General features: G+C 41.1%; 7 protein-coding genes across 8 annotated transcripts; 3 read left to right on the top strand and 4 right to left on the bottom strand.

Moving 5' to 3' along the window:
• The first annotated feature begins 13888 nt into the window (after nucleotides 1–13888).
• dnmt3ba (DNA (cytosine-5-)-methyltransferase 3 beta, duplicate a) lies at nucleotides 13889–26333 on the top strand. Its single transcript, XM_073469685.1, has 25 exons — nucleotides 13889–14012; nucleotides 14264–14409; nucleotides 14584–14749; nucleotides 14866–16577; nucleotides 16665–16794; nucleotides 17014–17049; nucleotides 17344–17378; nucleotides 17769–17918; nucleotides 19575–19640; nucleotides 19807–19956; nucleotides 20050–20157; nucleotides 21235–21364; nucleotides 21562–21678; nucleotides 21790–21834; nucleotides 21918–21997; nucleotides 22151–22263; nucleotides 23355–23538; nucleotides 23719–23803; nucleotides 23930–24075; nucleotides 24214–24304; nucleotides 24473–24621; nucleotides 24730–24815; nucleotides 24928–24997; nucleotides 25744–25862; nucleotides 26183–26333. Exons 1-25 carry the CDS (start codon nucleotides 13889–13891, stop codon nucleotides 26331–26333), a joined length of 4389 nt encoding a protein of 1462 aa, XP_073325786.1.
• Nucleotides 26334–36422: 10089 nt separating this feature from the next.
• LOC140999335 (uncharacterized) lies at nucleotides 36423–47863 on the bottom strand. Its single transcript, XM_073469684.1, has 9 exons — nucleotides 47228–47863; nucleotides 45108–45332; nucleotides 43137–43295; nucleotides 41224–41295; nucleotides 40053–41138; nucleotides 39872–39970; nucleotides 38628–38677; nucleotides 37367–38540; nucleotides 36423–36821 (listed from the first exon to the last, which is right to left on the bottom strand). The coding sequence occupies exons 1-9, from the start codon at nucleotides 47861–47863 to the stop codon at nucleotides 36663–36665; spliced, it is 3660 nt and encodes a 1219-aa protein (XP_073325785.1). The 3' UTR covers nucleotides 36423–36662.
• Nucleotides 47864–50655: 2792 nt separating this feature from the next.
• LOC140999858 (oxysterol-binding protein-related protein 2-like) lies at nucleotides 50656–58485 on the top strand. The gene is made up of 13 exons (XM_073470406.1): nucleotides 50656–50773; nucleotides 50862–50973; nucleotides 51312–51387; nucleotides 52010–52144; nucleotides 52517–52614; nucleotides 52718–52900; nucleotides 53438–53545; nucleotides 53635–53724; nucleotides 53817–53943; nucleotides 54402–54521; nucleotides 54652–54775; nucleotides 54994–55084; nucleotides 55867–58485. Exons 1-13 carry the CDS (start codon nucleotides 50737–50739, stop codon nucleotides 55967–55969), a joined length of 1404 nt encoding a protein of 467 aa, XP_073326507.1. The 5' UTR covers nucleotides 50656–50736; the 3' UTR covers nucleotides 55970–58485.
• Nucleotides 58486–59586: 1101 nt separating this feature from the next.
• On the top strand, nucleotides 59587–66851 carry LOC141000098 (proteasomal ubiquitin receptor ADRM1-like). Its single transcript, XM_073470731.1, has 10 exons — nucleotides 59587–59657; nucleotides 60259–60486; nucleotides 60568–60684; nucleotides 61175–61298; nucleotides 61404–61490; nucleotides 61595–61685; nucleotides 62873–63114; nucleotides 65034–65191; nucleotides 65635–65737; nucleotides 66497–66851. The coding sequence occupies exons 2-10, from the start codon at nucleotides 60277–60279 to the stop codon at nucleotides 66598–66600; spliced, it is 1236 nt and encodes a 411-aa protein (XP_073326832.1). The 5' UTR covers nucleotides 59587–59657; nucleotides 60259–60276; the 3' UTR covers nucleotides 66601–66851.
• Nucleotides 66852–66972: 121 nt separating this feature from the next.
• Nucleotides 66973–77077, bottom strand: cables2a (Cdk5 and Abl enzyme substrate 2a). Its single transcript, XM_073470430.1, has 9 exons — nucleotides 76523–77077; nucleotides 75983–76075; nucleotides 73770–73847; nucleotides 73505–73604; nucleotides 72673–72841; nucleotides 72466–72566; nucleotides 71105–71211; nucleotides 70739–70943; nucleotides 66973–69725 (listed from the first exon to the last, which is right to left on the bottom strand). Exons 1-9 carry the CDS (start codon nucleotides 77065–77067, stop codon nucleotides 69585–69587), a joined length of 1539 nt encoding a protein of 512 aa, XP_073326531.1. The 5' UTR covers nucleotides 77068–77077; the 3' UTR covers nucleotides 66973–69584.
• A 5571-nt stretch (nucleotides 77078–82648) lies between these two features.
• LOC141000145 (XK-related protein 7-like) lies at nucleotides 82649–86800 on the bottom strand. Of its 2 annotated transcripts, none has more exons than XM_073470774.1 (3): nucleotides 86259–86800; nucleotides 83811–84010; nucleotides 82649–83604 (listed from the first exon to the last, which is right to left on the bottom strand). In XM_073470774.1, the coding sequence occupies exons 1-3, from the start codon at nucleotides 86798–86800 to the stop codon at nucleotides 82649–82651; spliced, it is 1698 nt and encodes a 565-aa protein (XP_073326875.1). The 2 variants fall into 2 exon arrangements, with proteins under 2 accessions (XP_073326875.1, XP_073326876.1); XM_073470775.1 differs by lacking the exon at nucleotides 86259–86800 and adding an exon at nucleotides 85409–85467.
• A 2809-nt stretch (nucleotides 86801–89609) lies between these two features.
• rap1aa (RAP1A, member of RAS oncogene family a) lies at nucleotides 89610–101993 on the bottom strand. The gene is made up of 9 exons (XM_073469997.1): nucleotides 101914–101993; nucleotides 100241–100397; nucleotides 97884–97971; nucleotides 97378–97446; nucleotides 97199–97255; nucleotides 96963–97103; nucleotides 95915–96058; nucleotides 94540–94658; nucleotides 89610–90348 (listed from the first exon to the last, which is right to left on the bottom strand). The coding sequence occupies exons 3-8, from the start codon at nucleotides 97938–97940 to the stop codon at nucleotides 94569–94571; spliced, it is 558 nt and encodes a 185-aa protein (XP_073326098.1). The 5' UTR covers nucleotides 97941–97971; nucleotides 100241–100397; nucleotides 101914–101993; the 3' UTR covers nucleotides 89610–90348; nucleotides 94540–94568.
• Between the last annotated feature and the right edge of the window lie 6853 nt (nucleotides 101994–108846).

Below are 108846 nucleotides of genomic sequence, written 5' to 3'. Positions count from 1 at the left end.
CCTCCTTTGTGTGTCCCTCCACCTCGAGGACCGGGCCTGTCCTACACAAGACCATGAAGCAGTCACACACGTTTCTGTTTCACTTAACTGTGTGTTTTGTTTGTCTGTGTTGTTATGTTTGCATTTTGGACTGAATTTTTTTTAACATACATGAGATTAAAGGGTTAATTCACCCAAATCACACAACCAACAAGTATTTCCCCATGTGTTACTGGTGGTGTTGAGTCATAAAATTCACATTATTTCCTGAGATTTCGAAATATCAGCTTCAAGATTCTTCCTGTCGACTAAATGCAATGTAAGTAAAATGAATTATTGTTATTTTATGTGTTTTCTACATTATTTTTTGTAATTTTGGCTGCTTAATTACATTTCAAAGAATAATTTTCACTGATGATTTTTTAATTTAACAGCAAATTTACTGAAAACCGTTCACAACGAGATCAATGGATCATCCTTCATTACCAGCACACGCGTAGTTTCTCTTTCCAAATTCAAACATTTTGAAATGTTTTCCACTGAAAACAATCAAGTCCAGTAATTGCTCACAAATAGTTCAATTCAAAAATCTTTACACATGACATGCTGATAATAAGGCAGTACAAATGTAATCAGTAAAAACTATTTGATACTAACGCACATGGGAAATACAAATACAAACACATACAATAGATAAAAATAAAGAAATTCACATCCATCGTAGTGTGATGTAAGTGTCCCTCTGGCTCGATACCACAAGAACGTGAGAAACTCGCTCCTACCACTCATATAAAGCTGTGAAATCCATGCATACGACATAAACAGTACAATAAAATAACAATACATTCATTCAACTGAGTCTGTAAATACCATTACCTCTGGTTTTTATCTCTATATTTGGATTTTTATGTTTTTTAAATTAATAAATTGTATCTTGTTCAACCCAATCGCATGAATAAATTCATTCCTTGATTTACATTCAGCAGATGCTTTTGTCCAAAGCGTCTTACAGTAATTCCTACATAAATACACTGATGGCGGTAGCTGCCATGCAAGGTGCTGACCAGCACATCTGGAGCAGTTTGGGGTTCAGTATCTTGCCCAAGGACACTTTGACATGCAGACCAGGGGAATTGAACCAGCGACCTTCCGATAACAAGACACTGGCTCTACCCCTGAGCCACAGCCGCCTAAATGCTGGCTATGTGCGTTTCTGCAAAAAACTTTTCATTTCTTTATGTTGCAACTTTCTGTTCCTTCAGTTTTGTTATGACAATGCTGTGGTTATGGTCTGGCACCACTTGGTCGGGGTTAGGAGAAGATCATGTTTAGGCTTAAAACACCAGCTTTGGTCGCCACAAACAGGGCTGGAAGTTACCCCGAGGTCTACCGTCGCCTCCGCCACCTGATATGAAAGTCATACACATGCAATATGAGCGTGATATAACACATATTGTAGAACAATTAATTAATGCTGTACCATATTTTATAAACAAAACCCTTGATGGTATGATGATGATGGTGACAGGTAGGAATATTGTGTAAAAGTTCAAATTGAATCCTTTACAGGTCAAATCAGACAAATGAGCTTTACAAGGATCCATCATAGCCTCTTCATATCCATGATTTATTATTTTTTAACAGAGGTGGTGGCCCAATGGAAGCAACCCCCACAAACTCACACCACCGTACATTTATATCTCCCAGAGGACATCGTTACTGGATTTTTTTAGCCATAACCGTGACATTTCTAATCCTACAATCCCATTTTATCTTCCTTCTATCCCAACATCAACTGTATTTAACTGTGTATTAAAGTAATGCCTAAATACACCTTTAAACTGTATGCAATCTTATTATGTTTCTCTCTCTACTACACTCAGGTTTTTTTTTTTTTTAACCCTTATTCAGCGTTAACAGGCGTTTCCATTGTTGAACACACCTCATTGTATTTCCAAGCATCATACTTTAACAAAAGGGAAACAAACAGCAACAAATAAACAAAAACAGCAGTAAAATAAAACTGAAATGTAAATGAAAATTAATTAGGGGGTTAAAAGAAGGTGATTGCAAAGAAGTTAATCCTGCGAGTGTGGAAAATAAAAGCTGAACCCACATATCGTAAACACGTTTCATCTGAAGAGATTTTATATTGAAGATCTGGGAACCTGTACTGACATTTTTTCAGGGTAAAGACTAATGTGAAGCACCCTGATGTACATGCTTTAAACATTTATCTCTTTATCATGTATTAAAAAAGAAATACTGCTCGGTATTTAATTTAATCAACCAGGATGTGCCTTGTGTTTCTTTTCTCTGTGTGCATTGTGTACTTTATTTTTCCTGTGGTTGCAGAGCCACAGCCTGACAGTCACAACTCTTCATACCTGCATATTCCAACTATTCCTCCTATTTTAAAGGCTGCTCCATCGTGGCAGTGGTAAATAAAGAGTTCAATCCCTGGATTGCCGTTCATTCCTTCTGAGCAAGGAGCAAACTTGTTATTTTTCATGTGATTGTTAATAAAATTGTGTCAGTCGTATCCTGGTGTGCACTGGATATTGATTTTTTTGATCCACTGTGGTTTGCCCTGTGCCGGCTGCACCCAGAAGAGAAGAGCTGCTGTGCACGGGGCAGCTTCCATTTTTCTTTTTTAAGAAAATATCGGTGTTAATTTATATATAACTCTCTATAAGTCTCAATGCACTCTCTTTTTTCCAGCTTAAGAAAAGATTTTCCAGTCAGTTTTAAATGCCACAATTCTTGGATTTAAAAACATTAACATTTATAAAATATAAAATACACTCATTATCAAAATGTTGTGATACAGCGGGGCTATTTTAAGTGAGAAGACCCGCGTGACCCATTGAACGTTGTGCAAAAATAGTTAGTTAACGTCAGAAAAAAAGACAAAGAACTTGCAGAAACCTCAGTGAGGTAAAGGATGAATGAATCAGGCAGACAGACCAACGTATTCATCTAGACATCCCCTCTGCCCCTGCACTCTCTCTGTCACTAAGGGTTGGAGAGGGGGGATGGCAGGTTAACAAGGGGGGTGGATTTAGTCCACTTTGCATTTTGAGATGGCATCCCCCCCCTCATGCCCTCCTCCATACGCCTGCTGGCCCTATTGGTTATTCTTATAAAGATGAAAGAAAGTCTTGAAACAATAGGGAAAAAAATCCAAACGAAATTATTTATAGGACTTTTAGAAAAGCCCAAAGGATTCTAGTGGGAAAAGGTGAATATTTTCCCTTTTGAATATGTTGTTTTTTGTTGTTTTTTTGTGCGATTTGGGTGAACTTTCCCTTTCAGAAAAATCCGACAGTGGCTTCTTCTCTTCATGCTGATGTTGTGTTTGATGCGTGATGAGATGTAGTTGTGTAAAGGCGACATGGAGCATGCTGACTGCATACTTATTGTCTATTACATTATCTCTCTCTCTCTTTGTCTGCTCCAGTCAGCCACAACGCCGACCAGCCAGAAGTTGAATTTTACCAGTCTGGCGGTGGTGAGGGGCTGCAGTGCGACGTGAACACACACTGACAGCCTTGTGGGACCATGAGGCAGGGAGGCAGGGAGCTGTGGGTCAGGGCCCGGGGTGGCTACAGGCCATCGGGACAGCGCAGCCAAGAGGCACAGTCGCCATGGAAACACAAGCGGCCCAGGCAAATCATGGCAACTGGTAACTAAGTAACAGGAAACGACGGACCATAGAGGGCGATGAGTCTGGTTAATCATGAGGAGAGAGACAGAGAGGAAGGGAGGGACAATGAGAGGGAGACAAGGGCCACAGTTCTGGCTCACCACAGAGCCCTCTCCTCCAAAGTGTGAGCAGCTCATTCCCTCCACACGTGCACTGCATTGACACCGGATTAGTGTCAGTGTGAGCTGGAGAGGCAGCCTCCACCCTTCTTCCACCATCATTTTCTTTGTAAATCCATGAGGGGGAGTAAATGAGCACACACACTACAAGGACAGGAGAGACGAGCGAGGTGCAGCCGCTTATCTGAGCTTTTGTGTGTGTAAGTGTTGATGTTTAAGTGGATTTGATCAATATTTCTGCAATAACAGCATATTAAATGACAATGTGATAATGTGAGAGAGGTCACTCGTTGGAGATGACCCTACAGAGAATTATCACCTATTATATATATATATATTTAGGTACTGTTACGACCCCAGAGGGATCTTTATTAATGTATGTGCTTTAATTTCCCCTGTGCTTTATTGCCCCTCTGTCTTACCTGACTGTTTGAGTGTGTGATTGGTTGCAGGTGTGTTTGGTTGAGTGAACGATGACTGTGTGAGTGTTGGTTGTTCAGGGAGCTGATTGGTCCAGTCTCCAAACCAGAAGTTAAAAGGCCAGCTCCTCCTAGTTCCTGTGAGCTCTAACTGCCAGCATTACTGTTTGTCTGTTTGATGTGTTTTAAAAATAAAACCTGTAAATCTTTTGTTGCTGGTCGTTCTTGGGAGCTGGTCAAAGGGGAGTCTCATTTTTATGTTGTGCCAGGGTTCCTCCCCCACTGCCAGGTTCATTCAATCAGATAAAACTAAAGATCAACATTTACCCTGCTGAAGAAACAGATATTTCCTCCAGGAGCCGTTAGAGACCAAAAACAGAGCTAAAAGAGGGAGAATACTTGACTTACAGTCATCAGGTGGCCTGAAACACAACTGCAAACGAATGGTAATATTGGTCCATAACTATTAGATGATTAGATAGGCAATTGTTTGCTGCAAAGTTCACCGTATCAACTTAAAAAGGAATGATATGTCGATGTTGTGTTCACAACATGTTTCTGCTGCCCCCAAGTGGCCAAAATAAATCAGTTATTGCAGGCTGAAAGGATCATAGCTGTGCAGGTTATAGACCAGCTACTTATTCAGAGGGGGCATCTAAATGTGTTGAAATAAAAGCAGTCCTTTATTTATGTAGTTTTATTCCCTCTGCTGAAACAGTTAAAAGAGTCAAATCTTTTCAGTAAGTATTTTTGGGCTTAGCAACAGACACGACTAATGAATGGGCAATTAGCCTAAAGGGCCACATTCTGCACACAGGCCACCAGCTGAGTTATTTTATAGACCATTAAATCTATACTGGTTACTATATATATGTCACAGGCAGACTTTAGGTTTAGTTTCTGCCTGTTTTGAAAATCAAACTGAAGACATAAAACTTGCTTGAGATAATTGCTTGTTTACAGTTATTGTGACAGAGTTTTTGGTGCATTCAAGTGCCGACTTCACAACATCTTCACGCTATCTTTTTCCCTGTATCCATGTTGCTTAAAGGTGCAACATGTAGGGTTGGGTAAGAAATTATAATCACAGGAGAAAGATATTCATTGACTGATTTTTTTTTATTCCTAAACAAACTAAATAATCAAACTCTCTTTGTTTTCATGACTGAATAAGCTGAATAAACAAACTGACCTTAAAGAACAACACACCTTTCTGGCTTCAAACAGTGTTCTGGGGACCCTTTTTCCTCTGACAACAGCTTGTTTATTCAGTTGTGGAAAAACTATAATATTTCTTTAATTATATTGTTTGTATTATCACCTCATTAGTATTGTAAATATTAAAATTCTGAGGTTAAAGTTCTTCTCCAAAGCTACAAAGATCCCCTTTAATGTGTTTCCAAACACAAAGCTTTAAAGCAGGAAACTCTTTACATGTCAGTTTACATATAGTTTGAATGTTTCCACAGGAAACAGTAACAGCTCTCGAAATTGTAGATGACAAATAATAAAGGTGCTGTGAAGGATTTCCTGTGATGTCTCTGCAAGTTTTGCACCGTACTGACAGTAACCAAAACCACTGTATTCCTGTTGTAAAGTAAAGTGACCGCCACTTGTAAAGAAATGATTTCTCTGTATAGTCATCTTCCCAGAGCCGAATTAGACACCTGAGGCAAGAGAAATTCATCTCTTGATAAGATGACAAAAAGCTAAATAATTGTCCTTTTACCAAATGTTTGAGAGATAAGCATAACAGTTGTGTTAATCATTAGGAAGATGAAAATGTGGGTTTGCAGAGCTTCTATTAGGGTTAATATGTCACAAAATGTGCTGCAACTCATCTGGAGATGAAACTAAATGTGACTGAAGTAACAGTTAATGCACACGATTCTCAGTTTTTTCCTACGTGACCATTTTAGAGAAGTTTCTTGTACGTGGGCTCAGGCCTCTGCGGTCTGAGAGGCTTCGAGGGGCCCAGAGGAAGCCTGTCACGTCTACACAAAGGCAGAAGTATGTGTGACCCCGGTGACCCAACCAGCTCTCATAACTAAAGCTTTATCTTTGACACAACATCTGTCTGATAAACCGGCGGGCATGACTGAGTTAAGTGGCGTCATAAACAAGCATGCCAACTGCTGTCATCGGCAGACACGCCCATTACCTGATCTGATTTGAATGTAGCAGCTCGATCAACCACTCCCTGCAACATGATCTGTCAGCGCCACCTGTGTTTGTGGCCTCGACCACGTCGATGCAACTCGTTCTCGACATACTATAATGGGCTCACCGAGGAGAGACACAAACACTCCCTGCTGTCCAAACACTCTGCAGCTCTCACTCTTCCCTCCTGATTGGCTCTGACATGCTTATACTGGCCCCCCACAGCTGCACTGACATCCACTTTACCACGGCTGTTTGACACATGTGATTGCACCTGTCAGGTCCTGTCCTCTAAGCCTTATCCTTCCAATGCTCTCATGACCTTTGTCTCTGTCTTCTTCTGCTTTTCAGACTTTTATTCTCTGTTCTCTCTTTCTCTGACCACACCATGTGACACTTGTAAGTGGTTTAGTTAACACCGTTTTGGCCTCAGACCCTAAAAAACATCATAGCTCACTCTTTCTGTTATTGTTGCTTTTTAATTCACAAATTCAGCAGGAGTTGCAAAAAGGCCCTGCTTTCAGAAAACAGAGTGTTTTTTTAAATACTTTTCTAACATTTAACAAATCCCATCAATGACCGAAACCAACCATCCACTTCTGCTCTCAGTTTACACAGGGAGCGGTCAGCTGTTTTCAAACAAAAAACTTCAGTTAAACCACAGAGACACAGATGTTTTGACTACGTGGTGAACACAGAGGAGCATTCAGCAGCTAAAGAGCCAGTGAGTCCCCTCTGCAGTTTGTAGAAACCCAAACAGGAGCAAGAAGAGTGTGGATATTGCTCTTACATTAAGAGGGCACGATGTAGTTCTGGAGAATAAATCAGAATATTAATATTTACAGGAAATAATACAAATTCTTAAATATGTATCTTTTCCATTACTGAACAAACAAGCTGCTCTCAGAGGAAAATAGGAAAAAAGAACACCTGTTGAAGCTAGAAAGGTGGCAGGGTCCGCCAAATATAAACAAAGTAAAACAGTATTAAAATTTCTTCCCCAAAACTACATATTGCACCTTTAATCAGGTGATTAGAAGCAAGACCCTAAATGAAGGATAATGTCACTCTGGATCAGCTGAATGTGTTAATAAATAAGTCTTTGCTAAATCAACAAGCGTTGTGTTTACAGCTTGTCTTTGCTGCCCCAAAGTGGTTAAAAAATTCAGTTACTGGAGGTTTTATTAGTTGCTACAAATATACATTTTCATTTTAAAAAAGGTTAAATAACTTTCTTCAACAGCCGGACATTGTATAGTCGAGGTGAAGTCTGAACATAGACGGTATTAACCTCTGGTGAGGAGGTTATGTTTTCACCTGTGTCTGTTTGCTTGTTGGTTTGTCAGGAAGATTAAACAAAAACTACTGAAACAATTTCCACGAAATGTGGACGGAGGCCCAGAACAGACACCATTAACTTTGATTAAATCCAGGAATGTTTTCTCACTTCCTTCAACATAGCAAGATAGGGCGTTTTTCAACCTTTTTTTATTGATTTTCAAGGAATAATTCATGGATCTTGATGAAAACAATCACATTTAGGTGGCTGGTATCTATGAGTAAGTATAAAAGGGGACTGAGGTATGCGCTCTACTGCCATTCTAGTTGTTGGCAGGATCACTACACATATTCGTTTTGGTCCTTTCATTAGTTTTGTTGACAGATCAGAAAAATATTACAAGCGTTAACCTTTAAATGTGGCGAAATAGAGACAATCTCTATTGCATGTGGTCTGTCAAAAGGCACAGCAACACTTTCCAAGGCTTTAAACATCAGACACTGAGCTGTAGACGGTCTGGGTGGATGCCTCGGTGGTTAAATTGTTCAGAAAAAGCCACAGCTTCAGTGCCCCTAACAGCAAAATGATACTCATTCATAAAAGTGTCAGCCAAATAGCTTCTTCTCCTGAACGTTCCCAGGGACCTTTGTCTCTTGTTTTCTTCCCCTTTTCAGAGGTTCCTATTCTCAGAACTCATTTTGTTTTTTTCTTCTTTCCCACACGGCATGACAAAAAAATGGTTATGATTTTTCCTCACACATCTTTATATCACATGATTGATGTAACTGTCTTGCTATTTCAGTTTTCCATTCAAATTCCATTGTGATGCAGGTGCAGCACAAAACGTCTTGCACACCGAGGGGTTAGAGTAAATTAGCGAGGGAAGATTAAATGGCATATCAAATCAAAAGATGTTTGAGGTTTGGGGTTGTATGTTCTCTGACTTAATCATTAACAGAAATGGATGAACTAAATCTGTCTCGCTGAGTAATCTAATTGTCGAGCCACAAGAGCTCCCAATCCTAGCCAGACTGTGTATTATCTAAGATAAGAGCTGCCATGATACGATTAATTAAGTATTTGCTCCAGAGGAAGATGCATGTTGGGGCTAGTAAATGAAGACGCTCTTGCTTGTTTTTTTTTTTCCCCCACTTGAACAAGTGCTTTCTTGACATATAAGAATTTCTTAGACCAGTCATTCAAGCTTTTCACCAGAGGAATTTATGGTGGGCTTTTTCTCCTTTTGTATGCAGGGATTCAATTGAGACTCCTGAATTCCTTTGTCTGACCTCTTAAGCCAAAGCATGATCAAAAAAATGTAAAAAAAACAACTCAAAATGATCAACTGGTTTTTAGATGTTTTGCCTTTTTAAAAGCATGCACTCAGTCACTCTCCACCTTTAAACCATCGCTGAGTTGCCCGTGAGAATAACAAGTGAGCATCCACTGCCTTCGCTTTCTCGCTCTTTCTCCTCTTTGATGACCCTGCCCTCTGGGAGGATGGGCTGGTGAGGAGGTGGTCGGACAAAACAAAGCCTACCCTGACCCCTGTGACCCTGCTGTAGGCTACCACTGGAGTGGATCTAAAACCCACCACTGATGATGTCAAAAAGGCCCAGAGTTATCTTCATAATGACATCATAAAGAGACATCCAGGGACAATTTGTTGTTTTCGGTATTAAAGTAATATTTCACGCTGTAAGAGCGTTTTCACATCAAGGGTTGTAAACCTCAGTAGCAGCCCATAAATACTGCGCCATGAGCATCACAGCAATCAGGGTTGAGTCTCTGCGGCCTCTAAGCATTCACTTACATTTGCTCAAAGAACATAAATTCAGACACACACATTAACCTCCGGACCTGCTCAGTGACTCCAAGCACCATCCTCTCTATAGCACATGGATGACAGAGCAATGCTGCAACTCATTCAGTCATGAAAACCAAGTTCCAAGTCACAGAATGTTACTTGGGCCCTTGATACAACAACATTTTGCTTAATCTATTTTATGACAATTTTGTCACAGAAGCAATGAAGATATTCTCATTAATTAAATTGTCTCCATCTTATTGTAAACTGTGCTTGCATGTGTAATGACTGATGTACAGAAAGAAGCTGAAAAGGAGGAAGTTTTGTACATTTTATAGCTCAAAATCATTCTGTCCTCACAATGTGTGCAGTTTCAGTTTTCCAAAGAATACTTCTGATGAAGACTGAAGACAGAGGGTTGTTTATTTAAGATCTTTACTGGAAACAGCAATTTCGAACCTTAATAATACACCTTAAAAAATATTGATTGGACAGGAAAAATTAACATTACGGGTAATACATTTTTTATTATAAAAAGATAAATATAACAAGTTATTACTTTTCTTTTTTTCGAGAGTAGATCATCAGAAAGTCTGTATAAACATTAAATATCACTCCTTTTTAATGAGTTTTTCTTTTTAGATTAGGTCTTAAAAAATAGTAGTCTATATTTGTTAACTGTATCAATACTGCAGAAAATGAATATTGAAACAGTTTAAAATATTCAGAATTTGATATATAGATATTTTTGACAACACTAATATAACTATTATGACTCAACCATCCCTTTGTAATAATTTTTCAATTCAATTCAATTCAAAAAACTTTATTGTCTCCGGGGGGCAATTAAAGGCACGTGGAGTAGTTGTACACAGACACAAACAAGTCAGAAAGGTTAAGTACACAAGTCAGCACGCTAAGTACACAAGTAGGCACGTCAAGTACACAAGTCAGCATGTTAGTTACACAGACACAAAACAAGTCAGCACGTTAAGTACACAAGTAGGCACGTCAAGTACACAAGTCAGCATGTTAGTTACACAGACACAAACAAGTCAGATAGAATAAAATAGACTAAATAAACTAAAATAAGAAATTTACAGTATTTACATGAGGTGCACAGTAGCATTGAGGTGGGTTGGGTTGCGCGTTTCATTGGAGATACTTAGTTTCTCCCTGACATGATGAACAGTGTGACATGAGATGACAGTTCAGATTAGTCTGTGAATGTAGTGTCTTTGTTACACAGTGATTGCTCAGTGTTAAGGTCGCCTATCTGCCTCTCATGTAAATCAGAGGAAGTCAATTGTATTCAAATCTTCTGCTCCAACCTGTTTCCATCCCCGCCGGTATCCTGGTGATCTGGTTATCCTGGTTGTGTTGTTCATATTTTAAGAAAAGCTGAAGTTGTTAGCTGTATTTCTGCCTCAACACAGCTTTCTTCTCTGATAGTTAGTGGAGGAAAGACTTCATAAAACCTGGCTACTGTATAAAGGTCATGAGTCACCAAGTGCCTTTATTCCGAGTTAATGTACGTGTCTGTAGCTCATTTTGTGTCTAAAGAAACGCAGCCAGGTGAAACAAATGGCCGACATTAACAGTCACTTCCGGTTGGGTATCATACGTGTACAGCTGGTGTAACGGCTTCACTGTTGCCCTGGCGATGCCACAAAATGGCCAGGCCGCCATATTGGCTCCGTCTTACAGAAAATGTTGAACACCTTTTCTTTAGTTTTGTTTCAGCAGTTATTGGTTTAATGATGGGCACATTATCTCACAGATCGATTAATATCCACTCTTTCCACCCGCTGGCTTATTAGAGCGCCAATTACATAATCAGAGATCACAATGCGGTAGTTAGTGTTGTAGGACGCAGGCCTGGTAACGAAGGTCGGACGTTACACTCCCTGCGACGAAGCCGCCATAACTAGCTAGCTAACATTTCGGGAAAACGTGACAGTCACAGCATGAGAAAATCCGCTGGTAACGTTATTTTTCCAATGTGTTGATAGTTACCAACACTAAGCAAAGTTAGCATAACCGAAACAAACCAAAAGTCACTGGTTGTTCAGGCTAGCATTTAACGTAATGTTAACGAACGCTAGCTAACTTTGTCGACGAACGTGTCGTTACTCCCGTTACCCCCAGTGGCTATCACCATAATATAGCGTTACCTTACTTATATACACAGTTTGGAGGTATAATTCAACATTTCATTGTGATAGCAATGTCGCGTTAAACCTATTATTATATTTTAATAGCTAACTTATATAGCTATAACCAACGTTAGCGTATTTGTGGACAACCAAAGATCGGTTGAGGTAGCTATTTAGCTGCGATGCTAACTAACTATTGATCCACCGTGGCTAATGTTGAGGGGTGGTCACGTTTACCTAGTTAGCTAGACTGTAGTAAAGTTAGGTCACAGTGCATAAAGTGGTTCGTTTTCGGAAATAGACTGAAAACCCTTTGTAATATATGTTTTGCTTTCAACGTGTTAGACTGCTGTCGGCTGGGGTTATTGTTCAGCCTGTGCTCATCTTGAGACGGGCGGGTCGTCGGGTTTCGTAATCCGGCTGCGGTTTTAATAGCTAGCAGTTGGCTCTACTACGGGACGGCCTCCAGTGTCGGTCGTCCAATGGATCTTCCCAGGATAATGCGGACGTCACAAGGGCCTGCGTGAATGTGCCTGTGGACGGAGCCGAGAGTAGGAGGATCATCTGTATCTGTTAGGGGACCGCCGAGGTAAGTTACTAACTGCTATATATTTACAATACCAGACGCTTATATTTTATTGAGACCCCTGTTACGGTGGTTTACGGCTGATAGACCCGGGCGCTTGTTTTACAGTTTCTGTTGTCCTCGTTTTATTGTTAACCCGACCTTATGCCGGCTCAAAACACAAAGACCGGCTCTTAAAGACCCACGCCAATTCCCCTCCAGGGTCGTGAGTCGGGGAGGGATTTGACTTCCTTGTAATGCTTTGCATTGGACTTCATTTAGTTTCTTTCTGCCGGTCGCTGTAATAACATGCATATGCGCGGATAGCCAGGTGTAATAACGTGTACTTGCACGGTTGTTTGAATGCATCGCTTTGCAGCTCGGTGCTATAATGTGATGTTAAAACATAAAGATCGCTGCCCTCATGTGAAACCAGGCTGTAGCCTTTTGCAAATGCTCGTATTGTTAACTGCTGATTTGCAAACTATCATTGTGAGCATGCCGGTAGCTGTGGCAGTGATGTGCCAATTGTGGTGCATTGTATTTTTTTGTTTTTTCCTGCATGTAAAGTAACGGGATGTTAATGAAAAAAAGCTCGAGTTTCCTCGACAGTGAAAGTTATGCACGCGTAACGTTCGCGGCAAAAAAGGACAACGCGAGATTTCATCTAAGCTTTCTATACATGAAGGGGGAGGAGACACATGGCTCCAGTGGCCTGTCGGTGCTCGGCTGCAGCACAGCTCGGTAAATGTACACATGAGAAGAAAATGTCTGACACCCAGCAAAAAGACACAAACGTGAAGACTATTTGACTGTCAGCTCTCAGTCTTTATCCTCCAGCCAGACAATAGGGGATTAAAACCCACCCATTGGCCCAGTCTCACCCAATCACCCCCACCCCCTTGGAGTTGGTCCTTGGGTAGGGAAAAACACAATCTTTGGCAAGTCCTGACAGCCATGTTTTTCTTGTGAATGAACAATTAAATTCCCCCCCTTGATAAAAACAAAAAAAAAGTTTTGGAAGGGTGGGCATCACAGAAAGAATAATATGTATGTTAGTATTGTATGCATAATATGGTGTTGGTTGCACATTCAAAGGGATCCAACAAAGCTTTGTCACAATGAAATAAATATACAAATAAGAACATTTGCAGAAAAATAAAGGGTTGAAGAAAATTGAACCACAATTATTCAAGAAATCCTCAAGTCTTACTAAATGTAAAATTGTAATAAAAATCAATTAAATAAACAATGAAATCTTAAACAAATAAAATGATTATCCACATATTGCTAGCCCCATGATACCTGGAGCCAATTATGGGCATCCAGCGTGCCCTGTCACTGGCAGAACTGGCGTTTTCCATGGTAACGGGATGCTAAGCCTCGTTCTTAGAGCGATTGGTATGGCATATTATTCATTCATGAAGATCTAGGTTAGAAATGTTATTATACTAACACTATTATTATTGCTAAGCCCACTTAGCTAACGCTTCTAAAGCCCTGAAAGTCTCACCGGCTCTGCCTAGTATCACCCACAATTGCTTTCCCAATACCAATGTTTGGTATTGATGGAATCACCATACAATCAGACTTGAACATGGGTTGACAATGATAATAATGGTGTTGATTATCTAATCAATATATATTAATATTATAAAATTGTGATTGTTTTTGTTTTCTTTCTTAGAGAGCTACAAGATGGCAAGTACGGCGGTTATTACTCCGGACTCCTTCCAGGATAAATCCAGCCGCGTTCAGTTGGTGACCTGGTTCAACAACCTGCTGAAGACAGACTTCAAAGATGTGCAGCAGATGGGTTCAGGTGATTCATCAGTATGAGCAGAACTAATGCAGTTTTTCCCTGTGCCTGATTTCCCCCGCTTTAAACACACCGAGCAGCAACAAGCCTTGAATACATGTGTTTTACTTATGCACAGGGGTGTGCAACTGAGCCCACCCACACCACTGTGGCCCAGTGTAGTTTCCTGTGATGTCTCCTTTCCCAAACCAAGATGCGTCTTTGCTGACACAACACTTTCTGAACTGTATTTATGTGTGTGTGTGATCCCACAGGTGTATGTCACTGTCAGATCATGGACCTGGTTATTCCTGGTTCTGTTGACATGGACAAGGTAAAGCTCGAGGCGCAAGATGAGGATGACCGGGAGCACAACTTCAGTCTCCTTAAAGAGGCCTTCAGCAAGAATGGCATCACAAGGGTATGAACTGTTTCTCTAGTAGAGTAGCATTACAATTTCTTTTCATTTTTTATGTCACTTTAATTTCCGTATGTAGCAATATTTTATTGCTGAGAGCAGTCACTCTCACCATGTATTTTGTGTCCTTGTTGTTCAATATGGAAGCTATAGTTTCTCTTCTTTGTCTTGATTTAGACCATTCCTGTTGAAGAGCTCATTAAAGGGGATTCCAAAAGCAACGTTGAGATCCTGAAGTGGTTCAAAGCTTTCTACGTAGTAAATATGAAAAGTGAAGAAAACGACCATGTGAAAGCTAAGGACAGCCATGACATCAGCCCTGCTCCAGCATCTCCCCAATCAGGTAAATGTTACTTAACATTTTCTTTCACTGTGATAAGAAAATAAGGCAGTGCACTGCGATATGATCTTCACATTTACAGTAATTGTGCAATAATATATTTTCTATCTCTTTGGCAGGAAAATCTACATTGGGATCAGGCACAAAAGAGAACGGCACTGGAACAACCAAAACATTTCCTTACACTGAAAAGTGGCATGATATTTTTGCTTGGGCTGAGCGTAGTACTCTTGGAGAGGAATATACCTACTGCCACTCTTGTCAGAGGAGCCTTGCCACGTTCCATAAAGGCCTTTTTGAACTCAAGCGCCATGTAGAAACAAAAAAACACAAGAAGAGGTCTCAAATTTCAAAGAGTGCAGCCCAGCAAAACAAACAATCAGAGCCACTGCCCTGTAGTGATGCAGCTATCCGGTTTATCTACGAACAGTGTTACACTGGCTCTGCGAAGGGTGAACAGGTGTCAAGATATTTTGCACGCTATAAACTGGGGTTGCAGTACCCCGAAGATATCACATCTATTTGCCAGCAGACCCCATACTGTGTATACATTTATGAAGGGGTTGCACTGGGGAAGGACGACACTGTCTCAGTGGTCCTTGTTGGTTTTTTTGATGTTGAAGCCTCCAGGCACTGCATCCGATTTCTGGATGCTCTTCAGTCAGCGGGTGGTGAAGAAGATCAAACAGCGGCAGCAGTGGTGGAAAGCTTGAAGAAATTTGGGTTACCCACAGATAATCTTGTCGCTTTTTACTCTGACAGTAACGGTGCAGCCTTGCAGCAGATGTGCTCGCGGCTCCGGGAACTCAACCCGAACATAGTAGCCTTAGGAGGGCTGTATACCATCGCTGATGCTGCTTGCCAAGCTGGGGTTAAGGAGCTCTCCAATCAGATTCAGGAGTTGATGGTAGATATCCAAGCACACTACTCCTGCTCCACCAAAAACAAACACTTCGAGGCTCTTTTCGGCTCAGATGTTAGAGCAGACAGTCCATTTCATCTCAACACCAGCTGCCTTAAGTTCTTCCTGTTTGTCACAAAAATGTTGGAAGAATGGACAGATCTCACATCGTACTTTGAGTCTTTCGACAAGGATGATGACAAAGCCAAGTCAATCTGCTTCCAGCTGCAGGATCCCAAAGTCAGGGCAACATTTATGTTCCTGGAGCAGGCCCTGAAGCCTCTGTACAGTTTCCAAAGACATCTGCAGGAACACAAGGGAGCAGCCCGAGCTGATATTCTGCTCATCCTGGAAGAAGCCAGTAGCCTTCTGTGCACCTACACCTCCTACTTCCTTCATCATCAAGCTGCTGTTCGCTTCCTCAAAGAGCGTGATGCCCAAATTCTCAAGAATGAGAAATTCCACCTGTCAAGCCCTGAGCTCCGTCTGGGTGGAAAAGCTGTGGAGGACTTCCTTAAGGAGTCAAAGGCTACAGAGGCACTCTCACTTTTAAAAGAGGAGGCGTTATCTTTCTATGCTGCACTCACAGGCTGCATTGTAGAGAAGCTACCACTAGGCGAGGTTGTGCTCAGAAGCATAGCTCTACTGCTGAACCCGCAAAGCAGGCTCAAAGTGACAGGGAAGGCAGTGGAGGAGCTTGGGACCAAGCTGGGAGTCTGCTCCTCACAGCTCTCAACTGAATTCCTTGAGTATCAGCTGGAGGGAGAGAATGAAGAGGGACAGAAAGACAACTCAGCAGTGCTTTCACTGGAGAAACACTGGGCCACCATACTGAAGGACACCAAGCCGACATCAATCTTCAGGAAGCTTGTTTTGACACTGATGTCTCTCCCCTGTCCTCCGCTTGAGGCTCAGCAGGTTTTTACTCAGGTACATAAATAGAGGAGCTGTTTTAACAACTTTTGTCTGTGTTTGTATTTAGTTTCCATGTGTTTAATACATTTTGTCCTGTCTCAGGCCCTGGAGAATGAAGATGCTGTACCTTTCTCTGAGAGTGATGCCTTAACGGAAAGCGAGTGTGAGGTCATGTCCGACAGCGCTCTCTCTGACCGCATCAGCAGAAAACACTTGTCAATTAACAAAGAAGGTAAAATAGTCCTTGGGTAAATCAAAAAGTTAAAATTGCATCATAACTTAATTTAACAATCTGGGAAATAAACCATCATGGGATGATGATAATTATTTGTATGGTGCACATGTTTAAGAGGTTGAGCAATGTGTATGAGTGTGTCAGAAATCAATGCATTGGATCCCACATGTTATTTACATTTTTATTTTCTGCAATCGAATGGCCTTCCTGGGACAGTGAAGCCATGTGAAGTCCGCCTTACAAAGATGAATCGTAAGAAAAACCTTTTACTTGCATAATTTACACAATTTAAAGAATGATACTTGACATGTCATTTAAGTGTAATTTTGTTCTTGTCAGTCTGTTGTTTAGAATGAAGTAAATCTTACTGTAGCTTTTTTGTCCAACAGTATAGAAGTCTTTGTTCTTGAAGTATTTGCAACGAGCTTCACGCTCAGGATCATGTCAACCTTCAGATTTACAGTTTTAAACATGTCAGAACGCAGTTATCATTATCTTTGATATCAACAGTAAAACATACTGAAATACTTTCCTTTCCTTCCAAAGACCTACAGAATGAAAATTGTGCCTTGTGGAAAGAGGTAAAGTCTTTTTTTTCTTCTCTGTTTCTTCCTCTGTTTCTTATTCTGCTACATCTACACTGGAAAGAAGCAACTTCGTTTAAAATAGCCAACATTTTTAATGACAGATAGGACTCTTATGTGTTGAACATAACCATAATGTCTTTTTTCTGACTGTATAAGTATACTGTCAACTATACTTGATAGTGGAAAACAGAAAACAATTTAGGCTTTTTTTTCTCTTTAGTTGTTTCTTTTAAGTTAATTTTCCACTCTTCATTCCCTCTCATCTACTAACACTGGTGTGACGTGGTGTAGTTCTCCCCTGTATGAATGCATGTGCGTGTGTCGTGATCTACATTTGCATGTGCATGATATTTGAATGTGTAATAGGAGTGTGTTGTCTCTCAGGGGACCAATAGGGGAAGTTTTGGCTGGGAGAGCAGCTTGCGCCAGAAGCCACAGGCCCGTACAGTGTTTCAGGCTGGTGCTAGCAAGTGGTCCAACCCCATAAATCTCGATAAGGACAGCCAAAAGGGTGTGGAGTCACAAGATGAGGTGGTAGGTATACTCAAGTGTACTACCTGAATACCACTGGGCCTTGACATGCGATCCTGTCCTCTGAAATGCTATTAGAACAAAACCTCTACTTACAGCTATGATTGGAGCTTGGTAGCATTTGATCAAATCTCAAATCCCTTTAAATAACTTGTGCTAAAATTAAACTAAACTCCAAAGATATAACATTTGAATACATAAGAGACGGATTACATTTTTGCTACTTGCTTCTAAATGTCATTTCCAAAGTCTTGAATATATTTCTTGTATTCCATAGACTGTAACTGCTTATATTTTAGTTTATACGTTGTTGCCGGCTGTCCAAGATGTTTTAAAGGCAAATCCTATCCTATTTAATGTCCTCTTACGTCTTTTTCCCAACATTCCATAACGTCATTGACAAGCAGATCCGCACTACTTGAACATACCAATATAGTGATGTAGGGTGACGTATTGTAAATAATGCAACCATATCTAGCAAGTGGCATGTCAGAAAAGGAGTTTTTCTCTAATGCGTTATAGTGATTTAATGGTGAAAACTTGGAAGTCAATAGGCTATTTCCAGTATTTGTCTGGTTATAGTCTAAAGGGCATATTTCAAAATTGAGAAAAAAGGTTGTGGACTGTGATTGAATAGGTTGTGATATTATTTTCTTGGCCAGATTGCACACCCCAAACATACTGAGAGAGTTGTTCAGCACAGACAAAAGGGTTACAAATAATGAACAGCTTTTGTGTATGCATTCTGTGCCAGCTCCATACAAATAGATGCATGATAAGATGACAACAGAGGAGAGAGGGTGAAAGGAGAGCAGTGTCTTCTCTGATTGGCTGAAGCTCGTTCCCGTCTCCTGGACCCAACCTGAAGGCGATTCAACCAGTTATTTAGCCCGCTAGATATCCAACAGGTGTCTGTGACATATCGGCAAGCTCCAAAAACCATTGGCAAGGGGAAATTCAGGGCTAAAATTCTGTCGTGGGAATTACACAGGGACCCACTTGTTGAAAAACTAGTCAACAGGGATCCTTCAAATTAACTTAAATGTCATTATTAAATTGGTTATGTTACATTTGACCTTTTATGCTTGCATTTATGCTTGTGCCCAGGTTAAAATTCAATTAAGATGATTTAGGGCGCTCTCCCACTTGGCCCAGTTGCTCTGTATTGTGCAGAAGCACAGTTATCCCTCCTCCCCAGTCACTGGCCTGCGCTCACATTGCTGGCCACAACCAGGCCTGAACACGGTTACCTCACGCTCCTGGATTTCTTGATTATGCAAGGCGGCGTAATATGCATGATTATACTTCATGTCCACGTTGCGCACCCGTGCTTACACTCACACTAGTCAAGACTGGACTTTGGGGGTCAAACGTGCTTGGGAACGGTACGGATTGCCTAGTGTGAGTGGAAAACATTGTTTGTTTTGTTTTTCCAGAGTGATTAGCTGTTACAGTATGTTTCAGTTCATTACACTAATTGGAACAAAGCAAATGTTCATATCATAACAATGATAAAGGTCCCCCGTGTTTTTTCCTTTTACCAAATTCTCCCCTCAGTGTCATCTGCTGTTGAATATCAAAAATGGTGCAAGTCATTGGTGATACATTTAGAAAATATGCACCGTCAAATACAATTCAAGTGTTGTGATTGACTTTCAGAAGGAGGAGGCATCACCATCCAGTAAACGTACACCGACAAGAGGACGGCGAAAACAGGCCTACCAGGTAATATTAAAAAAAAAGTTACAGGGAAAAGACCAGTAAAACAGTTGTTCTCAAAGTCTGCTGATCCAACTTCATTGAAAATATCAGTTAGATTTTTATGTTCATGTAGATAAACATGTCGTTTTGAAAAATCACAACTTTTCTTGTTGTTTTTCCACGTCTGCAGGATGGGAAAGGATTTCTGACAGGAGAACTTGTGTGGGGGAAAGTCAAAGGGTTCTCCTGGTGGCCTGGCATGGTGACTTCTTGGAAAACCAAGTCATCTCCTCCGGGTATGCGGAGGGTCGAGTGGTTCGGAGACGGAATGTTCTCAGAGGTTAGAAGTACAGTGCATGTCCTCAAGTTTAAGGAGCACTCTGCACTCTGTGTTGAATTGGGTTTTTACAGAGCTTTCTGTTCTGTTCTACAGATCTATACAGATGGTCTTATGCCATTTAGTGCCTTCACCAAGTGCTTCTGCAAAAATTCCTTCGCCAGCTTGCCCGTCTACAAAGAAGGCATCTTCCAGATCATCGAGGTAAAAAACATTTTCTGTCATATTCTGTTTTTGGTTATTTTTCCCGTCTGCTGTCTCTTCTCGCTATTTCTCTCCTTACACATCCCCTAACCAACTTTTTTTTTTATACCCACCAATTTAACTTGTTAGTTTGCTTCACAATGTTGTACCACATTTAGCCATGGTCAAACTCAGAAAACTACAACTATGGCATTGTTCAGATGGCCAGCCCAAATCTGATTATTTGGCATATCCAGATTCATTTTAGTGAAGTCTGTTTTTTTGCAGATTGGATCCAAACCACATTGGAGGTGGTTTGAAATGTGATTCAAAAGTCAGCACTGATTTACACAAGATCTTTTATTAACTGAAATCGCAATCTTTCCTTAACCCAAACCAAAGTCCTTTCTCTGAACATAACCCACAACATAATTGTGAAAACAGTTTAGTAGTAGGAGCAAGGATTTAATGCGGAGTGATTGGAGAGCATCAGAGCAGCTGAGCAAAGTCCATGCTGCAAGTAAAGGAGCTGTAACAACGTTCGTGTCTCGGCAAACAAATTCGATCATAATAGTTGCAAATAGTGGTGCATACATTTGCGAAACAAAGCTGATTTGACTGCAGTCTCAACAAGCTCTAAATGACCCGTGTGACGTTACGTAATATTGTTTGGTGCTTCCCTTGACAACGTTTTGTTCAACTGAAAGATCAGAGTCAGTTTTTACCTATTTAATACTAACATCATAAACCTCAGATTTAGTAGTGGTCATTTGTACTGTTTTTTCTTGATTGTGGTGAAGAAATCTCCTTCAGTCATCACTCGGATTTTATCAGTCTGATGAGAAGAGCCTTCAATACCATGCCGCTTTTCCATTATTCCACCAGTTTCGATCCATTCAAATGCAGCATTTTTAATGCTTATTTAAATCTCTGTTATAATGTTTGATGTGAAAAAGTTGGTTACTGCAGCTATTTGCTGCTCTTTGGCTTCAGAATCCCAAGGTTTGCAAAAACCAGAGATGATAAGTGTATCATTATGTCAAGCTGACCACTCAGAAACTCTTTGAGAACGTGCCCGTAAATGTTTGTAATCTGTAGTTGGCAGGTGAGCGATGTGCGAAGTCTTTTGCTGAGGCAGGAGGAAAGAAAGACGAAGAGCTGAAGCTGATGCTGGACTGGGCTTTGGAAGGATTTCTGCCTACAGGACCTGACGGATTCTTACCTCCTGGTAGGTGCACATTTAAATACATTTACCTTCTTCTAATGATTAGAATCACAAAGAGCTTCGGCCTGGTTCAGTGTTCGTACATGTGTCTTTCTGATTCTGTCACCAACGTCTTTGCCTTGTCGATATTTAAAAGATATATCTTAAAAACGTGTTTTTCATTAAATTTATCTTGATTCAATCTTTCATGGTCTTCAAAGATTCTCCTGCACAGCAAGATTCTTCGGAGTCTGCCCTTTCTGACTACCAGCCTCCAGTAAAAAGGAAATATACTTTAAAAAATAAGGCAAATGCAACCCCCATCATCTATAACAGAGGTTCGTATTGTTATTGTCCACATTTATTTCACAAACATAACTAAAATAAGGTTGATCTTATAATTATTATTTGTTCCCATTTGTGATTTGTTGTAATGTTTTATTTTACAGGAGCAATACCAGAAAAGGTAAAAGAGAAAGGCAAAACGATTGAGGGTAAGTTTTGTGTCAGAGTAAAATCTTTGTTGATATAAAAATAAATTTCTGAACTTTAAGGTGATAATGGTTTGTTTTTCCAGATGTTTGTTTGTCTTGTGGATCATCTGAGGTTGACGTGCAGCACCCGTTGTTTGAAGGTGGTCTTTGTCAAAAATGCAAGGTAATCTAATAACCTGATGATCTATCTCTGTCTACTTTATGTGGTCTGCTTTCCTTCATCCCAGTCCAGTTTGTGAATGTCTAACCTCCATCTGAAACACAGCTGCCTCTAACATCCCAAATGCTGCAAAACGGCCCTTATCACTGTTTACAGGAGAACTTCACAGAGACGCTATATCGCTACGATGAAGATGGCTACCAATCATATTGCACCGTTTGCTGTGCCGGCTTGGAGGTCATTCTGTGTGGTAACGCCAGCTGCTGCAGGTAAAACACTGCCCAGGTGTTGTCTCTCACAGAGTATGCCAATATATTGAGATAATTAAGGGAGTTTAATATTTTCACATTTTTACAACCTGGGCCCTGTTCTATTAGTCCCTCTGTATTACACAGAAATCTATCACTGGATTAATTTGATGCTGAAGAAAACTTAAAACCGTGAATATTTTTAGGGATGTTTTTAGGTCATCAGGATCAATTTTACATGATGTCAAAGTGGGTTTAAGGGTGAATATAAATATATAGTTTATAGAATTTGAATATCTTAGTTGATCTGATATTCGTAACAGAAAAAAAAATCTTTGTCCTGGTTTGTATTTTCTGTTCTCATTACAGCCTAGCAAGCTTTCTAGATGACTAATGAATAAGAAATAACAATGATGGCCAATGGAACTCGTCACGAAGGCCCGAATGCACTAAAATCGTCTGAGGCGCATTTTAAAGTTCAACTATTGTTTTAAATGGCTGAACATGCACAAGCGTTATAAGTGGTGTCAAACTGCCTCGACACCCCTACATTCCCCTTTTTTTTAACCCTGGGTGACCATAGCTACTTTCTCTACACTCGTGGTACAATTTGTAAAGAGCTAAAAGGATAAAAACCTAAGAGAGAAAGAGAGAGATCACAGCTAAGCCTAGGTTACTGCTGCACCCCTTGAGGACACAGTGTTGCATAATCTCTCTCAGTAATGACACTTATCCCGGTTCTGTAAAACTGAGGTAAATATAATAATCTGTTGCGTTCTGACAGAACGATGTTAAGTCAGAGTCAGAGAGTTTTTGTTGTTGGGTTTTACATGGGGAGGCTGCATGTGTTGTTGGTCTCTAAATAAATACATTTAACGACATATAAATAGCCAAACTACTGCTGGTTCTGTGGTGTGCATTTCTCATCTGATGCCAGCAGTACACCATAGGAGCATAATCGATGTGCCTCATTTGACACGCATCAGTTATCACTTTCAGTGTGTTTAGGCCTTTACATTCAGATGGCACATGCTGATAACAGCCCTGTTTCTTTTTTTGTTTCTGCGATATTTTCTCATTCACATGTACTATATGTTCTCTGTCTCTCCCAGATGTTTCTGTAAGGACTGCCTGGACATCCTGGTGGGCGATGGAACCTTTGACAAGCTGAAGGATGTTGATCCCTGGAGCTGCTACATGTGCCAGCCGTCAGAGTGTGCTGGAAACCTCAAACTCAGACCAGACTGGCGTGTCAAGGTTCAAGACTTGTTTGTCAACAACAGCGCCATGGAGTTTGTACGTACCTCACTTTACTCTCATTTCTAGTTCACATGTTGGCTTAAATTGTCACCATATTTACTCATGGCTACAAATAAAGCAACTGAAATAGCTTGTAGGAACTTAACTGTCTCTTGGTGTACCTGCTGGTACATGATTATCGATGATACTGAAAGCTGTTTAACCTTTTTATCTCAGGAGCCTCACAGAGTTTACCCCTCCATCCCTGCTGATCAGCGCAGACCACTCAAGGTGCTCTCACTTTTTGACGGCATTGCAACAGGTTGGTTTATAATGTCATGTGACAGATATTTTATCTATACATAAAACTGAAGAGAAACCTTTGAAAGTAAGTGTGTATATTCCTCTTATCAATAACCTGCTTTTACCTACTGTGGCATCACAACAGGATACCTAGTCCTGAGAGACCTTGGCTTTAAGATGGAGCGCTACATTGCTTCAGAGATTTGTGAGGATTCGATTGCTGTGGGGATGATAAAACATGAGGGAAAGATCGAGTATATCAATGATGTTCGTACCATCACGAGGAAACATGTGAGTACAAGTTGGATGTTGTTTATCTGTGTATATGCCACAACAACCACTGAAAACAAATCACCTTTAACTGTAGTCACTGAGTTTCTGTATTTAAGATAATTTTACTTGAACTTCAGCTGTGTCGTTATGTTACAGCTGGCTGAATGGGGTCCATTTGATCTTCTGATTGGAGGCAGTCCGTGTAATGACCTGTCCATGGTCAACCCTCTGCGAAAAGGATTATTTGGTATGTAGCTTCTAATCTTCTATTGAGGTTATTTTTGCAGTTGTATCAGTAGTTACTGATTAAATTCTGCAGAAGATAATGTCCCAGTAGCGTTCAGCATCCTCTACACAGATAAATGCATGTTCTTTGATATTTCTCTCTGTTAATCTTGCTCTGTTTGTCCTGCAGAGGGCACTGGAAGGCTCTTTTTTGAGTTTTACCGCATACTGACCATGCTGAAGCCGAAGGAGGGTGACGACCGTCCGTTCTTCTGGCTGTTTGAGAACGTGGTTTTCATGAGTGCTCATGACAAGTCAGATATCTGCAGATTCCTTGAGGTGATTATATTTGATTTCTGTTAAAAGTATCCCTTCCCCCCCGATGTCTGGAAACAGACTGCATTAATTTCCATTGCTCATTTTTTGTGTCTCCATCGTCTGTTTCAGTGTAATCCGATTCTCATCGATGCAGTGAAAGTCAGTCCGGCTCACAGAGCACGTTACTTCTGGGGAAACCTCCCTGGCATGAACAGGTACATACTAATAAACAATCACATTCATTGCTTCATGTAATTTTCACCTTTGAAGACAAACATGTAGTCCTTAAGAAAACTGATTCATTTACACGTGTGTGTTTCTCTTTAGGCCCCTCGCTACAGCTCTAGATGACAAAGTGGCCCTCCAGGATTGTTTGGAATCTGGACGCAAAGCAAAGGTAGACGCATTTAGTTTGCTGTGTTGAACCTGAACTGCCTACACTCTATTGTAGATTGTTGTTGTTAAAGCAACCAAGAAACAGGGTACAGTCAGGTCTTGAAAAGTCTGAGAGAGCATTGAGTTCAGTTTCCTCCAAAGAAGGTGTTTTTGAAGGTGTTCAAAAGTATTAATTTAATCTAGAATAGACTTAGATATTTTGCTGCTGTAGGCAGTAATATTAGTTCTAAAAACACCTATAAACTAAAGGTGGGATCGTTTGGATTGTAGTTTGTACCGCAGCAGGCTTCAGGAGTTTCAGTCATTACCATTAGATCTGTAGCAAACATTGTCATTACTGCTACAGTACCTGGCAAGCTCACTGTGTCATATTAGGCAAATGTCAACTTCAGCAAAAACTTAAATGAACTGAAATGAATCATTTTTTTAAATTGGTTGGTCCATTACATTAATTACATATTATCAAGGGCTGTTGTTTTATACCGCTGGGAAGTGATGAAAAAATGTAATATAATAATAATACATTCTGAGCAATTTGCTGGTTTCCCATCATACTTTCATTGTTTGGCCAGCGTGACTGTAAAACAGATGTTTTATATGTGGTCTTAAAAAGTTCATTGAAAAGTTTTGAATTCAACTTGGTGAACCCTGCAGAAACACTGAAGAAAGTTTGAAAAACTGTTTCCTCTAATAATTATTATTAAATGGTTTCACACCCTGATACTGATTTGTCCTCTCTTCCTGCAGTTTGACAAAGTCCGTACCATCACAACAAAGTCAAACTCTATAAGGCAGGGCAAGAGCGGGCCACTACCTGTCAACATGAACGGAAAGGAGGACTACCTGTGGTGCACCGAACTAGAACAGTAAGCATTTCTGGGAGATATGACCTTGACAACATTTTAACATCATAGCTGTAATCTCGTGTTTAGTACAGAACATCTTCCAGTAGTTATTTTTCACTTTTCCCGTGTTTCCTGTTAGTTTTTATACAACATAACATTTTATACAATAATAAAGTACTCAATTAAGGCAAAAGTCATCATTAACAAAAGAATTGTAGGGCAGTTTGAACTAGATACTGACACTGAGGACACAAAGCTCTTGGTCGTGACCATATATTAGGCTATTATGTTATAGATTATTTTTGTGATTTTAACATTTTCCTTTTGGTCAACTCTTTTAGGATCTTTGGCTTCCCCAAGCATTACACAGATGTGAACAATATGGGCCGGAGTCAGAGGCAGAGAGTCCTGGGTCGCTCCTGGAGTGTCCCCGTTATCCGTCACCTCTTCGCTCCGCTGAAGGATTATTACGAATGTGAACAACAACTGTGAACCGAATCTTTGCTCTCAGGTCGGAGCAGCAGCGGTAAACATTATGCCTTATCCTGCCCTGCGTTACTAGGTAGTTCAAATTTTGACTTTTAGAAGTGAATCCTCTGAGTTGTCAGTTATCCATGAGCCACTCTCACCAGCAGGCACTTTTCATGTTTTTTTCTCCAGGTTTACTTGATAAATGTTGGTGCTGTTATTGAATATTAGTGGTGCTCAGAACATTGGCCTGAATCACGAAGCAAGATTAGGTGGTTTACCAGCTATCTTTGGGCTTAACTCAGGTTTTCCAGTACCACAGAGCTGGTTCATTTTTAATAATTCAACTCCAATGAAGTCCAGAGGATCAGATCAAACCTGCTAACAGCTCCATTACTGACCAGTCAACATAGTGTAGGAAATCTTTCTTCCTTTCTTCTACAGGATCCTGACATAAAACACTGAGTTTACAGTGAAAAGGGTGCAATAGACATTTTTGTGCATATAACCATAATAGTTTGTTTATTATTAGACAAAACACCAACATGTCACTCATATTTTACTACTTTATAGTAATGCCTACACTGTAGCTTTGCTTTTAATATTTGGATATGAATATTTTTATACTGATGGCCTCATGATACTGATTATCACCAGTGTTAGACTCAGTGAATCCAGGTGACCCAAAGTGAGCCGTCGATCTTGCTTCATGATCCAGTCCCCAGGTCTCTACCTCAACTTCAAAATCTGCAGTTACACTTTTTATCCTCTATTTAATTTATGAATATGAAAAAAAATGTTAACTGTCTTTCTAAACGATCTGTATTTTATATTATTGAATCATCTTACCAGGAATCTTAAGTTTGATCCAGTCATGTTAATCAGTAGCTGTGATTAATTTCTATGAGTGAATCGACTAGCCTTCTCTTTTATTCTGCTTTTTAAACACTTTTAATCCACATTACATTCATCTCACCGTGGTGCGCCAGTGCTTTTTGTCCAAAATTCCCTCACTGGATTTGCACATTTTATCTATTTTAAGGAAAGCTATTTGTACAAGACCAAAAGAATCACGTGTCTACACATTGAGAACAAACTGTCATGATTGAAATGATGAAATTTCAACTGCAGTGTGTTAAATATTACTGTAGAAGGAACGATAGTGCAGAGGTCTGACTTAAAGTACAGTGTCTTCTAATACAGGATCATTCCTCCGCTTACTAACAAAGTTGTTGTATGTTGTAGCATTAGAGTCGAGACACACTGCTTTGTTCAAGATGAAAGAGCCTTTTTTATCCTTTTATTAAAACAAAACCAACCCTTACCCTCCTCAAGGTCGAAATTAAAAAAAGAAATTACAATAAAATTATCTATAAAACAAAAGGTGAGAAACCAGCACCTTGTTCAGTTAGTAAAAATGGTAAACAATCAATGCCTTCATCAAGGCTGGGATGTGTTTCCAAAATATTTCACAGCCAAGTTGACTTATTTGATGACGAAGCTTTTTCTCTTTTTTAATTCAGATCACCATTTTCTAATCATGTTGCCACGGTGATAAAGGCTTACAAACTTTTGTACTTAACGAAGCAGTGAGACAAACTTCTCCATCCCCTTTGTGGTGGACTGAAAAGTTGACATTTCACAAGCCAAACAATTAACCAACTATTAAAAATACTCAATAATTGAATTTTACAGTCCTAATATGTTTTTATTTGGGACTGTTTGTTGGAAAAAACAAGACTTTTGAAGATGACTATTTTTTTGCTGTTTACTGACATTTCATAGACCAAAAAATTAATCTTTTAAATCATGAAAATAATCTGTAGATTAAAAAGGAAAGTAATTGTTATTAATATAATAACACTGATGTTACATAATAACATAAGTGTTTTTCTTTTAAGAATATGGTCAGCAGTAATGTTTATGTGACATGACACATGCGCCATCAGTTTTTATAAGTGTAATATCTGCTTTTTCATTTTTCTCCAGATGTGTTTGTAGTTCTCTTTAGACATGGACAGTACTGTTCAGGTGTCCTTCACTACAGATTTTATGCACACCTGTTTTTATTGTTCAAGTAAATCTTGTTAACATTACTGACAGTTAAGATACTGTATTCTTCCACCTGAGTGATGGACAGGGCTTCAGTGAAATCAGTCTGTTCTGATGTGGTCGACACTTTTACCTCATTGAATGTTTGTTTGGGACTTTTGATTTCTGAAGGTGCTATGCTAACGGTGCTAACTTCGCATGTACAGTTTTATTTTGTTTTGGTGTTTGTTTGTTTTTTAGCTCTGCCTGTAATCAGCACCAGTTAAGGTGAACTTTTCTTGTAGACTGTTGTTCTGATTGTTCAGTTGTGTGTTATCAAATGACAAAGTAATGTAGGGAAACGTTAGTGTGATGTATAGCTTGGTGAAAACAACAATGGCATGTCAGGACACATTGAAAACAAGTGTACTTGAGATTTGTGCTCAGGCATAACTGAACAGGTGTTGCCTGTTTTTATGGCATGACAAAAGGAAAGCCATTTTCTGAGCCAACATCGACTTTTGATTTGTTTTATTTCTTCATCATGACTAATAAAACACTCAATCAGGACGGAGAGCCCTGGACCCTTTTTTTAAAAAAAATAATACGACAACTTAATGTAGTTATGTTACAGAACAGCTGGAGCTTCGTGGTGCTGATGGTGATTCATGTCACCACTAAAAGCAGCCATATTCCACCACAAGAGGTCAACATTGTTCTGCACTGTGCTGCAGTAAATCATGTGGGACGTGCTGAGAGAGAATCAGTGCGCCCATCAGCCTCCTGTGGATCGACATCCTGTAACAGCTGCAGCTGTTAGTGATGGATGGGTTCAACAATTAATATTGTATTTCAGCAGGCGCCAGGTTCTTAAAAAGAAGCCGAATGTTTGGAATAAAAAAATGGGACATCTCTGGTTTTGCTGTATCGATTATCATCATTTGTTTTTTAATTGTCCATAATGAGTCCAGCAGTGTTATAGGGAGTGGACTGCTTTTCACAACCTGGTGCCTACATTACCCACAATGCAACTTAGCCACTGAGTGCCTCACTGGAGGCATTTCACAGATTACAAGCAGTTTCCTCTGGAGCCACAAAAGGCTGAGGTGTGTTTGAGTCTTTATCTGCCTCTTTCAGCTCGTCTTCCTGCAAACCTCAGTCCTTCTTATAATAACAACGTGTCATCCAGTTGGAATTTTTCTTTTATTAAAAAATGATTGAGTTTAAGTTCCGGTGCTATAAAGAATTAAATGTCACTTGGAAACTGATTACACTTCCCAGGGTTTGCTTCTCCTTTCCATCTGAGAAGGAGTTGGACTCTGATTGGTTGGTTTTATATCCAGTTTCTTCACTCCTGGCACCTCCTTTCCCTCCTGAACCAGTCGCATCACCTCTGCAAACGAGAGCTGCGTCTGTGCAGAGGTTTCTGCTGTCTGATTGTTTTTAATGATGTCAGAATCTGAATCTGTACTCTGGCCCAGCTGCTCACAGTCCAGCTGTGTCACATGAGGAGAAGCAGAGCTCCAGTGTTTGTAGCTGCTGCGGTCTATCGGCTCCACAAACCTGATGATGACAGAGCGAGGACAAATGAGGACAGTTTCAATAAGGCTGGAGAGTCCAGGGGAAAGACAAACTAGGATTCATTTGTTGGGATATCATCAATAATTGAAAACAAACCTATTGCTCATTTATTTAGGTATTAGTTAGTAACCCTAACCCTATTACCTTTTTTCCCCTATTTTTTAAATGTTTTTTTTATATATCATAAAATTAATAAATATCATAGTCTATTAAATAAGCATCATCAGATTATTTTATATAGCTCTGCATATGAAATTCATAGATTACAGACATGGAAAAGAACCAAATATCCAGGAAAAAACAACAAAAAAATATTTGTCCCATTTAGTAACACAATTTGGCATTGGTTTGGAGTCACTGTGTCACATGACATGGGAGCTACTGAAAAGAAATGTTGAATTTTCACAATAAATATTCATATAAAATTGATAAGTAGTAAAATGTAATAAAAACATGTGTGTCTTATTCGTCCCACTTATTAATACAATTCGGCTTTGGTTTGGAGTCACTGTGTCACATGACATGGAAGCTATTGAAAAAAAAAAACATTGTCTTATAAAACATTTTTGCAAAATAAAAAATAAAAACACATTAGCAATCAGAATAAGTGTGCTACATGAAATCTGTTTAGTGTTAGTTTTATCATAATTTTCACTAATATCATCAAGTCAGCATGAAGAAACATTGTTTTTGTGTAAATCAAACAAACAATAGGGTCATTTATTGATGGTCCCTAAGGTCTGAGAGGCGAGCTCACCGTCCTCCTGCTGTCAACACGGGGTGAGACTGAGGAAGAGACGCTGCTGGGTCCAATATCCAACCTAAAACTAACATCACCTCAGTATAGATCAATACATTATTACTGAATGATAAACTGAAGCTGTCACTTTACTTACCTGTTATAAAAGAAGAGTTTCATCTCCAGCAGTTTGGTTTCCTCCCTGCTGTTGTTGTTTAAAGTCTTCAGTCCGTCCTGAAACCGCTGATCAGCCTCGAAGTCGTAAGAATCAAACCTGGAGAAAACAGACTCCATCTAAACTCTGATTTCAGGTTAATCACACTGAATATCATCAGATCTGACCATGGATCTATTATTAATGGATACCAGACCAAAAATGGCGGCCGTTGATTTTTAACGGAGTTGCTCGCCTGGCGCATACGCCGAAAAAGTTTCTGACTTCCGGGTTTACTTCCGCGTTATGGGGCCCATAGAGCATGCGCAGTTGAGTCACCCCCATGATGCTCTGGGGCCTCCCATCATGCCCTGCGGCAATGAGAACGAGCAAATCGCGTTCTGAACAAGCGCTGCGCGCTCATGAGTGCTTGTGGATGAGTTTGACCGGTAATGACAAATCTACACAATCAAATGATGGATTTATAGGGCACACCAACCGGTGATGTTCTCAAAGTCATGGTTATAAACTGTACGTGGTTAATTTGTGTTGTTTTATGTTTTTAAGTAAGAATAAAACGTTGTTCTCCGCTGTTTTCCTCACCATCCTCCCGGTCGTATGCATTTGTTTTCAGTGAAGTCAGTCGGTGGATCGATGGATTATCATATACATGTTATGTTGTGTGTATTTGTGTAGTCTGATCTGTCATAAACAACAGATTACATGTTACGGGGCGCGTTTGTGTCGCGGACTCACGGTGCCACAGAGACGGAGCTGAACCTGTGGCCGGAGCGACTGTCTGTGACACCGCCGGTCCCGAGGCTGATCGCAGGGTTGGTTTTTAGCCACGACATGGAAGGAGCCTCCACTCTCCCTGTAACAAGTCATTTATCCACCATCACAATGAGTCTGAAGCTGTTTAATGAAGGTAAAAATGAAACACAAGGTAAACACCCTGCACAGTTCCTCTCTGTGCTACTCTGACCAGAGTGGCGTCCTTAGCAACGGGCCTGGCAACCGACTGCAGGAGTCACTTTATCTGTTGTCGTGACTCCAATCTCTGGTCAATAGGTGGTGTTTTTTCTGTTCACTCTCCATATTCAGCCTTTAACACACTGCTAACTCCTAACACCCATGCAATATTTTAATACACCCACTCTTACTCCAAACAAAGATTAAGCTTTCCACCATCTACACAAGACATCTCTCACCGATATAAAGAGGTGTCTGGCCCCCGGGGAAGCCTTCTGGCAAAAACCCTGGAGCACAGAGGACAGTTTAGTGTTTCATACTGTACACAATGACTCAACTACATGCACACACTTATGGCACCATATTCTACACATGTAAGCCACAGTAATTATGGCACATGTTCCACCAAATACTAACAAAGTGATCCACCATGTCCAGGATCCTGACTATCTCCCTTTCAGGCGGAGCTGGTGTGACGTGTAAACAATGTTGTGTGCGAATCCAATAAAGTGCAAATATCTCTACCGAAGTGCAAGCGCCATTATTCATGTGCATTGTTAAGTTGATTGTGCATATATGTATAAAAATAATTGTAAAATATTTCCAAGGCTCAATCAAATCTGTCCCAAGTAAAAATTGTTTAATTTGTGATTACAGTCTGCAAAACTGAGAATAGTTTGTAAGAGCCAAGTGAGAGTAAAAAATATGTAACTGCATGTTGTTTCTTACTTTCTTTAAATAGAGAATGCTTTGACATTATGTAAGTAAAATGTGCATTTCTTAATTAATTAATTTTATATTTTTATATTTTATTCATCTTTATTATTTATTGCGTTGTAGTTTATACTTGCATCATCATCAGTATGCTCTGCTGCACATTGCATAATTCCAGGTCATCAGACTGAGACCGTAATAAAAGGTCGTTATAGGATGAAAAGGATATTGAACATCAGTCAAGGTGAGACCGAGACCCTGGTGACACATCACCGAAACTATCACATGCAGGTAAATAACTTCGACTTTTACACAGCAGTGGCACTGGCAGTAAGTGAAAATGTCATTAAGCGGGTAATTTAACGCCAAAATACCTTTAGAATTGCATTTAAAAATACATGACATTAAAATATGAAACTTGTATCACAACTCTGTCTCGAAAAAAACTCACCCTGGAGTCGTTTAATTCACTTTTCCGACCGCGTTTAGCCCCGTTCAGAGCTGTCATTAAGCCAACAGGCATCCTCGCTCCCGAGACACAGCGGGACCGCGCTTGGGAGTGCACGCACACAGCTGTGACGTCACCATGGAAAATTAGACTTTGGGGGGGCTTTTCTGGCCTTTAGAAAACTTTTTGACGGTTTAAAAGTCCATGACTTAAAAATATGGAATACAAAGATTAGCAATTAACAGTGGTTACAGCTGGAGGTGTCCTGAGAACAGTTTTACAGGCTTCTCTTTTACTATTACGGCTTATGGGAAAAATGCTTTCTGGGCCCCATGGGATTTTTTGTTGCAATACCACGAGTGGCCACTGGGAAAAATCGGCGTGTCTGCTGAGAGGCGTCGTCATATCCAGGTCTTATTATAGATCCATGGATCTGACAGACAGGAAGCAGAGCAGAGCAGCACTTCCGCTGTTGTTTTCATTGGCATCAACAAACGTTTGTTAAAGAAGGAACTGAGCGGACAGAAGGAGCGGAGCTGCAGCTGCAGCGCCCCCTCAGGCCACAGCCAGTACTGCAGCACGGCCCATGTAACACTGTGGGTGCTAAAAACATGAAGTCAAGAGTTACTCAAGTAAAAATCGAGATATTTTAATTGCTTTACTTGAGTTTTTCCATTTTTTTTTTTGCAACTTTATCCATTTTACTTTAGTTTCTTCAGCAGCACATAATATAAAACTAATTAATCTAAACACCTGCTGCTGTGTTGTTATGATTGGTTCTGTGGTCAATAGTTTTAACAACTGCAAACAATAAAAATAAAAAAATTAATCAAAAAAAAGAGAAATATTTTTGGTTGAATTCAGTTTTGATGACACGTCTCAGAAACCTAACCTAAACTATCTGTTTATATTTTGATGTGGGTAACTTGTATCTGTGTTCATCAAATATCAGAGTCACAATATTGATTGAAACCAGAGCAGTCAGATGTGACTTCTTCCTCCATGTCACAATGCATGTTGTGCCTTCATATAAACACCCAGGAGTATAGATATAGTTGAAACTGTTTAGTATCCAAATAATTCAAGTTTAAGTTTAAAGTTAAAAGATTTGGCGCAAAAACTTGACAGACATCAAGTCAGGGTCACCGATAGTTTCACTCGTGCCCAGGGCGCGATCATCTCTAAAGGCTCCCCCAGCATATTATTTTGGGGCAGTTTTAGGCCCCCCTAATAACCCAGCGCCCGGGACAACTGACCTGGAGTCCTCCCCCCTATCGGCGGCCCTGCATCAGGCAGACAGAGAGCGGTATCATCAAAGACCTTGTGGCGGTACTGGCAGCAAAATGCTTACAGGCCAGCCCAACCTACATACAAATATAAACAAAAAACATGTAAATCTAGGGGGGAATGCCCAATGTCCTCTACTTGGACAATATATCAATAAACAAATGTCTCTGCCGGGTATAATAAACAAATGTGCTCCTACAAGCCCCAGGGAAATAAAATGTCAATCTAAAGGTGTATAGGGGCTTAGGGTTTCAAGGGGTTCCCGAATAAACACAGTTTCCTCACTAGAATGATGAAACAGACCAGAGTTTCCGGCTGGCAGTCTAAGGGGGAATGAGGTTCTCAATGGGTCAGGGAGAGATTCAGGATTCAGACTGAGGGTGAGAGCCACCTGGGTGCCGTTCCCCACCTCTTTTAAGCCTTCACAAAAAGGGCGTAGTCACACCCTGATTGGCTGGGAGGGAAACGCCCCAAGCTGCTTCCACCCCTCAATCAGGAGTCGGTCTCCCCACCTGTGCACAGGTGATCTGAATCCCCTGCAATTAGTCCAGAGGGATTTGGGAAAATCAGCCCAAAACAAAGAAAGATAGCTCAAACAATGGGACTGCTACAACCTTATACGTATTTTTCGTGGTTCTGTCTTATTTCTGATTCCTACAATTTGAGATGTTACAACTATTTTATGAAGTATTTAATTGTCTTTTAACAGTGAAGTAACTATTAAAGGGGCACTATGTAGTTTTGGAGAATAAATTCAATCTAAGAATTTAATATTTACAATATTAATTAGGGAATAATACAAACTCTATTTTTTCTTTTTTTCCATAACTGAATAAACAAGCTGTTCTCAGAGGAAAATACTGTTTCAGGATAGAAAGATGGCAGGGTCCGCCACATATAAACAAAGTAAAACAGTATGAAATTGTGTTGTTCTTTAAGATCAGTTTGTTTATTCAGTTTATTCAGTCATGAAAACAAAGAGAGTTTGTTTATTTAGGTTGTTTAGGCATAAAAATAATCAGTCAACGAAGATCTGATTTGATTAACTATAAATTTACCATTTATTAATGATGGTTATTACCTTTATTTTACCTGTAAACGACAGCGTGTGAATGAAGAATTATTCACTACCTTTGTCAGATAACTCTAAGTTGTTTACATCACCTGCCTCTTTATTGTGTGTGTGTTTTTCCCACCTTTCCACTGTGTGAAACTGGGTTACGCTGAATTGAAGACACTCCGCTGGGAGGTAACCCACATTGTTGTGCGTGTGTGTTATGTGTGACACGTGTGCTGAGCAGAAACGTGACACCGTGTGATTGTGTGACTCCTCCAGTGGCTGCGTCCTTGACCACCAGCTGCCACCGACAGGAGACCAAGTATTTCAGCTGATCTGCTCAGAGAAAATCTGAGCTCCCATCTCACTCCACGAATCAACATTTAATATCCAGGTGTGTAACAGAGCCACACTTTGATGAGCTGGCTGCAGTTTGTCAATGACAGTGAAAGTCAAGAAGTCACAATCAGAGAGAGAGAGAAAGCGTGAGGGGAGGAGATCATGCTCCTTACAGGCGAGGAAATCTTATCTTATTAACTTCTTAGCGCCTACTTTTTCTTTTTTGAGCGTGTGACGTAACAGCCAGCAGCCCCTTCCTGCAGAGTTAACGCGCTTCTGCAGCTTAAATAAAATCTACTCATTTCAGGGAGTGACTAAAGAAAAGGCTGATGATTCTGTTAAATCACTTCCTGGTCCTGCTCTTAGTCTATTATTTTGAATTCCTCTCATGTGATGTCTGTCTTCTTACTGTCCTTCACTGCTTTTATTTATCTTTAATCCATTTATTATCCTTTACTCCTTTTATTGCTCTTAATCTTTTTATCCATTCTCAATTCCGCTCATGTGATGTCGTCCTCTTATCTTCCTTTATTGATTTTATGCTTTTATTTATCTCTATTTTTGCATTACTTCCCCTCACTATTTCTTTTTCTGTGATTTTGCCTGTTTTTGACTCATATTGTCTTTAGACTCGACTTGCTTGTTTGTCAAAGCACTTTTGTAAACTCTGTTTTTAAAGGCGCTACATAAATAGAGTTTATTATCATGTAGATAAATAAGATCACAATAAAGCTGGTCCAGATCTTAGAAGTTTATTCATTAAAACATGAGGTTATTCTCTACAAAGTAGCACAAAGATAATATAAAATGTATTTGTAGTTGACGATATAAGTGCAGAATCAGTTTCACATAAAGTTTTAAATTGTACTTATGAATGAGTGACTGAAATCATCATGACAGCTCTCCTAAACGTCCCACATACAGACTACCAGTCCTCCCAGTTCAGCCATTACATTTTAAATTCCTCCCCGGTGGCTGTTTATGCTCTCAGCTGTCCAGAAGTATCAGTGAAGCATCTGATCTGCTCCCGTTCACTCGCAGCTCTGCGAGTCTGCAGCCGCGCCGACTGGAGGCGAGTATCTGTGTCGGAGGAGTCTGCTCTGGTTGGACGTCGGTCTCTGGGTGGAGCGAGAAGAGCGAGCGAAGCAGAAGGTCAAAGTGCTGCTGGAGCTGCAGTCGTAGTTTCCCTCCTGGTCAGATGGAAAGAGAGAGAAGAGATGAGATGAGAAACACTGAAACAACAGACATGCTTCACAGTACAGGTTTGATGAAGCTCAACATACCCGTGACTGTTTGTTTGTTGGTTTGTCAGCAGGATTAAACAAAAACTACTGAACAGACTTCCACTAAACTTAGATTGAGGATGGGTCTCGGCCCAGAATAGACCCACGATCCAGGAATGTTCTCCCGCTTTCTTTAACATAGCAATTTTGGTTTTTTTTGATGAAAAAAATCAGGCGTATTTAGCCAGCTGGTATCTACGACGCAGATCCGAATAAAAATCCGGATCTAGCGGATATAAACATGTTTTATCTAATATTGAATTAGGTTTGATTGAATTAAAGAGGACTGTTGGGCCTTGGCAGAGGTATGCACTCTACTGAGTTGCCATTCTAGTTAAGTCTGTAACTAACAATTATTTCTATCATAATTTTTTTAGCAATTTTTATGAGTAATTGAGTAAAAACTTTTTCTAGAAAAAGATGCAGGCAGACACGTTGTTAGCTCCACTCACCTCTGCTGTGGAGGAGCTCTGGCTGTGTCGGACGCTGCTGTTCAGACTGCTCCCCTTCTCCTCCCTCTGGGCCCGGCTGGCCTCCTCTCTCTGCTTCATGAACCTCTGGTTGACGATCCTCGTCACGCTGTCAGTCCGGTGCAGCGGAGCGGCGGGAGGCCTCGTTGGAACGCGTTCCAGGTTCTTCAGGCCGCTCTTGGTCTTCTGGCCCGACACCGGTACCGGTTTCTCTGCCCGGCCGCTCACCCTGCGCAGGAATTCTGTCACCATGCCGTAACGGGGGCCGGCTGCAGGTTTAGTGGGAGGTTTGGTGCTGCTCGGAGAGCCGTGGGTCTGTCCTGCACCCACTCTGAGACTGGTCTGTCTGGTCCATGCGAGGCCGCTGTGGCTTTGGTGATTCAGGTTCCACAGGGCTCGATCTCTGGAGGTGGAGGAGGAGGAGGAGGAGGAGGAGCTCAAACTGCTGGATGAGGGGGGAGAGGATGGAGCGGATGCAGACTGTCTCCGGTACGGTTTAGGTGAGGAGGTGGATGCTCTGGACCCTCTGCCTGAAACACCGTCCAGTGAGGTGGAGATGTGATGAGAGCGGGCGGAGACGAGGGAGGTGTTCAGGACTCTGGAGGGACTTCCTCTCACGGTGACCGTCCCATCTGTCTGCAGACCAACACTCACCATCTGTGGCTTCATGTGGGTCTGAGTACCTGAGCAGGCCACGTCCACCCACTGCCCCTGCAATCTGCCTGAACCGACCTGAACCGTCTGCCTCCAGCCGGCCGTCATCTCCTTCATGTCGTCGCTCAGGTTGGCAGACGAGCCCAGACAGAGCTGAGAGAAGGAGGTCGGCGGCGTGCACCAGGGAGAGGCGGTGTTGACAGACTCTCTGTCTGCGAGGGGGCTTTGCTTCAGCTGAGCCAGCTGGACTCTGCGAGCTGACGGGGGGCTGTAGTAGATACGAAAGGCCGACTTCTCCGGGGCAGTGTGGCTCCTCTCCAGGGACATCTGCTCAAAGTCAAGATCAGGGAAGCTAAGCGGCATGATTAGATGGTCCCACGTCTTAACAGGGTCCTCTCGGTCCAGCTGGGCAGCCTCCTGGCTCACATAGCACCAGTTCTTCCTCGTACAGCCGTGTGGAGAAAGCTGTCGGCGGAGCCTTCTCACTTTTGTGCTGCACAGTCTGTGAAAACAGCAGGTGATGAATGAATCATGACCTCAGTGACCTCGGGAACGAGATGGACAAGATGTGAGGGCTGAAAACACTCACCTGTCAGCTTCAGACTGTCGTTCATCCTGAAACATACTGCTGATGGCACTCTGAGCAAAGACAGAAAAAACACATACTGTGAATACTGAATTTGTCATGGTTTGGGTTTTTTGGGTTGTTTATTTTCTGTTTTATATTGTAGTTATATCCTCATGTGTCATGTTTCACTTTTTACTTCCTCCCTTTGTCTGTTTATAATCTGACTGTCTGACTTAAGATCGCAACGACCCCTGTCAGGATGAATTGTAATAATTTTGGTGATCATTTGATTTATTAATCAGGTCAACAATTCAATTTGTCCAGTACTTTGGTTTATGATCAAATATCTGCTGAACTAATCACATTAGCTTTATCTTTTTATTGGTATTTATCATGCTAACATGCTAAACTAAGGTGGTAAACATGCTAATCATCGTGGCTCTTCATACAAGATGGATATTTACAACTTGTGACTTAGTTGGCAGTGTCACATTTAGCTTAAAGCATCGCTGTGTGCTAATACTAAAGATGTGGACTCAAGTCACTGTAACTGTGACTCAAGTTAACTCGTTTTGATGAATTTCAGGCTGACTTGACAGAAAATATGACCTGAGACTTGACATATTAGTTAAAGACTCTTGACTGAGCGTCTTTCTCTGCAACTTGACTTAGGACTTGACTTGACTTGACCCAAGAAATAGTGACCTGGGACTTGCTTGAGACTTGGACCAAATAACTTGAGCCACATGTCTGGTTAGTACAGCCTCACACAGCTGCTAGCGTGGCTTCAGAGTTGTTTTTTCATGTCAGACAAATTTTGTCTCCGAGGAAAAGAGGGATTACAGTCTAGTCAGCGGAGTAAGGAGGAAAAACAACCAAAATAAATCTGACCCTTCAGAGGACATTTTGGGTCGTGGTGTGCAAAGGACACACCAACATTTCAGTGGCAGCAACTCAAATGTTAGATTAGCTTTAAAACTCTCTGTTGATTTGCATCTATCCGAGCGGGTGGAGTCCAGGAGCTGTGAAGAATTTACACCCATGCATCACGTCTGGACAATTCAGAGAGTCAGCCGAGTGTTTTCACGCAGCAGATTTGAACATACTGTCCTGTTTGGCTGCCGCCTCGACAAGAGATTAGCCTAAATACTCTGGCATCTTTTCATGATGCCTGTTGAACCGTCAGGAGGACGTGTGGCCAGCAACAGATCATCAGCAGGACCTCCCGCTGCATCACACAGCTGAAGGGTAAACACCATCCTCACCTCTGCTGCCCTGCACTGTTTGACCTTGGTTTCATCCCGAAGCTCCGAACCGAGGTCCTGCAACAACCCCCGCAGCACGGACATGGTTTTGTCTTTACCCTGCATGAAAAAATAAACAGATATATTTAGATACTCAAGATATAAACCTTTGAAAATGTAAACAATTTGCTTGCTTTTTTACCTCTTTTCCCTCCAGCCCAGGTCCTTTCACTTGACACCACTGATGGAGGATCCCCAGGATCTGCAAGCAAAGACGCATTTTTGGCTCCCTGCAGCTGCGGATGAGTTCCCATTGGAAGGAAGTGGCTTGTCTGGTTTGTTTCTCTCTCTCCTTTACCTCTGTGGTCCGGAGGTCTTCTGCACACTCTTGCTTCCTTAGAGCCTCCACATCTCCAGAGACTTTCCTTAAATCGTCACCTGTTAGAATGGTCTCCACCCTCCCGATGAAAGCCACCAGCATGGCCTGCAGGAGCTCCAAAGCCTCGTTTAAAGGCCCCGGCGGGAACGTCTTCTGCGTCTTCCCGTTCAGGTCCACCTCCGTCGGAGAGGTGAAAGCACACGAGGGAGACGAGCAGTGGCCATTTTTCGGAGGCGTCATCAGGAGCTGGATGGCTGAGCTCAAAATGCAGGAATGATCCCTGAGAGCGAGAAGAGCCTCATAGTCTTTTATCTTCATTCCTTTCAGACTTAGTACAGGATTTTTGCTGTTGTCACTCTCAGGACTGTCTGAAGGGTCCCACTCACCACCTACAGGACCTTCTCGAGTGATGTGACAAGCAGCAATCGTCCCGTCTGATTGGTTGCAAAGTGAAGATGTCTCACTTTTATCTTTCTCTGCGTCCTTTGTGCATCCTGTTTTCAAACTTCCCTCTCTGTCCTTCAGATTTTCCTCCAACATATCCCGATTCTCCTCCTCTTCCTCTTCCCCTCCTCCTCCTCCTCTTCCCGTCTTCTCTCTCAGGTCACTCATTTCTGCTCTCAGTCCACGGTTCTCCACCTCCAGTTCAACGATGCGCCGGCTCAGGAGTGTGGCCTCCTCCTCCACCAGTTTCAGGTGAACTTTGACCTCTGCCTCCCGGGCGTGGGCGGAGTTTTGTTTGCCCTCCAGCGATTGGGTGACGTCTACGTCGCCGTAGGCCGAGCGGTATTTGGCGAGCTCCTCGCGCATGTTCTCACTCTCTGATACCAACTTGGTGAGCTTCTTGCACATGAGGGCTAATTCCTCTTTGGCAAAGTGGAGCTGGCACCTGAGATCAGCGCTGTCATCCTTTTGGAAAAGAAAGAACAGTGAATATCATTCTGATGATTGCGAAGTAGAGAGCAACGTGCAATTTTTGACATGAATTACAAACCTCGATCTGTTGAGAGAGTCTCCTCTCAGCCTTGCTGGATGATGATCGGATGCTTTTCTTCTTCAAAGTGCTCTGAGGAATAAAAACATGGCAAACAGGTTCATCAAGGGTGCAGATAGACTTACTTCCAACTTGCCATTGGTGATCCATTTTGTAAATGCCATGTAAATTATTTTAGATGACCCAACAGCACCTACTGAGACGTCTTTACATGGTATACTGTAGCTCAGCAGGATACTTCAATTTACAAAGACAAATAAAGGACTAGTTCAACATTTCTTGCACAGGGTTTTAATGAGAAGATGGATGCCACTCTCATATCTGTCCATTCAGCATGAAGCCATAGCTAGGAGACAGTTAGCTTGGCTCTGTTGAAGGTCACAAATCCGCTCACCAGCATTTCTAAATATATTCGTTCAAACCAGCAATTTGTGGGTTTAAATGGTTACAGGTTATTTTTCTTCGTCGGGCGTTTTATCAACCACAAACTATAGTTTTTTGTATGGTTTTAACAAACTAGTACGATGGCTTATGCTAAGCTAACTGGCTGCAGCTGACTGAGTGTATTCCTAAATGTTGAACTATTCCTTCGCATAAATATCATTTAAAATGTCCATCATGCCCTTGTGCTACTCAGAGATAGCCGGTCATTGTGCGACTTGATCCAATTTGTGTCTTGTGTCAGAGTCCTTCCCTTCTCTACATGAGTGAGTTCGTCAGTCTGAGCATGAGAGGAATGTAAGCTGCAGTCACCATTGTCTCGCTCCTAGACACAAGGACAGGAGGTCACAGTGTTAATAATAGTCATCTTCAACAGGCGACAAGGAGTCTTTTAGGTTCAAGGTCAGTGGGCCTATAGGCTGCACAGATCCTGACTTTTGTTTTTGTTGGGGGATGTGCAGCCATATTGTAACCTGACAGCACTGTGTCTCCATTCAAGTCTCACAAACAGGGTCACAGACAGTCCAGTTGTAGTGTGAGTCTCTGAAATGTTCATCCTCCTTCACATCCATCTAGACTGTGTTTTGTGCTCCTAGATTAGGTAATCTAAGTGGATTTTCCTGTTGGGATCAAAGGGACTAGCAGCTGTCTCCGCTGAGCGGACCAGACTGAGCTCATGCCAAAGCACCGAATCCTGGATTAAACCAAACACGTGCCACTGAAGTGTACGATCGTTATCGAGGCAGGAGGGAGGGAGAATAAAAGGTGGAAATTCAATCTCTGTCAGGGTGTGGTGGTCACTGTTTGGTGAAAGCATGTGCAGGGATGGTTGTAGGTCAGTGTGTCGCCCTTTCTGAATGCCATAATACACACTGATCCAGATTTAGCCAAGCTTAATAGAAGCAGAAAGAGAGAAAGCGTGCGTGAGGGAGTCTATTTTTGTAATCTCTCGCGCCCTCTCTCCCTTTTCTGTGTCCGCTCAGCTGAGGATGTCAGCTGCGCCTGAAGTTCAGCCTTCAGCATACCAGGCTGCTTCACCCTGCCCGGGCTCCAGGCAGCTGCCGGCCGAGCCCTCCTCTCATATCATTGATCTGCAGCAGGGTCATGTGTCGCCTGACATCAGGGTGACTGAGGGATGAGGCGGACAACTGGCCGGGATGGGTGCAGCTGTGTAGCCGCAGAAATGGAGAGGAGGATTCCTGACTGGAGGGATGGAGGCAGCTTATGTTTCTGTCGAGATGTAGGCTGAATGTCTTGACCCAACATAAAGACTTATTTAAGATCGGCTCCAACATGCTTTAAGACGTATAAAATGTTTCCCTTTGAGTAATAATTTGTGATGTGTGTTTTTCTACTTAAAAGCACTCCCTTATTAAACAATCTATAATCTATGAAAAGTGTCAAACTCAGCACGAACATCATCCTGCAAAGTGAAGCTCAAACATCCAGTTTTGACTTCTTTACTGTCGTACCTCTCTGGCTTTCTCCACCTCCGCATGTAACACCTGCTTGGCCACTTCCAGTTCCTGTGTCTTCTCACGCAGCCCCTCGTTTTCCCACTCCAACTGGGAATTCTTCTTCCGCACCACCTCCAGCTCGTTGTACAGTCGGAGGGACACACTCTTCGCAACCTATAAGCAAAGCACACAGCCGGTTATTGTACCTCAAATCATCGACAGATTAGTGATTTAGTGTCTCTTTGTAGTCGTTTTGCGTCACTTTGTATGCATTTGGTGTCTCTTTGTGGTCGTTTTGTGTCTCTTTGTGGTTGTTTTGTGTCGCTTTGTGGTCTTTTTGTGTCTCTTTGTGGTTGTTTTGTGTCTCTTTGTGGTCATTTTGTGTCTCTTTGTGGTTGTTTTTGCATCTCTTTGCTGCCATTTAGTGTCTCTTTGTGGTCGTTTTGTGTCTCCTTATGGTTGTTTCGTGTCTCTTTGTGGTCATTTTGTGTCTATGTGTGGTGGTTTTGCATTTCTTTGTAGTCGTTTAGTGTCTCTTTGTAGTTGTTTTGCATCTCTTTGTAGGCGTTTAGTGTCTCTTTGTGGTCATTTTGCATCTCTTTGTAGGCGTTTAGTGTCTCTTTGTGGTCGTTTTGTGTCTCTTTGTGGTCATTTTGTGTCTCTTTGTAGGCGTTTAGTGTCTCTTTGTAGGCGTTTAGTGTCTCTTTGTGGTTGTTTTGTGTCTCTTTGTGGTCATTTTGTGTCTCTTTGTAGGCGTTTAGTGTCTCTTTGTAGTTGTTTTGTGTCTCTTTGTGGTCATTTTGTGTCTATTTGTGGTGGTTTTGCATTTCTTTGTAGTCGTTTAGTGTCTCTTTGTAGTTGTTTTGTGTCTCTTTGTGGTGGTTTTGTGTCTCTTTGTGGTCATTTTGTGTCTCTTTGTGGTTGTTTTGTGTCCCTTTTTGGTCATTTTGTGTTTATTTATGGTCATTTTGTGTCTCTTTGTCGTCGTTTCACGTCTCTTTGTGGTTGTTTCACATCTTTTTGTGGTTGTTTTGTGTCTATTGTGGGCAATTTGCAACTCTTTGCAGTCATTTTGCATCTTTTTGTTGGTTTGCATCTTGTATCTCATCTTGCCTCACTTCATTTCATCGACTATCCAACAAGAAAAATGAGGCTCCGGCTCAGGGGCTGTGTGCCACCTTGCATCTCTGGACCTGTTTGCGGTCGGCCCGTTCAGTAATCTACCCATGACTCCAATCAGGCTAAGTGCTCTGAACCTTCTGACCCTGGTTATACTTTATTTTGTGGCCATAGCCTGTTAACTGCAGCAGTTGGTTCGGGGTAAAGCTGAGAGATTTTACAAGAAATGCTTCTGACAGGAATTCACCATATGAGGGGGTGAGGGGGTGAGGGGGTGAGGGGGAGGCTGTCAGGAATCCAACACCACCACGCACACCGCCGCTCACAGTAACAGAGTCTGGCTGCCATCACACAGTCTCATTTAACAACAGGACAATTAACCTTCCAGGATTCTGATAAAGATTACTGTGCTTTTATGGTTCCTACACACGCAGAACAACTCACCACATAATTACACCTCGGTTACAACAAAAATATAAACAGGATGCATGATGAAGACATTTCAAACTAATTAAATGTTTGTGGTGCTGACGAACAGCAGGAAGTCGTTTACAGCAAAGAGAACAGTCATGACTCAGACTTCTGTCAACAGATTACAGTCCTGCAGTGTGTCAGAGCAACACAAACACTGTTAGTGTGCTGAGACGAGATGAACAAAATGACTCTGTGGACTCACAGAAAACGTTCACTTTGATGTTGGTGACTGGAACAGCAGTGATTCAGTTAATGTGGGAAATCAGGCCAATTTGGGAAACGGAGCTTTTACTGTTGGTGGGGAGAGAGTTTTAACAAGACCACATGACCTCACACACACACGCAGAGGAAGGAGTGGGAGTTACTGTGGTGAAAAGGGAGAGGACTTCTGACCTTGATGTCGTGCTCCAAGCTCCTGACCAGCTCCCCGTCCACCTGTCCCGTCTGAGCCACGCGGATGCTGCGGCGCTCGGCCTTGCGGAGGCGGTACTGCAGGATGCGACAGGTCTTGTTGGCCTGCTCCAGCTGCAGACGCAGCTCCTGCAGCTGGTACACCTCCTCCTCCTGGAACATGTCGCGCATTTCCAGCATCTCACAGCGAAGCTCCTCGACCTCATCCTGGGACAAACAACACACACATATTAATTATCATTGTGTTATTTGAGTCCAAGGAAAGTAATATTATTTACTTATTGCACTGTTTGATGTGACTGGTACTTTGGAAGCTATTTATATAAAAACACCCTGTGGTTTGTTTGTTTTTTTTAATAATTTACTCTTCATATTCTACAAGTATTGTTAAAGGTACCCAAAAGTCACACTTAAGCAAAAGATTAAAATTTTGCTAAAAGTGAAAGTCACCCACTGGCTAGTAATTGAGTAAAAGTATCTGATATTAAGTGTATTTAAGTATCAAAAGTACAAGTATAAGTAAATAATACCTAAATGTACATGGATTTATTGTGATTTTCATCTTGTTTAGTTGATTTCTGAGCCAAGTTAGCGGACATGTTGGTGTTGGTGACGTGTGTTGAGCGAGACGATGTAGTTCACTGAGCGTTTAACACAAAACTAGATGATATTTTACTTTGATTACGACAAAATGCAACTTTCTTGACTTGAAAAATCATCTTTTAAATTGACAAACATCGTATGTGTAGTTCATGGCACAATTCAAGCGGGATCGAAAAGTTATTCTTCTCTCTCCATACACCACCGTGCAAAGTTTTTCTGAAATAAGGTCCAATCGGGTCGGTCGACGGGAAGGAGCGTGACTTCGTCTTTCTATAGAGAGAGCTCAACACACATCACCAACACCAACATGGCCGCCAACTCGGCACAGAAAAGGTACAAAAAAAGGTGACAGTCGCAATAAATCCCGTCATATTGACAGGTGCAGTTATGTTAAAGGAAAGTCCGTCAGTTCTGCGAGCTGCTAATATACAGGAGCAGCTCTACAAGGCTTAAGTTTCGGGTTTTGGTGAGCGTTCAACGAGACGATGTCACTAACGCGACTGTAGTCTTTATAATTAGGTAATTTCACAGTCTTATATTTCATTAGTTTTACGACAAACTACGACTTTCTGAAGTTGAAAAAATTATCTTTTAAATTCACAAATATCATATGTGTCGTCTCTCCATTCTCAATGTTTTTCGAAAATAAGGTCCCATGGGGCAAACTGGAAGGGGCGTGGCTTCGGCTCTCTATAAGGTCAGATGCTATCCAGTTGCATTTTGGGAAATGTAGGATCTGGTGTGTTTTTGGACTAGGAATTAGGATTTCTCAGCCTCCGTCGCTTAGATTTTCAACTTTTGTTTTCGAATCGCTGCGTTTTAAGTCCCACAACTTCATGAAAGTGCAGCTCTAAATCACTCGAGTTCACCTTTAAATGCTTAAAAAACAAAGCACTCCCTCTCGCTGTGCTCTGATTGGCTTAGTTCGACCTATTTTTTTTTTCAAGTCTTCACTCACAAACAGCAACATAAAGCTCAAGTGACAGTGGATAGCAGGACCTATTTATATAAGGCGAGACTTACACATTAAATGGACTTCCCAGCAGTCTCCATCACTCACACTACATTTACTAAATTACTGCTCAGATAAACCAACACATGAATTTGCAAGTTAGATTAACTTTCTATAAAAACCATCATCTTCTAAAGACTCCTGCTATCATTATTGATTATTAACTTTATTTCAGTATGACATGGAAACTGCTTCTGGCGATGCCACAGGTCACTGAGTCAGTAGTGAAACTCGACTTTTGATTCTGGCCTGAGAGCTTAACCTCACTCGCCCTGCGGTCTAATGAAGACTGACATGAGCATTTACAGAAAATCGGCTCTGGCGCTCAGACCCTCTTAGATCTAATGAAGGAGCAACACAAACAACAAACAAAACAGCAACCAAATATGTGGAAATTAAGATGAAAGCCGTCCAGATATCCTGTCAGGCAAACCAAATTAGACAAATTAAATTAAATCAAATTAGGTTAAAAGTGAATTTAACCTACTTTCAAGTATTCGTTCTCTGATCTTAAATCGTCCACCTCCCTGGCAAGATCTTCTGTCGTTTCCCCCATCATGAGATCCATAAACGACCCGGAGGAGTTGAACAAACTGAGAGCCCCTCCAGCAGCATCCGGCTGCAGAGCGCAGCTATCCCTCGCTGCCTTTACGCACGGGTTGCCGTCTCCTTTCCCCTCGCTGTCCGGCCTCACATAAGCTCCCCCGTCTATCCAGCTTAAATCATTGTCGCAGCTCGGAGAGTCGCGCTTGTTGCCCTCCGAGGGGCAGTCGGATATCTCTGAGCTGCTGTCTGAGGAGGAGAGCTTCCCTGACAGGCAGCCGGAGTCTTTGCTCAGGTCCTCTGAGGTGTTGCTGGCGTCGGACAGCTTCCTCTGCGCGCCGGGGCTCCTCTGGCCCTCCGCGGTGCCACCTGATGACACCTTCCCCGCTCGTTTTCCCGACTTCACCTCCTTCTCAGAGTTGCACTGACTTGACTGCGAGTCTTTGGAGAAGGAGCCACTCTGAGCGTCTTTATTAGACTGATCCTTCTTCTTCTTCTGGGCAGAAACCTGCTGCTGCGCCCTGGGTTGTTTCTGGCTCCGGGGCGCAGTCTTTGCGCTCTTATCTCCGTCTTTGTTCATCCCAACTTCTGTCCGCAACTTCTTTCAGGTGGAAAATGCAGATTTTTTTTTTTTAATTAATTAATCATGACGTTTCCACAAAAAAGTTTACAGCTCACAGTTCGCCAAAGACGTCCGACTGGTACCTCTCCATCCCAAAGACTGAAACTTTGCCAAAAGCTCGCACAGACAGAGAGAAGCAGTAACAGACAGTTAAAGACCCTGCAGCCTGTTACTGACTTCCGGTCACCAAAATAAAACCCTTTTATTGACCCATGACGAAAATGATGTGCAAATTCTGATTTAATTTGATTTACATACACTAGGACAAGTAAGACACACCTCTTTTTATTACATTTTACTGCTTCTTCTTTTTTATATGAATATTTATTACGAAAATTCAGCATTTCTTTTTCAATAGCTTCCATGTCATGTGACCCAGTGACTCCAAACTAGTGCCGAATTGTATAACTAAATATTTTTATTACATTTTACTGCTTCTTCTATTTTATATGAATATTTTTGAATTTTAGTTGTATTCATTTCTTCCTCATAACAATAAGACAAACACCCATATTGTGCTTCTCAAAACTGTGGCCTATGTAGTGATAAAAAATATATATAATATTAAATGGAAAAATTTAATAAAAACATTCAGCATTGGTTTGGAGTCACTGGGTCAAATGACATGGGAGCTATTGAAAAGAAATGCTGAATTTTCATAATAAATATTCATATAAGATAGAAGAAACAGGAAAATCCAATAAAAAGAGGTGTCTTGTTTGTCCCTTTTATTTTTTAAAATCACCACTGTTTCCGGTCTTACTGTGACTCTGGGTGACTTGATCATAAATTAACGTTGTTCCCGAAAGTTTCCACGTTTCCCTCTTGAGTTGTGTCATACAGTAGTCAGGCAACCTGTCATCCATCCCTCTGAGTATTCAGCACTTTATTTATTCTACTTATATTTTTTTTAAAAACAAAACTCTCTGCACGTCAACAGATCCTGAAAACAACATGTTCAATATTCACACTTGTCACTTCAAACGGAATTATTATATTTATTATAATATATTTCATAATAAATGCTTTTCAATGTACAATTCATGTAAAACTTGTGATTTCACACGTGTGGTTTTCTTTTCTTTTATGATTAACATTATATTACGATGGTGTATTGGCATGACACAGAAATAAAAAAAGAAAAACTAACTAAATTAACTGTAACTATAAAGGTTTACATATTCTCCGTTGACACTGAGTTTAATTTTAAAGTAAGTCTCTACATTTATGGTTAATAACAGGGGTCACTGATCAGTAAAGTGTAAAGCTGCCACCTTGTGGATTACTTGAGCACTAATTTGGTTATTTATTAAAATGTTGAAGGTGGTTCGTTGAGCAGGCTGATGTTTGTGGCACAGTAACAACAACAACAACTGCAACAACAGCTGATTCATTCATCAAACAGACATAAACAGCTCTTATCTGGACGGTGACTAATAATTCAAGCAACCATCATCATCACCATCATCATCATCATCATCATCACCATCATCACCACCTGCTCTCTCATTGGACACTGAAGTAGGAGTGTCTAGAAAAATCAGGAACTTGTGATTGCTCAACATGTCGTCCATCAACACATCAGACATAGATAAAATAGTAAAGATCAGGCAGACTACACTAAATTATACAACTATTGTATGTGAATTAATGGCACGATGCTTCTCTTTATTCATGTCTTTACTCTGGTGGACTTGCTGACTTATTATAAAGTAAGAATCTAATGTTTAACCTGTATTATTCGAGTATCATAATTGATTTCAGCATTATTACTAAATACAAAGAATTAATACCAATCAAAGGGATTATTCACATCAAGAAAGCCATTAATTACAATTTATTAAGGGTGTGTCAGTTTCAAATGTGAGCGCATTCATAAAATTCTTGAATAGTTTTAATGTTTTTGATCATATTTAGGCCTACCGCTAAAGTACAGTATTTTAATAGTACAATATTTATTATTAATTATCTCCATATTTCGGCTTAATCCTTGAATTTGCACAGGATCTAAACAAATAAAGGTAAATTAAAGGAACTACTGCAAGGATATGATGTTATTTTGCCAGTTTTAAGGATTTGTCTGCCCTTAAAACCCTTAAATGTCCATAAAATCAACACATCAATTAAAAAATCTTCATTATAAGATAATAATCCATCTTTTAAACCACAGTTGACCCCAGGCTGGAGGAGTCATCAGCCTGTATTGAAGCGTCTTTGTGTTGAAAACAGCTCCTGGACTCATCTTCTGCTCTTTGACTTCTATTTCTAGGCCGGCCGCTGGCTGCGCTCTGATTGGCTGTCGGAGCCGTCAGTCACGGTGTCCTTGCCGCCTACTTCCGCCCTGTTTCAGAGGCAGAGTACTCTTCGATTGTTTACGTTGCTAGCGCAGTAATTTGACCTTAACTCGCAGGTATATCACATTGAATTGCGCTTAAATCTTCGTGTCAGCGTCTGCGTTGGTAACATTAGCTTTTCTCTGCTGTCTGACCTTCCAGCTGATGTTTAAACCCAGTGCAGCAGCGATGCTAACGGCTAGTTAGCCGGATAGCTAGCTAGCTAACTGACTAACAGCTAAGGCTCTTTGGGGAACAGAACAACTGACAGCTAGCCTCAGTAGAAAGCTGTTGTTTTTTAATTCATTGCACGCATTTATTAATGTTTTGGCTTTAACCACGACGGGCCAGCTGCACTGCTTGTTGTAACGAGTCCGTGCTGTTGCAGGTTGTGTTGTTTGGCTGTCTGTGATGCTTGGAGAGAGGCTGGGCTGCAGGGACAGGCCGATGGTGGAAACATGACTTCTGAGTAACGCATAGTTACTTTCTGTGCTCAGTATGAACAGCGAAGAGGAGTTTTACGACGCTGAGACAGGTGAGACGGGCTGACAGAGGTCTCATGTGCTGAAATATATTCCTTCCTTCCTTCCTTCCCCTCCTCACTCCTCTCTTGTCTCCGTCAGGGCTGGAGTCAGATGATTCCTGTGAAGTCAGTTTTAAAGATGCCCTGGTGTTTGACAGTAAGACGGTGACTGATGGCAGCGCCACACACGAGAATGGCGTGTGGGAGCGCAGGTGAGGAGCCGTGCAGACGTGTGTGGTATGCATGCATGCATGTACGTGTGCATGTCACCACATGACCATAAATGTCTGTAGGTGAGGGGGATTACACGTGGAGGCGAACAAGGCCAGAGCAGCCACATTTTTGTGCAGTTAGCCAGTGAGCACCTCCTCTACAGAGCATTTGGAGTGAACTAACTATATTCACCTGAGAACATCTGGATTGTGCTCTGTGATGATATCCTGCCACCTTTTGTGCAGAGGAGCCAGCTGTTAACGGATACATTGTCAAAAGTGTTTTTGTTTTTTTTACTGGTTTGATTTTTTGTTTTCCTTTTTAAAATGTGCACCAGGAAAACCCTGCCCGCTGAAATGATCTCCAGAAACAATTTCAGTGTTTGGAGTATACTGAAGAAATGCATCGGCATGGTGAGTCCTACCTGTGTCCTTACCAAACTAAGTTATGTAAAGCTATCCTGTGCAGCTACTCAGACAATTTGGACTTTAAGATAAGATATTTATGTGTTACAACACCTTAAGAGCAACAGTCACAGAGTTATAGATAAAAATGTAAAACGGAACAAGCGACACAAAAATGCAATGATATAAAGACAAAGTGAAAAAAGTAAATATAAAAATAAGGCCTTTTTAATAATTGCAGCCATGGTTGTAATATACATGGTGTGTAGCAGTGTACTTAAGAAAAGTATATAAGAATTTAAAACTAAATAAAAATTGCCTGAAGACAATCACCACTCACCACTACCCGATTTGTCATTACTGAACACTTTGCTCTTTTCTCCGCTCAGCTGCCTATAATCGGCTTTGAATTTTTTTTGCAGCCACCTGAAAAGACCAAAATAGCTTGAATGAAGATGAAATATGTGTGTATGTCACTCCTACTGTTAACGGCAGGAGTATTGTTTTGTAGTGTTGCATAAAAGATGCATTATGAGTTTTTCAAGTAACGTTTCAGTGTCTCTCTTCGCCTCCGTGCGTTCCTCCTCATTTATCTGCTCTGTTAATCTTTTATGTTCTCATGCTTTTACAGGAGCTTTCCAAAATAGCAATGCCGGTTGTGTTTAATGAGCCGCTGAGCTTCCTCCAGAGAATCTCGGAGTACATGGAACACACTCACCTCATCCACAAGGCCTGCAGTTTGTCTGACTCAATAGACCGCATGCAGGTAGAGATAACAGATGATTCTGATGTTGTGCTTTTGTTAGATGTTCAGGTTATTTTTATTTCTCTTTGAAATTAATTTCTTCTGTGTGAGCATCGATGAAAACACACCTGGACAGATGGATGTAACAAATCTCATTCAGATTTAAGGTTAAAACTAATTATGAGTTTCTTGTTCAGTTAATCTATACATTTTTTGGATTGTTTGATTTTTAAAATGTCAGGAAAATTGTAAAAATGACCCACATTTGAGAAGCTAAAACAAGGAAATGTTTGGTTATTTTCCTTTAAAAAAAGGCATAAACACTACATTTTCTGTCAGTCGATTAGCTCAGAATTCATTGCTGCTCTGATTTACTTCATGTTCCTGTGACAGGTTGTTGCTGCGTTTGCTGTTTCGGCTGTAGCGTCTCAATGGGAACGAACTGGAAAGCCTTTTAATCCTCTGCTTGGGGAGACATATGAGCTCATAAGGTATTTGAGAAGCCTTTAGACAGTTTCAGCTCGATGTCTGACAGACATGAATGAACCAATGTTTTTATCCGTTCATGTGAATTTCCGAATGTTTCTTTTAAAGAGAGGACGATGGATACAGATTGATCTCAGAGCAGGTGAGCCACCACCCCCCTGTCAGTGCCTTCCATGCAGAGTCTCTGAAGCAGGAGTTCGAGTTTCACGGGTCGATCTACCCGAAACTCAAGTTCTGGGGTAAAAGTGTGGAGGCAGAGCCCAAGGGCACAATGACGCTGGAGCTACTGAAGTGAGTATCTGTGGAGGCATCTGTATGCTCACGCACTTTGATTAGCTTTGCTGTTGTTGTGCTTTTAGCTGCGTTTGATTATTTGTTGGCCATTTTTGTTTCCATGGTTTACTTTTGTGCTTTTTAGCCGACTTTCAGGTTCACGATCTTTCTCTATTGCAGCTAAACAGTGTGCTAAAATATGTTTCTGAAAACATTTAGGTGAGAAAAAGGCAATTTAGTAACGGAATTTTGGTTTTAAAGTTTATCAGCGCTGCCTAGTTTAGACACTTTGATCAGTGTCCCTGAGACACCCCTCCCTTGATCCAAGAGAGAGAGAGGTCTGTCTGAGCAACAGCAATCTGTAGTTTATACAACAGCCCTAAAATCTACCAAATGGCCCATTTGACGAGAGTGGGCGGGCTTTGGGTGCAGGCAAAATGTAGAGAAGTTCATCATTGTTAATTTGCATAAAGCTGGTTGAAAATCAGCAAAGCAAATGTGGGTACTTCTCAAAATGTTTCTATTTTCTTAAGATTCTGGGCTTTTTCTTTACAGACATAAAGAAGCGTACACTTGGACAAACCCGATGTGTTGTGTGCACAACATCATCTTGGGGAAACTCTGGATTGAGCAGTACGGAACCGTGGAGATAGTCAACCACAGGTACAGTGACAAGTACTTAACTTTAAGATTTACATTTTTTGGAGCAGCGATTATTGACTGGCATAGTAACTTTGACATTAATTCATCAGCACGGGAGACAAGTGCGTGTTAAACTTCAAACCGTGCGGCATGTTTGGGAAAGAGCTGCACAGAGTAGAAGGTCATATCCAAGACAAAAGGTAAGAGCACGACCACAAGGACTCTGTGAAGAACCAGCAGCTGTGATTAATTTTTTCCTAACTGAATTAAATGTATTTTTTTGTGCAACCAGTAAGAAGAAACGGCGAGTGATCTATGGAAAGTGGACGGAGTGCATGTACAGCGTGGACCCAAAGGTCTACGAATCATACAAGAAGTCAGACAAGAAGACGGCGGGAGAGACTAAAAAGCTGAAACATGTGAGTGATGCTCAGCTTTTCAGTAGATTCTAAAATCTGTTGAGCAAACTGACACCTGAGATGAAATGCTGCTGTTGTGCCGTTTATCTTTGACCTGTTTTATCTGTTTGACAACGTGGATTTTGCCCTTCGCTCTAAACGGTATCTTTTCCTTTCACAATAACATGCAGTGGCATTAGTAGAAGGTAAGGTAAAAGTGTATTTGATATCTGTAGTGTGCTACTGCTGTTGTCTAGTTCAAGTTATGTTCAAAGTGTAGTGTATGGTTAGATCATTGCCAGCACTAATCCATAATGTCTTGCAATGACATGCATTGTTGCTTGAGAAACGTGTTGAATTTGTGGCAACCGTAGTTCTGTGGATCACCTGTTTGCACATGAACTGTACGTACTGTCAGCTTCAGCTTTAGTCCATGGATGATGTTATTTATCTGTGTGTGTCTGTTTGTGTGTGTGTAGGAGCATAGTTGTGAAGGTGAGGAGGCAGACGAGATGCCAGAAGTTCAAGAGACTGTGACTGTGATACCAGGAAGTGCCTTACTGTGGAGGATAACGCCGCGGCCTCCTCACTCTGCAGAGGTCAGTATCTCGCACAGAGACACAGAACATATGCTACACAGTTGAAGATGCAAAATGGACTTTGCTTTGTTTAATTATATGAACAAAGATGTTCATTCTCACCGTATCTGCTGTGTTTCTTTCTGTGTAGATGTATAACTTCACCAGCTTTGCCATGACACTAAACGAGCTGGAGCCCGGCATGGAGAGACTACTGGCCCCTACAGACTGCCGGCTGAGGCCCGACATCAAAGCCATGGAAAATGGAGACATAGGTAACACCTTACATAAACGTGATGGGTTAGACTCTCATACATTCTGAGAGGAGCTAAATCTGTTCTGACACACACGACTGCAGTATTCAGGGTCGAAGGACGGAGGATGTCGCTCACTATACAGATTGTAAAGCCCACTGAGGCAATGTGATTGAGATTTTTTGGCTATGTGAATAAAATGGATTTGATTTGATTTTGATATTTTTGTGTTTTTGTAGATGCAGCGAGTGCAGAGAAAGAGCGGTTAGAGGAGAAACAAAGGGCTTCACGCAGGGAACGCTCCAAGGATGAGGAGGATTGGTCAAACAGGTGTGTGTCTGAGGTCTTTTATTACAAATTTCTAACAAGGTTCAGGGTTTGTTTTTAAGTTCTGCAAATAAAGGTTGTCTAATGCCACTTTTACACCAAAATTAGCGTGTATATGCAGGCTGTTGGACTTTTTCACATTTCCAAGAGAAGAGTTTGCTTTTCCGTGTTGTTTTTTGTTTTTCTTTGTGTGTCACCTTCGTCATCAGAAATGCGCTGGAAGAACAGGGAACAGTAGAAAGCAGCAGATCATCAGACTGCATCCAGAAGATTTTAAAACTTGTTGTAAAAAGTCTTAATCGATAAGTGAGACATCTCACTTCTTTCTAGTAGCTAACAACAGTTATTTGTTAAGGTTTTTACTTCAGTCGCTCTTTCAAAATCAGCGCCAACAAGTAACACAAGCACTGTTTTTCTTTCTGTTACTGTCCTCTGTCGGGTCTGAATAATGTAAAAATCACCTCCGTCTAAATGACAAAACACATCTCTTAGCACATCGATGAAGTCAGCAGTGTTAACATATGGATTTCTGCTGGGTTCAATACATAAATAAAAGAACTAGAAAGACTACACTTCTCACGTCAGTTTAACTGGAATAAAAAAATAGTCTCGTCTGCAGCCGTTTCTTTTCACGGTGCCAAGGCTGTTACTCATACATTCCCAGCTGAATGCTCCTCAGACGATAATTTAAATACGTTCCAAGGGCTGTACATCACTCATGTTATGTAATAATTATCATAACCGTGTAATCTAAAACTGGTCCTGCATGTTTTCTGTCTGTACAGGTGGTTTCAGCAGGGAACAAACCCTCACACGGGAGCGGAGGATTGGCTGTACACAGGTGGATACTTTGACAGGAATTACACTGACTGTCCCAACATTTATTGACACAGGAGGTGCTCGCTGTGAAGACCTCCCCTCCGATAGGAATCACTTTATCTCTCAGCATCTAAGATCTGTGTCTTTGCGACGCTCAGACACTCACTGGTACTGTGTCTTTGTGTGAATCAATGAGAAGCTGATATCAGAATGTTATCAGACAGTTTATCAGATTATGACTGTGAACCTTGTCCACAGGAGAAATGTAATATTAAGGAGAATTTTAGAGTTTACTTACCTGTAAATGTTGACATCTTCATCTTTATATGCCCTAATCATAATTCAATAATAGTCCACATGTATGTTACTCACCTGTCGAGGATTTTAAACCAGTCACCTGCGTGTGTGTGTGTGTGTGTGTGTTCCAATGCTGCTGCAGGACGCAAAGCTCCAACTTATAGAGGATATGTTTCAGTTTTAGTTCAGGTAGTGAACCATAATCGTACCCGTAGATGTCCACACACTTCTGTCCAGTCGCATTCAAATATCAGGGGTTATTTAAACACATCTGTTACTTTTATATATATAACCTATTTGAATATTAGATGTCTATTTTTGGTTAGCTGTAAACATCCGTAAAAAGTCACAAGTGTGATCATTTTTGTGTGAATAGAGACTTAACATTAGAGATGAAAGCTGCTCATAATCGTGTTTACTGGCACAGTAAACAGATATTGTTGGTACATTATATTGTTGTCCACTGTTACATACCTGTAGATGATGTGTATAATAATTGGTGCATGCATGGTCACCAAGACGGTTATTTACACAAGTTAAAGCCATAAAAACCTTTTCTGCACTGAGTATAATGGTGTAAATGCATTCACATAAAGCATTAAAGCAAAGGGAGTCTGACACTATATATTAACCATGTTGATGGGATGTTCTGAGCCTTAGTCAAAACAATAATAATTCTATATTATTATTCTTTGTATTACTTCAATTCGGGGCACAATCGTGCTCTAAGTTTTCTAAGTACAGATGTCATTATTTGGTGGCTGTAAACAGGAAGTATAATGTTGCCATGTAGTCAGTTGGCTTGTCAGCTGTGGGCTACAGCTTAAGACCTGTTTCTACTGCATTCATGTATTTACATTTTGGCAAATTGGCACCATTAAAGGCTCACTCCACCAATTTTTCACTTTTAATTGAGTTTATAGGTCTTGTGGAGTGCTACTGCATGTGTGAAAAAGTAGTATAAGTCTTTTGTGGCTCCAGAGGAAGCTGTATTTAATCTGGTAGAATGCCGCCAGTGATGTCACTCAGTGGCTAAATTGCATTGTGGGTAATGTAGGCACCAAGTTTTGAAAAGGAAGAAGAATACGTGGAATAAAATGGTGATATCTCTGGTTGTGCTGTATCAATTTTGATCATTTGTTTTTTTTTTTTTTTTAAGTCCACAGTGTGTTATAGCAGTGCAATGTTAGACCAGTGGACTGCTTTTACAAACTTGGCGCCTACATTACCCACAATGCAACTTAGCTATGGAGTGACATCGCTGGAGGCATTTTGTCAGATTACATGTAGCTTCCTCTGGAGCCACAAAAGGCTACTTTATTCACGTACACAGTCGTACTCCCCAAGACCTGTAAACACACTTTCATGTTTAAAATTGCTGGAATTACCCTTTAAAAGTATGCCGAATGTTCTATCAGCAGATCCTGTTTGCAGTGTGACCATTAATGCACAAACAACTATCACTGGACTATTTTGATACAGAGAAAAATTTTAAAAGGTGATGTTTTTCAGGCAGGTTCTGGACATGTAATGATATCCCCAGTGTAAGTCACACTCGGTCTAAAAATATGTTTTGACAGCGTTATGACTCAGAAGGAGTTGGGAGTTTTCTTCACTCGTGGACAAGTAACTCTGACTGTTCTCAGAGTTTTCAGTTTGATTCCCTTCGTCATTTTTTCCGACAATAAAACAACTGTGTTTTTGGGACACAGCAGCAGCAAATAAGTCAGGATACTGTAGCCATCATAAACCTATGCAAACTGATCCATCCAGTCTGCCCTCCTGAAATGTGAAAAAATAAAATAAATCTCCTCTTTAGTTAGTAGCCAATGTGTGCTTCAGACACTACAGAGGCAGCAGTTAATGAATGTTGTGTGTTCATAATATAACGCTAACATACATACAGCAGTGCGGTTCTTACAGTAAAGAGATGTTTTTTGTTTGCGAGCACTAACCTTGCATAAACTGCACATTTCAACGCTCACAGTCCATTGCACATAATGTATAGTGAAATATCGTACATCATGTCTTCCCCCAACTGCTATTGACTTTACTCTGAATTCAAAGCACTTTGTGAGGCCTGCACACACTCGGAGGTGTGACTCGGTCCGATGGTTCCTTTGATTCTCATCCTCGCTACCCTCTCGTTTTGTCTAGCATCTGTTTGAAAATGTTTACATTTTATGTTCATTCATCTCGTGTTTTTCCTCCTCTTACTGTTCTCCACACACAACCGTATGCATACATGGCATATTTGAGAAATAAATTATGGACTATTGAAACTACAAGCCTGTTTGGATTTTGCCTTTAGTAAATCACTTTTATCCTTTGACAGCATCTTAAGACACCAGTGTGTGTGTGTCATTTATACCATAAAATGATTAATGGGATTAAGAAGAAAACAAAACATATGTCTGCTCATGTCTTCTGTTGCCAGAATCGTTGTTGGCAATGTATGTTTCTCAAACCATGGAATAATGTTGAAACCTTAGATTTCTTTATGTTGCAACTTCCTGTTTCTTTAGGTTCAATTTTAAATTTTAAGTTGTGACAGTGCTGTTCTTATGCACTGGTTAAGTTTAGTCACAAAAGCATCACTTAGTCAGGAAAACATCATGTTTGGCTTAAAATACCTGCTGATGTCACAACTTCCCATCAATGACTGGAAATTGTCACAAGGTCTCTTTAAAAATATCCTGTGGTGTCACAGTTACAAATGTTGAAACACAACTCCTCCACTGGATTTAAGTTGCGTTCAGTGTTACAAATCAAGAACAATCCTTAATTTTAATTACATATAAGACATACAGCTAAAATACAAGGACAACAAAGCTGAACAAGGGTAGGTAAAACTGAACGTAGAAGTATTATGTACATACAAAGAGGTGAAAAATTTGTGTATATGTAAATATACTTTTTATATGATATATTATTTTGCATCCATGAGGTTGCGGTAATGAGGTAATATCGCTGGTGTGGATATTATCCAGTAGATTAGGGGTCATAAAATCCAGTCAGTCAGTGGGATTTTTCACAATCTAATAAAAGTTGTTCTCATTAACATTATTACATTTTAAACTGATCTACAAAAACTTGATTTATCAAAACCAGAATCATAAATATGCTTCTTTATTGAGCCCAGAGGGGGAAATTTAGTGACATCACTAATATTTAAAAAGCTAATAACTGACAAACATTTACAGTTCAAAAAATGCTAAAGTATAATATAATATAAACTAATAAAAAGCTCCAAATCAATCAAATCCATTGAACATGCAGGTTTATACAATGAACAGACTGTTTTGCTCTCTCTACCGAACATGCGCAGTAGATTTAAAGCCCTCCCTATTGACACACGGTTCGACCAATCACAGTGAAGCACCGGCGGCAGCCTGCCAATCACAACCATCCTCAGTGCGTTTGACTGCTCTCCGGCAGAAGGCTATCTCATTGAGTAAATGTAAGTATAAACATCTCATTTCAGAAACATTTTCTTAATTCTTAACACAGATATCAGGTGTGTTGGTGTCGTCGTGTATGAAATGTAAAAATGTAGCTGAGTCGTGAGCGCGCTGAGCTGAAACACGCTGCTAGCTTCAGGATGCAGAGTCATCTGTGGCTACTGTGGCTGCTCCAGTAGCTGCTTCATGATGGGAGCACTGGGATGAGCTGTGTCCCAGTGCTATTATCCGTTTCAAAGCTGCCTCTTTGTGGTACTCTCTGGTCAATTTCTTATTCAGGAGTCAGTCTTGGAGAGCATTTTTATATCTGTGAGGTAATAACAACATTATAGCTATAGAATAAATAAGCTAGTTGGGCTAGAAACATGTATAGAATGGATCAGCATCAACATTAAGAAAATGCATTATTGAAGGTACAGCTGGATAACAGGGTCATTGGCAGCGTTCAGTGACGCATCAGGAAAAAGACAAGCCCATATCTCCATCAGTGTGATGTCTGTGCGGACTCATTTTCCTCCCACAGCCTGTATTTCAGTCAGAGCCCATGTGTCTCTGTGTATAAACTGACTGAGGCCTTCCTCCTCCTCTCTGTCCCTGCAGCAGTCTGTCCATCTCATCATGGCCTCTGGAGCTTTGTTCCCCAGCATGGTGTCTGGGTCCCGCGGCTCCTCCAGCAAGTACCTGGTGGAGTTTCGGGCCGGTAAGATGACCATGAAGGGCAGCACGGTGACCCCTGACAAGCGCAAAGGTCAGGTCTACATCCAGCAGACCGACGACTCCCTCATCCACTTCTGCTGGAAGGATCGGACAACCGGGAACGTGGATGATGTAGGTGACACAGTTTGAATGTGATGCTGGCTTGACCTGTGTCTGAATTTCAGTATTAACCCTTTTATTGTTCTCACTTAGGACCTGATCATCTTCCCTGATGACTGTGAGTTCAAACGGGTGAACCAGTGCACCACCGGACGAGTTTTCGTATTGAAGTTCAAGGCTGGCTCCAAAAGGCTCTTCTTCTGGATGCAGGTATGCAGCTGGACACTCTGTCACACATGGCTAAATCCATGAAGTTTAGCTTTTCACTTGATTCATGACATAATGATTAAACTACATTTACAAGAGACAAACGTTTACTATGCAGGTAAGGACACCGCTACATGTAGACTAAAATTGTATTCTTTCCATGCACATTTAGTCATCTGATGATTATTGATCAGAAATCTCAAATATTTAGTTACTAGTCGTCACAAAACTGTTGCAATATTGATATTGAGGTAGGGCCTATTTGATCAGAAATATCATATTTGATTAGCGTTTAGTCCTAGCGTTTATGAAATTTTCAGAAATTTCTACATATCGTATATCGCAATATACCCTAAAAATATTGTGATATTATTTTAAGGCCATCTGCCCAGCCTTAGTGTGAACAGTTTTTTTTTTTTTCAGAAACTCATTAGCAATGAGTTAATAACAGCTAGATGAAACCTTTTACTCTCTTGTTTTTTTCTGATCTCAGGAGCCGAAGACCGACAAGGATGAGGATAACTGTCGTAAGGTGAACGAGTACCTCAACAACCCGCCCATGCCCGGCGCTCTCGGTAGTGGCGGCAGTGGAGGACACGATCTGTCCGCTCTGGGAGGTAACAGATCTCACATCCTCTGATTTATTTTCTGTGCAAAAACCTGAAATATGCTGCAGAAAACACCTCAAAATTTTATTTCACTGGTTCTGTTCTCATGTAAAGGGGAGGGCGGTCTGCAGAGCCTTCTGGGTAACATGAGCCACAACCAGCTCATGCAGCTTATTGGACCAACTGGGCTGGGCGGGATTGGTAGGTATCTTCTTAGTTAATCAGACAAAAGATCTAAATCTTATTAAACGCAGTTCCATGTTCTCATGAGAATAATGCCGATCGTTTTTTTGTCTGAATATCAGGTGGTCTCGGGGCTCTCGCTGGTCCAGGCTTGGCCAACCTCCTGGGCAGCAGCAGCAGCAGCGTTCCTGCAGCCAGTAACTCCTCCACAAGGTGTGTTAATATCCAAGAAACATCTACCTCTTCAAACACTTTCTGTCTGTTGCTTTGTACCTTGTGTTTTTGGCCTATTTGGCTGTTTGACGTAATTCTTTCATCCCTGCTGGTAAATTGCCAAACAAACGAGACGTTGCTGAGAAATATGAAGTGATGGCAGACAGGAGGAGGAAGAGCACAACAGAGTCTGTCTGAAAACTGAAACAGTAAACAACATTTTATACCTTATAGTCAAAGATCAAGGGCGTCTTCATAGACCCTGACTATTTCATACCAGTGTTCAACAGCTACGTTTGAAGCTTCATTATTGACTTTGAAAATAGCAGTTTGACAAAAACCAATTCTGAGCAAAAGATCCATGTTTGCTAAGAACTTTTATTTATCAAAATGGAGAAATCTGTGGTGAAACAGCAGACAGTTTCTTCACAAAGTCTCATCTGGGTCTGCAACGAACAGTTACTTCCATTATCGATTGAACTGCAGATAATATCTTGATTCACTGATGAATTAAAGGCTAATATTGTGTCTTCATATTTCCTCTTTTGTCCCACCAAAAGTCCAAAACTCAAAAGATATTTACTGTCATAAAGACAAACAGGAGCAGTTTATTCTTATAATTGAGGGAGTGCAAATGATTACAGAAATAGTTGCTGATTAATTTTCATCTAATCTTCTGGTTCTTAAACTTTTTCACATCGAGGACCCCTAAACTGATACAAATTAGACCATGTACCCCCATTTAACAAAATGTTGTCCCAGGGTCTCCCGTCTGATAAGAATTTTGCTTTTAAATGTTGTTTTTAGATCATGAAAGTGTTTGAAACCTATGACCACAATGTTCATACACTGTGTCATTGCGTTACTTATGTGTGGACTTCACACATCTATTTTTACAAGACAGTAGGAGAGGGGCAGGTAGATCAGAAGTTTTTAGGAATTATGGTGAAAATAAATGATTCCCCTGTTTCCTGGGGACCCCCTTAAGAACCCCTGAGGGTCCCCCGAACTCTACTTTGAGAATCGCTGATCTAATCATCAATTAAAAAGGCAACTGGAATATGTTGTACTTTATTTGCAGTATGAACCTCGAAAATAACACTGAATATCACAGGTTTGGGTTGTGTGTTCACCATAATGTGGTGATCTTGGATTGAATTTAATTTTTTTCTTCTGCTTTCTCTCAGTCCGTCCACGGCCGTCACCCCCACCTCTACCTCTACCACCAGTCGGCTCGGCTCCTCCCAGGTGCCCACCACTCCCATCACTCCCTCCGCCACCTCAGCAGCCTCTCCGACGGCCACCACTCCCTCCACCCCTGCTGTGACCTCTCTGGCGGCGGGGGCAGCGAACCCCACGCAGCCCATCCAGCTGAGAGACCTGCAGAGCATCCTGGCCACCATGAACGTGCCCGCCAGCGGTCAGGGAGGTGAGGGAGCGACCGTAGAGGACGTAGCTTCAGGCTAACGGAAAACTGCGCACCTTAAAACTGAGAATAGACAAGAACTTAAATAACCACCAGAGGGTAACTACATAATTAGGTCTAATTAGTGCAATTTTAACTAATTATGCAGCAAATAATTAGCATTGTGAATGTAGCAGACTCTGTAACGCTGTGTAATTTCAACTTAACAATTTCAGTTTGTTGCAGAAGCAGGAACCGCCTGCAAACACTGCAATCTGTCGCTGTTTTGATTCAATATAACTGCGCTACAGTTCATCAGGCACAACTCTCCTTCTTTCTGCTTTATGGATACCGTTTGTCACCTCGTGTTCACATTTAAACAACTACTTGTATGTGGAAGGGGTTGCTCGTGGTGATGCCATACTTGCCAACCCTCCCGATTATCCTGGGAGACTCCCATTGTTCATTGCCCTCTCCTGTTTTCCATCTGGGGTCACAATTCTCCTGTTTTTCTCCTGATTTATGACAAATATTATCACGCCTCATTACTCCTCAATGTGTGAGGGACGGACAGAGAAATGCAGAAGAGAACTAAATACTATATAATAAGTGAATTTCAGACGGCCTGAGAAGAATTCCCGTTTCTTTGGGAAAGTTTGAAAGGAAAAGGGCTTTTTTTTTTTTTTTTTAATGAATTTGCTAAGTTGATTTTCCTGTCGGTCACGGGGGTTGCAACATGTCGGTCACCATTGAAAGGCTGAAAATACATGAAGAGATTTACTTTCAGTCTTTCAAGTCACCAGAAAGCAGGAAACAAAGCCTCTGAAGCTCACATTTTTCAGGGGAAAGACCCGCAGACCCCTGCTTTGCCTTGAAAATCCTTCCTATCTTTTTAGACCTCAAGGTTATGAGTGATGACCCTACAGAGAATTTTCTCCCTTCACTTTACCTCTTTACCGTGTGGTGGTACTTGCAGTAAAATGATTACAGGCCAGCCCAACTTACATTAAAATATAAACAAAAAAACCACCCTGTCTCCCACCCTGCGCACAGGTGATCTGAATCCCCTGCAATTAGTCCAGAGGGATTTTGGAAAATCAGCCCAAAACAAAGAAAGATAGCAAGTCTCAAACAATGGGACTGCTACGACGGTTTTGATTCACTGCGCCCTCCTGTGTCACTTTTGGTTTTCACTACCTGCCCAACACCAAACTGCATAAAGACACAGTTAGTGACTAGCTGGTGAAGAAAGTGGAACGTTTAGCAGCTGAATAACCTTCTTGGGCTCTGGGAATGAAAAAAAAAATCATTTTTCACAATTTATAGACTAATGAACATAACAGCGCCTGATTGTGTCTCCAGTTAGCTCTGAATGTTATGTTTGTGAATTCCCAAAATGAGTTAATTGTTTAAAGCCTCTTCCACTAAATTTGGGTATTTTCTGAGTCCTCTTTTAGACAAATAACTTCATTTTGTGCTCAAAGTCACAAAATTGGAACATGGAATAATGACGTATGACTACAGAAAATCTGGGAGTCGTACGTCATCCTCCAATAGGGGTTATAAAAGCAGCGTGGCTCCTTTAAGAAGCAGAACAGTGCGTAGTGTGTCAGACAGTTCAGTTCAGTTTCAGTGCTGTCCTGACTTTTATTGTCTCTCGAAGGGAAGTTTGACTCACAGAAGTGGGTAAAAGAGGACATGGGACACCACAACAGAACAACAATCAGTCAGTTAAAAGAGAACAACGAAGACAACATTCAAACTCCTGCTCAGCATCTAAAGGGCATAATCCCTTGCAAACATAATCATTTAAAAGATAAATGCCAAACCCTGCCCACAGAATATTAATTCAGATCATACTGACAAGTAGTGAGTTTCCACTGTAGGTCTGAAAATGTGGAGGACATGTTCTCACACTAAGTGTTGGTGTTTGTTACCTGCAGTGGACCTCGCCAGCGTCCTGACACCTGAGATCATGGCTCCCATCCTGGCCAACCCGGAGGTGCAGCAGAGGTTGATGCCCTACCTGCCGTCTGGAGAGTCTCTGCCTCAGAGCTCCGACGAGCTCCAGAACACGCTCAGCTCACCTCAGTTTCAGCAGGTAGAGTTTGCTGCAGGACGTCCTCTGTGGTTTCCAGTTTGTAACTTAATGTCATTTAAAAACAGGAAAAGTAGCGTTTTCTTCTGTTGCACTGGGAAATCTTACATTTACATTCAATCCCAGTATTTATTTTAAATTGTTTTTAGATTTAGAAAGATGGTTTTTGAGATTTAAACTCAACGCTTCAACAGTTCCATCAGATTAGCTTCTTATTCGCTGCCTGTGTAAGCAGTTTCAGGCGGTACATCTGATAAACACACAAACCACTCTCGGCTCTTGTTTCCAGCTTGGGACTGAGTTTGACATTCAACATTTGTCTGTCCTTGGGCACAGAAGTAGCATGTGAAATGAGACACTACTTGACACTGTGGTCATTAAGAGGCTCTTTTTTGTTGGTAATTCTCATGTTGTTCTTCATCTCGGCATTTGTTGTCTCTCTGCAGGCTATGAGCATGTTCAGCAGCGCTCTGGCGTCCGGGCAGTTAGGGCCTCTAATGAACCAGTTTGGTTTGCCTGCAGAGGCCGTCGACGCCGCGAACAAAGGAGGTCAGTGTTTTACCCACATCGAGCAGAGACAATGTTTGTTTCATCACCACAACACTGAAATTTTAATGTTCACGCAGGAGGATGTAATTCAATGAGAACACTGGAATTTTTATCAGAGTCTGGAATCTAACGAAGTGCATTTACTCAAGTGCTGAACATGAGTACAACTATTACTATTATTATTTTTCTACCTGTATTTACATGTTTTGGTGTACAAAGGCCTGTGTCCACATTGCGTTTTTTTCTGAGCACCAGCATCTTTTTTCAATTGTTCCCACTGAGTAGCGAGCATCAGTGGCAGTCTTTTTTCTGAGCGCTCCGCCTTTTTTGTGCGGCTGCTCCTAGTGCTTCGAGTTAAAAATCTTTACATTTTTAGGCAATAATGTTGATTGTATTTTTCGTTTCCTACAGATCATGTCATGCACGCACTTTGTCCTTGCGTTTGTGTCCCGATGTCAAATACAAAAGAAAATTTCTGATAATCTTCACCCTGGCAGTTTTCTAAAAGTATAGTTTCCAGTGAAATAAAGCGCAGGAAGGCCAAAACGCGTAGAAAAAGCTTTGTTTTAAGAAATACCTGTGCTGGTGTGGACAGGGCCTTAGATCTATGCAGTGTTTTAATTTATTTTGAGCTTGCGGTCTATTTGACCTTCATCAGAGCATAAATAATTTAACAGTGGACCTGAATCATGCACGATCATCCTGCGCTACAGAGTAATTGATAATGAAACTATTTCCCTGACATTTCTATCACTGCAGATGTGGAAGCTTTCGCCAAAGCCATGGAAACAGAGACGAAGTCTGACCAGGAGGGAGACTCCAAAGACAAGAAAGACGACGATGAAGACATGAGTCTGGACTAAGAACTCTTCACATAATTATTTAACTTATTTATTTAGCTGCTTCTTCTGTTTTGTAACTATTACACATTAAGGATGAAGATTACGGTTAATATAGTAGAAGCTGTCACTAAGACTCTCCCTTTGCTGATAATGCTGTGTTCTGTGTTGAATTAATTCCTACTGATTTAACTGAATGAACATACTCTACCTGCATGTCAGCCACTAGTCGGTCTGTCCAAACACAAGGGAACAGTAAAATGATGAGAAACTAACTCGTCTGGTGTTTTTTCATTCACAGCCACTTCAATTAGTACCCGATCTGCTCTGAAGAGATTAAATTCACACACACTATAAATTATTGAGTTAACTTAAAAAAAAATGAACAGACTCCAGTGACTTTTCAGTGAAAATATATTTCGAAAACATTCATTTCACAGTATGAAAACAATGAATATTCACCCATTTGACAACAACCATACAAGTACAACATTTTCTGCAGTTACAAAGATCATTTGGACGTTTATTGTGATATATTTTTCACCACTGCAGACACCGACAAGAAACTGAATCACCATCATGATTATCTTCCCCAGACAAGAACAACCTCAACATTTAAATATCTCTACAGCAGCAAGACTTCAGAAATGTCAACGCTAAATATCACTTATGATAAGATGGTTAACCATTTCACTGCCACTGTAGTTTCAGGCACTTTTTTTTTTAAAAATCATGCCTAATGGCATCCAAATTGTAAGAGTCACGACACTGTTAGTACTGCAGACATATTTATACTGTCTGGCACTTGTAGGAGCAACTTTTATATCTGTTAACAGAGTTAAAGGATAAGTTCACCCAAAAATAAAAATTCTGTCGTTATCTACTCACCCTCATGGTGATGGAAAGTCAGGTGAAGTTTTGTAGTCCACAAAACCTTTCTGGATTTTCATTTTTGGGTGAACTTAACCTTTAAAGAGTCCCACTGGTTGGATTTCTTGATTTCGGTCAAAGCGCTACAATCAGTTACCTTCCACTGACTTAGAATGGAGCACAGGTGATTTCAGTGATGATAGAGAAAACTTTTCTTTGGGTTAGAGTTTCAGAGCCATTCACAGACATGAGAAAGTAAAATTCCTGAGAAATGAAAAATACGACGACGACAAGCCAGATTATTGAGGAATAAATTCCAGTGCATTTTACAAAAACAGATCCCTGGGAAACAACATGTAACAAAAAAAACACACACTTACTATAAATAATACACCCCACACAATCCTGTTTCCTCACAGCATAAAAAGGGTTATACTGTATATTAATGTGAGCACAGAGCTGCCACAAGTGTGAACTCATATTTTCTTTATATTAAAGGAACAAAATAAATACATGAATGTGGCTGGATTATTGTAGGACATACAATACAAATATCAACATAAATTAAAGGCCACTTCCTCCTCTAATGACAGACTTAAACTAAAATCATGTTTGTCACCCACAATCTACAGTGTCATGTTTCAGTCTAATGGCTAAAAACGATTCAATGTCACAGTGGGTTTAAAAGGCATTTACAAAAATCAACAGTAGTGGTGGGCGATCTGGACCAAAATAATAATATCACAATCTATTTTATCGCAATCACAATCTAAATTGGGATCTTTTTTTCTTAATTTTGAAAATGCTCTGTGGACTAGAGCCAGGCTTTCTCCATTCACACCATTAAAACACAATATTGCATTTGGCACCAGCTCCTCCTCTACAACGCTGCTAGCTATAACTCATGTTACATTGTTTATAAGAGCAGCGCTAATAAACAGTATATTACTGGAGCAGCCATCTTGGATTTTGACTTCAGGGGGAGTTTCAGTTAAATTTGCTGACTGGCAACTCAGAAATTACAACTCCCGGTTCAAATGGTACGCACCATGACTCTCCGTGTTCAGATTGATGACATTTAATGTCCCCCGGCAACTTCTGTAGTCTCATTTAGGCACTTGTTAGCAACCACAAGTGGGATATGTTATGTCGTAGAACAAAAACGTGAAAATCTTGAAAGCTTGTGTTAAACACAGACCTTATTCAGGCATCTAACAAAAACCTTGTCAAACCCACTGACTTTGAGAACTGAAAGTGCAAATATGCTAACTTGTTTCCGAGTTATAGGATCATTCTTGCGGCCCTCTCTCGGTTTGTTCATATACAGAAGCACGGATCTGCAAGTCAATGAAGTTATGTGAAGTTTGGAAACAAGTAAGAGGACCTTTAATACCACAACCTCTTCAAGATTGATCACCATCTATTAATGGTCAAATCGCCCACCCCTAATAAACAGTATGGTTCTCTGTAGTTTATAATAAATACTATACAGGCTGTGTATAGTGATTAAAAAAGGTGCAGAAGAGTCTTCCACAAACACAAACAACACAGCGTACATTTCATTTAAATAGGAGTGAAGAATACTAGGACGTACCAAAAAAATGTGTCACGTGAAACCAAAATAAAAGCACAATTAACGTGCTCATTGAACATCTCTAACATAGAGCTCATGACGGGATCGACATCAAAACGTCACAAACGTTACAAACGCTTAAAAAGACATTCAAGAGACACACATGCTAACAAGTGTAAACTAGTTATTCTTCATATACAGTGAGCGACCCGAGTCACAACTGACAGAGAAATAAATAGTACCAGAGTTATTTGTTTCAAACACCACAGCTTATAAACTGGTCGGTCACTCACACACACACACACACACACACACACACACACACACACACACACACACACACACACACACACAGATGGTCAGTTCTGATTTAAAGTCCTAATTAATTTCCCCTCACACACACACACACACACACACACACACACACACACACACACACACACACACACACACACACACACACACACACACACACACACACACACACACACACACACACACAAAGACACACACTTGCTGATGTTCTTAATGAAACCACCGGAGTGTCAGACATCACCGTCTCAGTCTAACCCTGCTGCACCAGCCTGCGGTAGTGCGGCATGACCTTGCTCTCGGGGAGGTAAAGTCCCATCTCCAAGGCAACCAGCACCGGGAACTCCAGAGGAATCAGCTCTCGTCTGTTTATACGGAAACGCTCCTCCAGCTTCTGCTCGTCCCCAGAGAGAAAAACAGAGGAAGGGTTTAAAGGATTACATGTTGTGATGAAGTGAGTCTAAATATGTTAAAGAGATGCAGAAGATCATAAACACGGAAATACTGAAGAGAGTTCTGTGTCATTATGTTTCTTTGCTACCGTTTGATTTCCATCCATCCAACAGAATCTTGGTTTTGTCAGTAGTAATCGTGAAGATCAAAATTTTAAATGAAATCTGTTTTTGATGCCATTTATGGTTTGATTTTTTACATGTCATTGGGCAGCACATTGTTAGTGGTGTAAGTGTAAGGAGCACACCAGCGTATAACCAAACCAAAGTGACATTTTCCAGTATGTTTACATGCTGTTTTATCTACTGCAGCTGATTAGCTATCTAGCTCGAGAAACTGATGCTATCAGTGAACTTTTCTCTGGTGAATGTTTGTTGGGGAACTCATTCAACAAGCGAAGGTGCACGACAAGAAGAGGATTAATGTAAGTCATGGACAGAGAGGTTTAATTAGTATTAGTGTGGAATTAGCCTTAGACAAGAGGGCGACATTGGCAGGAGAGCTAGTGTGGGTTGTTGTTCAGGCGACTTGTGTTGTTACTGTATCAAAATAAGGTCCAACTACGTGGACGGATACCAGAGCAGTATTCTGTCACATTCTGCTCTTCATATATACAGTATATGTAATGTATATGATCAATGTTTAAAGTGTGTAGTTAAATTTTCAGCAGCTGACTTAGATAAGCTGCAGGTCTTGGCCAGTAAGTGAGCAACATTAACCAGTTTTAATAATTCAGTTTTTATCTATGGAGCATTTTCTTGCATTGCATAGTGAAGAGTTTTCTTCCCGTTTTAAGTCCTAATAATGGGCAGCGAAGGAATAATGTTCGCAAAATAATATTGAGGTAGCTACTGCCTGTGTTCACAGGTTATTCCACGCCCTTATTAGCTTGAGATTACCAGTGTTGTTTTGTGTTTGTACACCGAGGTCTGTTTCTGTGGAAACTTTACTCACATCAATGAGCTGTTTGACTTCAGGCTTCCTCAGATCACTGCTGATCTTTGCAGCCAGTAGCACGCATGCCGCCGCCACCAGCTTCCTGTTCTGCTTGTTGAGCCGACCCTGCAGCACCAGCTTCTCAAAGTAAACAAATGCCATCGCTGTGGTGACCGGCTGCAGTCCAAACTCCTCGCTCACAGCACGCATGTCCCTCTTCAGGCTGGTGGAGAGGAACGACAGTAACTGATCAGTTTTCTGAGAAAGGGTGTGCTGCGTGACTTCAGGTTAAAACCGCAAGGAAACGAGACAGGACACAACAACCTTCAAAAGGCTTTTAAAGGAGAACCTAAATATCAAAGGGACAATGTAATACATCAGTACCTTCTTATCTTGCTGAGAGTCAGCTTTATGTGAGGAAACTTCTCCTTGAAAGTCTCGTTCATGTCCTTTTTCAGGTCGGACGGTTTGACGTACTCAATAACAGTCGTCTGCAGAGATGAAAAACAAACCAGCGCGTCAGAACAGAAGTGCCTCATGTCAGCATGAATCAAAGCTACAATAAAACTTCACAGTTTTGGTTATAGACCATCTTGTTAAGGATCGATTCACACACAATTATGCTGAGGGTGACAGTCTTGTGACATGATCTACTCAGCAACAATAAAATCATATGGACGGGACACAATGGATGAATTTTATTCTCTGACAGGACTGCAGGTTTTCAAGTCAAATTAAACTGCCTCTGGTTTCATAAACAAGTAACGACAGTTGACGTGATAATCAGTGTGTTTATATGCACCTTACAGACAAACATAGCAATCTTACTTTAAATGTAGTAGCGACAGAAAACGAAGCATCTTCAGTGTGTTTGTCAGAGCAGTGAGTGGGCAGAGAGCCAGATCACAGATTTCCCTCTCAGCATGAAAGGTTCAGAATTTAACAGTCAAATGTTAAATGGTGGAAACAGACTTCCAGGGTTTCTGCCTGGTTAGTATGATGAAAACAGTCAGGATGACTGGAGTCATTTGTTATATATCACATGTTTTAGTTCTCCCCAGTGACCCAGATAAGCAGCAGGAAAAAGGATAGATGGATTTACTAATGATAAGATTTTTTAGCTAAAACCTACATGAATTAATTTCCCCATTATGTGTCCATGAACTTCCAGCTACTGTTCCTGCAACAGCTTAGAGGTGCTGCTCGTAGGATTTTTTTGTAACTTTACACAGAGCTAGGTGACCTCAGTCTGCTCTGGATATTTACTGTGATTTTATGTTTTCATCATGATTTTTTAATTCTTGTTAATGTGTATGCCAGTAGACATCAAACAAATATGATGTCAGGACTGCTTTATCCCAAATAACAAAAGACTTTTGGCTTACATGATTGATTGCGTTGGTGAAACGCAAAAGTATTTCAAAAATCAAGTACAAGTACATTCAAATTCAAGCTTATCCCTAACCATGAAAATGTTACAAATAAAAATAAGCATTTTCCAAACTTTCCAGACTTTGTACAAACCTAGTTATCTGAACACAAGGCAAAGAAATCTCTATTCACCAAGAAAAATCTATCACGAGAAACCAAGTTACTACAATCCTCAACCCCAGTTTCAGAAAAGAGGTTTCTTGTTTACATATGTATTAAGAGATCAACTTACAGGAGAAAGATTTTAATATTGTTGATTAATGTATTCAAATTTAACTGCATGTAAACACACTGAATGAAATGAACAAACTCACCACGTATGATGCAAATATCAGAACCCTCTTGTGTCTCCCACAGGGCCACTGAGGGTCACTGAGCAGATTAGGATCGTACTCCGTCGTCACCTCCTCCACACCTGAAAAACACAAAACACAGGGTGTGTAATACAACCTGAGGTCAGTGAAACAGTGGAGGAGCAGGTTTGTGTCTGCTGTGTCTGTTCGTCTAAACAGGACTCGTACATGGTTCAGGTGCCACAGTGTTGTTCAGACGAGCCGGAGTGAAGTTCCTCTGCCCGCTGCCACGGAAACGCGACTGAGGGGTCTGAGCTGTGAGGTTTTCCAGAGCGCCGCCGCTCTTCTGTCTCACCAAGGCGTTGGTCGGGTAAAGGAACTGAGCGTATGACACCGTCTGAGGAGGAAAAATTAGATAAATCAGATTTATCTGAGTAATGGTAGTATTTCTGTTTCTCATCAAAGTACTATAAAGCTGCATTTCCACTAGAGTACTTTCGGTATAGTACCCTTGGAAACCCCACGTAACCCATGGTAACTGATCCTAAATGTGAGCTCTGTTTTTACGTTTCCACTGCGGACAGTACTCCTTTTGTGTAGACAGGGTCGTTAACAGGGCCATTGGGGGCAACCCTTTCAGTTGGGAAACAACAGGGGAGACTGGTGTTAACTCTTGAGAAGCTGGTGCATTTATTAACTGACACACTGTGACCTGTACTGTACATTACTGCCCAAATGAAAACATATACAAACTGGTTACCATTTTAATCCTCTGTAACCGTCTCTCTTGTTACAGACAGGTGTGTTTGTTTATTACAGCAAGGAAAACAAGCAAAAGACAAGACTACTGATCAGGAGTTTTAGAAATCCTACATCAGAACGCAGACAATGAGACTGGTTGTTTCAGTCAGTGGTCTGCAGTGTTTTAACTCCACCTTTTAGTATCGAATCAGTGTGCAAGGTACCTTAACAGAAAGGTGATGATAAAAAAAAAGGTGTGACCAACTGAACTGGCCTGCTTGGTAAAAAAAAACAAGGCTTATAACTGACAGACATTTACCTTGCCACAAGCTCCCAGCTCCACACCCTCCAAGGAAGGAAGCAGGTCAGCAACCACCACAGAAGACAGCCTTTGTCTCTGAGCCTCCTGCTTAAGATCACTGTTCAGAAAAATTTAAATTTAGGCAACTTTCACCACATGCACACAGACACACACTGCCCTTTCTGAGAATGATGATGATGGTTCAGACTGAGGGATGATGAAAAAGTAAAAGCGAGGGATGATGGTGGGTGCTTTCTGCTTGGGATTAGTGCTTTCTTTGTACCTGAGGTGAGCACTCTCTCCATAGGGCAGCACTGAGAAAGCAGCATATAGCGACCGCTTGGCACAAATCAGCACGATCCTGCAGGACACAGCAAGTACAGGCAGACAAAACAGATGGTATGTCAGTCTACAAGCAACAACTACACAACAGCTACTGTACACACTGCATTCATCAGCGCTGCTGGAGCAAAATCAGTCACAGAGGCACTTCTATGTAGATCTGCATCACTGAAGCCAAACAGCTATCAACAACAATCTAAAGCTCCAAGCAGGAGGAGGGAAAGCTGAGAGGTGAGCAGGACGAGCCTCACTTTCTCCTCTCATGCATCACCACAGACATACAGATAATTAATTGGCAATTATTGTAAATAATCAATAAATAATCTTTTAAGCAGAAATGCCAAAAATTCTGACTACAGCTTCTGTTCTGGATCCAAATGTTTTTTAACCGAATATCTTTTGGTTCTAGACTGTTGGTCAGAAAAAACACGACTGAAGGCGTCACATCGGACTCTATAACGAACATTTAAAGTATTTTCTGAAAAAACAAGGCCAAACAATTAATCTGTTATTGAGAAAATAGCTTGTTATTGGTATCAACTGGATCAAAAAACCATGTCATGCATCCCGACTGATTCTAACATTGGAGAAACTGGAATCATCAAATGCTGGTATTTTAGAGTTGATATTCAAATAGTTGATGATTTATTTTCTGTGGATCAACAGTTTTCATCCAGGTGGTTAGAAGAGTCAGCGGTAAGTGTTTTAAACAACCCTCTGTCTGGGGTTATATGGTTTGGGGCTGATGTATTTTTTAAAGCTGCAGCTATTAGTCAGTAAGAAAGAAGTTAGATTAACCTCCAACTTTGTCTTTATCAAGCAAAAATGTCAAACATTCCCTGTTTCCAGATTCTTAAAGCAACATTATGTAGAAATTGGCATTTTGTTCGATTTGGCATGCACCACCACTGTCGTAAATACAAATGTATGACAGTAAAAGAAGAGTCTTTGGGTTTTGGATAGTTGTTTGGACAAAAGAAGCCATGTGAAGACGTCACTTTGGGCTCTGGGGGATTGTGATGAGCATTCTTCACATTGCAAGACAATTTATAGATTAAATAATGAATCCATTAACAATAAAATAATCAGCCGATTAACCGATAATGAAAACAACTGTTAGTTGCAGCCCCCAGATTTTGTTGTTGTTGTTTAAGACAGATCAGGTGCTTATCTCATGTTACCCAGGGGCAGTGTGGATGAGAGGCACAAACTGGGGCTACGTAGCTAAGGACTGGCTAAACAAGGGGCTAGCAACCAATAAACGCAGTACACATTCACTGGGACTCTATTGTTCTGACAAAATGACTCACAGTCTACTTTAACGGTGCCACAACCACAGAACACAACAGTGCTTTTGGCAACTAACAAAACTGCGCACACACCTTCAGCTCCTCATGAAACACAAACAACAAACAGTCAGCAGTTTAGGGTGTCCCGGAGAGATATCATATCTCTAACGGGGGACAATATGGCAACAGAAATCTACTGCTAATTAGCTTAGTTATGTAACTTAGATAGCTTTACTTTATCCCAGTAACGAAGAGAAAACTGAACGAGGCAGTCAGTCCTGTGGGGGAACAAGGATTGCTACGTCACTGCTTTGCACACACCAGCAGAAAATGATACATCACTATGTATGGGGGCATGAAATGTTGGTAAAGTGAAATGTAAAAATGGGAAACAAAAACACAGTCTTGGCTGGTGGGAAAAACCCTAAATGACATGTTTTTACAGACAGAAAATAAAGCCAGACATTATCACACTTGTGTTCTGACTTCAGTCGTATCTTTCTTCAAAGTTGACTGATGGTTGGTGCAATAGGGTGTTACATTTCCACACTGCACCTCTTTTGGCTTTTGCTAAGCTTCCAAGGGTGATTAAATTCACTGTAACACTCACCACTCAGCAGCTGTGCTGCTGTTATTCCTCTGCAGTCCAAACTAAGTCTCTGTGCCAGAGTTAAGCTGCTTATTACAATACTAGCGGGGGAAGTATAACACTGTTGTGGGTTAAAGGCCTACTTCAGAGTGCTGCACAAAACAGCCTTTGTTTCTTACATTTCTTTGACAGGAAACTCACTGTAGAGGAATGCCTCGTGAGTTAATCTACAGCACATAGGATGTTAGTGTATAAATATGTCTTTTGGACACTCACCTACATCCCCTGGTATCATACTGCCTCATACTCTTGATGAAGTGGACTTTCTTTGGCACCTTGGGTCCAGGAGAACCAGAGACATTCCTCAACCTGAAGAAGAAGATCAAGACCACGTCATTAATGTTGGTATATATGGCTCGCAGTGATATAAATGTCTTTACATCTGAGATTTGGTGGTAAACCCAGAGTAGAGGGTTTATTGGGTATTTTCTTCAAACAACACCTCACATCACAAATCCAGCAGCTGATGACAGTTAAAGCTGACAGGTGACTGTGGTTTAAGACACCAATAATACAGGCAACAGTGTTTAACATAAGTAATCAGAGTCATAACAACCCTACTGTAAACCAGTGGTGAAACTGAAGCTATACTCTCATACTATTTGGGTTAAAAGGAGGCATCCCAGTATTAAGACCGCTAGCTTACATGAAAACGAAAGTCAACTCTTCTCATCATACCTGCTGTTTTCATGTAATGCGGAAGTCAGCAGCCCATTTAAAGGCCCGTGGTAAGACACCGACCACTAACATGCTCACCTCTGTCTTGAATCCAGAGAGTTGCTGGCGGGGACCGGGCTCAGTGCGGCGGGCGTTGACCTGACACGGGAGCAGGGCTGGTGTCCGGTGGGCAGCGGAGACATGGGGGTGTCCGGGGTTAGCGTCTCGGCCGCGCCACCACCCTCCAAAAATACCTCGTTGGCCCCCACAGCAAGTCCCGGTGACATTACCAAAGAAGGTCGGGCAGGACTGAAGACCCCCGGAAAACTGGAGGCACTGGAGCCGCTACCGGCCGCCGCGGGCTCCGTCACCTGTGCGGCCGGTCCGTGGCTCTCCGCCGGCGGGGGCACGACCGTTGAGCCGCCGTCTCTGTCGCTGAGTCGGGGCTCCTCGTCGGCTTTTTGGCCGGCGTTTCCATCGATAAGCTGACCCTGAGGCCGTCCGTCGAGGGAGATATTATTTAGGAATAAAAGAGCCGCCTGTCTCCTTCTTGAATCCTTCGCTTTCCTCCGGTACTCCCGGTGTGTTTTGGCTGGTTTGCTGCTCCGGCCGGTGGACTGCAGACCGCAGACGGCGGTCGCCATTCTAGTTTGAAATGTGGCCGTTCACACTCAGGCAACGAGCGACTGGTACCAGTGCGTTAGTCCCGCCCCTCCGTGCGCTGATAGGCTGTCGGGCGATAATGCGAACGAAACCGTGTAAATGCTCGTAGGTGATTGGATAAAAGACATATTAAGAAAAAATATGCCTGTTGCTCGTAGTTGATTGGCCGTAGTGTGATAGTGGGCGGTGCAATGGAGACAAAGAAAGTAGTCATCAAATTCACCTGTTCAGTTGACTGGATGATTCATTTACATCTACATGAACTGATTAATTTATATCTACATGAACTAATTCATTCATATCTACATGAACTACTTCATTTATATCTACATGAACTGATTAATTCATATCTACATGAACTACTTCATTTATATCTACATGAACTGATTAATTTACATCTACATGAACTGATTAATTTATATCAACATGAACTAATTCATTTGTATATATATATGAAATTATTAATTTATATCTACGTGAACTGATTAATTTATATCTACATGAACTGATTAATTTATATCTACATGAACTGATTAATTCATATCTACATGAACTGATTAATTTATATCAACATGAACTAATTCATTTGTATATATATATATGAAATTATTAATTTATATCTACGTGAACTGATTAATTTATATCTACATGAACGGATTCATTTATATCTACATGAACTGATTCATTTATATCTACATGAACTGATTCATTTATATCTATATGAACTGATTCATTTATATCTACATGAACTGATTCATTTATATCTACATGAACTAATTCATTCATATCTATATTAACTGATTCATTTATATCTATATGAACTGATTAATTTATATCAACATGAACTGATTCATTTGTATATATATATGAAATTATTAATTTATATCTACGTGAACTGATTAATTTATATCTACATGAACTGATTCATTTACATCTACATGAACTGATTAATTTATATCTACATGAACTGATTAATTCATATCTACATGAACTGATTAATTTATATCAACATGAACTAATTCATTTGTATATATATATATGAAATTATTAATTTATATCTACGTGAACTGATTAATTTATATCTACATGAACTGATTAATTTATATCAACATGAACTAATTCATTTGTATATATATATATGAAATAAAACAAAATAGCGAACTCTCTTTGTTTTCATGACTGAATAAACTGAATAAACAAACTGACCTTATAGGACAACACAATTTCACACTTTTACTTTGTTTATATGTGGCGGACCCTGCCACCTTTCCAGCTTCGAACAGTGTTCTGCGGACCGTATTTTCCTCTGAGAACAGCTTGTTTATTTTTTATTTTCTTTATAGATGAAAATTGTGAGCAGTAACTATTGGCTTTATTAATTGTTAAGACGTAATTTACTTTTGCTTTAGAAAACAGTTAAAGAAAACATGTTTTTGGGTGGTAGCCGGTGTTTATGCCTTTTATTTGGTAACACTACAACATATTATATACTAAACATATTGTGCTTTTTTCTGTTATTTCCTTTACTTCTGAGTGTTCTTGTGCATGTAAAAGGACTTGAAAGTTAAAAAGCCCAAAGTCTGCGCCAATGAATGCTCCTCTCTCCCGCAGAAAACACTGCTCCTGAAGTGCCCACATTTAATTCTGTGACTTTGTGACATCACACTACATCACCATGTCACACATTTGCATAGTATACAGTATGCCTATATTCATGTTAGAATTGAAGCAAACTGGAAGCTGAAAACAGGACAGAGCCGACTGGAGACATGTCCAGTGGTGCTGGCTCGGGCGTGTGTGAGCTGGCCAATCAGAGCAGACTGGGTATTTGGGAGGGGGGCCTTAAAGAGACAGGAGCTAGAACAGTGCTGATGCACTGGGTAATATAAGAAAACTGATGCATTTTATGTAATTTCAACCTATTCTAGTAATAACCCAAAATGAAATTATGAATCTGATAATGAACATAATATGTCTCCTTTAAGTCTGCATTACCTATATCAACAAGTAATAATTCAGAGAATGTTTTCACAATAATTCACCCATTACATTTTAAGTGTCTTTCCAATGAATTCAAGAAAGATTCAGGCAGTTTTGTGGTATGCAAAATTTTGTAACATCAGAGTGTTATTCTTTGGAGGAAATGGCGCCAGATATCTGTTTAGCATTTGCGAAGGCATGTGAAACTGTGATTGTGAGATCAAAGACGAGCTCCAGCAAACAGCTCAGCTGCTTGTTCTCTCATTTCACTGCAAGCAAAAGGACTTAATGGGACCGTTTGCACAGGATTTTGATTTCCGTTTCGCACCCCACTGACGTGCATCAAGCTAAAGCCTATTTCTCTGACTGAGAAACTGAAGAGTGAAAGAAGAGTGAAAGCTTTTCCATCTCCTGAGAGGAAGTGATCAATAGAATGGACTGACGGAAATCCTGAGCTTCCTTCACAGTTGACGGGAATTACAATGATAGCTGCAGGCCAAAGTGTGTTTAAGACTACATTCATGCTGAGAGGTCACTAACCTCTGTGACGACAAGTTCAGATGCATTAATCCACTCAGCCATTGTAACAGAGATGGGATTTAGTCTCAATCCACTCAGAACAATCTGCCTCCTTGGAAGTAGTCTATCTATCTATCTATCTATCTATCTATCTATCTATCTATCTATCTATCTATCTATCTATCTATCTATCTATCCATCCATCCATCCATCCATCCATCCATCCATCCATCTGAAAAAGACATGGACAGCAGAAGTCAGGTAAACACATTGCTCTTTATTTTAGCAACAACAACAAAATGAAATTGTCTTCACCTTCTTGTTAATCTTTTTTTTTCTTGCTCTGAACAGCAACAGTCTGGCATGACCAGTTTAAGGCTTTTTGATTTCTAGCTTTGTGTTTGAGGTACAGCCTCGCCCAACTTCCTGCCACAACAAGCCCATTTCATGGTTCACCGTGTGGTTGTTACGTGATGGAATTAACCAGTTAGCACCATAATTGAAGAAGCCCCTCTGGGCTTTGTTACCGCAGTTACAGGGGTGGTAAAGGTGCTCTGTGGGCTATTTTGTTTATTTCAGTGTCATCTGGGAAAAATGAGCTGACTGGACAGTGTTTACAACAAAACTGTCATATCTCAGTGACACAATTTCAAATTAACTTAAATGCACATGGCAGGACTCCTTTTCCCACATACACCCATACACATGCTGGTATGTGAGCTCACACACACATACACGCAAACACACACAAACACACACACGGATCAGAAAATTTCCTTCTTGTGGCTATTCTATAGAAAAACAACCCTGATAAAAGAAAGTACAGTAAAACCTTATTTTACAGGTCATTAAAGCAACATTATGTGACTTTTTTTTACCTTAAAATAACAGCTCTAAAATCATGTTGATGGTACAGCGTCTTGTAATAGTGTGAATGGTGTCTCTGTCTCAGTCACTCTATCACTTGTTTCTGCACTATGTAACTTCAGTTTCTTTAAGATACAAGTTTTCAACACGTAATGTTGTTATGATGTAATGAGTTTTGTTTGAAGTTAGCACCTACATTATGTCTGACAGACCTGGGATTTGTATTTATGACTGTGGGGGGTGCAAAAATCACACAAAATCCCTATTTCTATGTAATGTTACTTTAAATTCTTGATTATTTCCAGGAAAGGTTCCTGTAATTAAGCACTAATTATAGTGTTCAATTGGTAAAATACAAAATAATCAGTTCCAATTAGAGCTGTGGGATATGGTAAAAAAAATCATACTGCAATTATTTTGACAGATACTGTGATTGCAATATGATTCATGATTAGTGGGAATGATCATTTTTGCACCATTTTCACTACAGAAACTATTAAAATCATGACGATGTGACATTTGTTGGGGTCTGTACCAAAGAAACATGTTTTCTTTTATACATGGAGAGCGAGATGTGTCAGCAAGGGCATCTCTGCAACACTACAGTACTTCATTATAATTCAGTTGTTGCCACATTTTACCTTGCAGCTCGTTGCAGTTTGAATATCACACTTAGCCATTAGCATTTGATTATATTCTAATTAAATGCTCTGTCAGCTGTACATACAATTCAACATGTAAGAAGAATTACACTTCCAATAATAAGATGATGAATAAATAATAATAATAATAATAATAAATAAATAATAATAATAATAATGAGTAAGGAATAAATAGTTTTTTATGTTTAAATAGATTAGTTCTTTCAAGGAAATCAACACTAAACCAGCAATGTCAAATAATGTCTCTATTTTCCTTAAAATTCAAATTAAATATTTCTTTCTGGCAAAGTTTTGAGGTAATAACAGACCTGTAAAATAAAGTCTTACCAAAAATACCACATGCCTGCGCCATCAATAATATCAAAGCTATTCTGTTAGGAGTCTGGAGTCTGCAGCTATTTTTTTTCTTTACATATTTCAGACAACAACGTATGGATACAGTACAATTACAGACAGTGCTGTCCCTCTGAAACTCCCTCTTCATTGTACAGTTTAATTTACATGTAAAATTCATGTCTGCCCTGTTTCCTGTGCTGTGTGAGATGGATGTAGTATGAAAATACATCTGTTGAGAGTCCTGACAGTAAAATACGTCCTGTAAATGTAAATCATAATCTAGCTTGTTCGGTACATACACATTCTGAATGAAGGTGCATCTTGTCAGAATAATAGTGATGGCATTTCCCAAAAAAACAACCGACTGCTTGTAAACACACACAAATCTCTTTTTTTCTTCTAGCTTACCTCAAAAAACAAATATAGTACCACAGGAATGTTGTAAATCCCACTAACAGAGTGAAAATGCTCAAAGCCTTGTCACAAATAATCACATTTTCAACTGTTTTTACATTCAACTCAAATGTTGCTTTTGAACCGCCCCTCACATCTGAAGCAGCACTCTCAGAGACTCCTTCAACATGAGTGAAAAGCTATGGAAAATCATGATTATGACAATCAGTGCCAGTGTTGATGCTATTGTAGATTGTGTTTAAGATTACAGTGCGAGTTAACCGCCTCCTCTCCTCCACACCCGTCTACATCTTGTTCAGGTTCTAACCACAGTTGTAGCTGCCATAAATAATCATGCATGTTGAAGGCATCGTCTCTGTCGCCGACCGCCTTGAGAGGATGTGCTGCAGCACCTTCACTGAGGAGGACGTTCTGCCTCTGATTGATAATCACACAGCTCCGCTTCTCTGCCTACCTGTGCTTTTCTCTAAGCTCACCGGACAGCGAGCTTCGCCGCTAACGTCGCCCTCTTCCTGTACCACACCCTGACCTGAGAAATGATACAGAAACCGAAATATGCACCATCATTAGAAAACATCACAGCACTTTGCCTTTGTAAAAAATAAAGACACCACACTCCACGCCACCCCCCCCCCTTTCTCCGCCTGTTCGTCTCCACCGCCTGACAGCGATCAAGTATGCGTGGAGCTGAAACAGACTGCTCAGTGAGAGTCGTCCACCTGCCATTTTATTTAAGGCAGGGAGTCCACACGGCAGCAAGCTGAGTCACAGCACATTCAGCACATCACACGGTGGTCTCGTACTCCATCACTTCTTTGGGTGTGCCCAGACAGCGGTACTGAATCCTTGGCGTGACCGGGGCGGCGCTCTCCAGCACCAGGATGGTTTTACGCAGCCGGCGGTCGATGAAGTGAGCGTCCCAGGCGGGGTACTTCTTCCTGGGCAGGTCTATTCGGATGACAGGCCCCTCAGTCCTGGGTGTGAGAGGGGTCACAGGGGCCTGAGCTCCCCGAGGTGGTCGTACCTGAAACACATCTCCGTCTACCCCAGGCCCCTGCTCTCTGTCAGACCCTTTAGTTCTCTGAAGGGTCCTGGGGGGGCTGCTCACCAGGTCAGGGGGGAGACTGGAAGCTGGGGACACCAGCGACTCCACAGGCATCTCCTTCTCCACAATATAACCCCAACCTGAGACCGGGCCTTCGGGGTGCAGCAGACAGTAATACACAAACATGAAGAAGGTGCCCAGAGCGTAGCTGCTGGCCACCACGCACACCATGATGACGGCGTAGAAGTCTGAGGTACGAGGGCCGCGGTACAGGTACCAGGCAGCGGTGAGCGCCACGTTCTCCACGAACACAGTCAAGCTGTAGATGAGCATCCTGCAGCGAGTGCGCCCCTCTCTCACACTGAACCAGCAGAAAACATACACGATGCCCACCATCATGTTATAGATGATCTCCTCCCACTTGGACATGCAGAAGTCCGTCTCGCCTTGGATTATCCAAAATGTCATGATGCACCAGTGGGCCACGATGAAGATGCCGAAGTAAAGCTGGAACACGGAGGCAAAGAGGGCGAAGGCCAGGGTGCGGGCCCCGATGGTGAACAGGTGCCACAGGATCTGAACTATGACGGCCTTGTAAGTCATGGGTAGCTTATCGTCTCGGGAGTCTCTCAGGACTTTCTGATAGGAGGCAATCATCCAGGCGAGGGATATCAGCGAGGCAGAAGCTGAAAGCCCTGAGGGGGAGACAGAGGGAAGAGGGAAATTGAGCAATTTAGACAGGATGAAAACTGCTCTGGGGTTGATGTCAAACCATTTAGCACAGCAAGAAAATACATTTCACTGCTCTGTGGCGGCCTGATTGAAGTGACTCATCGTGCACAGCGTGGGCTGCAGACGGGTGATTGACTGATGTGGTGATTGGTCACTTTGGGGCACTTACCCTGAAGGGGCAGCACCTCAATGGCCTGGATCATGATGCTGAGCTGCAGCACCAGCTGAGGGGCGCTCTTCAGGAAGGACTCGAGCAGACGCAGCATGCTGATATCCGCGCTCTCAAACATCATGCGCCAGAAGTAGTGACGGCGCTCGGGGTCTCTGTGCCAGCGGCTCTGCACGCCCAGATACAGGGCGTGGACGTACCTGCGTATCAGAGGCAGACAGAATACAGACAGTGCATTAAAATTTTAAAAAAAGAAGTGAGATTGAACAGAATCTGAAGGCTTAATACTGCGCTTCAAAAACTTTTGGACATCAAACGCAGACTCTCAGAAGTCATAACTCATTATTCCAAACTTTGGGAGCTGTCAGTAGTTCTTGCCAAAAAGCTGGTTGCTTGCTCCTCTAGGATTTAGATTAGACTGAAACTGAACTAAGCAGCTCTGTGGTTTTAATTTTAGTACAGGCATCCAGGGGGTGAATGTAGGGCTTGTCTGCAATCTCTCTCTTCAAATAAAATCAGGCAGAGGGCTGCGGAAAAACATCGAAAAAGACATCCAAAATAAATGCTTTCAATCCAGCCTTCAGACTGAAGGTTAGTGGGAGAAAAACAGAGCTGGCTGTAAATCCCTCGTTGAACTCTTGAGCTTTGCTGACATGACGTCCCACCCCCCCCTGCTTTTCAACTTGTTCCATAATGACCTTGCATAACAAACACGCATCATTTTGTAGACACATGCACTGTGCAAACATATTTCTGCTCTAATGTGTTAACACCTATTTGTTCCATGCAAATATGCGACGTGTAAATGATTATCATGCAGCACACAGCAGCACCTAAATGTTTGAAAAAGGCTGGTGGTTGCCACGGAGGACCGGAGCTATAAATGTCTCAGTAATTGCCTCGGGGAGAAGGGTCAGAAGAGCCCTATGTCAACAAGCCCACTGAACCACGGGGGAGTGTGTGTAACCCTTTTTTTCTTCTGGTTCCTGCTACACAAAGCGTGCCTTGGGATGTAACACACTGAGAAAATGGAGCACACGTGCAGTAATGAGGGTCAAAGATTCAACCACACACACGGTTTCATCTCAGCCTGTAACACAACCCCACATCCCATCTCCTGTGCACTGACATTTAATTCTGGTAGCCGGCCCAAATTGATCCCGGTTCACCTGCCCGACTGTGTATCAGTGACGGATCATTCCTGAGTTAACAGCCGAGGGTAAAACACACAGCGGTAATCCTCTTAATGTGCAGACACGCTGGTCTGAGAGCAGCAGCGATGGAGCGAGGCACACACACACAACAGCTTTAATGGCATTACCGGTAATTCTGTGCCGCCACAATGTTTTAATGTGCTCCTGGACACACTCACACATAGGAGTCTCCAGGAGGAAATAAGGAATCAATATGTATTACCCATAGGGCTGCCTAAAGAGGCAGGAAGAGAGAGAGACCGCAGAGATGATAGACACAGACAGAAGCATCAAATAGCTGATTTGCATCTGATTTCATCACATTATTTGTCTTTCTGTAACATCCCAGCGAGTCTATAAAACACAACTTATCTTTGAGTAACATCCCGTTAACCCTCCTCCCACCACGGTTCAGCTGGATGCCTCCCTCTGACTGGCAGCAGTTCAAGCCTGTCAAAACCCATCAGGGCACTGGAGGCTTGAGCACTTCCTCACCATCCCGTCACTGAGTTGCTGACCTACAGACCTACTACCATCCGAGTGAGAGTAATGCAAGAGTGTGTACCGAGGGGTGTTTCCAGTCCCGCAGCACCGCCTGGTAATTAAACATGTTTGGGTTCAGTGGAGAGAAACAAGACTTACAAACTAAAAAAAAACCTGCCGGGAGATTTGAGAATATGGATTTTGCAAACATAAAGAGAAGGAGCCTGGAGCGGAAGAGCTGAAAATACACTAGACAGCGAGAAGGAGAGAGGCGGGTACACACATCACTGCAAATAAGAAGCAACTCTCATGACATTTTATGACTTCTTCTTCTTCTCCTTCTTCTCCTTCTTCTTCCAGCTCCAGACTCCCTCTCAGCCCAAACCCCACAAGACAAGAGAGATGTTCAGTATTTCTATATGAGGCGATTGGTGGTGTGGATGAGTTGATGGTTTTCCCTGGAGATGATTGACCTAAAAGCGCGTCAGGGGGGGAGGTTGATGGAGGAGGAGGGGGGGAGGGAGTGGGTGGAGTCTCCCTCTCCAAGCTGGGGGAGAAAAAACGTCAAACAATACAAAAAGACACAATCTGGCATTTTGGGCACAGTCCTCTCTCCCTCAGTCATTACGTTTCATAAGCGTTTAGCTGCTGGGAGTGACACACACACACACACACACACACACACACACACAAAGGCAGAAGCACAATGTGTAGTCCCCCACCACCACCACCACCACCACCATCACCCCATCTGATGACTGTTCACACTTACCTCCAGACCTGTGCCAGCTGAAAGATGTGAATGATGGCCTGAAAGAGCCAGATGAAGACTCTGCAGCAGCCCCGGGCTCCTCCTCCCCCGGTGCCCGGCCCAGGCAGCACCCCGGCCGCGGCGGTGCGGCCAGCGCCCCGCTCGCCGCTGCCCTTGGTGCTGAAGTCGCTCTCCTCCGCTCCTGACGCCGCCACCACGGCCGCCGCCGCCGCCGTGCCGCTCTCGACGGTTTCGGCGAAATCGTAGGCGAACCATCGGAAGCTCAACACTTGCACGACCACGGACGGGACTATCACAAAGACCAGAGTCAGTGCAAAGCACCAGTAGTCACTCCTTAGGTAGTAGTCCGCGGCCAGCCACAGGTCTGAGGCCCCGTCCGAGAAGAAGACCAAAAGGGCGCACAGCGTCCAGCAGCAGTCCGGGAGGGAGTAGCGCTGCTCGGCGGGACGGCGCTGGGCAGGCCCCGGGTCCGACCTGGAGGGACACTCGGGTGGGATTTCGTTTCGTAGAGAGACGGGTGCACCATCAGATTTCGCGGCCATGTTTGTTGTAGGGAAGAGAGTGAGTAAGAGATGGGAAAATGATGGAAGGGGGGGGGAGGGGGGTCGCGTAGCCTGTCGGTCTGTATGCATGCGTGCGGGAGAGAGGGAGGGGAAAGGAGGCAGGGAGGAGGGCCCGGGTAGGTGAGAGGGATGGGGAGTCACCGCCGCTCATCAGTCAGGCTGATAATAAACACAGAAACACAAGGATTTTTAATGCAAGCTGCAGGTTTTTAAAAGAAGGTTTCTGTGCATCAGAGGGGGCTTCAGTAGTCTGATCACAGCTGCAGGTTGTTGTAGTTTATATTCCTGCACAGGGAGCACTGATGAGGGCCACAGGGACTGTGACCTTTAGCAAATCAGAAAATCATCTGGTTGTACTCAGAGGAGGAAAAGTATCAACAGTCTCAAAATACTACCAGGGAAAAGTCCTGCCCTTCAAAGTAAGAGCACATCAGTATTTGCAGCAGGATTTCCACAAAGTATCAAAAGTAAAATGACTCATAATGCAGAAAATGTCCTGAGTCTGATATATAATACATGTTTAGACAGTCTACTACTGCATGAATGTGAATGTGTGAGTATCATTTAGCTGATGTGGCTGGTGGAGGAGGAGCTGCTTATTATAAATACTTTATAAAGTTAGTCACATGGTCCCCTACAGAGGGGTCAGGACTCCTCAGAAGGGTCACAAGGTACAGCTGGAGGTCGTGAAGTGGTGAAAAAATCAAGTATCACTCAGTCTGTAATGTTATTATGTAAAACAAATAATCTGTACAGTAACGATACCTGTCAGATAAAAAGAGGACTAGAAGTATTAAGTAGCACAACATTGAAATACTTGAGTAAATGTACCAAGTTACTTTCCATCACTGCTAAGTTCAAGTTCAAAGGCACATAATGTCTATAGTTACTACAGTTGAACCTGCGTGCACTGGTGTCAAACTTTACTAATACTGCAAGTCATGTAATCCTGAGGTCAGTGTTGTAAAAAGTACCCAACGGTCATACTTGAGTAAATGTAGAGAAATATTGTTAAAATATGACTTTGGTAAAAGGGAAAGTCACTCTTGCCAATAGTCTTAAAATATCTGATATTAAATGTACGTTGGTATTAAAAATAACAAAAGTACTTGACTATCAAAAGTACAAGTAAAAGTAAATTCTATCTTTATTTACATTGGATCTGATAGTCAGCAGTTTTCTGATAATCAGTCAGTGGGTTTTTAAAAAAAAATCAGATTGCTCATTACATAAATACATTTTAAAATGTGCTACTCTGATGTAATCTGCAAAGTAACTAGTAACTTATGCCATCAAATAAATGTAGGGTAGTAAAAAGTACAATACTTGCCTCCAAAATTAACTGCAGTGGAAGAATAAAGTAGCAGAAAATGTGAATACTCAAGTATTTGAGTAAATGTACTTAGTTTCATTCCATCCCTGTGTAATTGTCATGTAAAAATGTAATTTGTGAAGTAACTATACCCATCAGATAAACAGTCAACTAGAAGTATTAGCACAAAATGGAAGTACTCACGTAAGGCACTTTAGGTCGTTTGATATATGCCCTTCATTGATTATCTTAAATCAAATACCTGTACCTCACAATTATCCTTTAGTACAGTACTTGAGTAAATGTACAGTTACTTTCCATCACAGCTCAGTTCAGGTTCAAATGCACATAACATCTGTAATATTTAATTTGCACCTGTATGTCCCGTTATAGAACTTCACATTGTTTATTAATCATGAAGCAATATGTGCAGCGAGGTGTCCTGACACCTCACAGAGGCCTTCGTGTGTCACCATCACTGAGGTGAGGCCTTCGTGTGTCACCATCACTGAGGTGTGCACCATCTGGTCACAGTTTCTATTCTGTTTTTGCTCCCTTCACCTCTGAGAGTGGCAGAGTTCCTCTTTCTCTGCACCTTCCTCTCTTGGCTGCAACCTCCACTGCAGGTCAGCTGACTCAACTCCTCTGTTAAAACTCTGGTGACTTCAGGTTGCCGACAGGAAACACTTCAGTTACACTTTCAGCCTGTCGCGGCTCTCCTGGAGGTATTGATCCTGTCACACCTGCATGTCTAACACTGAAACTAGAACTTTACCAGTGCAGTATAAGCTTCAGATATTTCTGCTGTGGAGAAAACACGACTGATAAAAAACATTTTAAGTGGGTTTTTTTCACAACCTGCAGGTTAAGCCCACATACTTGAGAGGAAAAGTTTACCTAAAACTGAAATTGTCATTGTCTACTCACCTTTCTTAGCCAGAGTTGCAACATTGTCCTCAACAACTGAAGTAGATGGGGACTTGTTTTAAAATGTATAAAAACATAAAACACATAAAATGGCACAGCTCAACCAACGTAATTCAAGTCTCCGGGAGCTCCAAGATCCCAAATTGATTTGAAAAGACATTTTCCCCTTCAATGTGCCGTAGAGCCTGTGTACCCACTTCAGACAGAGGAAGCCAACCATGTCAGCTTTAAAAAAGGGTGTAAATAACAACGCTTCAAATCAATCTGAAGGCTTGGCTTGTGCCGGATGAGCTTCATGGAGGCATTTTACGCTATAAAACAAGTCCCCATCTACTTCAGTTGTTTAGGAGAATGCTGCAGCACGGTTTGTCTGTGAAGCTCCAGAAATGGTTTGTGGGTGACGAAACCTCACTGAATTTTCATTTTTGGGTGAACTTTCCCTTTAAGAAATTAGCTTGATTCATATTTTATTATCGTTAAAACAACGATTAAAAAAACATTAGCAGAGATTTAAAACCACTTTCGATGAAGAAAAAAACAAGACCAAAGTTAATGAAAATGTACTAAAATTTAATCATTCATAAAAGCTGGAAAATCATCTGTGACAGCAATATTAGAGTTGGTTTAGTACAATATATTTTCAGCCTCAAGACACAAATCAGAACACACCATTTTCCCCATCAGTCTATAAAATACTAATTTCCTTAGCTTTATTATGCAAAAAATGGAAGTAGAATATATTATGGGAAATATGGAAGGCTTGCAGCTTTCAATATAAAACAAAGTCACTTAGGAAAGATGTTATCTCGTCAATACACATCCTTGTAAGTAGGAGCGAGTAACTTATGGACAATGATGCATCTTTGTTGACACCGTTAGTGCAGAAATGTATGAGAAGGCCAACATTTCACATGTTTTCTTTTGCAAACGTTTTGTAACAATATGCCAAAGATTGATGTTACTTTTAATAAAACACATTTTAGTTCCCATATATGGATTTAAACCCACGGTCTCTTCTTTAAACCGATATTTCCAAAAGAAAGACACCTTGGAGAAGAAAAAACAATCTTAAAATGAAACAAAAACAGTTGTCATTCAGGCTGACAATACAAAAAAAAGGTGGATCTCTTTGCCATTAAAAAGCAGAGAAGAAGATCTTGAGAGTATGTGCCGTCTCCTGCCATTTTGCGAGTGGTGAAGTATCTCTGTCAGCCTTTTTCAAAATGCTCTGGAGAGGACTTGGAATGCTGGCACGATCCACTGGGAAACAGTTAATCATTACAAGTTTCTGCAAGAAGGAAGAAACTAATGTAAGTACATCAAACACTGTGAAGAACATGAGCTGTTTGAGGAGGAAGAGAAGCTTTAGTTCAGAGCAGAGGACTCAAACTCAGAAGACATTACAGCCAATAGCCAGGTTGTTCTGCCAGAGGCAGCACTTGAACATCTGGTGTTTATTTTACAATCAATAATCCATATTTCCTTCCTCTCCTCCATAGCTGTCAAACAGCTCTACATGTTTAGTGAAGACCTCTGAGACAACACCAGCTATTTTCACCCTATTTTCAGTATTTTCACCCTTTTGAGATCTGCAACAGAAACGCTCCACCAGTGCCTACACTAGCATTTTTGCTTATTGTGATAAAACTTCAAATGATTCATATCCCTGAAATCTGCACAACCTAAGCTCAAAAGTTACGCAAGTCGATAAACAATAAAATAAGTTATAAAGTATTGAAATTATGTCATAAATTGATTAAAAACACAAAACATATTGATCAAAAAGACTTCTAAATGTACAAACATGAACAAAATATTTCTTAACACTTCACAACTTATTTGAACTGTGTACATATTATAGTTTTTGAGATAAGATCATTTTTAACAGAGTACAAAGATGGTTTCATCTGCAATAGAAATACAATATCACCCAAGTGCCTACAACAGTATTTTTGCTTACTGTGAAGTTATTTCTTGGGAGTATCTTCTATTCAATATCCCCAAAACAAGACAATACACTAAGCTCAAAACTACTATCTCTCTCAATCTCTTCGACAGCTGTCAACCCGCTTCTCTGCTCCCCTCTCGCCACCACGTTTTGCGACATACATCACATAGTTTAACAAATTCATCACGTGCACACAACATGATACGGCAGAAGAAAGTCTCGGCTTCCTGTTGCAAAAAGAACGAATGCTCTAGCTTTCATTGATCTTCCGCAGTAGGGGGCCGACCGCAGGAGGTCCATTTTCATTGGGTTAACTACATGCAAAATTGAATCTAACTGTATTACAGAAGTTCAATAGTAAAGAGTCACATTTAAGTTTTTCTATCATGTGTATTAGTTAAATAACTAAGTCTGTTTAAATTAAATTAATTGATGTAGACTTATACAAAGACCTAAATAAAAAATTAAGGGGGACTTTTACATAAACATAATGTGTTTTTCAAGTGTATTATATTAAAGTTTTATTCATAAAAGTAATACATTTCATACTGGTGATTCTGTCTCCTGTAATAAGAACACATGTAGTTATTCATTTTATGCACATTTAATGCAAAGTCTTTCTATCATGTTGAGTCAATGTTAATAAAATAAATAATAAACACTTGAAAAACACAATGTTTATGCAGAAGCTCCCCTGAACTTCATATGTATTAACTGAATAAACACATTATGTTTATGTATAAGCCTGCATTCATTTAATTTAATCAGACTAAGTTATTTAATTTATTCGAATCGACTCATCAAGATAGAAAAACTCTGCATTAAATGTGACACTTTAATTTGAAGCATAGATGGAAAATTTACATGTGATTAAAATACTTTAATTCACTGTTTTGGGGAAGTTATTTTTATGAGTGTAATCGTGAGTTCAATGGGAGACGAGGACTGGAGGAGAGACATCAGTCACTGTTTGAGACCACTTAAATGCCACAAAGGAGCTCCATTTCTAGCTCTCTTTATCAGTCTTTTGACTCTTTTTTTGGTGCAGCCGACGCAATTTCTCCTTCCTTCAAATCCTGATTTCAACGTCAATTACCATGGCAACAGCAGAAGCTTCGAAGCCCTGCAGTTTTTATGATCCAGTTTGGCAGTCCTGCTCGCAAATTAAACGATTACTCCAAAATTAAAGTCAGGGGAAAAATACAAATATACTCAAGATGTAAGGGACCTTAGGAAACTGTCTCATGGGCGAGTAGTTTGAGTCTCCTGCTCTGTTCTAGGACATTATCCAAGTGAAATAAAGACAGCTATTACAAAACTTCAATTCACTTCACATTGGGCAGAATAAACCATCAGCTGCTACAGAAGAGCATCATCACATCCTCTCAGGTCATAACGCACTTACAGCACAAAAGGTTTGAGACGATCGATGTCTAAGAATAGACAACCAGCAACATATTGCAGTTTTTCTGCACATTTTATCCACTTAATATAAAAATCATACACTTTGAAAGATAAGTTGACTTTTTCTGGATTAAAACAGGGGCCCATGTGAAAATTGAAACGGTTTCTGCTTGCTGTAATCATTCCTCCTGTTTATACTGATCATTAAAAGAGCTCCACAGTCCTTCTTCTGCACTAAAATGAATTACAAAGTTCACATGGAGGTAATATGAGGCTTCAACAGTTTGACTGTCATTTTGAATAGATGGGTCTGTCAGGCGTTTGCATGGCACATAACCCACCCCACCCAATCACAGCCAAACTGGGCAAAATATCAGCCAAATGCGTTGTTGCACGGATGGAAGCGCATAGTTGAGATTCACCGCAGCTTCGACCGACTGGTGCGGCTGCAGTCGGACTTCCAACAGGCATGGAAGAGGAGGATATCAAGCTAATGCACAAGATTACCAAAGAAGGTGATGTTATTCAAACATTAGACATTAAACTCCAATTTATTCAAGTGCTCTGGCAGGATAATCTGACGCTGGCGCAGCACTCTGGATTTAGCCATAAAGTAAGTTGGTGTCGGTGAAGTGTAACGTGGGAAAAAAGCTTTTCACACTTTATTTTGGGGCAACGTCAACGAACTTTATAAGCAGTTTTCATCAGATTTGACTGCCAAATTATATACATGCAGTTTTTCCATCCTTGTAGCCATTAAAAGTGAAATACTGGCTCTCTCTCCCCATTCATTTAGAGAGAGGCATGGTCTTACTAGCCTGACTGCCCGGAAGAGTTGCCAAGATGGCTCCCGAGTGGCAAGACATGCCTAAGGCCGGAGATATATTTACTTTTGAACCACACGTTCGCGGAGACAACCGGCTGCATCGTGACCATCGTGTTCACATACTAGCCTATATACTACACGTGTTACCGGAGGATAACATTAGATGGCACACGTTAGCTTGTTGTCCCTGCTGCTGCTGACATGTTTACCGAAACCTGACCCTGTCACATCCCCATACTGGCCATACACTGCTACTTTCACGTGCTTATTGCAACTTGCAGACAAGTTATTTTCGGAGGACACGCCAAACGGACGCAGGATAAACGAGCAAGCCCTCATGCGTACCCAAACGTGTTGTTAAATCAAGCATATCTTTGGACTAAAAGGACTTTGGTTACACAAAGGGGGATTTTTGTACTAAGAAGACTGTAACCTTGAAAGATCCCATGGGGCTGTGGATTTTGTCCCCACATCGCTTACATTGGAAGTGCATTAAGAAGGGCGTTCATAATGGCTAGTAAGGAACAAGAGGACTACTTACAGTAAATAGACCTGTTAATACCGACATCAAAGTTGCATTATTATAATGTTCCAAGGCAACGTTGTTTAATTAAAAAGTCTGCTGGACATTAAATTCGCTGTGATGGATTACATCTCTCAAATAAGCTTCAAGTCTGTAGAAATCCATAAAGCTACAGAGGCATACAAAAACACAATGGCATGCTCTGGGGAACAGTGGCTGGTAATGTAAAGTCTACAGTATCAGTACAGTGCATTATTTGTAGAAAATGGGCCAGAACATGTAGTAGGGCTGGTATATGGAAGTACAGTTACAAAGCTCCAACAGCAGGGGGAGCCACAACATTCATGAAAGGTTCGAGACTCCACACAATTACATAAAATATTATGAGCCATCTTTGGAAAAAGGTGAAGCCTTAAAATTGATTTTCACACATTTAGGTTTTGTAAAAAGGTCGACACTGAAGAATGGATCCAGGTGCATATGAAAACAAAAGGTGGTATAACTGATGGCACCACAAGGCAAACGGGACCTAAAGAGGGCATTCATTCATTCATTCAACCCCCTCGTTCCCAAAAGATTTATCCTACAGAGATGCTTTATGATACTGACATTGTTTCAAGGACATCGTTGATGCTTTTATCATCCATTTACTGGGTTTATTCAGTTACTGCAACACAATACATGCTCGCTTTAATAATTACTGCGATAAACCAAAGCTTGGTGAGCAGCAGGAGCCCTGCTAAAGCCTGGAATAAATTTTGTATCAACACCCACTCACCTGGCCTGGAGCTACTGTGGGAGGGCATTTTAGAGCAGTGTGCAACTTGACTTCTTTTTTGTCTTCTTCTTTTCCATCGGCGTTTTTCTGTTGATCTGTCGCACCAGATCATAGAAAATCTACAACAGAGGAAGTTCAACAGTCTCAATATTTTTGCTTCGGCAAGGAATGCAGAACTAATACGGTATCTTTCCGTGAAAAGCCACTGATTTTAGCCCATTTCTCATAAACAGAGAACATTGTGGGAAATATGGAGGATTGCAGCTCTCAATGTACAACAAAGTCAATGAGGAAAAACCATGAAGCTACAACAAACAGACATTCATAAACACAAAAGTAATCTGCAAATACTTTGATTACTGAATAATGGTTTTGTGTAATTGCTTTTGTGTCTAAAATGTGAACAGTTTCTGGTTTTCCTGGTCTTAAATGATAGTAAACTGAATATCATTGAAGATTTGTCAACCTGGTCTTAAAGTAACTGTGATGGTGTGTAATTTTCTGGCAAGCAATTAATCTTTAAAGGTGTTGTGACCTCTTTCTAAAGTCACTGGGCAAGTGAAAATGTGATAAATAAATAAAGCACTGAAACCTTGTCCAACCCAGGAGCTCTGTCTAAGAGCATGAATTACCATAAAAAATGATCAATTAGTAAGTGATAAAAGAATTTATTACACACACTTTTATCAGAAATTGTTACTGAGCAGTAGTCAAGCAGCAAATCTACATAATAATTATAATACCAGATCATCAATATTGAAAATAATCGTTAGTTGAAGCCCTAGAAGGCCAAAATCTCACATGGTTTCTTTTTCAAAAGATCTAAATCAGTGGTTCTTAAATGTTTTCACATCAAGGACCCCCAAACTGACTGAAATCAGACCATGGACGCCCATCTGATAAGATTTTTGCTGTTAGATGAGTCACTTTCCACCAACACCAACTGTTCTGTATCATCATATCACTGTTCACACCTACATGCTCATAATATACTCTGCCACTTTACTATTTGTATTATAGCTTGTTCATGTATATATTTGCAATTATCTCTCTACTATTTTCTTCTGCTCTTTTGTTTTGTCTCACCAGCTATAAGCTAATCTTTGAAGGGTCTAAAGGGAATTTCACTGCCCATTGTGTTGTATTCTCTGTATGTGATAAATAAATAACCATGAACCTTGAGATAATTTAGAAAAGAGGGTGTATAAACAAACATTTGACCCAAATAGTCATACATTCTGTTACTGGATTATTTATGGATGGAGTTATAGTGCAAATTATTCCTCTTCTTGCTGAACACCCCACTTTGAGAACCACTGATCTAAATAGTCAAACTCTTCATGTCTACGTCATACATGCTGTATGTGGTACTTACCTCATTAACATTGATCTTTGATTTAGCTGAAGTCTCTAAAAAGGCACAGTTGTTCCACTGACGGGCCAGGTTCTGTCCCTGCTCCTTGCCAACAACACGCTCGTCCTCCAGGTCACATTTGTTTCCCACCAGGATCATTGGAACCTGATTGATTGACAGATACGTCAAATAAGTTGTTGTTGACATTACAAAGCACTGTCTTACGTTATCATCACACGGTACTGGTTTATGATCTTATATACAGTAGATGCACATGACAGCAATATAAGTTAAGCAAAGTGAAACCTTAAACAAGAAACGCACACCACGCACGCAAACTGCTATGAATAAATAAAGCACACACTCAGCATGTTGTATATCATCTATCTAAATTAAGAGATGACAAGACTGAGAGTGGCGGATAGCGTCTAAGTAGAGCTTTGACATTTCCACCCTGTCACTAAGTTCCTGGCCCCCATCGCTCTGCCCTCTCTCCCACAGAGGCGACTTTAATGAGGGAGTGATGAGCCTGAGAGGAGACACAGGCAGATTATACAGAGAGACACCAAAAGGTTATCACAGAGGAGGAACTCTCCACAGACTGAGGAGAAATACAAGAGCGGGTGATGCAGGAAAAATAATGTCGCAACAATCAGAAAAACATCTTAATGCTGAGACACACAATATGATTAACTAACATATCTTTGCTGATGTATCTCTTCATCTATCTGAACATTTCTCTTCTATATCACCACATTAGCTGCTGGACTTAAGTCTAGTTTTAGGTGGAATATGCCATACGATATGGGACATGCAACACTGAAATAATTCAAAACGCAGGACTGTCGAGCACAAATCAGCAATAACGATGTAACATTAGCTAGGTAGCTAGTAAGCTATCGAGACATCAGCAAGCAAAACGACGATAATACAGTGTATTACAAGGGTATTCGCATAACCCTCAGGTTGAAGTGTGCCATGCAGCCCTGGTAACCCTACAAGCGGAGGGGTAGGGCTAAGTGGACCTAAGTGTGAATGGAAAAAGACATTTTAAAAGAGTTACACTCACGTCCTCAGTGTCCTTTACTCGCAGGATCTGTTCCCGGAGGTCCTGAAGGTCGTTAAATGTTGACTGTGCTGTAATGGAGTACACCAAAGCAAAACCTTGGCCATTCTTCATGTACAGGTCCCTCATAGCTGTGAACTGTTCCTATAGAAACAAATAATAGAGGGTAGAGGCCATCAGCAGCCTGTTTTGCAGTTATCTTGTAAGACCAGTCCATGCGATACTCTGACTTCACTTACTGTTCCAGCCGTGTCGAGGATTTCAAGCATACACTGCTGCCCATCGACCTCGACTTGCTGTCGGAGAAAACAAACAGGTAGATATTTTTATACGTAAAGCGGAGGCATTTGAGCAACCAATCATTAAGTCGTTTTGACAGAGTTCTGGAGGGTCAAATGAAGAGTGTTTCTGAGCTCACCTTTCTGTAGGAGTCTTCTATTGTGGGGTCGTACTTCTCCACGAAAATGCCTTGCACAAATTGGACTGTCTGGAATCGACAAACGAAGTAAAAGGAAAACATCAAGACAGAAAATCATGACTCACCTACAACTGGCACACTCGTCAATCACCATGTAAATTTATTTGCGAGCATTACTTCATTCAAACCTTTCCCCCCAAATCAAAAATACACTTTTTTGTTGATTCAAATATTATGATTCATCATCAACATTCATCTCTGACTAGATGCCAGTTTAATTTCTTAACAGGGTCTTTTATATACTTGAAGCTCATGACTCTGGCTTATTTGTGCCTCGTACTCCTTATTTCATTCATTTGTGGCCTCTTGAAATATTATATCCCTAAATTTTTTTACATAAAGCTATGCACCAAAATTTCATTACACCATTTGACAATAAAACTAACAAGCATAGACTCAGTCGTCTGTGTTACTGAGTTCTGCCTGTGGCAGCAGCCGTCACTCACCAGTGCTGATTTTCCCACGCCTCCTGATCCCAGCACCACTAGCTTGTACTCGCGCATGGTGGGCAACTTCACTGGACAGCACAAGGGTCTGTGAAAGGAGGGCGAGAGAATGAGAAAGTAGGACAGAGGAGCTTTGTGTGATTTTCAGCTACAGCAAAAAAATCTCCTGAGCTAGCTGAATCTAAACGAGCTTTAACATTATCCACATTAACCTACATCAAGGACAATATCGTTGATTCATTGTGATGCTGTGGCGGAGCACTCTGCTTGTTGATGTCAGACTTTAATTAACTGTAATGTTTTTGTTGTTGTTGTCTTTGTCTGACAGTTGCCACAGACACAAAAGGAATTTAACAGATGACCCGAAACAAAATTAACAATCACTTTAGTAACCTGATTGGATCTCATTCATGCTACGTTCATAATTCAATTATTACATTGATGTTTAACTTGAATCTTACTGTCAAATCTCCCTAACAGTGCTTTTGTGTCTTTGTTTCTTCCGTATAGTAACTGAAGTAGTACGTCTATTGACTGTCAGTGTGAACACCCCGTCAGTACAGTTTCACTGCTGACATCAGCAGATTAAAATGTCCTTTCTCTGCCAAAAAATGAGCTCTCTTTCCCACCCGCTACCATGGGACTTCAGCTGTCATGACAATAGGGGCGTCGCCGTAAAAATATTTATTATGTTTTTAAATCAAGAAGAGCTAAAAGGGAAACCATGGACGGGCTCCTTAACCCCCGAAAATCCAGACCAAATCCACTCACTCACTATTAGCACTGACATCAAAGAATAATTAAGTACCTTTGTTGTAAAAACTTGCTAAATCTGACCCATAAGTTTCAGTGTGGAGCCATGGACTGTAAAAAAAATGACACTGTAGTCATTAGGTGAGAGTTTCAGTGCCAGAAATAACTTAATCTTATTACAATACAAATGAGAAAGGCCAAGGAGAGTGACCCATCATCAGCTCCATCAGCCTGACACAGTTTACACAGCGTATGTGACCTAGAAAAGCAGTGAGAAGAACTGACACAGGCATGAAAATAATTAGGATGAACCAAGACATTTTTTCTTCGAACAATCTTTGATAACTTTGCTGATTATTATAATAAAACTGCAACATTATGTCATTGAGAAAGACAGGTTTGTTTTGCCTGTGGTGTCCTTTTCCAGTCCATTATTTATTATTTTGTTTGTTTCCAAGGTGCATACAGCCGCCTACTGTTTCCTTATTTGTAAACGCCCTGCTTGCTAAGTCAATGAAAGCAATCTGGCTTCATACTAAAAGTTTTATTTATCAGCTAGAAATTCACAGAAAATAAAGAGCCGATAACAGATTTCACAATATGAGGCTGTTAAATTATCCAATACCACTAGAGTGGGGATGTGAAACTGGAGAATTTTCATCTCGTGGTGCATCTAAATATCAGATGAATCGTGATTTTCATGGCAAGTTTAGAAATAGTGAGTAGCAGCACAAAAATATATATCGTGAAACATAAAACATCTTAGCCAATTATCACATAATGAAACGGTTCACAAAAACTAAAGAGGCACATGCAGTGAAAAGTGCTTCCGAGGAGCTGCGTTTTAAATGCTATTCTGAAATGCAAATGTGAACTTCATTTGATGTACAAATGTCAAAGAGGGGGTGAGGCACGCTAAAATCTCATTTAAGAACCTCTTTGAATCTAGTAATCATACTAGGTCTGTCGGACATCTGTCAAATGTTGCGACAAACAATACAAAAACCACTCTGTCACACTCAAATGCCATTTGCAATTCTAACTACGACGTATGAAGCACCACCAGAAACCCACAGTGTGAGACAGGCACACGAGGCACGCTACAAAGAGCCATTGTAATGATCCTCCTCTACTCAAGTACACCATACAAACAGAAAATGGAGATCAGAGGGTGCATGCACGACCACTGCGCTGAAATCATTACCAGGGCGAGGGGGTGCACCTAAGGGTGACGCCAACATGTGCCGGATGCATTTGTTAGCCTTACAATGTATGTAAAGGCAAACCACTCACTGTTTAAAATGTAAATTAGTGTGGGTGTCTCAAAGCTCTGACATCAGATAAGCAACCTAAGCCTTCCTATGATTAGATATGAGCCCGGTCTCAAACATTTCAAGTATCAAGCACTTGAGCTGACAACCTTCACCAATCCCACTCATGATGTTTTTTGCTGGCTGTTCCTGTTTGTTGTGAGGCTGAAATGCTCACAGCTAATAAACACTTTATCTGACATTTATGACCAAGACAAAAATGTCAACACCTACCCCAACTTTTCAAAAAAATCTGCTCAGTGAAACAAACAAACAAACAAATGCTTAACCTACTGTGTACACGGCTGCTGCAGATGGCAACTCCCTCTACATCTGGGGAGGGGGGGGCCGGCAGATCCTCAGGTACACTGATGTCAGCGGGCAGGTGTCGAGGGTCGGTTGGGAGCCAGAAAGCAAGGCTGCGCCGAACTGTTCAGACAGGAAACTGGCCCTGCATGAAACCAAATATTTAAGTGTTTACATTCAGATTAGCACTGCGTTGCAAATCTAGATACAGCTGGAGTCATTTGATACAAAACAAAAAGCAGGCCAATAAGAAAATGTGAGAAAAACATTTTGAGACGCAAACTCCACAAAGAATAACAGGGACTTTGCTTTGCGGTGTGCACACAAACACAGCATGTCGATGATGCGTTTGAGGGATGTGGCCAATTTAAATGCTGTGTGAGTCTACTTTATGGTGTCAGGGGATGAGCCGTCACATGTTACACAACAAACAAAACTCTTATCATTTTCCATGACACACCTGTTGCTGATCAACAAACAGTAAAAGAGAAAAAATCATGTTTGACAGAAACAGCCCACACATTTCTTTAAAAATTCTTGCTAACTGTGCGACTCAAACTACTTTTCAGTTCATGATACAGACAATCGTGTCTCATGTGTCAGATCCAGATGGTGGCAAATGGATTTTAAACTTGGCAGAACACAAACAAACTGCACGACGACATTTAATAAAACTTTTTTTTTTAATATTTAAGTTTGTCTTATTGACGTACGGCTTTATTAGTTAAACGGGGTCGTGCTATGTTGGCATGTGATCCACTGAATTAAAATGAAGTTTTCGTGACAACTTGAAGCGTACTTGGTTTCGAAAGGAAGGGTGTGGCTATTAGTTTCCCAATGCAACAGACTATGACTGTTCACCGTTTAAAGAGATTACTTTATCACCAGTGAGTCAACTTGACTAAACTGCGAATGTACCGTTATGTCAGAGAAGTCGTCGCTGGTACCAAAAAGTAGCTTGATTAGAAACGACGAAGCTCAACAAAACTCAAACGTTAGCATTCCGCTAGCAACATTTCGTGCTAGCTAGCGCTCCTGGGTGTTAGCCTGGAAACGATATGGCGAGCTGTGGAGCACAAACACTGCGTTAACTTCCGATGGCTTGGTAGATACACAAAACAAAGTTGAGCTCACAGTTTAACGACAGCTCACGTCTGATAAACATTAAACTCCATCTGAAGTTGTTTAACGGTTAACACAACTGTTTAGCTAACACTGCTGGCTAATAAGTTAGTTAGCCAGTTAGCATCAGGCTGAACTCTTATATCCCCGTTTTGTATTTCATTTAGCGGTTTTAGCTTGCAGAAGCTAACTAGTTCCCGTTAGCGTGTTGATAAACTACTAAATATCTGAACGCGAATGAGATACAGTCGGACATTAAGAGGACCTGAAGCACAAACCATGTTTATATCGACAACTCGTTAGTTAGTCATTAGCTGACGTTAGCTTCTCAACCCAGTCATATAGGTTAGCTTGTAAGCTAAGCTATTTTGGCTCACAAGAATTATGTCGCTACAGTGGAGCCAGAAGTCATTTTAGTGTCTCGTCGGAGACCAACACGTGTTTAGGGACTGTTCGTTCAACTAATGAAGCCGCGAGCTGGATAATTAGCTATTAAATTGTTAATTTTACACAGGGGTAAAGCTTCACAAGGCACTTACCGTGTTCCGCTATGTGTGCGCTAAATCACACTGGGTGAATGTACGGAAGGGTCGGGACGGCGGCTGCTGATTGGACCAGGCTCAGCCAGGCTCAGCCAATCACAGCCGCCCAGGTTAAGTTACAGTGTAAGAGCTCTTCAGTTCAAACGTGCTGTTTGTTTCTGTGCAGGACGAGTTTTCATTTTCACTGCAGCTGCCACCAGTTTCCTCTGCTGGTTACAATCCCTGCAGGGAGAACACAACACCTCACACAGCTTCACTGTCCCGTTTAAAGGATGGATAAGGTGAAACGCAGCACAGTGACTGCTGACAGGAAATGAAAAGCCATGTGTCTCTTATAGAGCTGTGAAACCACCTGCAGACAGGTAGACTGATACCAATGCTGCATTATAATCTCTTTAAAAGGTCCTGTTTGTAAGAAAAGTTTAATTTTTGAGTCTCGTTCCCAGCTCGTTAAATACTGATGCATTGGGATTGTAGGACGGTCGGCTGCCATCGCACAGCGTCAGCTTTTGACAAGTTGGGAATGAGACTTTTCTTACAAGTAGGACTGTTACAAAAAGTTTTATATCAGAGCATATTGGACACATATGACAATGCCGACATGTCTGTGACAGTCCGATATCGGCCGATAATATCAGATAACCGATATATCGCTCTACTTCTATAAACTATCAAACAATAAATTAAATAAACATTACACAGAGTTAAAAAAGACTCTAAAGTCATACTTCAGTAAAACTATAGATATCATGTTAAAATATTACTTTGGTTAAAATAAAAGTCACTCTTAAGAATAGTACTTTTAAAGTAACTAAATGTACTTAAGTATCGAAAGTGAATCAGCTCGATGTCGACCAGCTACAAAAGTAAAAGTCTTTCTCATAATGACCTCCATAACATAATGTGATAATAATTTAAACATTCACAGGGTCTATTACAGTCACCATTAAGTTAGTTTGACTTTTTTATACTACTCATGTAATTTTTTAAACTTTACTGTGTGGTGTTGCTACTTTTACTCACCTAAAGGATCTGAATGTGTCATTACGACCAGAAACGAAACGTTATGTATTGTTTGTATCTGGTGTTACAATGCATTTCATAAACAAATACATGAATATCTATTAAAAATATGGGTTTCTTTATTTTCGAATAGAGTTTCCTGGAAATGACTGACAAAGGTTTAATGTGGAGGGCTGTGTGCAAAGTGTATTTTCTGTTTAAAGATGCAAAGACAGTAGGCGATTCCCCCTTTAGTGAAATGACTCAAACGCAGCCCTCTTGTTAACCTGCCATCCCCCCTCTCCATTCCCTGTTTAGTTGAACATGTTAGTCTAGTCGCCTCCTTTATCTGGTGGAGGTGTGTGCAGGTCAGGACCTGTATGTATATTCTCTGAAAACCAAAAGAATCGGTAAAGTCTCGGGTGGATGAAACGAAACAGGTCCATCCACCCCGTTGAGAATAACAAATCGCCTACTGCCAAAAGAAATCAGATTCTCACAGTAAACAGTGCAGAGGGAGATGATTAGGATTCACACTTTGTTTGTGCTCTTGTTCAGGAGGCCGAAGCTTCTCTCACAACATCTCAAAAGTTACATTTGCTGCTCAAACACACAGCAGAGAGAGAAAAAAACGCCGCCTTGACTTTGAAAAGTAGCACAGCTGCACTGAGAGCAGATGTTTGGCAGGTGAGCTTTGAGGTGAAGTTTGAAGTTGAATCCAGTAACGAGCTTTGATGCACCCCATGTGACTTGCAAGTTCTTGTGTTTGTTCACTTTGGCATTTTATATTCACAGTGAGAAGGGATTTTTTTTTTCTATCTATAACACGACCACACTGCAAGCTTGTTTTTCTGGCATCTGTACAGTCTCACCATCTGATCTCAAGTAGTTCGACACATCAGCCTGATTTTGGTTCTGTTCCTGTTTCTCTGTATTTTCAGGCTCATGATGTTATTCCCCCGGACGGATCGTGCAAAGCATTTGCCTGAAATACACGTACTTGCCGTATGAACTGTTTCCCTCTCAGTCACTGATCTGATAAGGCCGTACATGTTTAACTTTTAGATCACGTGGTGCTGCTGAACAGACCGAGTGCCTGCCAGTAGTCAGTGGACTCTTATAATCTGGCTGCACTCACGGCGGTGTTGAAGGAACCTCAGTCGTTACGCTTCTGTCTTGCCAATGTTTTGTTGATCACACTTCCTGATAAGCAATACACTTTACAGGAAGAGGTGAGTCACCTCAGCTATTGCCTTTCTCTTTTAGTTTATACACCTGAGAGGTTAATGTGTTTACAGCACAGACTTACTGCAGGATAATTCATCCACTTCATGGCCCTCGTTTCGAGAAGCAGGGAGTTAAGAAAAGTGAGTCTCCTTTTCAGTACTAAGCATTCAGAAACTTTAGGTTCACTCAATTTACACCAGTGTGTCGTCCACTGTCACTCCAGACTGAAATATATTAAAAACTATTGAACTGAATATAAAAAAAACAAAGCAGATGTCAGCAGATTGGCTCGGGAGTGCTGCTTCACAAATGCAGGAAACAGAAAACAGGTGCTCTTTGGATCCAAGGACATGACACAAAAAAACAAAGTGGTGAAGCTTCACACAGCTTTGTAAAAACTAAAAAGCCTTTAATAAATGGTCTCAGCGCCTACGCTTATTGACCACAAAGAAAAAGTACAGGTCTAACCATGAAGTTTCAGACGGACATGTCAGTCATGTTCCCCAGAGGATGAACCCTGCTGACTGTGACGATCCCCTGGTCTTTCCTCTGACGTCACCAGCAGGTCAGAGTTTTCATTTGTCCAGCAGCTACCTCAACATGTCCTGCTGGACTGCCATGAACTCTTCATGATTCTTTAAAGATGGATCCTATGGACTCTGATGGTCACCTGACTTTTTCTCCAGCGCCGACACTATCGTGGAGGCATTTGAATGTTAGGATTGTAATTGTTGACACATTAGCATGTTAGCATTAGCAGGTACAGCCCCAAAGAGCTCGTTTTGTTATATTCTCAGTACACAAGACTGTTTCACTATGAGCCGAATGGAGTTTGCACTGTTCTCGCCTGCTTGCTTTCGTTCCTCAGACTCATTTAAGCAGGCGTGTCACATTATTGGCTTTATTTAAGTATGTCCTCCAGTTGCTCATCCTCTTTCTATTTCAGCTACATATTTGTTTTGTCAATGTGCGTCTGCCAAGTCTTTGTTCATGTTGGCACGACAGAGTCCCACATGAAAGACAGGCAGCGGGTCACAGCCCAGTGACCAAATGGACTGTATGAGTGACTCTTACTGCATATCTTCCTCATTACGCCGGTTAAATATGGAGTTCATGACGGGCGATCAGATGACTTACGACTGCAAATATCACTTGATGTGCTGATGCTGGGGTCGGTGTTGCCATGTTACACTAACTAAATGTTTCAGACATTTTTCAGGTCAAACAAATTAAAGAGTTGTTCCCACGATCATCATCACAAACCACAGATGTAGAACTTATAAACAGCTTGAAGATAATATTGTAGGTCAACAGAAATAAATGACTGGTGTTTCTGTTTCAGTGCTGCTCTGTCAGTCTGAGCTGGCTCACTGTAAGTGACGAATCGACTTGTGCTTTGCTAAATTTGGTCAGAAATACAGTGGTGACACAATCACCAACCCCATATGAAGGTTATTCTCTCAGTTTGCACAACACACGAGTTATTCTACAGAAATGAAAATTCACTTCCTGTTCCTACAGTTAAACTTAGACCACATTATTCCGCAACTCATCGACTCCATGAACACACGTTAATGAAAGCTTCTGGACTTTTTCACAGTAGGTGGTGTGACCCATAAGGAAGCTAACTTCAGTGACAATATTCATGAAAAATTTTACACTTCCCTGCTAATAAAGTAGGTCACACCAGTGAAGCTTCATATGAAATCTGGAGATAAATGTGAAAATGACTTCTAACTGAGGAGACAGTGGACTCAACCATGAGATGTCAGGTCAAAGGAAGTAAAGTGATGTCATCTGTGTGACTTTTATTTCAGAATAATAGACTTTTGTCACATGGTAACACCAGTAACACGACTCCAGGGGACAATTCATTTGGTCATATATTTTATAATATTTATCAGGAATTTTATGTTTTATGTCATTTCTATTGTATATTTGATAGTCATGTAAACATGACTGCATTTCAAATGGTAGAAAAACATGATTTTGAACTCAAAATGCAGCAATATTTGACAAATTGACGACTGGAGAGGCAGTAATTGTTCACATAACCTGTTTTATTATGAAATATGAAAGAAAAATGTAAGTGTCGAGTGTTTTTCAGGTGTAATTTTTCTGTAAAGGCTTGGGACAGCCTGTTTCCATAAAATGACCCACATTATTGATTATTTGGCTCTGACAACACTTTTAAAATGATCTGCTGGAGTCACGAGTCGACCTATTACACCAGACGGGTAACAAGATGTTTCAGTTTTAATTCATGTACTCTTATTCGCAGCAGTGATGCAAATTCAATTCAAGATTTGATATTTGCCTCATTTTTTACTTAAATATCACACAATGAAGTAACATCAGGTTCGTCCGATCCAAGCGTTCATTATGCTGTTTGAAAGGAGTCCAACGTGTAATCCCTGCAGTAGTTCTCCCTCCACTCTGTCATGCTGTCTGCCAGTCTGCTTTAATTATCACAAATAAGAGACAACAAGAGACGCCTGTGAGGAACAGGTCTGATGCTGGACGAGCAGAAACACACAGATTTTGCGACCTTGGTCAAAGTGAGTTCTTAGATCACTTTCTTTTTTTATGCTGTGTCCTTGGAGCCTTTTTTAATTCCTGTGCATCTCCGTCATGTCTTTCTTTTTCTGTTTTTAAATGAATATGAAAAGAAATTAAAAGGTAATTTTCACAGCTGGAGCACAGATGTTAGTGATAACATTAACAGTGACTCAGTTCTATCATCCATGACAGAGTGACAGTGAGCCGAATGAGGAAACTGAAGCAGCTAAACACAATTATATTTAATTACAATTATTATTTACATCTGTGCTTTTACTGCTGTGTCATGCCAGCATGACTTCAGTTAAAGGTGCAATCTGTAGTTTTTTTTTTAAGGACAACACACTCTCATACTGTTTTACTTTGTTAATATGTGGCGGACCCTGCCACCTCTCTAGCTTCAAACAGTCTTCTGGGGACCTTATTTTCCTCTGAGAACAGCTTGTTTATTCAGTTATGGAAACAAATAATATTATCACCTCATTAATATTGTAAATATCAAAATATTGAGTCTGGATTTCTTCTCCAAAACGACATAGTGCTTCCTTAAAAAGGACCGTTCCAGCCGTTCTTTATCCTTCTCTACTTCCAGATTTTTATTTAGGTCGTGTTTTCACTGTCACACCATTTACCATATAATGAAATCACCGCAGTCAGCGTTTAGTGTGCGGCAGCATTTTTAAGGCGTCTCAGCAGTCATGACTTCCTCTGTGTTGATCATGTTTTCTCTTCCTCTTCTTCCTCCTCTCACTCTGCTGGTGTCTGGCTCCCCCCTCAGAGAGAAGTAGCTTAGGAGCTGAGTTTCCACCGTCGAAGTATCAGAGCTACATTCACTTTCACTGCAGGTGGACTGTGATGCTGACATGCAAATTAAAAATCACATTTATCTGATTAAGCAGGTTAAAATGGCCGGTGGATATATTTTGTGTGTCAGTGCTTTGATGAACAGATGCTGTACAGAGTTAATACAGTCTAGTGGAGGAGACATACAATACTGCTGAGTAGTCTTTATGTATCTAGTCCTTTCAAAGACTCTGTGGTTTGGCAGCAGCTTCCTGTAAAGGAATTTAATTTGTCTTCACATTCAGACCCACATGAGCTGTTTCATTCTCTGAGCTTCACTCTCTGATGTCAGACGAGCACAGACTCCACATGAAGGAAACGTGCAATAGATTATATTAAATTATGAATGTGGTTTTGTCCGTATGTAACAATAGATTTGTTGTTTTTTGTTATGAAAGCACTGTACATGTTTTATTTGGTCGCTATGTTGGTGAAAGACAAAAATGTTGATCTGTTGAAGGCTTTCACTGGATTTATTTTAATCTCACTGACACTTCTGAGTTTGTTTGGGGGTTATGAGGTTTGAATACTCGTCTGTGTGACGGGGGAAGACCTCACCGTGAAGTCAACTGGCTGCCTCTGATCTGCTCATGTGAACAAGAATAATAAAGTCATGATCGCCTCCAAAACACATCTGATAAACATCACTTACAGGCCGATATAGACACATCAGAAATATACCTCTACTGCAGCTGTTAACATTTTATCCTGCATCTCTTCAGCACTCAGCGGCCGTCACAGTTGCTCACTAACAGCCTGCACGGTTCATGTGATGTATTTTTCACACCTGCTGTTGATGCTTCATGGTCACTCACTAGGTTTGGAGAGGTGACCACGACCACTGAGACGAACAGAGCAGGAGATGGGAGTAATTTAGACTGAAGATCTGGAGAAACAGAAACCTCTTTGATTGAACACCTATTGATAATGCATTAAACATCAACGGTTAAAAAGCAACTGCAAGAATACGAGTAATATTTCAGTAATGTTGATTTACTTTTTCAGCCACTGAGATACTGGCTCGTGTCATCCCCACCGTCAATCTGCAAGGTTATATAAGCACTAAAAAAAATCTTGTGTAGGTAGCTGAAAAGCAGGCAAACAAGGCTTTATAAACAGCAACTTCTTTTTCTTTTTTCATGTGGAAGGTTATATTAAAGCTGCTGTAGAGTAAGAATAAAATAGCTCTTTATTCCAACACACTGTTACAGAGTGGTTGGTGAGCAGCCCATGTCTGTCCTCCCCTTGCTCATGTAGGACAAGAGAAAATAAATGATCTGGTATCCCTGCCCACTTAAT

This window comes from Pagrus major, chromosome 7 (genome assembly GCF_040436345.1).
Source record: "Pagrus major chromosome 7, Pma_NU_1.0".
In the NCBI taxonomy this organism is placed as follows: Eukaryota; Metazoa; Chordata; class Actinopteri; order Spariformes; family Sparidae; genus Pagrus; species Pagrus major.
This window is presented reverse-complemented; position numbering and strand designations above follow the sequence as displayed.

Bases quoted from the DNA above. Each gene is read 5' to 3' on its own strand.
- dnmt3ba (XM_073469685.1), top strand. From the start codon at position 13,889: ATGGCAAGTACGGCGGTTATTACTCCGGACTCCTTCCAGGATAAATCC. The intron at 16,578-16,664 runs GTACATAAATAG...GTCCTGTCTCAG, and splicing joins CTCAGCAGGTTTTTACTCAG to GCCCTGGAGAATGAAGATGC. The intron at 21,365-21,561 runs GTAGGTGCACAT...TGGTCTTCAAAG, and splicing joins TGACGGATTCTTACCTCCTG to ATTCTCCTGCACAGCAAGAT.
- LOC140999335 (XM_073469684.1), bottom strand. From the start codon at position 47,863: ATGAACAAAGACGGAGATAAGAGCGCAAAGACTGCGCCCCGGAGCCAG. The intron at 45,333-47,227 runs GTAGGTTAAATT...TGTTTGTCCCAG, and splicing joins CAGAGAACGAATACTTGAAA to GATGAGGTCGAGGAGCTTCG. The intron at 41,296-43,136 runs GTACGACAGTAA...TTTATTCCTCAG, and splicing joins AGGTGGAGAAAGCCAGAGAG to AGCACTTTGAAGAAGAAAAG.
- LOC140999858 (XM_073470406.1), top strand. From the start codon at position 50,737: ATGAACAGCGAAGAGGAGTTTTACGACGCTGAGACAG. The intron at 51,388-52,009 runs GTGAGTCCTACC...ATGCTTTTACAG, and splicing joins TGAAGAAATGCATCGGCATG to GAGCTTTCCAAAATAGCAAT. The intron at 54,776-54,993 runs GTAACACCTTAC...GTGTTTTTGTAG, and splicing joins CATGGAAAATGGAGACATAG to ATGCAGCGAGTGCAGAGAAA.
- LOC141000098 (XM_073470731.1), top strand. From the start codon at position 60,277: ATGGCCTCTGGAGCTTTGTTCCCCAGCATGGTGTCTGGGTCCCGCGGC. The intron at 61,491-61,594 runs GTAGGTATCTTC...TCTGAATATCAG, and splicing joins AACTGGGCTGGGCGGGATTG to GTGGTCTCGGGGCTCTCGCT. The intron at 61,686-62,872 runs GTGTGTTAATAT...GCTTTCTCTCAG, and splicing joins GCCAGTAACTCCTCCACAAG to TCCGTCCACGGCCGTCACCC.
- cables2a (XM_073470430.1), bottom strand. From the start codon at position 77,067: ATGGCGACCGCCGTCTGCGGTCTGCAGTCCACCGGCCGGAGCAGCAAA. The intron at 73,848-75,982 runs GTGAGTGTCCAA...TGTGTCCTGCAG, and splicing joins TATGATACCAGGGGATGTAG to GATCGTGCTGATTTGTGCCA. The intron at 70,944-71,104 runs GTACTGATGTAT...CCTCTCCACCAG, and splicing joins ACTCTCAGCAAGATAAGAAG to CCTGAAGAGGGACATGCGTG.
- LOC141000145 (XM_073470774.1), bottom strand. From the start codon at position 86,800: ATGGCCGCGAAATCTGATGGTGCACCCGTCTCTCTACGAAACGAAATC. The intron at 84,011-86,258 runs GTAAGTGTGAAC...TCTGATACGCAG, and splicing joins CAGCTGGCACAGGTCTGGAG to GTACGTCCACGCCCTGTATC. The intron at 83,605-83,810 runs GTAAGTGCCCCA...TCTCCCCCTCAG, and splicing joins TGAGGTGCTGCCCCTTCAGG to GGCTTTCAGCTTCTGCCTCG.
- rap1aa (XM_073469997.1), bottom strand. From the start codon at position 97,940: ATGCGCGAGTACAAGCTAGTGGTGCTGGGATCAGGAGGCGTGGGAAAA. The intron at 97,447-97,883 runs GTGAGTGACGGC...TGTCGATTCCAG, and splicing joins GCGTGGGAAAATCAGCACTG to ACAGTCCAATTTGTGCAAGG. The intron at 97,104-97,198 runs GTAAGTGAAGTC...TTGTTTCTATAG, and splicing joins TCCTCGACACGGCTGGAACA to GAACAGTTCACAGCTATGAG.